Source organism: Rhinoraja longicauda, chromosome 9 (genome assembly GCF_053455715.1).
Source record: "Rhinoraja longicauda isolate Sanriku21f chromosome 9, sRhiLon1.1, whole genome shotgun sequence".
NCBI lineage: Eukaryota > Metazoa > Chordata > Chondrichthyes > Rajiformes > Arhynchobatidae > Rhinoraja > Rhinoraja longicauda.
In genome coordinates, this window is record NC_135961.1 from 54,314,916 (window position 1) to 54,441,275 (window position 126,360).

Consider the following 126,360-nt stretch of genomic DNA (forward strand, 5'->3'; position numbering starts at 1 on the left):
GCGCCGTATCTCTATACAAAACTAAATGAGACGATAAATTAAGATACAACCTTGATTAAGATGGGAAGGCTTTAGAATGTCGAAAGGCTGTGGGAGAGATGTACCAAGCGTTGCAGGGAGGATGGACTTTAGATGGACAGGCAGAGCTTAGTTTATTTTAGGGATACAGCATGGAAACAGGTCCTCCAGCCCACTGAGTCCGCGCCAACCAGCGATCCCCATGCACTAGCACTATCCTACGCTCAGGACCATTTGCAATCTTTACCTAAGCCAATTAACCTGCAAACCCGTACTTCTTTGGAGTGTGGGAGGAAACCGTGGTACCCGGAGAAAAACCCATGCAGTCACAAGGAAAACGTACAAATTCCATAGAGACAGCACCCGTAGTCAGGATTGAACCGGGTCTCTGGTGCTGTAAAGCAGTAACTCGACTGCTGCGCCGCCATGCCGCCACGCCCTGGAGCTGGAGCTGTTCTCCGTGATGTTGTGAAGAGGACCGATGGCGGTGTTTGTAATCAGCAAAGATGCAGCCATTAGTGAAAGAAACATTTCCCACTGGTGGAGTGCTCAAAATCAGTGGACTCTGAATGAAACTAAAGCAGCATCCAGGAAATGTTTTATAAGGGGGTGATTGGGGTCTGTAGTGCATTGAAAGGATGGTTAGTCATAGCATTATACAGCACAGAATAGGGTCTTTCAGCCCAACTTGTCCTTGCTGACTAAGATGTTCCATCGATATACTAAAACTCTCATCTGTTTGTTTGTTTGTTTGTTTGTTGCTGAAGTACAGCCAAAACGATGCATGATAGCGCAACAATTTTAGGCCCGCCTTACTCACCGTCGTCCCTTTGGTGCTAATGGAAGATGTTTCATTGAAATTGGTGTTATGTTTTTTAAGTTATTCACATTTTAAGGTTTAAATCTATCTCCAAGGGAGGGAGAGTGGAGGGAGGGAGGAAGGACGTGGAGGGAGGGGGGGGGAGGGAGGGAGGTGGGAGGGTAAGGGGGGTTGAGGGGAATGGAGTGGGGGGAAGGGAAGGGGGAGGGAGAGGGGAGGGGGACGAGGAAGGGGAGGGGGAGGGGGAGGGGGAGGGGAGGGGAGGAGGATGGGAGGGGGGAGGACGGGAGGGGGAAGGGGGATGAGAGGGGAGGGGGAGGGCGGAGTGGGGAGGAGAGTGTTCTGCACCAATGCAGGAGAGTTTTGGGCCCAACGGGTCCACTTGGTCTAGTCTACTCTAATCCCATTTGCATGTGTTTTGTGCGGTTAATTGGCTTTGGTAAATTTGTAAATTCCCTCTAGTGTGTAGGATAGTACTAGTGTGATTGGATTAATCGATGGTCAGCGCGGACTCGGTGGACTGAAGGGCCCGATTCCACGCTGTATCTCTAAGGTCTAAAGTAAAATCAGGGCTGAAAATCTCACTGCAGATTAAGTTTGGGGATCACTCTCCTGTTGAAATCACGGCGGGAAAGGCTTACACTGGAGGACGACCTGCTGAGGCAAAACAAAATCCCACCAGAAAGTTAAGTGTGGACTTTCCCCAATGCACGGTAAGCCTCAGGAATAAGGGCAAAGTTGCAAATGTCTGGATCGAAGAGACTTCCATGGAACTGCGCAGGATTTTTGGGAGCTCTGTGAATGAATTTCCAGGGCAATAAACGTGGGAGAGATGAAGAGAATCCAAGGGCCCAGAACTCTAGCCTCAGCATCACCGGAAACATTTGGGAGAACAAATCTCCGGGACCTCCAGGGGGGGAAACAGATGCACGCACAATTGAAGTGTGAGGGAACATCTTCGAACATTCACTGGAAATTTGGGAGAGGCTGAGATATTTGCAAACAAATGCCTGTGAACGAGGGAGTGGGAAATAGCAAAATGGGGAGAAAAAATATTGGAATCTGTCATTAAGGACATGGCACAGGGAACTTGGGAAATATTATTAGACTGAGTCACTGTGGAAGGGTGATAAGTCGCAGGGATTGTTCTGAGGATGCAACAAGCGGGCTAGATAGGGGGGAAGTACTGGTAACAGCTAGATCTTCGATAAAGAACTCACTTAAAATAAAAGCTTACAAGTTAGAGAGGCAACTATTAGCGCAGATGGTTGCTTGTTTAAGGACTGTAGGAATGAATGGGGCATTTCGGTAATTGTGTGCAGTTTTGGTCTAATTTGAGGAAGGACATTCTTGCTATTGAGGGAGTGCAGCATAGAATGTATGGACTAGGCTTATATGCACTGGAATTTAGAAGGATGAGAGGGGATTTTATAGAAACATATAAAATTCTGAAGGGATTGGACAGGCCAGATGCAGGAAAAATGTTCCCGATATTGGGGGAGTCCAGAACCAGGGATCACAATTTAAGAATAAGGGATAGGCCATTTAGGACTGAGATGAGGAAAAACTTTTTCACCCAGAGAGGTCTGGAGCGGTGGAATTCTCTGCCACAGAAGGCAGTGGAGGCCAATTCACTGCATGTTTTCAAGAGAGAGTTAGAGATTTAGGGCTAACGGAATCAACAGATATGGGGAGAAAGCAGGAATGGAGTACTGATTTTGGATGATCAGCCATGATTATATTGAATGGCGGTGCTGGCTTGATGGGCCGAATGGCCTACTCCTGCACCTATTTTCTATGTTTCTATGGCAGCTGCACTATAGGAGAGCCACAAGCCCTTAGCTGCTGTCAATACATATTTACATGCCTTTAGTGACATGTCGGGGTGTAACATCCGGAGCATTGCTGATGATACGGCCTCGGTGGGAGGAGGGATATTTGGTAACCGTCAAGTGGTTTAATGATGCTCCTACGGGAAAGGACAGCAATCATTGTTGCCCCATGTGTGACCCATGTAACCACCTTGATCCTCTTCACAACCTACTTTTCCAAGTTACAGAGCTCTGAGCTACTGAGGTATCGGGGTGCCACAGGGTCTCTTATCAGTCCACAATTGGCTAATTTAGTTTAGTTTAGTCTAGAGATACAACGCAGAAACAGGCCCTTCGCCAAACAAGTCCGCGCTGACCAGCAATCCCTGCACACTTACACTATCCTACACACTAGGGACAATTTACAATTATACCAAGCCAATTAACGTACACACCTTTATGTCTTTGGAGTGTGGGAGGAAATCGGAGACCCTGGAGAAAACTTACGCAGGTCTTGGGGAGAACGTACAAACTCCGTACAGACAAGCACCCGTGGTCAGGATTGAACCCTGGTCCCTGACGCTGTAAGGGAGCAACTCTACCGCTGTGCCACCATGCCACCCAGCTAGTGTGGAGGTACAGTAAATAATTAAGAATGTTAACAGAATATAGTTGTTTATCGTGAGGGGAGTTGAATTGTCCTTCAGACGTATACGACATTGGTGAGACCGCACCTGGAGCATCGTGAACAGTAGAGATCTCCTTATCGAAGGAAGGATGTTCCTGCATTGGAGGCAGTTCAAGAACATAGAGCAAGAACAGTAGCACCGAAACAGGCCTTTTGGCCCACAATGTCTGTGCCGAACATGTGCCCTTAGACTCATCTCCTCTGCCTGCTACTCTGCCGCATTCCTCTCTCTATTCCTTGCATACCCATGTGCTGATCTGATATCCTCTTAAATGCCACATTCACATCTGCCTCCACCTTTCCTGGTTGAGTGCATCAACCACTTTCATATCCACAGGAGGTTGGTTGAGTGAGCAGGAACTTGAGTCAAGAGTGTTTAATTGTTGTATGTTCCAAAAACAGAACAGTGAAATTCTTATGCGCAGAGGCATTACAGGTCTTTAACAATACTCATAGTTGATATAATAAACAATCAACAAAAATTAATACATTAAGAAAAATAATTTTAGTGCAAAACAAATGCCCAAAGTCCCTAGTGAAAACGTGACAGTTCCTAATCAATGTTTGTAGTGTTCAAGAGCAAGAAAGTGAAGCATATTCGATCGGTGGGGGGGGGTGGGGGGTGGTGTTTTGACAGGGTATGTGTAAGGAGGAAGTTAAAAATATTGAATCACCCGCTTAATAGACAATAGACAATAGGTGTAGGAGGAGGCCATTCGGCCCGTTGAGCCAGCACCGCCATTCAATGGCTGATCATTCTCAATCAGTACCCCATTCCTGCCTTCTCCCCATACCCCCTGACTCCGCTATCCTTAAGAGCTCTATATAGCTCTCTCTTGAATGCATTCAGAGAATTGGCCTCCACTGCCTTCTGAGGCGGAGAATTCCACAGATTCACAACTCTCTGACTGAAAAAGGTTTTCCTCATCTCAGTTCGAAATGGCCTACCCCTTTTTTCTTAAACTGTGGACCCTTGTTCTGGACTCCCCCAACATTGGGAACATGTTTCCTGTCTCTAACATGTCCAACCCCTTAATAATCTTATACGTTTCGATAAGATCCCCTCTCATCCTTCTAAATTCCAGTGTATACAAACCTAGTCGCTCCAGTCTTTCAACATATGACAGTCCCGCCATTCCGGGAATTAACCTAGTAAACCTACGCTGCACGCCCTCAATAGCAAGAATATGCTTCCTCAAATTTGGAGACCAAAACTGCACACAGTACTCCAGGTGCGGCCTCACTACGGCCCTGTACAACTGCAGAAGGACCACTATGCTCCGTTTCACTGGCCCAATTCTTGGAGAGGTTGGACCGTCTGATGAGGAAAGGCTGGACAGGCTGGGCTCATATCCACAGGAGGTTGGTTGAGTGAGCAGGAACTTGAGTCAAGAGTGTTTAATTGTTGTATGTTCCAAAAACAGAACAGTGAAATTCTTATGCGCAGAGGCATTACAGGTCTTTAACAATACTCATAGATGATATAATAAACAATCAACAAAAAATAATACATTAAGAAAAATAATGTTAGTGCAAAACAAATGCCCAAGGTCCAAGTGAAAACAGGACAATTCCTAATCAGTGTTTGTAGTGTTCAAGAGCAAGAAAGTGAGGCATATTAAATCGGGGGGTGGTGTTTTGACAGGGAAGGTGTAAGGAGGAAATTAAAAATAGCGAATCACCCGCTTAATAGACAATAGACAATAGACAATAGGTGCAGGAGGAGGCCATTCGGCCCGTCGAGCCAGCACCGCCATTCAATGAGATCATGGCTGATCATTCTCAATCAGTACCCCGTTCCTGCCTTCTCCCCATACCCCCTGACTCCGCTATCCTTAAGAGCTCTATCTAGCTCTCTCTTGATTGCATTCAGAGAATTGGCCTCCACTGCCTTCTGAGGCAGAGAATTCCACAGATTCACAACTCTCTGACTGAAAAAGGTTTTCCTCATCTCAGTTCGAAATGGCCTACCCCTTTTTCTTAAACGGTAGACCCTTGTTCTGGACTCCCCCAACATTGGGAACATGTTTCCTGCCTCTAACATGTCCAACCCCTTAATAATCTTATACAAAGACAAAGATGAGAAGCTTATTTTCTCTCAGAGGCTGATGATTGCCCAGCGTATGATTGAGTCCCCGGTGGCAAGGTGGTGCAGCAGTAGAGTTGCTGTCTTACAGCGCCAGAGACCCAGGTTCGTTCATGACCACGGGTGCTGTCTGTACAGAGTTTGTGTATGCTCCCCGTGACTGCGTGGATTATCCCCGGGTGCTCCGATTTCCACCCACACTCCAAAGAGGTACAGGTTTGTGGTTTAATTGGCTTTGTAGATTATCCTTAGTAGGATTGTAGGATAGTGCTAGTGTACGCAACTCACTGATCGGCGCGGACTTGGTGGGTCGATGGGCTGCATCTCTAAAGCAAATTAAACAGAGTGAATATTTCAAGGGCAGAGGTAGGTAGATTCTTGATGCGCATGGTGTGAAAGGTCACAGGGCTTCAGTGGAAATGTTGAGTTGCGGTTATAAGCAGTCAGCCATGATCTTATTGAATTGGAGGAGCAGAAGCAGGAGCAGGGGCCGGGTGGCCTTTTCCTGCTCTTCATTTTTATGTTTGTATGAAATCAACGTTCAGAAATCAGGTAGGAAAAAAATCTACAGATGCTGGTTTAAATCGAAGGTAGACACAAAATGCTGGAGTAACTCAGCGGGTCAGACAGCATCTCAGGAGAGAAGGAATGGGTGACGTTTCGGGTCGAGTCCCTTCTTCAGACTGAGGATTCGCTGGGAATATTGAGTGGGCCCCATACCACCACTGCTCAAGTAACCCCGTTTCTGAAAGACCTGGATGGGAATTTTGTTTGCTCCCTCTGTTGTTTGAAGATTTACCCGAGTCAGGTCCGTCCTAATAAACCGAGGTCAGAGATGAAAGTTTGCAGATAAGATAGTGGTGTTTAAGAGGCTTTTAGATAGGCATATGGCTATGCAAGGAAATGGAGGGCAATGGATCACATGCAGGTAGAATAATTGGCATCACGTTCGGCACAGACATTGTGGGCTGAAGGAACCCATCCCTGTGCTTCTATGTTCCAGTGTGTAGCGACCATAGAGAATGGTCCAGGTCGTCGAACCCTCGGATTGGCCAGCGAGGTCACGTGGGAACGCGACCATGGGGATTGGTCCAGGGAGCGACATCGCTGATTGGCCAGCGATGTCATGTGCGCGTTTGGCGCCCGATTTAGTTAGTTCGGCGAAGTCTTCAAGGAAGACAGTAAGTTTGTGATGGTTGTCCTTTACCTTGTTGTTTAACTCTGTATTCGAATATTGCGGCTGCAATAAACTTCTTCTACAACCAACAAGTTTCGGACTCGCCATATTGGTGACCCCGACGTGATCTGGACGATCACCGACTGAGCAGGAACCCGACGCCTCGTTGACGATGACCGAGCCGGGCACACCGGAGTCAAGCGCCGGAGGCGTTCATCTTCCGTTGTTTTGGACGCACGCACCGCAAGCTTGGTTTATCCACGCCGAGGCTCAATTTCATATAAAGAAGGTGTCGGACGAATCCACGATGTACTACTACCTCGTCAGCGCTCTATCGCCGGACACAACCAAGCGCGTGATGCGGTTCATCGTGAATCCACCTGCGGAAAACAAGTACGAGGCCATGAAGAAAGTATTACTGCGAACCTTCGGGTTTAATAAGCATGGTGGTGCGGCAAAACTTCTGCACCTACCAGATCTTGGAGACCAACTGCCTTCCGTCCTCATGGCCGAAATGATGATGCTAGCCGGTGAGCATACGGATTGCCCTATGTTCGAACAGGCATTCCGCGAGAAACTTCCCGAGGATGTCCGACTGCTGCTCACGGATTGTTCTTTTAAGGACCCCGAAGCATATGCAGCGAAAGCGGACGTGCTCATAGCGGCAAAAAACAAGGCAAGTGGTTCGATCAACAAAGTCTCGACATCAGTGACCACGCCACAGCGACGGCAAGATGGCGCCACGTCTCCCGCCAATTCTCCGAAAGCCCGCCAAAAAGATCTGCACAAGCGCGGCTGGTGCTATTATCACCTACGATGGGGTAACGAATCCCGCAACTGCCGTTTGCCTTGTACCTTCGCGGGAAATGCCTCGGCCGATCGTACATAGGGGCAGTTACGATTGGCCAGAACCGGCGCCTCTATGTCCATGATCGATTCACGGACACAGAATTTTAGGTAGACACGGGAGCCATCGTCAGCATAGTGCCGCCGACCGACCTCGAAACCAGATCGGGTAAGACAGGTCCCACCCTCATCGCGGTTAATGGCAGCCCAATTCGCACTTTCGGTACACGGAAGATGTCCCTTGTGTTAGGCCTCCGCACGTACGAATGGCCATTCATCATAGCCGACGTCAAACAAGCGATCCTGGGCGCAGAATTTCTCTGGGCTTTTTCACTGGTTCCTGATGTCCGCGGTAACGACCTCCGACCCTCCGCCGAAGATGAGCACGTCGCTCCGACAATCGCCTCCTCGCCCAGCCCTACTGTCCAGGCCGTCGTCGCGGCACCCGACTCGTATGCTGCGATTCTGGCAGAGTTTCCAGAGCTGCTCGTCCAACGTTTTGACACGCCTTCGGCTAAGCACGGTGTGGTCCATCACATCCGCACCGAAGGCCCTCCAGTTTTCGCTCGGGCCAGGAGACTACCGCCAGACAAACTGGTGGTGGCAAGGGCGGAGTTCAGGAAAATGGAGGAAATGGGAATTGTCCGTCAGTCTGACAGCCCGTGGGCCTCGCCGTTACACATGGTCTCCAAGGCATCTGGGGGGTGGAGACCATGTGGCGATTATCGGCGTCTCAATGCTGTCACCACGGCTGATCGCTACCCCATACCGCACCTACAGGATTTTTCGTCTGGGCTGGAAGGAGCGGTGGTGTTTTCCAAAATCGATTTGGTGCGAGGATACCATCAGATTCCGGTGCGACCGGAGGACATACAGAAAACTGCAACAATCACTCCGTTCGGGTTGTTTGAATGGTTGCGTATGCCTTTCGGTTTAAAGAACGCGGCACAAGCTTTCCAGCGATTGATGGACCGCGTGGGCCGGGGTTTACCATTTTTGTTTATTTCTTTAGACGACATCCTGGTCGCCAGCCCCTCCGTGCAGGAACACCAGGCCCATTTGCGGACCGTGTTCCAGCGGCTCCAAGACCACGGGCTCATTATCCAACCCTCCAAATGTCAATTCGGCCTTCCTGCTCTTGATTTTCTAGCGCACAGAATTACCCCTGCCGGCGCCTCCCCTTTGCCCGAGAAGGTGGAGGCTATCCGGGCATTCCCCAGGCCCACCACAGTAAAAGGGCTACAGGAGTTCGTAGGCATGGTTAATTTCTACCATAGGTTCGTTCCGGCAGCTGCGCGAGTCATGCGCCCACTCTTCCAATGCCTTGCAGGGAATCCGGTAGAGTTGTTGTGGTCCCCGACCGCTGAGTCGGCTTTTACAGCAGCTAAGGCAGCCTTGGCAGACGCCACCATGTTGGTCCATCCGAGCCCCTCCGCCCCCACGGCCCTGACGGTTGACGCCTCTGACGTGGCGGTGGGCGGGGTTCTGGAGCAGCAGGTCGGTGGCCGTTGGCAGCCTTTAGCGTTTTTCAGCCGGCAACTAAATTCGGCCGAGCTGAAGTATAGCGCATTTGACCGAGAGCTTCTGGCTCTCTATTTAGCTGTTCGTCATTTCAGGTACTTCCTCGAGGGCCGCCCATTTGTGGCATTTACGGACCACAAGCCATTAACATTTGCTTTTTTGAAATTGTCTGACCCATGGTCGGCCCGCCAGCAGCGGCACCTGACTGCTATCTCCGAATTTACCACTGATGTCCGTCATGTCGCGGGTAAGCTTAATGCCGTTGCTGACGCCCTGTCTAGACCTGCTTTTCCCCCTATTTCGGCGGTGGACTGCGAAGTGGATCCCCAGGAGCTTGCGGAGGCACAGCTCCTAGCGGATACCGTTTCGGCTTACCGGTCCACCACTTCGGGATTGAAGCTGGCCCAGGTAGCTTGTGGGTCGGAGGGCACGAAAGTCTGGTGCGATGTTTCTCTTCCCCGTCCCAGGCCGGTAGTACCGCCCTCCCTTCAGCGCCGGGTTTTCGATGGCATTCATGGGCTGGCGCACCCATCTATCCGCTCCACCTCTGTCTTGGTAGCAGCGAGGTTTGTCTGGCATGGCCTGCGGAAACAGGTAGCGGGGTGGGCACGTTCCTGCGTGCCCTGTCAGACCGCTAAAGTCCAGCGCCACGTCCAGCCCCCCGTACAGGATTTCGAGGTCCCGGCTGTTCGTTTTTTCCACATCCACTCGCCATAAGTGTGTGGTCCTGGCTGGGATATAGTTAAAGGACTTATGTCCTGACCCTGATAGTGGGCACTGGAGAAAGATAGACAGCAGCTTCACATCTGCATCGAACCACACAAGGGGTGTCGGGCGTTTCTGCTACAGAAACGTGGCCTGTGAAGTTCTGGGCAGTCACACAGAAACTGGCTTGAAAAATGTTTTTTTTTTAGTAGGTGGGCTTCTTTTCTGAACTTTAAGGTATGGCAGACTGAAGTATCAGGAAGTAGCTGGTGTTTCTCAAGGGGAGGGGCCATGTGCCATAGCCAATTTTCTTAATTCGCCTCAGAGTGCCTGAGTGAGGAAGGTCACCTGTAGCCTGGCATTAAGGGCCCACCTTGAAACTTGGTGAGTACTCTTCTGGGTCAGGGGTTATTGAGGGATGGTCTGACACTCCTGGGGCAGGGGTGTGGAGTACAGGAGCCAGGTAGGTGCCTTCTCTCTCTCTCTCTTTCTCTCTCTCTTTCTCTCTTTCTCTCTCTTTCTCTCTCTCTCACACCACTGAAGGCGTTGAATCAGGAAGTGGAGTTGTGTGGGGAACTGGCTTGGGCTGCCTCTGCCCTCAAGGGCTGAGCCCGCGGGTGCCAAGGGACTTCGAAAGCCTTGTCCGAGTACAGGGCAACGTAAGTGGAGGGAGGTGGTGGACACAATGTGCTGGAGCAACCCAGCGGGCCAGGCAGCACCTCCGGAGAAAAGGAATAGGTGACGTTTCGGGTCGAGACCCTTCACCAGACCTTCACGAGAGGTGGAGAAAGAGCCGTTATACAGCAGGGAGAGCAGTGTGGACGGACATAGGAGCTCAACTCAAAAGGCAGGGGTTGAGTGGACTGCCTTGCTTTGAGGGACTTAACGGCACTGGGGTGTTATGGTCATGAACTCCAGTGAGAAGTTGGGACTCTTTGGGATTAAGAATCTCAAAGCTATATTCATGGACGCAGCCTCAACAGATCTATGGGGTGAGGAACACCAGAGATTCCCAATCTTATCCACCTCAGTTTTAATTGGTGACCCCATAAGCAAAGGATTCATAGTGTGGTGTAGCACAGAAACAGGCCCTTCGGCCCAACATGTCCATGCTGATCTTTTTGGCCATCTACACTAATCCCAATCACCAACATTAGGATGTATCCTTCTGTTCCTGACCTATTTGAATGCCTGTCTAAATGCCTCTTGCCTGTATGAAATGTATCTGAATTCCATCACCACCTCTGACAGCACGTTCCAGACATCAAGCACCTTGAAACGTTCTCTGCTGCACCACATTATGAATTCAGGGTTTAAGGGGGCACTAATTAAAACTGAGGTGGATAAGACTTGTGAGTTTGTGAAAAAAAAAACTTCTTCTCCTATCCCCTTTCAAACTCCTTCCTCTCAGGTTAGACCTGTGTTCTCTTATTTAATTTATAAACTTCTACCTAGAGGAAAAGGTTTTGGCAATTTCCTCAAACTATGCACATGGTAATTTTCCACACCTTGGTTAGGTCCCATTCAGCCTCCACTGCTCCAGTAAAGACAAGTGCAGTCGATTCAATCTCTGCCCATAATCGCCCATCCATCAATCTGTCCAGCCATAACTCCACTATCCATGCAAAAGGCATATGGCCAACCTCATCATTCCTAAAAGGTGGCAAACAGAACCAAAAAAATGCTTCATGTGTGACCTGATCACTATTTTAAACTTGTGCAACGTAATGATCAAACTTTTATATTTTATGCCCTGAACTATGAAGACCAGCATGCCATATACCTTCTTCACCGCACTGTCGACCTGTGTCGCTACTTTCAGGGAGCAATGGACTTGAATGCCAAGGTCTCTCCCTTCACCAACATTTACTGCAAATTTAGTTTAGGACAATAACTGCAGATGCTGGTACAAATCGAAGGTATTTATTCACAAAATGCTGGAGTAACTCAGCAGGTCAGGCAGCATCTCAGGAGAGAAGGAATGGGTGACGTTTCGGGCTGAGACCCTTCTTCAGACTGATATCAGGGGGGCGGGACAAAGGAAGGATATAGGTGGAGACAGGAAGATAGAGGGAGAACTGGGAAGGGGGAGGGAAGAGGGACAGAGGAAATTTTTGTTTAGTTTAGTTTAGAGATACAGCGTGGAAACAGGCCCTTCGGCCCACCGAGTCCGCGCCGACCAGCGATTCCCTGTACATTAACACTATGCTACACACAACTGGGACAATTTACAATTATACCAAGCAATTCAGCCTACAAACCTGTTCGTCTTTGGAGTGTGGGAGGAAACCGGAGCACCGGGAGAAAACCCACGCAGGTCACGGGGAGAACGTACAAATTACGTACAGACAAGAACCATGGTCAGAATCGAACCCGGGTCTCTGGCACTGTAAGGCAGCAACTCTAATATTGTGTCACCTTGCCCGCCCCACTGTTTACCACAATGTTATGTGCTACTACTATTTGACTTCCTAAAATGCATCACCTCACACGTACCTCACACGTACTAGGGATAAATTCCATCTGCCAACACTCTACCCAACTTTCTAGCTGATCCACATCTTGCTATAGCCTTGGACGAGCTCCCTTACCACATCACCAACATCGGCAACATCCGCAGACTTACTAATCAAAACACCTGCACTCGCATCCAAGCTGTTGGTGTATATCATAGACACTCCGTGTCACAGCACTAATCCCTGTAATACACCACTGGTCACAGACTTGGGGCGGAGTTATGGATGGACGGCATGGTGGCGCAGCGGTAGAGTTGCTGCCTTACAGCCCTAGGGGCCCAGGTTCGTTCCTGACTACGGAGTTTGTATGTTCTCCCTGTGACCGTGTTGGTTTTCTCCAGGTGCACTGGTATTCTCCCACACTCCAAAGACATACAGGTTTGTAGGTTAATTGGCTTGGTATAATTGTAAATTGTCCCTAGTGTGTGTAGCATACTGTTGAGGTGCGGGGTCCGATGGTCAGCGCAAACTCGGTCGGCCGAAGGGCCTGTTTCAGCGCTGTGTCTCTAAAGTCTAAATGTCTAACGACTTCCAATCAGAACAACATATTTCTATCACCACCTTCTATCTCCAATTAGCCAGCTCACATTGAGTCCAATGTGTCTTCACCTTCTGGACCAGTAACCACATGGAACTATGTCAAATGCCTTACTGAAGTCCACGTAGACAACATTTATTGTCCAGCCTTCATCTATCTCTTTTGTTGCCTTCTCAGAAAATCAATACTAATTGGAAGCAGGATTTCCCCCTTCACAATGCCGTAATAACTATCCCTGATCAACCCTTGCCTTTCCAAATGTACAATAATGTTATCCCTTGGAATCCACTCCAGTAATTTCCCCTCTACTGATGTAGGGCTCACTGGCCTGGAGTTACCCGGATCATGTTTTCTTCGATGGGCTGTTTAACCATAATGAAGATCAATGATGCAATAAACGGTGGAATCATGTCCTGTACGTGAGGGAGCCCACAACTGGGATGCTGTGTGAGATGTAGGGAGGGATGTTGACTTAGACAATGGTGGAACCTTGTTCTCTGAGGATGCAGAGGGTTAATTGAAGATTCAGTAGCTGAGACTGATGTATTCCTTTGAGCTCATGTACAAAAAGGCGTGGATCAGAATGAGTGAGTACTACCGCAGATTCTAGTACAAGTTGTTGTCCGCACCTGGAGTACTGCGTGCTTTTCTGGTCACTATACTTTAGACTTTAGAGATACAGCGTGGAAACAGGCCCTTCGGCCCACCAAGTATGAGCCGACCTGCAATCACCCCGTACACTAGCAACATCCTACACACGAGGGACAATTTACAATTCACAGAAGCCGATTGACCTACAAACCTGTACATCTCTAGAGTGTGGGGGGAAACCGGTATATCTGGAGAAAACCCACGCGGTCACGGGGAGAATGTACAAACTCCGTACAGACAGCACCTGTAGTCAGGGTTGAACCCGGGTCTCTGGCGCAGTAAGACAACAACTCTACCGCTGTGCCACTACCCCACCCCCATACTATAGGAGGAATGTAATTAAGCTGGAAAAGGTGCAGAAGAGATTCACAAGGATGTTAGCTGGACTGGAGGGTTTGACATGAGAGACAGGATAGCCCATTCTCCTGCCCTCTCCCCATAACCTTGTAAAGGTCATCGGAGTGTTTGGAGCAGGGGGTAGGTGCAACTGGAGTGCATCTACTGCCCTGAAGATGGAGGTCATCACCACTGACCTCTGCCATGCAGGATATTGTCAAACTTTGCCAATACAGCAATGGTAGACTGGGCCCTAGCTACATGACCAGTGTCCCAGCACAAATCCCTCTCATACACCACTGGTAACAAACCTGGGGCGGATGGGTCGGGCAGCACAGTGGTGCAGCAATAGCGTTGCTGCCTCACAGCGCCAGAGACCCATGTTCGATTATGCTACGGGTGCTGTCTGTATGGAGTTTGTACATTCTCCTGTAACCTATGTAGGTTTTCTCCGGGAGCACCAGTTTCCTCCCACACTTTAAAGACGTGCAGCTTTGTCGGCTAATTGGCTTAGGTAAAATTGTATATTGTCCCTAGTGTGTGTAGGATAATGTTAGTGAATGTGGATCACTGGTTGGATCGGACTCGGTGGGCCGTAGGTCCTGTTCCTGCGCTGTATCTCTAAACTAAACCTCAATGGCACTGATGCATGTATCTCTAAAAGGATCCATGTAACATCAGGACATAAGCAAAAGGTCTAGAAGAATGGCCATTTTGGCCCTCTGTACCTGTTCTGCCTTTCAACAAGATCATCACTGTCTTTTATTCCATTGTCACCTTACTGCATTATATTCCATGATTCCCTTATCTTACCCACCATCTGGGTCATGCCTTCTTCTCACTGCCACCATTGGACAGGAGGTACAGAAGTTTGAAGTCCCACATCGTCAAGTTTTGGAACTGCTTTTGGGGCGGCGCGGTGGAGTTGCTGCCTTACAGCGCCAGAGATCCGGGTTCAATCCTCACTGCTGCTGCCTTACAGCGCCAGAGACCCGGGTTCAATCCTCACTACAGGCGCTGTCTGTATGGAGTTTGTAGGTTCTCCACGTGACCTATGTGGGTTTTCTCCTGTAGTTCCAGTTTCCTCCCACATTCCAAAGACGTACAGGTTTGTAGGCTAATTGACTTCAGTAAAATTGTAAATTTCCTAGTGTGCGTGGGATAGTGTTAGTGTACAGGTCAGCGCGGAATCGATGGGCCAAAAGGCCTGTTTCCACAATGTATCTCTAAACTAAACAGCTACCTCCCTATAACCATCACATTCCTGAACCGACCTACCCAACCCTAATCCTACATCAACTTCGGAACAATATGGACCACCTCTTGCACTACCATGAACTTGTTTTCCATTTCTTATTAACTTGTATGTTGCACAGTCTTTTTCTTCTTACTGAGTTTGTAAAATGTATGTGTAATATAAGTAGAATTTGTTCTTGTGTGTTATGTGAGTGTATGTGCTTGTGAAGCTGCTGCAAGTAAAATATTTCATTGTACCTGCACTTCACCATACTTGTGTATATAACGATAAACTTGACTCGACATGACTTGACTTGACTTGATATCCAAAAATCTGTAAATCTCTTTCTGTTGTATACTCATCCCAGCCGCGATGCCTTGTCAGTCATCTCAAGGAGAGAATTCACCATCCTCTGGGTGAAACAATTTCTTTTGACCACAATCCTGAGTACATGGCCCTGACTCCGAGACTGTAGCCAGGAGATCCAGACTTTAGCCAGGAGAAGATATCCTCTCTGACTCTACCCTGCCAAGCTGTGTAAGAGGTTTATATGTTTCAGTAGGATCACCTCTCACTCTTCAAAACTCAGATTGTCAGCCAAGCCTGTTTAATCTCTGAGTACTGGGCAGGATAGCAGGGGGAATTCTTTGTGGTCTGTGGGAACTTGTACTTCCACAGGGAGAAGGTGTGGCTTCACCTGGAAGATGGGACCAGATTTTTTGCTGTCCTCAGAGAGGTGTTCATTTCTCTCAGTCATGAGGTCTTCAGCTCTGGGACTGAAGTCGCCGACAACAACTTGCTACAAACCTTCCAACCGTCCTTAATGTGGGGTGTTGCATGTGCAGTATGCATGAAGCGTGGGTGTATGCGTGACCAGGCAAGTAGTGTGTTTGCAGTGTAGGAAGTATTTTTGGTGGGGGATGTGTATATGTGCGTAGTGTGGTGTGTGTGAACAGTCTGGGGCATGTGTGTACATTGTGAGGTGTGTGCACAGTGAATGGTGTGTGTGCACTATGTGTGTGCGCGCATGGGCTGTATGAGTTGTGTAGACTGGGAGGTGTGTGTACAGAGTGGGTTGTGTGTGTACAGTGTGAAATGTGTGTACCGTATGGAGTGTGAGTACATTGTGGAGTGTGTGTGGAGTGTGTGTACAGTGTGGGGTGTGTGTCCAGTGTGGGGTGTGTATACTGTGGGGTGTGTATACTGTGGGGTGTGTATACTGTGGGGTGTGTATACTGTGGGGTGTGTATACTGTGGGGTGTGTATACTGTGGGGTGTGTATACTGTGGGGTGTGTGTGTACAGTGTGGTGTGTGTGTACAGTGTGGTGTGTGTGTACAGTGTGATGTGTGTGTACAGTGTGTGTGGGGTACGTATGTACAGTGGGTGTGGTATCTGTGTACAGTATGGTATGTGTATACAGTGTATGTGGGGTGTGTACAGTGTGTGTGGGATATGTATGTACAGTGGGTGTGGTGTGTGTGTACAGTGTTTGTGGGGTACATATGTGCAGGGGTGTGGTGTGTGTGTGTACAGTGTCTGGGGTGTGAGGTGTAATAAGATGCGACAGGGTCTTATCATAGACGGCAGTATGGCTTTGTCCAGGCTGAAAGGAAACTGGTTGGGTCTCTGCCCAAGGAAGAAGTGGAGGGCTCTCAGACCATCATGGATTCGATAATGACACGGAGCGATTGTACGAAGATGAACTGGTCAGGACCATGGAACTGAAAACCGATGAAGTGGCAGAGGACATCTGAAGGGTTACCAGATGAAAGTGGGCTGGCTCTCGTTCAGGGAAAAGCAGTGCCATGGTTAGAAGAAAGAAGATAGGCACAAAAAGCTGGAGTAGCTCAGCGGGTCAGGCAGCATCTCCGGAGGAGAGGAATAGGTGACGTTTCGGGTTGAGACCCTTCTTCGGATGTTTGGTGGGGCAAGAGCAGGCTGAAGCAATGGGTCTGCCAGGGATGTGGGAAGGAGGTGGAAGAGAGCAATGCGGGGCTGGGGCACCCAAACATACTAGAGGAACAAGATGGACCACTATTGAAATCGCCTATAATGAAGTGTAGAACGCAAGGGAGCATAAGGACGCCATTTTAGTAGGCAAATCCTGTCGTTCGCTATGCCTCTCGCAGTGTAATCAGTGTTTTGGGGGAACAGTATGTGTGATGATACCATAAAAATGCAGAATATATCTCATCTATCAATTCACAGATTTTTGTTATTTTTCTTTTTAAATGTTTCTGCAAGTTTCTGCCAACTAGAATGGCGCCATGACATACTACGGTTTTTAGCGTCGAGCGGTGTATCTTGCTCCTCTAGTATTTTTGAGGGGCACCGTATGCTTGGTGTCTGGAGGGAATAGATCACCCAATGTCTGTGAATGTGTGCGAGACGGTATTCGGTAGAGGGGTTGTGGTCCGATGGGAGATGGGAGGAGGTGTCTGAGAGCTGATATCTGGCCTCAGCGAGATAGTTCAGACCACAGCAACACCGTCCTTGTCGGTAGGTTTGGGGATGATATCAGCGTTGGTTCCTAGTGAGCGCACTGCTGTATGTTCTACAGGTGACAGGTTAAAGTGAATGAGGAGTCCATGCCGTCCATGGAGGAGGGTCAGGATTCTGCGAACAGGAGAAGGATTCCACATGAAGAGTCCCGCGCACAAAAATGGGAGCGGAGAAGAGTTGAAAGTCTTCTGGATATCGGGATTCATTGAGATGGGACATAAGGGTGAATCTGAGGCCTCTGCTGAAGACTGATTGTTAGGGATCTAGGAAGTCAAAATCAGAAGGGGCGGTGATAACATGGCAGGGATTGGGACTGGGAAGGTGCCTGGGGAAACGCCGGGGGAGGAGGATCGGGAAGAGCAGCAGTATTCAAGATCTGCAGTTTGCAATCTTTTCCGCCTGATTGAACGGTGGAAAACGGAGTTTTGTCTCGCTGGAGAGAGACTGGGGAAGGCTGGAATGTGGAGGATCTCTGGGTTCTGGTGCATGAAACACAGAGGTTGGCATGTAGCTGCAGAAAGTACAGGTCCACCGCCGGTTTTCCGGCAACCGGTGGTCCAGCCCCTCCCCCTTTAAACCAGACAAAATCCCCCCCCTTCCCCGGTCCCTCCCGAAAATGTGGCATCTCGGCCGAGTGAGGCAGCCGATCTCGACCTCATCAGGACTTCCGTGCCGATTGCTGGGTCGAATTTGCCACCTGCGCTCTGCAACTCTGGCCCGGCGGGAGCCGGCAGATCCTTTCCCTTAGCCGACTTTGCGGGCTGGTATCTTACCCCCCCACCCCCCCCTCCAGGCCGTGACCTCTATTGGTGCGGCAAAACGGACAATCCAGAAAGGCTCTGGAACCAAATGGTGCCAGAAAAACGGTGGTGGATCTGTAGTTTGATGGAGTGTTGGCCTATATCGCAAGCAGCAAGGAGGGCAAAATTGAGGAAGCTTTGACCCAACTGGGAGTGCTTCATGCAGTCTTAACCTCCAGGGATGAGCCACTATTTGGAGGCAGAGCAGGGAAGGTTCGCTGAGATGATCCCTGATGAAGTAATTGATGCGCAAAGAGAGGTTGGAGAGATTAGAGGTGATCTTCTGGGACAGCATCAGATTCTGAAAGGGGTGGCAGTGAGTGTAGAGAGGACTTCCCCAGTGGGGATATCTGGAACCAGGGACAATGTTTTAGGATAAGTGCTTTGCTCATTCAAGATGGAGATGGGGAGGAACTTCTTCTCTGCAAGGCTGAAGAACCTATGGAATTCTCTCCTCCTGAGAGCCGTGGAACTGGCTGTTTCAGTCTGTTACTGTCTGTTTCAGCCTTGAACACATTTAGATTGTTGGCCTGTGGTGTTGCTGTGGGTGACAGAAAAACGGAGTTGAGGAAAAGACAGTTGACCCATGGTGAATACTGGAGCATACTCAGGGGACTGAATCACCTATTCCTGCATCTATTCAAGTCTCGGCAAGTCGATACGACGTTTAAGAAACAGTTAGACAGGTACATAGATAGGACAGGTTTTGGAAGGATATGGGCCAAATGTGGGCAGGTGGGACTATTGTAGCTGGGACATGTTGGCCAGCGTGGGCAAGTTGGGTCGAAGGGCCTGTTTCCATGCTGTATCACTCTATGACTCTATGACTAAGGAACTACAGCTGCTGGTTTACAAAAAAAGACAGAACTCAGCGGATCAGGCAGCATCTCTGGAAGATGTGGATAGGTGACATTTCAGGTCAGGACCCTTCTTCAGTTTGAATCGGAAGGGCCAGTAAGAACATGGCAGGGATTGTGACTGGGAAGGAGGAGTCCGAGGGGTGAGGATCTGGAAGAACAGCAGAATTGAGGAGCCATTGAAGTTCAGTTGAGTTTAGTTTATTGTCACAGTAAAAAGCTTGTTTGTTGCGTGCTAACCAGTCAGCAGAAAGACAATACATTGATTATAATCGATCCATTTACACTGTATAGATACATGATAAGGGAATTACATTTAGTGCAAGGTAAAGCCAACAAAGTCCAATCAAGGGTAGTCTGAAGGTCACCAAAGAGGTAGAGAGTAGTTCAGCACTGCTCTCTGGTTGTGGTAGGATGATTAATTTGCCTGATAATAGCTTGGAAGAAACTGTCCCCGAATTTGGTGGTGTGAGTTTTCACACTTCTATACTTTTTCCCTGATGGGAGAGGGGAGAAGAGGGAGTGGCCAAGGTGCGAATTCTCCTTGATTATGCTGCTGGCCTTGCCGAGACAGCGTGAGGTATCAATGGAGTCAATAGAAGGGATGTTGGTTTGTGTGATGGTGTGGGCTGCGTCCATAATTCGCTGCAATTTCTTGTGGTCTTGGATGGAGCTGTTCCCAAACCAAGCAGTGATGCATCCTGATAAAATGCATTCTATGGTGCATCTGGCATTCGTGTGCTTTCTTGGTTGTTGCTTCAAACTGGGTGGTCCAGGAGAAGTTGGTGATATTGGCTGCTAGGAATTCGAAGTTTTGTATCATCTCTACTTCGGTCCTGCCAATGCAAACTGATGTATATAGAAACATGGAAACATAGAAAATAGGTGCAGGAGGAGGCCATTCAGCCCTTTGAGATGGCACCGCCATTCATTGTGATCAAGTCAAGTCAAGTCAAGTCAAATTTATTTGTCACATACACATACTCGATGTGCAGTGAAATGAAAGTGGCAATGCCTGCGGATTATGCACAAAAAGAATTACAGTTACAGCATATAAATAAAGTTAATAAGTTACTAAACATAGCACAAAAAGTGTCGACAAAAATTTAGTCTCTGGGGTTATCAAAGTTGACAGTCCTGATGGCCTGTGGGAAGAAGCTCCGTCTCATTGTGAGGAAGATGCAATAAGGCTGCAGGGTGACTTGGACAGGTTGTGTGAGTGGGCGGATACATGGCAGATGCAGTTTAATGTAGATAAGTGTGAGGTTATTCACTTTGGAAGTAAGAATAGAAAGGCAGATTATTATCTGAATGGTGTCAAGTTAGGAGGAGGGGGAGTACAATGAGATCTGGGTGTCCTAGTGCATCAGTCAATGAAAGGAAGCATGCAGGTACAGCAGGCAGTGAAGAAAGCCAATGGAATGTTGGCCTTCGTAACAAGAGGAGTTGAGTATAGGAGCAAAGAGGTCCTTCTACAGTTGTACCGGGCCCTGGTGAGACCGCACCTGGAGTACTGTGTGCAGTTTTGGTCTCCAAATTTGAGGAAGGATATTCTTGCTATGGAGGGCGTGCAGCGTAGGTTCACTAGGTTAATTCCCGGAATGGCAGGACTGTCGTATGTTGAAAGGCTGGAGCGATTGGGCTTGTATACACTGGAATTTAGAAGGATGAGGGGGGATCTTATTGAAACATATAAGATAATTAGGGGATTGGACACATTAGAGGCAGATAACATGTTCCCAATGTTGGGGGAGTCCAGAACAAGGGGCCACAGTTTAAGAATAAGGGGTAGGTGATTTAGAACGGAGATGAGGAAGAACTTTTTCAGTCAGAGGGTGGTGAAGGTGTGGAATTCTCTGCCTCAGAAGGCAGTGGAGGCCAGTTCGTTGGATGCTTTCAAGAGAGAGCTGGATAGAGCTCTTAAGGATAGCGGAGTGAGGGGGTATGGGGAGAAGGCAGGAACGGGTTACTGATTGAGAGTGATCAGCCATGATCGCATTGAATGGCGGTGCTGGCTCGAAGGGCTGAATGGCCTACTCCTGCACCTATTGTCTATTGTCTATTGTCTATTGTCATCCTCTCCGTTTTCACAGCGTGACAGCGGAGGCGTTTGCCTGATCGTAGCATCTGGAACAGTCCGTTACTGGGGTGGCAGGGGTCCCTCATGATCTTGCTTGCTCTGGATCTGCACCTCCTGATGTATAGGTCCTGCAGGGGGACGAGTGTAGTTCCCATGGTGCGTTCTGCCGAACGCACTACTCTCTGCAGGGCCATCCTGTCCTGGGCAGAGCTGTTCCCAAACCAGACTGTAATGTTGCCGGACAGGATGCTCTCTACAGCCCCAGAGTAGAAGCAATGAAGGATCCTCAGCGACACTCTGAATTTCCTCAGTTGTCTAAGGTGGTAAAGGCGCTGCTTAGCCTTACCCACCAGTGCGGCAATGTGCGTTGCCCACGTCAGATCCTCTGCGATGCGGACTCCCAAGTATTTGAAACTGCTCACCCTATCCACAATAGACCCATTTATCTCCAGTGGCGTGTACGTCCTTGGATGTTTAGCCCTTCTGAAGTCCACAATCAGCTCCTTTGTTTTAGTGACATTCAAGAGGAGGCTATTGTCCTGACACCAGAGTGCCAGATCAGCCACCTCCTCCCGGTAGGCCTTCTCATCGTTGTTGGAGATCATGGCTGATCTTCCACAATCAGTAACCCGTGCCTGCCTTCTCCCCATATCCCTTGATTCCACTAGCCCCTAGAGCTCTATCTAACTCTTTCTTAAATCCATCCAGTGATTTGGCCTCCGCTGCCCTCTGTGGCAGAGAATTAAAAAAATTCACATCTCTCTGGGTGAAAAAGTTCCTTCTCAACTTAGTACCGCTTTGCATCCTGAAGTTGATCACTGTCTCCTTTGTCTTGCTGACATTGAGTGAATGGTTGACGTCTCATCATTATTTGATATCCGGCCCACAATGGTGGTGTCGTCTGCGAATTTGAAAATTGAATTAGCTTTGCACATGGCTGCTCAGGCTACAAATTTTGCAATGGGATTTATTGGTTAAGTTCTTCTACGTTGAACTTTCTACGATGACATGAAAATGTTCAACGTTTTCGTCTGGCACGGAGGCGCAGCGGGTAGAGTTGCTGCCTTGCAGTGCCAGAGAGGCGGGTTCGATCCTGACTATGGGTGCTGTCTGTATGGAATTTGCACATTCTTCCTGTGGCCGCGTGGGCTTTTCCGGGTGCTCTGATTTCCACCCACATTCCAAAGACTTGCAGGTTTGTTGGTTAATTGACTTCTGTAAATTGTCTCTAGTGTATAGGACAGAACTAGTGTATGGGGTGATTGTAGGTTGGCGCGGACTCGGTGGGCTGAAGGACCAGTTTCCACACCGCATCCCTAATCTAAACTAAACTGCAGGGATTCAATAAGGCCACTCACCACCGCCTTCTCAAGGTTAATTATGGTGGCTGCTAAATGCTGAGATTTGCAGTGACGCCCAGATTCCAAAATGATTAATAAATAATTGCTGGATAAATATCGCTGGCGGAAAACCGATTAACTTGAGTGGAGGGATAAATGTCCATTTGAGAGAACTGGCAAGTCCTTGGTTAGACATTTCTTCGGAGGGATGACATGGTTTGTGAAACTATTAGACTGGAATGCGGTGGTACGATACAGGTGCAGGATGTGGGCTTTGAGAGCATTACTCTGTTCTGTGGAGAAGGAAGGAAATCGAATGGTTCTCAACTTAACCGACCTCAACTGTTGCGAGAAACGAAACAATGTGAAACATGAGGAAGAGCTGACACCTACATCTCGATTAGCACATTGCAAAGTAAGACAGAGGTAAACCATAGTGCTGGGAGGGTGCTCCAGATATCCCGATTGTCCTCAGCAGACAATCAATTGTCAACACAAGCACCAAAAGTTCTCCAGATGATGGAAGTCTGAGGTAAAAAGAGAAAAATGTTGGAAAATCTCCAAGGGCGGTTCAGTGGCAGAGCTGGTAGAGCAGCTGCCCCACAGCGCCAGAGACCCCGGTCCAATCCTGATCTCGAGTGCTGTCTGTATGGAGTTTGCATCTTCTCCCTGTGACCATGTGGGTTTCCTCCAGGTGCTCCAGTTTCCTCCTACATCCCAATGACGTGTGGGTTTGTAGGTTAATTGGCCTCTGTATATTGCCCCTAGCGTGTAAGGAATGGATGAGAAAGCAAACTAAACTCAACAGCACCTGCAGCATCTGTGAAAAAAGTAAGTTAACCTTTCAGATCCAGGACCCTTCACCAATTAGGAAGTGATTGGCTTGATGGGGCAAGTGTAGGCCGAGGCAATGGATCTTCCAGGGCGGCCCTGTTGGTGGATCTTGGGCAGGATGTGAACTGGGCTGAGGGAAGATGTGGAGACATCATCCTGAGGTAGGGAGGTCCATAATATGGGGATAGTCTGCTGTCAGTGTTAAATTGTGAACGTGCGCGGTGGGATGACTCTTACTTCATTGTACAGGAGACTTTAGTTTAGTTTAGTTTAGAGATGCAGCATGGAAACAAGTCCTTCGGTCCCTGGAGTCCACGTTGGCCAGCACCTTGTATACTAGTTCTATTCTACACAGTATGGACAATTTAGAGAGGGCCAATTAACCTACTGTACAAACCTGCATGTCTTTGGAATGTCGAATAAAACCGGAGCATCCGGAGAAAATCCACGTGGTGACAGGGAGAACGCGCAAACACCGTACAGCAGCACCCGAGGTCAGGATCGAACCAGGGTTCTCTGTGCTGTAAGGCAACAACTATACCATTGCACCACTGTGCTGCACTGAGAGCTACTTGAAACTATTTGAGATTCTGAGTGAGCAGAGCAAAGCTTCACTGACTTGACAAAATATTGGGGGGCTTCTGATGAGATCAAAATTATCAGTGTGATCAGAGCAATGTCCTGTCCAGGGTTCGATCCTGACTACGGGTGCTGTCCGTATAGAGATTGTACGTTCTCCCTGTGACCGCGTGGGTTTTCTCTCGGTGCCCCAGTGTCTTCCCGCACTCCAAAGGCATACAGGTTAGTAGGTTAATTGGCTTCAGTAAAAATTGTAAATTGTCCCTAGTGTGTAGGATAGTGTTAGTGTGCGGGGTGACCGCTGGTCGGCACGGACTCGGTGGGCCGAATGGCATGTTTCCGTGCTGTTTCTTTAAAGTAAAGTAAAGAGGCATGAACTGATGTGTTACGGTGCAGATGATTCCTTGGAACTGAACTCTAACAGTCATGGAGATGTACCATAAGGAAATAGCCGTTCGGCCCAACTTGACCATGCTGGCCAAGATGGCATTTGGAGTTTGTCCCATTTGCCTCCATTTGCCCCTTAGCCCTCTGAACCCTTCTAATCCATATATCTGTCGAAATATCTTTTGAAAGTTGTAATTGTATCCGCTTCTGTAGCTTCCTCTGGCAGCTCATTCCAGACATGGACTACCCCCTGAGTGAAGAAGTTGCTCCTAAGGTCCCCGTTAAATCTCTCGCCTCTCTCTAAAGCCTTTTTCTCCAGTTTTAGAATCATCTAGCAGGCCAGAGCGCTTCACACCAACAGCGGAGGAAGCAACTGCAGTGCGAATGGGAACAGCCATGGTGATGAGGTTTGCCTGCTGTTAATAGAACAGTACAACAGAGGACAGGCTCTTTGACCCACAATGTCTATGTCGACCATGATGCTAAGTTAAACATCCTATCTGCCTGCACGTGGTCCATATCTCCCCCCCCATTAGCTGCATGTCCGTGGGTCCGCCTAAATGTCGCTTAAAAGTTGCTGTTGTATCTGTAAAAAAAAAAAATCGCCATGTAAATCTCCTTCGAACTTACCCCCTCTCACGTCCAAGCTGTCCTCTGTGAATTTGACATTTCCACCCAACGAAAAAGATTTTGATTGTCTATCCTCTCGTGGTTAGAAACACTTCTCTCATCTCCCCTCAGTTTCCGAGACTCAAGGGAAAACAGCCCAACTTCTTTCATCATATATTGTCTAGTCAACATCACCCCTTCCAAAACCTCAACATCCTTCATGTAATGGAGAAACAGGAAACGTCGTACTCCAAATGTGGCCTAATTAAAGTTTTATACAGTTGCAATGTGACTTAGACAATAGACAGTAGGTGCAGGAGTAGGCCATTCGGCCCTTCGAGCCAGCACCGCCATTCAATGTGATCATGGCTGATCATTCTCAATCAGTACCCCGTTCCTGCTTTCTCCCCATACCCCCTGACTCCGCTATCCTTAAGAGCTCTATCTAGCTCTCTCTTGAATGTATTCAGAGAATTGGCCTCCACTGCCCTGTGAGGCAGAGAATTCCACAGATTCACAACTCTCTGACTAAAAAAGTTTTTCCTCATCTCTGTTCTAAATGGCCTACCCCTTATTCTTAAACTGTGGCCCCTGGTTCTGGACTCCCCCAACATTGGGAACATGTTTCCTGCCTCTAACATGTCCAACCCCTTAATAATCTTATACGTTTCGATAAGATCCCCTCTCATCCTTCTAAATTCCAGTGTATACAAACCTAGTCGCTCCAGTCTTTCAACATATGACAGTCCCGCCATTCTGGGAATTAACCTAGTAAACCTACGCTGCACGCCCTCAATGGCAAGAATATCCTTCCTCAAATTTGGAGACCAAAACTGCACACAGTACTCCAGGTGCGGTCTCACTAGGGCCCTGTACAACTGCAGAACTTCTTGATGAAGGTAAATATGTCGTACTCTTCCTTATCACCCATCATCCTGTGCCCAACTCGTCCATGCCAACCAAGGTAGTGATCTGAGCTAATCCCATTTCACTGCACTTGACCCATATCCCTTTAAACTGTTCCTATCCATGTAGCTGTCTAAATGTTCCTTAAATATTGTAATTGTGAACTTCCTCTATACCCACCACCCTCTGTGTGGAAAATGTTGCCCCTCAGTTCCCTTTTAAATCTTTCCCCTCTCACCTTAAATCTATGTCATCTAATTTTAGACTCCATAACCCAGGGGGAAATGTCTTTGACCATCCCCCATGTCTACATGATTATAAAAAAGTCCCAGCCTGTCCAATCTCTCTTTATAACTCAAAATCTTCATTAAAAGTTATCCCTCTCTGAAGTATGTCCTTATCACAGGATTGGGCTTTTCTGTAACAAACTGTAAAGGCTGGTTATCTGAGATCATTGATTTCAGCACTGAATCCAGAGAGCTGTTACATCATTTGCCATAGGATGAACTGCTGGTTCATGAGCTGTTTTTGGGACAACACTGTGTCACAACAAGTAGAGAGGTGATCCGATTGAACTTTACAAAATCATGAGGGGCATAGATAAATTGAACGCTCACAATCTTTTGTTTCTGGAGTAGAGGATTCTAAAACTAGAAGGCATGGGCTTAAGGTGAGAGGCGAGAGATTTGAGGAGGTTTATGTTTATTTTTATTATTGTCACATGTGCCTGGCCTAATGACCTTATGACCTAATGTACAGCAAGTCAGAAGGTTGTACCTTAAAATGGCATTCCGTAGATCTGGAAGAGAAAAACTAATGCGATGGATATCTGTACACTGAGCAGGTCAGGCAGCATCTGCAGAGAGAGGGACAGAAGTAACGTCTCAAGTCAATGAACTTGCATATGAAGCGGTAGAGTGAAGCAGTAAACATGCTTTAAATAGAAGAGAGTGCTCATACTGCCTAGATTAGTGCAGTTTTAAAATAGAGTTGAGTCGATTCAAAAGGTCATAAGTGATAGGAGTAGAATTAGGCCATTCAGCTCATCAAGTCTACTCCGCCACTTTTATCATGGTTCTCGCTCCTAACCCCATTCTCCTGCCTTCTCCCTATAATCCTTGACACCTGTACTAATCAAGAACTGTATCTCTAAAGTCTAAAGTCCATGGTAGTGCAAGAGGTGTCCATGGTGTTTCATTCACAAGCTAGGAATAGCGTTCAGCTGGTCGATTCGAGAATCTGATGTTTATAAGAAAGTAACCGTTCCTGAATCTGGTGATGTTGGACTTCGGGCTTCTATATCTCCTGCCTGATGGTGGAGATACCTGATGAACCTGTCTGAAGAAGGGTCTCAACCCAAAACGTCACTCATCCCTTCTCTTCAGAGATGCTACTTGTCCCGCTAAGTTACTCCAGCTTTTTGTGTCTATCCTACCTGATGATAGCAGTGCGGTGGGCTTGGCCCAGATGGTGGGGATTCTTGTTGATAGATGCTGCCATCTTGAGGAAGCACCAGATGTGAATGCTTTAGATAGTAACGAGGACTGCGCCCTTGTAATGGACTTGGGTGGGTCCACCATACTCTGCAGCCTCTTGTGTGTTGCCTCCTGTGTGTTGCAATTGCCATACATGGTCATAGTGCTCTAGGGAGCAGAGAGGAACCATGTATGTGAACAAGTCCGACAGGTGCAGGAACACATCGAAAGAACACAGAAACAAGATAAAACTCAGAACATAGAGTCATAGAGTTTACAACACAGAAACGGGTCCTTCGGCCCACCATGTCAATGCTGGCCTGATCCCATTGCCTGCATTGTCTTATCCTTCCATACCGTACCTGTGTAAGTCTGAATGTCTCTTTGACAGTGATTGTACCTGCCCCTGATCATCTACAATCAGTAACATGTTCCTGCCTTCTCCCCATATCCCTTGATTCCACTAGCCCCGAGAGCTCTATCTTGCAGACTTCAGCGAGGTCACCCCTTACTCCTTCCCTCCAGGGAAAGAAAGTCCTGCTTATCCAATCTCTCTCCACAACTAAAGTCCACCAATCCATGTAACACCTTGGTGAATCTCCTCTGCATTCTCTCCAACTAAATTGCAGCCTTCCTACAGTGTGGTGACCAGAACTTCACACAATGCCAACTTGTGTTTTGCAATGTTGCAACATAATGTGCCAACACTTTAATTCTATGCATCTCCTAGAAAGAGAAGCATGCATTCACCTTGTGTAGGAAGGAACTACAGATGCTGGTTAACACTGAAGATAGACACACAATGTTGGAGTAACTCAGTGGGTCAGGCAGCATCTCTGGAGAGAAGGAATAGGTGACGTTTCGGGTCGAGACCCTTCTTTAGACTGAAAGTCGGGGAGAGGGAAACTAGAGGTATGAAAAGGTACAGAAGAAATCAGAGCCGGCACCGATGACTCAGGAAAGGTGGAGCCCACAATGGTTTATTGTTGTCTGTGGAAGAGGTGATAACGAAGGGGTACGAACAGTGAGACTGGCAAGATGACTAGGGTGGGGAGGGATGAAGAGAGAGGGAGTGCAAGAGTTACTTGAAATTGGAGAAATTAATATTAATCAATAAACTTGCTGTTCCACCAAGGCATACACCTTGTTCGCCATTCTCTCTGCCAGTATTGCCATTTTCAAGGAATTATAGTCTTGGACCTCCAGTTATCATAGTTTATCGCAGTTTACTTGACAGAGGAACGGGTTTGCAGTTTACAAGGCTTGCTGGAGGCATGGTCATAAGTGCACCCTACAATCTACTTCTGTAGCATCCACCCTATCCAAAGCTGAGCACGAAAACCCTTATTATTTCTTCAAAACCAAAAGCAAAATCTGAATAAATAAGGGGTGGGAGTCGTTGTGGATGTGTTGAAATTTTTTGGAAGACTTTAAAAAAGGACACACTTAGAAAGGTAGCCAAAGAGGTTGGAACACGGGCAACTGAACCATCCTCTCACCAACTAGAGAGCGGTCCTGACCTCCCATCTATCACATTGGAGGCCTTCAGAATATCTGTATAAGAAAATAACTGCAGATGCTGGAACAAATCGAAGGTATTTATTCACAAAATGCTGGAGTAACTCAGCAGGTCAGGCAGTATCTCGGGAGAGAAGGAATGGGCGACGTTTCGGGTCGAGACCCTTCTTCAGAATATCTGTAATTGGACTTTACTGGGCTATATCCTGTACTAAATGTTCTACCCTTTATTCCTGTATCTGTACGCTGTGGACGGCTTGATTGTAGTCTTTTCGCTAACTGGTTAGCACGCAACAAGGAGCTTTCCACTGTACCTCGGTACACGCGGCCATAATAAACTAAAATAAACTAAACTAAACTAAAACACAGGGAGTAAAACACAAAATGCTTGAGAACTCAGTTGATCAGGCAGAATCTCTATTTTGGAAGGTCAGAAGAAAGTTGGTGAAGCTTTGGAACCCTCTTCCTGCAAGGTCTGTGGAAGCTTCATCATCAGCTTCATATAAAACAGAGGCAGACAGATTTCTGGACATTGTGGGAATCGATGCTTGTGGAGATGGGGCAGAAGAATGACTCAAACCCCTCATTCTCTCTTCTCTCCTCTCCTGCGTGGCAGCAGATACAAAAGCTTGAAAGAACTCCACACCAGATTCAAACAGCTTCTTCCCCACTGTTATCAGACTCTTGAACGGACCTCTCATTTCCCAATCTCCCCATCTACCTTGTTGCAGTTCTTGTATGTTGTTATTATCTGCACCTTGTCTATAGCTGAATCATTGCATTCTGCACTCTGTTTAATGTCTCTTGTGTGCTACCTAGTGTACTAATGGATGGCATGATTTGCCTGGACAGCACAGAAAACAAAGTTCACTGTACTTCGACACACTTGACACTACTAAACCAATGGCCATTCCAATATTGGTGTTCAGAGAGACTTGTGTTTATTGGACAGAAATGGTTGAAAGCTAACATGCCATTGTAGCAAACAATTAGGAAGGCAAATGGTTTGCTGGCCTTTATCAACAGTTGATTTATGTAGAACAGCATAGATGTCTTGGAGACATAAGGTACTACGGATGCTGAAATCTTGAGCAAACCTGGAGTGCTTGAGGAACTCAGTGGGTCAGGCAGAATCTATGAAGTGATTAGACAGACGACCCAAAACGTCTTCTGCCCATTCCCTCCACAGATGCAGCCTGACCTGCTGAGTTCCTCCGATGCTTCATGTTCTGAATAGAGACGTCCTCCCTGAGTGCAACATCTCACACTTGCTTGGATTAAACCCCATCTTCCATTTATCTGCCCATTTCTGTAATTGGTCTAAATCCTGCTACATCCTTTGGTGGCCTTCCTTTTTTCCCCACAATTCCACCAATTTTTATATCATCTGCAAAATTACTAATCAACCCATCTACATTTACGACCAAGTCATTTATAGATATCACCAACAACAGAGGTCTTGGCACTGGTCCCTGTGGAACACCACTAGACACAGACCTCTGGCTAGAATAACCCCCTTGCACCACTAATCTTTGCCTTATTTGGGTAAGCCAGTTCCGAATCCAAACTATTAAGTCACCGTATATCCCACACGTCCCAATCTTAGCCTGCCATGTGGGACTTCATCAAATGTCTTATTAAAATCCATGTGGACGCAAGCTACTGCCCCAACCTCGTTTTTCATCTTGATCATATCCTCAAAGAAGCTAAATCAAGTGGACAAAGCCATGCTGATGTGGTGTATTTACCATTTGAGTTTTTGTGTTTTGGCAGCTGAGCCTTGCCGTAGTTCCGGGTATAAAGCATTGTGGGATACCTGTATTAGCTCTCTGGTGGTGTTGAAGTAAAGCGGCCATATGTTGTATGCTAACCCGTCTCACTCGTCGATTCTTATCATAATACACCACAGTTAAAGTTGGCGACGAGGATAAAACAAGCAGAAAATGCCTATCATAGGTTCCATAGGGGAGTTCGCCCCGAAGACGGGGTCTTGGTCGGCGTATGTGGAACGTTTAGAGCAGTTTTTTGAGGCTAACGACATTGCAGAGGAGAAGCAAGTGGCTACTCTGTTAAGTGTGATGGGAGCATCTACATATGGTCTGTTAAGGAACCTGGTGCAGCCGCTGAAGCCAAAAGATAAGTCCTACGGCGACATTGTGAACATTTTAAAGACTCATTTTGAACCCAAGCCGTTGCTTATTGCGGAGAGATTCCGCTTTAACCGATGCAACCAGCGGGCGGACGAGTCTGTGACCAGTTACGTTGCGGAGCTGAAACAGTGTGCAGTTAACTGTGAGTTTGGAGCGACGTTGAACGAGACGCTTCGTGACCGTTTTGTCAGTGGGATTTGTAACGAGGCAAGCCGGCGCCGGCTGTTGTCGGAGTCCAACCTGACTTTTGCACGGGCATTTGAAGTCGCCCCCATCATCATGGAGACTGCGGAGAGAGACACGCAGCAGCTGTGGGGACACGAGGCGCGTCCGAACCAAGTGCATAAAGTGGATGCGCACACGGCTAAGCAAACGGGGAGGAACTGCCACAGATGTAGCGGCAAAAATCACATCCCACAGGTGTGTCGCTTTAAAGACGCAAAGTGTTACAACTGTGGTAAAACCGGGCATATTAAAAGAGGATGCAGAGGAAAAGTGGCGGCGGCACCGACACAGAGCAGATATAAACGACAGACTGATAAAAACACAAAGTATGTGGAGGCAGAAGAAATAGTGTTGCCCATGTTTTCATTAGTAAATGGCAAAAACTGTAAACAAGCACACAGGGCATGTTTTGTGGTTAATGGCAAAGAAGTCAAACTAGAAATTGACACCGGAGCTGCCGTGAGCATCATCTCAGAGGAGCTGTTTCAGACCACCTTTTTAAAGCAACCACTTGGGCTTGCTGAAGTCACACTGAAGACATACACAGGAGAGGTTATTCCTGTGTTGGGACAGTTTGAAGCCACTGTCAGCTATGAGAGTCAGAGTGAGCAGCTACCAATGATTGTGGTAAAGGGAGCAGGACCAGCTTTGTGTGGAAGGAACTGGTTAAAAAAGCTCACCTTAAACTGGAAAGAAATTAAACATGCCAGTGACAAGTCTCATCAGGAAGACATAAAGCATATTAAGGAAATGCCTCACCTGACATCAATACAGGATGTACTGGAGTTACACTCTGAAGTGTTTAAAGATGAACTTGGCACTCTGCGTGATGTCAAAGCAACAATTCTGGTGGAACCAGGGGCCCGCCCAAAGTTTTGCAAAAGCCGCCCACTACCATTTGCCATGAAAGCACGGGTGGAGGCTGAATTGGACCGACTGGAAAAGGCCAACATAATTACTCCAGTCAAACATAGTGAATGGGCAGCACCCGTTGTTCCTGTTGAAAAAAAGGACCATACCATTCGTCTGTGTGGAGATTACAAACTCACTGTAAACCAAGCTGCCACCACAGAGACTTATCCCTTGTCACGGATAGAGGAGCTGATGGCAACCCTCAGTGGAGGAACAGTGTTTTCAAAGATCGACCTCGCCTCAGCGTACCAGCAGGTACTTCTGGAGGATGAATCAAAAAAACTGTTGACCATTAACACACACCGAGGCTTATTTGTCTATAACAGACTGGCTTTTGGTGTGAGCGCAGCACCCTCCATCTTCCAAAGAATCATGGAGAACCTCATGAAAGATCTGGATGTAGTGGTGTATCTGGATGATCTCCTCATCACAGGAAAAACTGAACAAGAGCATCTGCAAAATCTGCATAAAGTGCTACAGAGACTGCAGGAGAGCGGACTGGGAGTCAGGGAGTCAAAGTGTGAGTTTGGAAAGAAACAAATCGAATACTTGGGTCATGTGTTAAACAGCCAGGGCATCCAGCCGTCACCGGAGAAAGTCAGAGCAATAAAGGATGCACCAGCCCTCACCTGTGTGAAAGAGCTGAGAGCTTTCTTGGGACTAGTGAATTATTATGGACGGTTCATGCCCAACCAAAGCACCGTGTTTGCTTCCCTGTACAGGTTGCTGAAAGACCAGGTGTCGTGGGAGTGGAAAAGTCGAGAGCAGAAAGCTTTTGACAAGTGCAAATCGCTGCTCACAAGTGACAAGATCCTGGTGCACTATGACCAAAAGCTTCCTCTCACTCTGGCCTGTGACTCCTCAGCGTATGGCATTGGAGCTGTCATACAACACAAAATGCCTACAGGGGAGGAGCGCCTTCTCATCACGCACATTATCCCCTGCTGAGAAGAAATATTCTCAGATTGAGAAAGAGGGACTGGCGCTCATTTTTGGTGTAAAGAAGTTTCACCAGTACCTGTGGGGGAGGAAATTCAAACTTGTGACTGATCACAAACCCCTGCTAACACTGTTTGGAGAACACAAAAGCCTGCCCACCATGGCTGCAGCTCGAATCCAAAGATGGGCAATGATTCTCTCTGCCTATGATTATCACATTGAGTACTGTGCTTCAGAGAAACATGGTAATGCAGATGGCCTCTCAAGAGTTCCGCTACCTGACACAAACGACGCAGGGACCACGGCCGTCACTGACAGCGTATACACACTGTTAACTGAACATCTTGAGCAGGCTCCACTGAACGCAGACCAAGTGGCACGTACAACACGCACAGACAACGTGTTGTCAAAGGTGCTGAAATTTGTCATGGACGGCTGGCCTGCTGAAGTGGATGAGACTCTGAAAGCTTTCCACACGCGTAGATGTGAACTTTCAGTAGAGCGAGGATGTGTCCTGTGGGGCACCAGAGTGGTGATTCCTGAAAAATTGAGAAAAACTGTGTTAAAGGAGCTGCATTCTGGCCTTCCAGGAATTGTGAAAATGAAAGCACTAACACGCAAGTAAGTGTGGTGGTCTAAAGTTGATGCAGAGGTGGAGCAAGTTTGCAGAGCATGTGAGTCATGTCAATTGGAACAGAGGATGCCTCGTCAGGTGCCTTTGCATCCATGGGAATTTCCTGGCCAGAGCTGGAAAAGACTACACATAGACCTTGCTGGTCCATTTTTGGGACACACTTTCATGTTGGTGGTGGATGCTTACTCCAAGTGGTTGGAGGTGTTTAAAATGTCTAGCATCACATCACAAGCCACTATCACACAACTGAGAAGACTGTTCGCAGCTTATGGATTGCCGGAGCACATTGTCACGGATAATGGAACGCAGTTCACGTCAGAGGAGTTTAAAAACTTCATGCAGCAGAATGGAATCCTTCATTCTACAAGTGCTCCTGGTCACCCTGCCTCGAATGGCCTGGCAGAACGGTACGTTCAGTCATTCAAGGGTGGAATGAAAAAGCTGACACACACCGCAATGGATGTGGAGGACAGGGTCTCCCTCTTTTTGATGCAGTATCGCACCACACTAAACTGCACTACTGGTCAGTCACCCGCTGACCTGTTTCTGAACAGACACGTGCGCACCCGTCTGGATTTCATCCGTCCGGATACAGCAGCCGCTGTTCGTAAAAAAACAATACAAGCAGAAGTTTCACCATGACCTCCGTGCAGCAGACAGGTGTTTCTCAGTGGCTGACCCAGTGTATTTATACAATACGGCTGGGGGAGGACGCAAATGGATTCCTGGAGTCATAGTGGATCAAACAGGACCGGTGTCTTACAAAGTACAAGGAGGAGACACTGGCATCACCTACAGGAGACATGGAGATCAGCTGAGATTCAGAGTCATGGGAGATGGACTGGATCAGGGCACTGAAAACTCAACCACTGACACTTCTGCACCGAGCCAACCCGCACAGCCGGAGGACATGTCATCATGCAACGAGCCAGGGACTGTGGGCAGTACAGCTGCAGCTGCTGCGCCGCTGAGTCCACGCCGATCATCAAGGGTCAGGAAGCCTCCAGACCGCTATGTCCCTTAAGCTTCATTTAAAAAAAAGGAAATGTTCGGCATGAAGGACTGTTTAGCTGTTTAAGTTGTTTTCATTAATATGAACACACAGATGGACTGAGACTTGTTAAAACTACAAGAGGGTCTCTAGTGATAACAAGTAACTTTGCATAGTAGTAACGTTGAGAATGGTTATTGTCAGTAATAAGGCACTTGCTAATTTCAGTTATTTATGATTACCTTCATTTATAGAAGGGGGTAATGTGGTGTATTTACCATTTGAGTTTTCGTGTTTTGGCAGCTGAGCCTTGCCGTAGTTCCGGGTATAAAGCATTGTGGGATACCTGTATTAGCTCTCTGGTGGTGTTGAAGTAAAGCGGCCATATGTTGTATGCTAACCCGTCTCACTCGTCGATTCTTATCATAATACACCACAGTCTCCCATTAATTTCATTCTCTTTCAAATAAAAGTTTAATCATACCCAAAGAATCTGCTCCAATAGCTTGCCTACCATTAATGTGAGGCTCACTGGTCTATCATTTTTCCTGGGTTATTTTTACATCCCTTCTTAAACAAAGGACCAACATTAGCTAGTTCAGTATAAATCGCTATAGGATCTCACGTGTGGCAAGAGACGACACAAAAATCTTCATTAAAAGCCTTGCTACCTCCTCTCTTGCCTCTCTCAATAACCTGGATAGGTCCCATCAGGCCCTAGGGATTTGTCCACCTTAAAGCTTTACAAGAAGCCCAACATCTTGATCTCAAATTGCCCTAACATATTAGTATACCTCACACTGATCTCACTATCATCCATGTCCTTCTCCTTGGTGAATACAAATGCAAAGTAATCATTTTGTACCTCGCCTACATTCTCTGAGTCCAACCGTAAATTCCTTTGTTTATCCTTAAGCAGCCCCACCTTCTCCTTAGTTAAGGGAGTTCTTGGTTTTACATACACGTTTAAAAAGCCTTGGAGTTTCTTTAACCCGACTTGCCAATGACATTTCATAGCTTTATTTGGCCCTTCTAATTGCCTGCTGGAGTTCTTTCCTGCTTGCTTTATATTCCTCAAACCTGTCTGATTTCATGTACCACAACCTTAAATATGCTTCTTTTTTTCTTTTGACCAAATTTACAATAGACAATAGACAATAGGCAATAGGTGCAGGAGGAGGCCATTCGGCCCTTCGAGCCAGCACCGCCATTCAATGTGGTCATGGCTGATCATTTTCAATCAGTACCCCGTTCCTGCCTTCTTCCCATACCCCCCTGACTCCGCTATCCTTAAGAGCTCTATCTAGCTCTCTCTTGAATGCATTCAGAGAATTGGCCTCCACTGCCTTCTGAGGCAGAGAATTCCACAGATTCACTACTCTCTGACTGAAAAAGTTTTTCCTCATCTCAGTTCTAAATGGCCTACCCCTTATTCTTAAACTGTGGCCCCTTGTTCTGGACTCCCCCAACATTGGGAACATGTTTCCTGCCTCTAACGTGTCCAACCCCTTAATAATCTTATACTTTTTGATAAGATCTCCTCTCATCCTTCTAAATTCCAGTGTATACAAGCCCAGTCGCTCCAATCTTTCAACATATGATAGTCCCGCCATTCCGGGAATTAACCTAGTAAACCTACACCGCACGCCCTCAATAGCAAGAATATCCTTCCTCAAATTTGGAGACCAAAACTGCACACAGTACTCCAGGTGTGGTCTCACTAGGGCCCTGTACAACTGCAGAAGGACCTCTTTGCTCCTATACTCAACTCCTCTTGTTATGAAGGCCAACATTCCATTGGCTTTCTTCACTGCCTGCTGAACCTGCATGCTTCCTTTCAGTGACTGATGCACTAGGACACCCAGATCACGTTGTACGTCCCCTGTTCCTAACTTGACACCATTCAGATAATACTCTACCTTCCTATTCTTACAACCAAAGTGGATAACCTCACACTTATCCACATTAAACTGCATCTGCCATGCATCCGCCCTCTCACACAACCTGTCCAAGTCATCCTCACAGTTCACACTACCACCCAGCTTTGTATCATCTGCAAATTTGCTAATGGTCTCTCCGGTCTCTCCGGTCATTCTCTCCGGTCTATCTTCGGCGCTGAAGATAGAATCTCTCCGGTCATTCAAGGATTCCTCACCTTGACATCCGTGTCCCCCCTCCTTACTAGAACACATTAGTCTTGAACTCTGATCAGCTAGCCTTTAAACAGCTCCCACATGTCTGAAGGGGACTTGCCCAATGACAGCTGCTCTCAATTTTGTCTCACTAACTCCCGCCTAATAATGCTGTAATTACCTTACCCCACTTTGATACTTTCCCCCAAGGTCCAGACTTATTGGTACTCATAATTACCTTACAATTAATGGAGTCGGAGTCTGAGGAAGGGTCTCGACCAGAAACATCACCTATTCCTTCTCTCCGGAGATGCTGCCTGTCCTGCTGAGTTACTCCAGCACTTTGTGTCTACCTTACAATTAATGGAGTTGTGGCAACTGTTCCAAATGCTCTTCCACTGAAACACCAGTCACCTGGCCAGGTTCGTTTCCCAATATGAGGAAGATGATATTTTGGGTCAGGATGTTTCTTCACACTGAAGTGAAAGGGCCTGTTTCTGTGCTGAAGATAGACACAAAATGCTGGAGAAAGCTCAGCGGGTCAGGCAGCATCTCTGGAGAAAAGGAATAGGTGACGTTTCGGGTCAAGACCCTTCTTCAGACTGAGAGTCGGGGTAGAAAGAAACTAAATTGAATACGTCGAGAGGGATGGACCATTGGGGATAGGATGGAGTCGCAGAATGTGGAAATTATCTCGGGGGGCAGGAGCAAGCACGCAAAGGGTCTGCGTGGGCAGTTCTGTTTATGGATTTTGGGGAGAAGGTAAAACCGGGCCGTGTGGGGCTGGGGAACAATATCCTTGGAGGCTGTGGAGGGCAGAAGTGATAAAACCAGAGATGATCTGCATGATAATGACATGGTACTCATCGGAGGGGTAAATAGGAGGAGGTGTCCGAGAGTTGTCGCCTGGCCTCAGCCCTGTAGAGGTCAGTGCGCCAGACTACCACGGCACCCCCCTTGTCTGCGGGTTTGATGATAATGTCGGGGTTGCTGCAGAGTGAGTGGAGGGCTGTACGTTCAGAGGAGATGAGGTTAGAGTAGGTAAGGGGAGTGGGTAAATGTTGACGGTTGATGTCACAACAGCAATTAGAACTGAAAATGTCTAAAGAGGGTAGAAGGCTGTCCGGGGAATTCTGTCATGTATTGGTATTGGCTTATTATTGTCCCATGTCCCCAAATAAAGTGATAAACTTTGTTTGCATGCTATCCAGTTAAATCATACCATAATCAAGCCATACGCAAGTGGTGCAAAGAGAAGAATACCAGAGTGCAGAATATAGTGTTACTGCATTATGGTGTTACTGCCACAGTGAAAGTGCAGAAGAAAAAGTTCAAGGGCCACAGTGAGGTAGGTTGAGGGAATGTAGACACATGCACCATTAGCTTATGAGAGGACCATTCAGTAGCCTAATAATACCGGAGAGGAAGCTGTTCCTGAATCTTGTGGCATCTGCTTTCAAGCTTTTTTTAATCTTCTATCCAGTGGGAGAGGGGAGAAGAGCGAATGATCAGGGTGGCTGCTTTCCCGAGGCAGTGTGGTGTACATGAAACTAGGACATGGACTAGGCGATATCCACCACTCTCTGCAATTTCTTGTAGTCTTAGGGTGAGCTATTGCCAAATTAAATTAAGATGTATTAAAGTAAGTTGTGATGTATGCTTTCTACAATGCACTTGTCGAAGTTGGTAAGAGTCTTTCGAGACATATTGAACCCTATCTTCTGAAGAAGTAAAGGCGTTGGTGTGTTTTCTTGGTCATAGCTTCAGTATGGTTGAACCTGGACAAATTGGTGGGGAAATCTATGCTTAGGAACTTGAAGCCCTCAATCATCTCCAATTTAGCACTGACTGTGGCATGTACACGGTCTCATTTCTAGAAGTTAATGATTAGTTCCTTCATCTTACTGACATTGAGTGGGAGGTTATTGTCTTGTTACGATGCTCTCTATCTCTTTCCCGTACTCTGTCTCATCTTTGTTTCAGATCCTGCCCACGAGTGGTGTCACATGCAAACTTGTAAATGGAGTAGAGCAGAACTTGGCCCCACAGCCAGAAGTGTATCAGGAGTATAAAAAGTGGCATTCTTGCGGAACAACAGTGTCGAGAATTATCGTGGAGCATGTTTTGATGACTATCTTCACTGATTGTTGTCTATGGAAGTAGAGGATCCAGTGGCAGAGGGATAAACATAAACATGGAAACATAGAAAGTAGGTGCAGGAGTAGGCCATTCGGCCCTTCAATATGATCATGGCTGACCATCCAGAATCAGTATCCTGTTCCTGCTTTTTCCCCACATCCCTTGATTCCGTTAGCCCCAAGAGCTATAACTCTCTTTAGAGAGATGCTAACTCTTGGGTCTTGAAGTCTCATCTACCTCATGAGACCCTAATCTCATCAGGACATCATCTATAATTCAGCTGAGAAGAGTGGTGGTTCAGTCATAGTAAATTCAAGGCAGAGATGAACAGGAAATGGGGGGTATATGTGGGTGGTGTGGGAAAGTACAGCTGAGGTGGTAAATTAGCCCTGAACTTATAGAATGGTAGATGGTGTATGTGGGTGGTGCAGAAAAGTGGTGCTGAGGTAGTAAATTAGTCTCAACCTTATAGAATGGTAGGGTAAATACTAGGGCAAAATGGCCGACACCTAAAAGAATGGTAGGCAGTATACAGTATGAAGGAAAATGGAATTGTGGAAGTAAATTAGATCTGGCCTTATAGAATGGTAATGGTTATATACGAGTGGTGTGGGAAAATGGCGCTGTGGTAAATTAGCCCTGACCTTATAGAATGGTAGGGAGTATATGTGGGTGGTGCAGGAAAGTGTTGCTGAAGTAGTAAATTAGCCCCGATCTTATCGAATCGAAGGGGGTATATGAGGGTGGTGCAGGTAGTAAATTGACCCCGGCCTTATAGAATGGTAGGGAGTATATGTGGGTGGTGTGTAGGGTTGCCAACTGTCCCGTATTAGCCGGGACATCCCATATTTTGGGCTAAACTGTTTTGTCCCGTACGGGACCGCTCTTGCCCGGATTAGGCCCGGGGGTTGCTGTAGGCCCCAACACTCTAGGCCCCGATGTTGTAGGTCTCGACAGTTTTGGTCCCGACATTCTAGGTTTCCAACATTTTAGCTCCGGACAGTCTAGGTCTAGAGGTCTGGTCGGCTGCCATTGGTGGAGCGGGAGCATGTGGCTACTGGCTGGGTGAGGTCACGTGGGGCACGGGGCGATGACGTCACCTTGTCCCATATTTGGGAGTCAAGTCAAGTCAATTTTATTTGTATAGCACATTTAAAAACAACCCACGTTGACCAAAGTGCTGTACATCTGATTAGGTTCCAATGGAAAAAAAAAAGAAACATACAGTAGCACGCAAACAGTTCACAGCGCCTCCTCAATGAGCCTCAGACGCTAGGGAGTAGAAATAGGTTTTGAGCCTGGACTTAAAGGAGTCGATGGAGGGGGCAGTTCTGATGGGGAGAGGGATGCTGTTCCACAGTCTAGGAGCTGCAACCGCAAAAGCACGGTCACCCCTGAGCTTAAGCGTAGACCGCGGGATAGTGAGTAGCCCCAAGTCGGCCGACCTGAGGGACCTGGAGTTAGAGAGGGGGGTTAGAAGATTTTTGATGCAGGGGGGGGGAGTGTCCATTTAGGGCTTTATACGTGAATAGGAGGAGCTTGAAGTTGATTCTGTACCGTACAGGGAGCCAGTGGAGAGAGGCCAGAATCGGGATGATGTGGTCCCTTTTACGGGTACCCGTCAGGAGTCTCGCTGTGGCGTTTTGGACCAGTTGCAGGCGGGACAGGGAAGATTGGCTGATCCCAGTGTATAGGGAGTTGCAGTAGCCTAGGCGGGAGGAAATGAAAGCGTGAATTATTTTTTCTGTGTCGTCGAATTGGAGGAAAGGTTTGATTTTAGCTCTGGTTCGAAGTTGGAAGAAGCTGGCTTTTACCACAGCGTTGACTTGCTTATCAAATTTTAATGCAGAGTCAAATATCATGCCGAGGTTTTTGACATGCGGTTTGACTAGGCAGGATAGACTTCCAAGACTGCCTGTTATCAATTTGATGGAGTCGGGGGGGGCCGAATAGGATGACCTCAGACTTGCTCTCATTTAATTGGAGGAAGTTCTGTGCCATCCAACATTTTATGTCCTCAAGGCAGTGTAAGAGGCTGTTTAAATTTGACTGGTTGTTGGGTTTCAGGGGGAGGTAAAGCTGAGTGTCATCGGCATAGCAGTGGAAAGAAATGCCGTGCCTTTGAATGATTTGGCCAAGGGGGAGCATGTATAGAGAGAAGAGAATGGGGCCTAGGATGGAGCCTTGTGGAACTCCGCAGGAGAGGCTAGCTGGAGCAGAGGAATAACTGCCTATGTTGATGGCGAAACTCCTATCTTTGAGGTACGAAGCGAACCAGCTCAGGGCAGTGCCATCAATGCCAACCGCGTACCGGAGACGGTCAATAAGGATGGTATGGTCCACTGTATCGAACGCTGCGCTGAGGTCGAGAAGGAGCAGGATTGCACAGTCGCCGGTGTCGATGGCGAGAAGCAGGTCGTTGTGTACCTTCAACAAGGCAGACTCTGTGCTGTGGTGGGCTCTGAAACCTGACTGGAAACTTTCCAGGATGGTGTTTTGGTGCAGGTAGGGCACTAATTGGTTTAGAATTGCCTTTTCAAGGACTTTTGACAGGAATGGCAGTTTGGAAATGGGTCTGTAGTTGCTAGGCAAGGTGGGGTCTCGGTTAGGTTTTTTCAGTAGGGGCTGGACCACCGCGTGCTTGAAACTGGTTGGAACAGTGCCAGTGGCCAGAGAACTGTTGATAATAGAGAGGATGCTGGGACCGGCTATTGCAATGACATCCTTCAGAAGGGCAGTGGGGGCAGGATCAAGGGGGCAGGTTGCAGGTTTCATAGCGGAGACAAGCTTTGCAAGGGAGGATAGAGTGACGGGTTGGAAGCAGTCCAATTTAGATGAACAGACTAGTGAGACAGCTAGGTCACGGTTGGGAGGGGAAATGTTCATTCTAATGTTCTCAACTTTGTTGGTGAAAAATTTAGCGAATTCTTCACACTTAGCAGGGGACCCAACTAAGCTGGTACTGGGGGCGGGACATATGACAGAGGTAATTGTTCTAAATAGGACCTTGGAGTTATGAGAGTTTTTGGAAATAAGGTCGGAGAAGTATTGTGCTCTAGCAGACTTTACTGCTTCCTGGTATTTGAGAAGATTGTTTCTCAGAATTTCGAAGGAAATTTGAAGCTTGTCACATTTCCACCTCCTTTCTGATTTTCTGCACTCCCTTCTTAGGGCTTTGGTGGAGTCATTGAGCCACGGCCGACCTTTGGGCTTAGGCTTTTTCATTTTAAGGGGAGCGATAGAATCCAGGATGGAAGAGCAAGTGATATTAGTGAGATAGTTGGCACCCCTAGTGGGGTGGGAAAATGGTGCGAGTAGTAAATAAGCCCCGATCTTGTACAATGTGTGGGTAGTAAATTAGCCCCGATCTTATACAATGGTAGGGCAAACACCAAGGGGCAAATGGCCGTCGCCATCTGCTTCCTCTGCTCTCCTGGAGACTTCCCTCTCAGCAGTGAGCGGGGGAATCAAGAACCAGAGCACATAGGTTTAAGGTGAGGGGGAAATATTTAATTGGAACGCGGGAGGTACCTTTTTCACATAAAGGGTATTGGGTACATGGAACAAGCTGCCGGAGTTGAGTAGTTGAGGCACGGACTATCGCAACATTTAAGAAAGAATTCGATATGTACATGGATAGGACAGGTTTTGAGGGATATGGGCCAAACACAGGCACTAGTGTAGGTGGGACATGTTGATCTGTGTGGGCAAGTTGGGCCGAAGAGCCTGTTGCCATGCTGTATGACTCTATAACTATATGACTATTAAGGTGACTCACCATAAATCTAATTTAAGAGGCTTTTGGATGGGCACATGGATATGCAGGGAATGGAAGGATGTAGATAACGTGCAGGCAGATGAGATTAGTTTAACTTAGTATCATGTTCTGCACAGTGTGGGCTGAAGGGCCTGTTCCTGTGCTGTTCTATGTTCTGCCTGTTTCTCTTGCGGGGAGAGCAGGTGACGGTGGGTGGGGCTGGGGTGTGAGCTATACTAGGTGGGGTGAGAGGGGTAGGCGTGCAGCTGTGGGGCAAGAGGGGGTTGGCACAGCACTGCAGGGAGGCGATTTGTCCCACTGAGTGCCAGCGATCCGGCCAGTGTCCTTCTCCGGCACTTGCCCTGAGGATTTAACCCGTTCCCTTGGGAGAGCCAGGAGCGACCTTGTCCTTGCAGTGAGCACATTCCTGGCCGTTTCAGTGTTGTGTTTGTCTCTGTTATTCCCGCTGCTGTTGCCAAACACCTTTAATCACCTCTCACTATGTTTGCTATGTGCTCCGGCTTTGCAATGCTTGACTTGTTTTGGTTCAGCAGAAGCACTCTCTGGAGCTGTACCCTGCGGCTGTGGTGACTGGTTTAACTCTAGGTCGGCCGGCTGGGAGCACGGGGACTGGAAAGTCGAATGTGCACGTCTTCTCAGTCAGGTTCCCTTATCTCTAGTACGCCCAGGGCTTTATCAGCGGTGTCTCTGCAAGGAAGGCAGGGCCGGGCTCACAGCCTCTTCAGGAATGTGAGGCTGGGCTGCTTGCTTCCACGCAGGCTCCCATACATCCCCGTGCGCTGGAATGTGCAGCAGGCTTGGACACATCTCCCCATCTCCCTGCATGGAAACCAGGGTCACAGCGGTTCAGACCTGCCTGTGTTGGCCAACCCGTCCAGGCAGTGTGCTGATTGAGAGATGGCCTCCCTACACAAGACTCGAGTCAAGAATCAAGAATATGTGATTGCCATATGTCCCGAGAATAGATAGTCATGGAGTCATACAGTGTGGAAACAGGCCCTTCAGCCCAACTCGCCCACACTGAGCAACTTGGCCCATCTGCACTAGTCCCACCTGCCTGCATTTGGCCATATCCCTCCAAACCTGTCCTATCCATGTACCTGTCTAATTGATTCTTAAACATTGCAATATTCCCCGCCTCAACTATCTCCTCTGGCAGTTTGTTCCACACACCTACCACCCTTTGTGTGAAAAAGTTACCCCTCAGATTCCTATTATATCTTTCCCCCTTTACCTTAAACTTCTGTCCTCTGGTTTTTGGTTCCACTATTCTGGGCTAGAGGTTCTGTGCATCTCCCCGATCATAATCTCATAAGGTGATAAGGAATAGGAGTAGAATTAGGCTGTTTGGCTCATCGTCTACTCCACCATTCAATCATGGCAGATCTATCTCTCCCACCTAACCCCATTCTCCTGCCTTCTCCCCATAACCTCTGACACCTGTACTAATCTATTCCTTTCATGGTTATATGCACCTCTATAAGATCTCATGCTCCTGCGCTCCATGGAATAGAGTCCTCGTCAGCTCAATCTCCCCCTATAACTTAGACTATCGAGTCCCGTAAATTTTCTCTGTACCCTTTCTAGCCTGTCATCATTTCTCCTGTAGCATGGTGCCCAGAACTGAACACAATACTGGCCTCAGCAATGTCTTGTATAACTGCAACATGACCTCCCAACTTCGATGCTCATGAAACCATGATTGAATGGCAAACTAGACTTGTTGGGCCGGATGGCCGAATTCTGCTCCGATAACTTATGAACGGAAAAATTAGATTCTTACTCGGAAGCGCAACAGATATATAAACATAGTACTCAATTGACACCATTAGTAATGACACCATTAATAAACAACAAAAAGGAGTTCAATTTATAAAAACAACAAAACAATATTGCAAAGACAAAAACAAAGCCCCAAGACTTTAGTGCAATCAAGGGGTTTGTAGTTCAGAGTTTCGTTGGAAGATAGACACAGAGTCTATATTGGCTATGTTTAAGAGGGAGTTAGATGTGGCCCTTTTTGCTAAAGGGATCAGGGGGTATGGAGAGAAGGCAGGTACAGGCTACTGAGCTGGATGATCAGCCATGATCATATTGAATGGCGGTGCAGGCTCGAAGGGCCGAATGGCCTACTCCTGCACCTATTTTCTATGTTTCTATGTTTCTATGTCTGGCAGCATCTCTGGAGAAAGAGGAAGGATAATGTTTCGGGTCGGAACCCTTCTTCAGACTTCTTCAGTGAGTTTAATTGAAGTTCATAGTGGCCAATATCTTGACTGTGGAGTGACCGTATAGGGGTTTATGAAAACAGGGGGCACAGATCAGGGCGATGGTCATTTTCTTTTGTCCCAGGATAGGACAGTCTAAAGGTGGAGGGCGTAGGTTTAAGATGAGAACGAAAAGATTTAAAAGAAACCTCAGTGAAAACTGCAGGACGTAGATTAAAACTAAGGAGGGAACAATTTAATGGAGACCTGAGGAGCAGGTTTTTTCACACAGCGGGCGGTGGGTATACGGAATAAGCTGCCAGAGGAAGTGGCAGAGGCATTTAAAAGATATTTGGACAGGTACATGGATAGGAAAACTTGAGAGGGATATGGGGCGGCGCGGTGGCGCAGTGGTAGAGTTGCTGTCTTACCGTGCCAGAGACCCGTATTCTATCTTCGCTACGTCTGCTTGTCTAAGGAGTTTGTACGTTCTCCCCGTGACCTGCGTTCGGTTTCCTCCCACACTCCAAAGATGTACAGGTTTGTAGGCTAATTGGCTTGGTATAAATGTAAATTGTGCATAGTGTGTGTTGGATAGTGTTAATATGCGGGGATCGCTGGTCAGTGCGGACTCGGTGGGCTGAAAGGCCTTTTTCCTGATTTCTAAACTCTAAAGAAAAATCGAAACACAGGCAATGGGACTAGCTTGTTTATTAACCGTGGTCAACACGGATAGGTTGGGCTGAAGGGCCTTTTTCCGTGCTGCATAGCTCTATCACTATAAAAGGTGAGGAAAAGCCAGGTGTGTGAGGGACAGGAAGTCAGTGACAATTATACTCACAGTGACACACCTGGGAGCCCGTCCTTTACCTGTCTGTACCAGGTACAGGTGAAGGTCTCTGCACAAGACCTCACTGAGTGCGTGTGGGAAGTGAGTGCCTTTGTTTAATATATTTTGGAGATCTGGTATTGATATAGGTTTATTATTCACTTATGTATTGCGATACACTGAAAAACATTTTGCATGTTATCTGGACAGATCATAACAGACATCAGGTCGTGCAAAGGAGAAAATAAACAGACTGCAGAACATGGTGTTACAACTACAGAGAAAGTGGAAAGAAAAAATGTTCAAGGGCTGCAAAGATTGGGAGATCAGGAATACATCCTTAGCACACCTCAGGAATACATCCTTAGAGCATAGAACTCAGCAGTAAGGCTCTCCATCCACTGAGAAAGAGATGCCAATTGCACAAGGGGTGGTAGGTGTATAGAACAAGCTGCCAGTAGTGTTGAGGTAGGATTAGGTACGTTCAAGAACATGATAGTTGTGGGAAAATAACTGTCCCTGAGCCTGTTGGTGTACACCTTCAAACCCCCACCTCGTGCAGAAAAATCCAAACATCTACCCTCTCAAGGCCCTTTACAATCTTATATATTTGAATAAGGTCACCCTTCATTTTTTTTAACTCCAAGGGGCCATTGTATTATCTCTCTCACACCAGGGGTCAGCCTATGAATCACCTCTTGACTGCCTCCAATGTTACAGTAGCTTTTTTATTCATTTGGTATATACAGCATGGAAACAGGCCCTTCGGCCCACCGAGTCACTGGGTCTGTACTCGCTGGAGTTTAGGAGAATGAGGGGGGACCTCATTGAAACATGCAGAATAATGAAAGGCTTGGACAGAGTGGATGTGAAGACGATGCTTCCACTAGTGGGAGAGTCTAGGACTAGAGGACGTAGCCTTAGAATTAAAGGACGTTCTTTTGGGAAGGAGATGAGGAGAAATTTCTTTAGTCAGAGGGTGGTGAATCTGTGGAATTCTTTGCCACAGAAGGCTGTGGAGACCAAGTCAATGCATATTTTTAAGGCAGAGACAGATAGATTCTTGATTAAGTACAGGTGTCAGAGGTTATGGGGAGAAGGCAGGAGAATGCCGTTAGGAGGGAGAGATAAATCAGCCATGATTAATGGCGGAGTAGAGTTGATAGGCTGAATGGCCTAATTCTACTCCCATCACTTATGACCTTATGACCTATGATCTTATGAGTCCGTGCAGACCAGCGATCCCCGCATACTTACACTATCCTAAAGTCACTAGGGACAATTTACAATTATATCAAGCCAATTAACCTACAAACTTGTATGTCTTTGGAATGTGGGAGGAAACCGGCGTTCCCGGACAAAGCCCACTCAGGTCATGGGCAGAACGTACAAACTCTGTACAGCCAAGCACCTGTAGTCTGGATCGAACTCGGGTCTGTGGCATTGTAACGCAGCAACTCTACCGCTGCGCCAACGTGTTGTAAGGCAGCAACTCTACCGCTGCGCCAATGTACTGGGACCAAAATTGTGCTCAGTATTCCAGGTGTGGCCTCGCCAATACTCTGTACAATTGCAACAAACTTCCATACTTTTAAACTCCAATCTTTAATGCAATGAAGGTATTCATGCAATTTGTCTTCTTCACTACTTGTGAGATCTGCCAGTTAACTTTTAGTGATTCGTGCATTATAACACCGCCATCCCTCTCAACTTCATTCATTTGCAATTGCTCAACATTAAAATGCTCTTAAGGTGGCACTGGATTGTGGCGAGTCTTAAGGAACTACTAAACCTTAAGAACTGAATGTGTGCTGTCTGGTCTCCCCATTACAGGAAGGATGTGTATGTTTTGGAAAGGGTGCAGAAAAGGTTTACCAGCTACCATCTGGATTAGCAGGTATTAGCTGTAAGAAGAGGTTGGACTAACGTGGATTTCTTTCTCTGGAGATTCGGAAGTTGAGGGGAGAGCTGATAGAAGCACATCAAATTATGAGAGGCATTGATAGTCAAATAACCTATTTTCAAAGGTGGAAATGTCAAAGACGAGAGAACATAATGTGTCCAGTTCTGTTCTGTCCAGTTGTGTTCAGTTCTGGGCACCATGTTATAGGAAAGATGTTGTCAAGCTGGAAAGGGGACAGAGAAGATTTGCGAGCATGTTGCCAGGACTAGAGGGTCTGAGCTATAAGGAGAGGTTGAGAAGGCTGGAACTCTATTCCCTGGAGAGCAGGAGGATGAGGGGTGATCTTATAGAGGTATATAAAATCATGAGAGGAATATATCGGGTAGGTGCACAGAGTCTCTTGCCCAGAGAAGGTGAATCGAGGACCAGAGGACATAGGTTTAGGTGAAGGGGAAAAGATTTAATAGAAATCTGAGGGGCAACATTTTCATGCAAAGGATGGTGGGTGTAAGGAACAAGGTGCCAGAGGGGGGAGTTGAGGCTGGGACTATCCGAATGTTTAAGAAACAGTTGGACAGGTACATGGATAGGACAGGTTTGGAGGGATATTGACCAAACGCAGTCAGGTGGGACTAGTGTAGCTCAGACATGTTGGCTGGTGTGGGCAAGTTGGGCCGAAGGCCCTGTTTCCACACTGTATCACTCCATAGCTTTAAGATGAGATGGGTTATATTTAAAAGAGTTAGTGTGGCAAGTTTTTTTACCCAGAGACTGGTGGGTGCCTGGAACGGAGTGGATGTGAGAGCAGATATGATAGTGGCATTGAAATGGCTTTTAGACAGGAAATTGGATACGCAGAGAATGGAGGGATATGGATCACGTGCAGGTAGAGATGATTAGTTTAACATGACAGCATACTTGGCCAGGACATTGTGGACTGGAAGGTCTGTTCCTGTGCTGTATCTTTCTATGCTCTATGTAATAATTTACGTTTTAATACCATTTAGTAAAATATATTACCTTAAAAATGCCCACATGCAATTCCATTTGCTAGTCTTTTATCCATTCTCTTAATCTATATTTATCGCAATAGGTCTTTTCATCTAGTTTTGAATCATCGGCAAATTATAGAGTCATTGTGTCATACAGCGTAGAAACAAGCCCTTCTGCCCAACTTGCCCACACCGACCAACATGTCCTGTCTGCACTAGTCCCACTTCCCTGCGTTTGGCCTATTTCCCTCTAAATCTGTCGTATCCATGTATCTATCTAAATGTTTCTTGAACGTTGCGATTGTACCTGCTTCAACTACCTCCTCTGGCAGTTCGTTCCATACACCCACCACCCTTTGTGTCAAAAGGTTACTCCTCATGTTCCAATTAAATCTTTTCTGCCCTCTTCACCTTAAACCAATGTCCTCTGGTTCTCGATTCCCCTATAGTGACCGAGATTCTGTGCGTCTATCCGATCTAAGATACTTCACATAGTGTTCCTCCCCCCAGATCATTAATGTGAATTGTGAACAACTGTTGGCCAAGAACTGATCCCTGCAGTGCTCTTATTAGTTACCTCCAGCCAGTCTTGCAAGGATGCATTTTATTCCAATTCTCTTTTTTCTTTCTCACAGCTCGTTTAAAATCCATTCACACACATTTCCTCAGATGATAAGGTCATAAGGAATAGGAGTAGAATTAGGCCATCAAGTCTACTCCGTCGTTCAATCTGATCCATCTCTCCCTTCTAACCCCATTCTCCTGCCTTCTCCCCATAACCTCTGACAACCGTACTAATCCAGAATCTATCTATCTCAGCCTTAAAAATATCCACTCACTTGGCCTCCATAGCCTTCAGTGGCAAAGAATCCCGCAGATTCACCACCCCCTGACTAAAGAAATTTCTCCTCATCTCCTTCCTAAAAGAACATCCTTTAATTCTGAGTGCAATGGGTTATCATTTAATGCATCAGGCTCCTCTGTGGCACTGCCAAATGCCTTTTGAAACCCCGCACAGCTCTCAATATGCCCCACGTTGTACTCTCCTGCGAACCCATCAGTCCCGATAGGTTAGGTTTAGAAGGTTATATGGGCAAAGTGCAGGCAAAGTGCAGGCAGGTGGGACTAGTGTAGATGGGGTGCGTTGGTCGGCATGGAAGGTTGTGTTGAAGGGCCTGTTCCACAACGCATGACTCTATGACAAGTATGGTAAGTAAGTGATAGGAAGGAACTGCAGATGCTGGTTTATACCAAAGATAGGTGCAAAGTGTTGGAATAACTCAGTAGGTCAAGGCACCATCTCTGGAGCAAAAGAATGTGACGTTTTGAGTGTACCTGGAACACTCTGCCCGAGAGGGTAGTAGAAGCTTGTGGGGGAACACTGACAGCATTTACGGTGTCTGCACAAGTACTTGCATCACCTCGGCTTAGAAGAGTAGGAGCCAGGTGCTGGGAACTGGGATCAGTATGGATGGGTGCCCACTGCTCAGCATAGAATTGTGGGCCGAATGGTTTTCTGGCTCTACGACTGTGAAAAATAAATATATTTAAAATTGATTCTGGACCACAAGTAAGCAGAACTAACATGTCCCCTCCCCCACCCAACTCAAGTGCTAGCTTCAAAGTCATTTTGTTGAGTCTCATTGAAACTCATTTTCACCTAGCCCACAGCTAACAATGGCCTGTTTACTTTATCGTTGTTAATTTTTTGCATATCTTTCATTCATTTGTTCTAAATCTCTCTATATCACTGTCTATATCTCTTGTTTCCCTTTCCCCTTGACTCTCAATCCGAAGAAGGGTCTCGACCCAAAATGTCGCCTATTCATATTCTCCAGAGATGCTGTCTGACGTGCTGAGTTACTAATGCGTTTGGTGTCTATCTTCGGTTTACACCAGCATCTGCAATTCCTTCCTACACACTTGAGGTTAGATGGCTTTCAACACCCAGGCCAGTTTTTGAACTTGTCTATATTGTGTAGACCACAGTATCCTGGCCGATGTGCATTGCTGCTAGTTGGAAGACATCGAATGGTCCTTGTTGCTCTCCCTCTTCTCTGAATGTGAGTGGCCATGACTATTTTTGTGTTGAAGCGCAGAAGCTATTGTGGAGCGGTTGATCTCTGCGTAGAGGAGTGAAGCTGATGGCGTCCTGACAACGCCTCTGTGGGAATCTCCAGGGGCGGAGAAGCACGAGGGGTGGACTGAGAATAGAACCAATGCATGCTGGAAACGGGCAGTTGGTCGGGCAGCATCTGTGGAGGGAGAAACACAACTAATGTTTCAGGTTGAAGATTGAACAGGGAAAGTGAGAAAAACAAGCTGCAGAAAAAGGGGGAAGTGAAGAGGGAAGAGAGGGAGTGTCCGTGATTCATGAAGTCCCACAGACTCCGGGAGACACCATTGCTTTTGATACTAGAAACAAGGAACTGCAGATGCTGGTTAATATACAGAAGGACACAATAGGACACAAAATGCTGCAGTAACTCAGCATCGTCAGGCGGCATCTCTGAAGAACATGGATAATTGACGCATTGAGTCGAGTCCCTTCTTCAGACTGATTGTAGGAGGGAGGGGAGAAGAAAGCTGGAATTGGTGGGAGGTGATGCAATTTTGTGCATACTGTGAATCCTGTTTGAAAGAGGAGAAAGTTAGCATTAGTCTCAAAGTAAACATTCTCACAGCTATTTAGGAAGAGTCTAGATGGACACTTGGATCTGAAGGACAATCTCTTGGGAGAGGGGATTAGTATAGATAGGTATTTGATGGCCGCTGTGGACATGGTGGGCTCAAGGGCTTGTGCTGCGTGACTCTATAACTGTTGTTCTCGTCCTCAATGCACGCCTTTCACAGTTTAGCCCAGGAGGGCAGATTCAATGGTCTGAATGCCTTTAGAGAAATTTTACGGCTGGGTTGCTTTGCATCATAAAATGAACTTTAACTGGAAATCGTGCAAAGAAGATTGATGAGGATGTTGCCAGGCCTTGAGGGCCTGAGCTATAGGGAGAGGTTGAGCAGGCTCGGACTTTATTCCTTAGAACGCAGGTGGATAAGGGGTGATCTTATAGAGATGTGTAAGATCATGAGAAGAATAGATACGGAGTCTTTTAACCAGAACTTGGCGTTCTGTTGCCAAGGTGGGATTAACGTTGAGCAGGTCGGTTCAAGACCCTGATGGGTGAAGGAAAGTAGCTGATCCTGAACCCAGCTGTTTGCAACTTCAGGCTTATGTACCTCCTGCCCAACTGTAGCAGTGAGAGGAGGGAATGGCCCAGATAGTGGGATCCCTGATGATAGATTCCACCTTTATGAGGAGAGTCTCTTGAAGATGCTTTTGATGGTAGAGTAGGCTGTTCCCATGTTGGACTGGGCTGAGTCCATCTCTCTCTCTGCAGCCTCTTGTACCATGCCCTGATACAAACAATCAAGATTCTTCTTTCAGTGCAACTATAGAAGTTTGTTAGAGTATAAGGTGACTTGTTGAATCTCTTTAAATAGTAAGCAAGTGGAGGTGCTGGCATGTCTTCTTCATGATTACATTTGCTGGGATAACTGAGATGTTAACATTGTGGGATGGCATGGTGGCACAGCGAAAGAGTTGCTGCCTTATAGCACCAGAGACCTGGGTTTGATCCTGACTACAGGTGCAGAGTTTGTCCATTCTCCCCATGACCGCATAGGGTTTCTCCGGGTACTTGGGTTTCCTTCCACACTCCAAAGGCGTACATGTTTGTAGGTTAATTTGGCTTCGGTAAAAATTGCTATTTGTGCCCAGTGCGTAGGATAGTGCTAGTGTGTGGGGATCGCTGGACGGCCCGGACTTAGTGCGCCGAAGGGCCTGTTTCTGCGCTGTATCTCTAAACTAAACTAAACTAAACTAAGCTCAGGAATTTGAAGCTGCTAACTCACTCCACTGCCGACCCACCATTAAAAACTGGTGTGTGGGCTGACTTCCCCTTTCTGAAGTTCACAATTAATTCCTTGGTTTATGTTGATGCTGAGCAAGAGCTTATTGTTGTTGCATTGCCTAACCTGGTGTTTTATCTCAATCCGATATGCTGACTGACTATTACCCATGATTTGGCCAACCACAATGGTGTCATCGGCAAACTTGACAAACCGTTGATAGGCACAAAATGTTGGAGTAACTCAGCGGGTCAGGCAGCATCTCTGGAGAGAAGGAATAGGTGACGTTTCGGGTCGAGACCCTTCTTCAGACGAGTGGTTGGTCTGAAGATGTTCTGGGTGCGGAGGTCAAGGGCGGGCTTTGGTCCCTCGACCGTGGTCCCTTCTGTCTGTAGGCTGGGGGTGGGTCTGAAGTGAAGGGAATAGTGAGACTGTGCAGCCATGTACTGAACACCTCTCCTTCCGCAGGTGAGTGATGGTGCGTTCCCAGCTGTTAAAATGAGCGCCAACCCTAACCCCCTGGAGACGTGGGTGGACACGACCAGTCGTGCCCTGTACATTCACTCGGACAAGACGTTGGAAGGGACAGCGACGAAGATCCTCAAGGTCTGCTTCTGCAGCAACACCAGCAGCAACTTGGGCAAGAACTTCAAGCTGGTTAAGTGTGACCACACGACTGAAATCAGGGTAAGGTCGGCAGCGCGTCTCCCCAGACGCATTACAGGGGCTTACTGACCGAGAGGAGGCAACCCCAGGGGCAGAGTCCAGCCGGTGCAACTCTTCAGTGGGATGGGGAAGGATCACAGACAATCTTCCCCCATCACCGACCATCCCCACCGAAACATCCTTTCCACATCCTCTCTATGCCTTTCATTATTCTGTTAGTTTCAATGCGGTTCCCCCTCAACTTTCTAAACTCCAGTGAATAGACGCCCAGTGCTGTCAAACACACATCATATGCTGACCCACTCATTCCTAGAATAATTCTTGTAAACCTCTTCTGGACCCTCTCCAGAGCCAGCATATCCTTCCTCAGATATGGGGCCCAAATTTGCTCACAGAACTCCAAATGCGGCCTGACCAGCACCTTATAGAACTTCAGCATTTTGGTGTGAATAGGTATATGGAAGTAGCTTTCAGAGGAAGTGGGAGAGACAGCTACAATTGTGATGTTTAACAAGTCACTAGACGAAGTGGACCTGTTGGGCCCAAACCTCTCCTGCATTGGTGCAGCACCCTCTCCTCCCCCCTCCCCCTCCCCCTCCCCCTCCCCCTCCCCCTCCCCCTCCCCCTCCCCCTCCCCCTCCCCCTCCCCCTCCCCCCCCCAACTCCAAGTCCCCAATCCCAGCAACATCCTCATAACTCTTTTCTGAATCCATTTGATCAAGTACGTGGTTAGAAAAGGATTAGTGATACAAGGCCCAAATGCAGGGAAATGGGATTAGCTCAGCTAGGCACCTTGGTCAGAAAAAAGGATTAGTCTGAAGGATGACAAAATGCTGGTGTAACTCAGCGAGACAGGCAGCATCTCTGGACAGAAGGAATGGGTGACAATAGACAATAGACAATAGGTGCAGGAGTAGGCCATTCAGCCCTTCGAGCCAGCACCGCCATTCAATGCGATCATGGCTGATCACTCTCAATCAGTACCCCGTTCCTGCCTTCTCCCCATACCCCCTCACTCCGCTATCCTTAAGAGCTCTATCCAGCTCTCTCTTGAAAGCATCCAACGAACTGGCCTCCACTGCCTTCTGAGGCAGAGAATTCCACGTTTCGGGTCGAGACCCTTCTTCAGAATGGATCTGTATTCGTACTGTTTGAGTTTAGGTTTAGTTATTGTCACGTGTACCAAAGTACAGTGACAAGCTTTTGTTGCGTGCTAACCAGTCAGTGGAAAGACACTACATGATTACAGTCGAGCCATCCACAGTGCACAGATACATGATAAAGGGAATAATGTGAATAACATTTATTTAGTGCAAGATAAAGTCCAGTGACTCCATGACTATAAATTTTCCCTATTTGAGAATTTTTCTTTTGGTGGTAGGCCAAGTCTCTAAGTTGATATTTTTGCTCAGCGTTGAAGGGCCCAGTGCTACCCCATGCAACAGGGAGCTGAGCTCAGTTTAGATCAAATATTTCAGTTCTATGCTATTTCACTGAAGCACAGCGCTTCCTGTGGAATCTGTGGCTCCCCACTGCAGCTGACGGTACACGTTGCTGACAGTAAATTTCCTCTTGAGAAGGTGAATGAAGAAGTCAAGGCTATTTTCTGCTTTCTGAGGTTTTAGTAGCCCATGGCTGCTCAGAGCGTGTCAGGGATCTGTACAAACACCTGTGCAGTCAATGTAACATACTAGGACTCTACAGTAACACCGTTGCTCTGAAACGGGAACCATCAGTGTTGATTGAACAGTGCAGGAAAGAACTGCATATGCTGGTTTACACCAAAGATAGACACAAAATGCTGGAGTAACTCAGTGGGAGAGGCAGAATCTCTGGAGGGAAGAGATGGGTGACGTATCGGGTCGAGGCCCTTCTTCAGACTGAGAGTAGATTAAACGGTGGTGTGGAAGTTGTGACCCTGAACTTCCTGAACTTCCTGCTGTGGGAGTTAATTGTTAGCACATAACAATTAAATGACAGTGAGATGTGACTTGTATCTGCAGAACCAATCAGTTTTCTGGTGATCTAACCAAAGATCGTTGACAAAGAAGCAGCAGCAATCAGCAGTAGCAGCAGCAATCAGCAGTAGCAGTAGCAATCAGCAGTAGCAGCAGCAATCAGCAGTAGCAGCAGTAGCAGCAGCAATCAGCAGTAGCAGCAGCAATCAGCAGTAGCAGCAGCAATCAGCAGTAGCAGCAGCAATCAGCAGTAGCAGCAGCAATCAGCAGTAGCAGCAGCAATCAGCAGTAGCCAGCAGCAGCCAGTAGCAGCAGCAGCAGCAGCAAGCTGTGTTGCTTGGGAAGTAGTGTGTGGGGATTGTGTGGGGATTGTGTGGGGATAGTAAGGAGTAAGACCTGTGTGATCTCCCGGACTAGTTTCGATCGCCTAGCTTGGGGTCGGAGAAGAATTTCCGGGATTTTTTCCCAAATTGGCCTGGGTTTTTTATCCGGTTTTTCGCCTCTCCCAGGAGATCACTCAGTTCTTTTGGGTGGGCGGTTGGAGCGGTTGGAGTAGCGGCCGGGCGGTAGGTTTAGTAACCGAGCGCGGGGCTTTGTTTGGAGAGTATGACTGCCAGGGCAGTTTTTTGTTCTGGGTGTCAGATGTGGGGAATCTGGGAGTCTGATAGTCTTCCAGACATCCACATCTGCGCCAGGTGTGACGAGATGGGGCTCCTAAGGGACCGTATTAGGAACCTGGAGCGGCAGATTGATGACCTCCGTCTGATCAGGGAGAGTGAGGAGGTTATAGATAGGAGTTACAGGGAGGTGGTCACTCCTAGACCACGGGAGGTAGACAAGTGGGTCACTGTTAGGGGGGGCAAGGAACAGAGGCAGGGACTAGGGAGTACCCCGGTGGCTGTACCCCTTGGAAATAAGTACTCCTGTTTAAGTACTGTTGGGGGGGACAGCCTACCTGGGGGCAACGACGGTGCCCGGGCCTCTGGCAAGGAGTCCGGCCCTGTTGCTCAGAAGGGTAGGGAAAGGAAGAGGAGAGCAGTAGTAATAGGGGACTCTATAGTGAGGGGGTCAGATAGGCGTTTCTGTGGACGCAGTCGGGAGACCCGGATGGTGGTTTGCCTCCCTGGTGCCGGTGTCCGGGATGTGTCTGAGCGTGTCCAGGATATCCTGAAAGGGGAGGGAGAGGAGCCAGAGGTCGTGGTACATATAGGTACCAACAATATAGGTAGGATAAGGGAAGAGGTCCTGAAAGGAGAATTCAGGGGGCTAGGAAGAGAGTTAAAAAAAAGGACTTCCAAAGTAATAATCTCAGGCTTACTGCCTGTGCCACGCGATAGTGAGAATAGGAATGGAGTGAGGTGGAGGATAAATACGTGGCTGAGGAACTGGTGCAGGGAGCAGGGTTTCAAGTTTCTGGATCATTGGGACCTCTTCTGGGGGAAGTATGACCTGTACAAAAAGGACGGGTTGCATCTGAACCCGAGGGGAACCAATATCCTGGCGGGGAGATTTGCTAAAATAACTGCGGAGACTTTAAACTAGTACGGTTGGGGGGAGGGACTCAAACACAGATAGCTAATAGGCAGTGTGTGAGGCAGGAGGCAGAAAAGGGAAACACTCAGACCCAATATGTAGGAGAGAAAGAAGGGAAAAGAAATAAACTGAGAATAAGAAATGATGGGTCCCTTAAATGTGTATATTTTAATGCTAGGAGCATTGTAAGAAAGGTGGATGAGCTTAGAGCCTGGATTGACATCTGGAAGTATGATGTTGTGGCGATCAGTGAAACATGGTTGCAGGAGGGTTGCGATTGGCAATTAAATATTCCAGGATTTCATTGTTTCAGATGTGATAGAATCGGAGGGGCAAGAGGTGGGGGTGTTGCATTGCTTGTCAGGGAGGATATCACAGCAGTGCTTTGGCAGGACAGACTAGAAGGCTCGATTAAGGAGGCTGTTTGGGTGGAACTCAGAAATGAGAAAGGTTTAGCAACACTTATAGGGGTGTATTATAGACCGCCAAATAGGGAACGAGAATTGGAAGAGCAAATATGTAAGGAGATAGCAGATATTAGTAGTAAGCACAGAGTGGTGATTGTGGGTGATTTCAATTTTCCGTATATAGACTGGGAATCACATTCTGTTAAAGGGCTGGATGGTTTGGAGTTTGTAAAATGTGTGCAGGATAGTTTTTTGCAGCAATACGTAGAGGTGCCTACCAGAGAAGGGGCAGTGTTGGACCTCCTGTTAGGAAATGAGATGGGTCAGGTGACGGAGGTATGTGTTGAGGAGCACTTTGGGTCTAGTGATCATAATGCCATTAGTTTCAATATCATTATGGAGAAGGTCAAATCTGGACCAAGGGTTGAGATTTTGGATTGGAGAAAGGCTAATTTTGAGGAGATGAGAAAGGATTTAAAAGGAGTGAAATGGAAATTGTTGTTTTATGAAAAGGATATAATAGAGAAATGGAGGATATTTAAAGGTGAAATTTTGAGAGTACAGAGTCTTTATGTCCCTGTTCGGTGGAAAGGAAAGAATAATAATTTGAAAGAGCCGTGGTTTTCCAGGGAAATTGGACACTTGGTTCGGAAAAAGAGGGAGATATACAATAAATATAAGCGGCAGGGAGTAAATGAGGTTCTTGAGGAATATAAAGAATGTAAAAGGAATCTTAAAAAGGAAATTAGAAAAGCGAAAAAAAGATATGAGGCTGCTTTGGCAAGTAATGTAAAAGTAAACCCCAAGGGGTTCTACAGATATGTCAATAGCAAAAGGATAGTGAGGGATAAAATTGGTCCATTAGAGAGTCAGAGTGGACAGCTATGTGCTGAGCCGGAAGAAATGGGGGAGATATTAAACAATTTCTTTTCTTTGGTATTTACCGAGGAGAAGGATATTGAATTATGTGAGGTAAGCGAAACAAGTAGAGTAGTGATGGAAATTAGGAGGATTAAAGAAGAGGAGGTACGGACACTTTTGAAGAATATAAAAGTGGATAAGTCTCCAGGTCCTGATAGGATATTCCCTAGGACATTGAGGGAAGTTAGTGCAGAAATAGCAGGGGCTATGACGGAAATATTTCAAACGTCATTAGAAACAGGGATGGTGCCGGAAGATTGGCGAATTGCGCATGTTGTGCCTTTGTTTAAAAAAGGTTCTAAAAGTAAACCTAGCAATTATAGACCTATTAGTTTGACGTCTGTGGTGGGAAAATTAATGGAAAAGATACTTAGGGACAATATATATAATTATTTGGATAATCAAGGCCTGATTAGAAACAGTCAACATGGATTTGTGCCTGGAAGGTCATGTTTGACTAATCTTCTTGAATTTTTTGAAGAGGTTACCAGGGAAATTGATAAGGGCAAGGCTGTGGATGTTGTCTATATGGACTTCAGTAAGGCATTTGACAAGGTTCCACATGGAAGGTTGATTAAGAAGGTTAAATCGTTGGGTATTAATAGTGAGGTTGCAAGATGGATTCAACAATGGCTGAATGGGAGATACCAGAGGGTAACGGTTGACAATTGTATGTCAGGTTGGAGGCCAGTGTCTAGTGGAGTGCCCCAAGGATCTGTGTTGGGTCCACTGTTGTTTGTCATTTACATTAATGATCTGGATGATGGTGTGGCAAATTGGATTAGTAAATATGCAGATGATACTAAGATAGGTGGAGTAGTTGATAGTGAGGTAGATTTTCAAAGTCTACAGAGAGACTTGGGCCTTTTGGAAGGGTGGGCTGAAAGATGGCAGATGGAGTTTAATGCTGATAAGTGTAAGGTGCTGCATTTTGGTAGGACAAATCAAAATAGGACGTACAGGGTAAATGGTAGGGAATTGAGGAATGCAGTGGAACAGAGGGATCTGGGAATAACTGTGCATTGTTCCCTGAAGGTGGAATCTCATGTGGATAGGGTGGTGAAGAAGGCGTTTGGTATGCTTGCCTTTATAAATCAGAGCATCGAGTATAGAAGTTGGGATGTAATGTTGAAATTGTACAGGGCATTGGTGAGGCCGAATCTGGAGTATGGTGTGCAGTTCTGGTCGCCAAATTATAGGAAGGATGTCGACAAAATGGAGAGGGTACAGAGGAGATTTACTAGAATGTTGCCTGGGTTTCAGCACTTAGGCTACAGAGAGAGGTTGAACAGGTTGGGTCTTTATTCTTTGGAGCGTAGAAGGTTGAGGGGGGACTTGATAGAGGTTTTTAAAATTATGAGAGGGACGGACAGAGTTGACGTGGGTAGGCTTTTCCCTTTGAGAGTGGGGAAGATTCCAACAAGGGGACATAGCTTCAGAATTGAGGGACAAAGGTTTAGGGGTAACATGAGGGGGAACTTCTTTACTCAGAGGGTTGTGGCTGTATGGAATGGGCTTCCGGTGGAAGTGGTGGAGGCTGGCTCGATTTTATTATTTAAGAGTAAATTGGATAGGTATATGGATAGGAGGGGATTGGAGGGTTATGGTCTGAGTGCAGGTAGATGAGACTAGGTCAGGGAGAATGGTCGGCGTGGACTGGTAGGGCCGGACAGGCCTGTTTCCATGCTGTAGTTATATGTTATATGTTATATGTTATAATGCATCAATATAAAACTTGAAGAAGAGGCCCTTTGGCCCACAATGTCTGTGCTGAACAGGATGCCAAGTTAAACTAATCTCTTCTGCCTGCATGTGATCAATATCTCTCCGTTCCCTGTATATCCATTAGCCCATCTATAAGCCTATTAAATGCCACTGTAGAGTCATACAGCGTGGAAACAGGCCAATCTGCCTAACTTGCCCACACTGACTGACATGTTCCATTTGCACGAGTCCGACATGCCTGCATTTGGCCCATAATTCTCTAAAGCTGTCTACTTCATGTACCTGTCTAATTGTTTCTTAAACATTGCAATCATCCTTGCCTCAGCTACCTGCTCTGGCAGCTTGTTCTATACACCCACCACCCTTTGTGCGTATTCCTATTAAACAGATTCCTATTAAATCTTTCCCCCTTCACCTTAAACCCTTGTCATCTGGTTCTCAATTCCCCAACTCTGTGGGCAAGATTCTCTGTGCATCTACCTGATCTATTCCTCTCATGATTTTAAACACCTCTATAAAATCACCCCCCATCCTCCTGTGCTCCAAGGAATAGAATCCCAGCTTGCTCAACCTCTCCCTATATCTCAGACCCACGAGAACTGGCAAAATCAGCCCATTTCCTGAATAGATAGCAAATTAGCTCCATGGAAGGAAGCACAGGGTAATGGTGGAAGGTTACTTAGTGATGTGCCTCAGGATTCGGTGCTGGGCCCGTTACTGTTTGTCATCTACATCAATGATTTGGATGAGAACATACAGGGCAAGATTAGCAAGTTTGCTGATGATACAAAAGTTAGTATTGGGGGAGAACAGAACCAGGAGCCGCAGTTTTGAGAATAAGGGGTAGGCCATTTAGAACAGAGATGAGGAAAAACGTTTTCAGTCAGAGAGTTGCAAATCTGTAGAATTCTGCCTCAGAAGGCAGTGGAGGCCAATTCTCTGGATGATTTCACGAGAGAGCTAGATACTCTTAAAGATAGTGGAGTCAGGGGGTATGGGGAGAAGGCAAGAACGGAGTACTGATTGTGAATGATCAGCCATGATCACATTGAATGGCGGTGCTGGCTCGAAGGGCCGAATGGCCTACCTTTGACCCCCTAAGGATACAAGTTACACCATCTTAAACGGGGCCATTTCCCTGAAACTATGGCCTGCGGTTGTAGGTAGCCGCACTGGGGCAAACATCTTCTCAGCACACATATGCTTGGCATTGTGTTTTTGCCCATATCCCTCTAAACATTTCCTATCTATGGACCTGCCCAAATGTCTTTTAAACATCATGATGGTAGCCACGTCTCGAGCTTCCTCTGGCCAGCATGATGATATCACAACAGCTGGAAGACAGGAACCATTCGGTAAAGGGTAAGTGAGCCTTGCATGGAGTGGTAGATCTTTGTGGGCGGAATCTCCCGTGGGGTCATCCACAGTGAGCAGCGGTCGTTGATAAAGATTCTCTCTGTCCTCTTGCCCTGCAGGAGATTATCACCACAATATTGGACAGTGGGAGAGTGGGACCCAGCATCATCTTCAAGAGTTGTTATGGACTTAGATTGAAGCACTTGAAGTCTGAAGAGGTCTACTGGCTCCACCCTGACCTGACGATCGAGGAGGTTCAGACCAAGTATGAGAGTCTACATCATGAAGCTGAATGGAGGTACTGATCCCCACCTTTGACTATGACCCCCATATAACACTCCAATGTGAGATTGGCAACAGACTCCATTTAGCTTTGACCTCTTCTTATTGAGGGGTCTTCTGATTAGTTAATTGTCTAAGCTTTTGGTCTCCATTGCCTTGTTTGGCTGATGGATAAAAATGGGCGGCACGGTGGTGCAACGGTAGTTGCTGCCTTATAACGCCAGAGACCTGGGTTTGATGCTGACTACGGACGCTGTGTATTGTATTGTATTGTATTGTGTGTGCGGTGTTTGCATATTCTCCCCGTGACCTGCGTGGGTTTTCTCCGGGATCTCCAGTCTCCTCCCACACTCCAAAGATGTACAGGTTTGTTGGCTTGGTATAATTGTATATTGCCCCTCGTGTGTAGGATAGTGCTAGTATGCAGGGATCGCTCGTTGGCACGGACTCGGGGGGGGGGGGGGGGGGCGAGTTAAAAGGTTACGCAATCATCTGCATTCCACTGATTTACGAATCTCTTATAAACAAGATTTTTGCTCTTCAACTCATGAATCACCATGGCTACCCATCATTAAAATGTGAAGCTATAAAAAAACTCCAGCCCATCCCTCACTTCCCTTTTTAATTAATTAGTTAATAATCCTTTATTCATCCCACAACGGGGAAATTTGCAGGGTTACAGCAGCAAAGTGGATAGCAAAAATAAATAAGCATTCATTTAAAAAAAAAATAACGGTAATTATCTTTATTTACTGGTCTGCTGGGAGCAGTGCTGATTGTGCAGTCTGATGGCAGCAGGAAGGAAGGAAGGACCTTCGAAATCTCTCCTTCACACACTTGGGGTGAAGGAGTTTGTCACTGAAGGAGCTTTTCAGTGCAGTGACAGTGTCCTGCATGGGGTGGGAGGAGTCGTCCAGCAGTGATGATAGCTTTGCCATCATTCTCCTCTCTCCCACCGCCTGCACTGAGTCGAGGGGGCATCCCAGGACAGAGCTGGCCTTCTTGATCAGTTTATCAAGTCTCTTCCTGTCAGCAGTTGAGATGCTGCTGCTCCAGCAGACCACTCCAATGGCTGATGCCACCACAGTGTCGAAGAAGGTCCTCAGGAGTGCCCCCTGCACTCCAAAGGTCCCGAGTCTCCTCAGCAGGTACAGTCTGCTCTGGCCTTTCTTATACAGTGCATTGATATTATCAGTCCAGCCCAGTTTATTGCTGAGGTAAACACTCAGGTACTTATAAGAGTCCACTCTCTCAATGTCCATTCCCTGGATGTTCACCGGTGTCGAGGGGGCGTGGCTGTACCTGCGGAAGTCCACCACCATCCCCCTGGTTTTCCCCGGGCTGATCTGGAGGCGGTTCCGCTGGCACCAGTCCACAAAGTCCTGAGTCAATTCTCTGTACTCCCTGTCATCGTCATCTGTGATGAGGCCGACGATGGCAAAGTCGTCAGCGAAGTTTTGCAGATAACTGTTGGCTGAGCTGTGCATGAAGTCCGCAGTGTACAGGGTGAACAGGAAGAAGCCAAAACTGTTCCCTGAAGTGGGAGAAGTCAATGTTCAAACCGCTGGGGTGTAAACTGACCAAGCAAAATACCAGGTGCTGTTCCTCCAATTTGCGCTGGGCCTCACTCTCTGACAATGGAGGAGTCCCAGGACAGAAAAGTCAGGACAGTTTACACCCCAGCGGTTTGAACATTGACTTCTCCCACTTCAGGTAGTCCCTGCTTCCCCTCCTACTTCCCAGTTCTCCTACTAGTCTTCCTGTCTCCCCCTGCATTCTATCTTTGTCCCGCCCCCTCCCCTGACATCAGTCTGAAGAAGGGTCTCGACCCGAAATGTCACCCATTCCTTCTCTCCTGAGTTGCTGCCTGATCCGCTGAGTTACTCCAGCATTTAGTGTCATAGTGGACCTTGTGTTGGGAAATGAGCCTGGCCAGGTAATTGGTGTTCCGGTGGAAGAGCATTTGGGGGACAGTGATCACAACATCATAGTTTTAAATTGTTTTGAATGGAGAGAAGGCTGGACCTCGTGGGAAAGTAGTAAATTGAAATCAGGCAAATTACAACTTTGTTAGGCAAATCAGCAGGGTAGACGGGGTGCAATATTGGGTAAGTCAACATCTGACATTTGGGAGTTGTTTAAAGGCCAGGTGATTAAAGTTCAGAACTGCCATGTTCTGGTGAGGAGGAGGGATACGGATGGTAAAGTAAGGCAATGAGGTCCCCCCTTTACCTTCAAAACGGGATGACCAAAGGGGTTGTAAATTTAGTCAAAAAGTAAAAGGAAGTGCAGGCAAGGTTCAAATCCAGACAGGGCTTTTGAGGAATATAATGCAAGGAGGAAAGAACTCTGACGGACGATTAGAAGGACCAAAATGGCTTTGGTAAATCAGATTAAAGAAAATCTCAAGGCTTTTTATACCTGCATTAAAAGCAAATGGAGAACCAGTGAGAAAGTAGGACCTCTCAAGGATTAAGGCTGGAATATGTACTTGGAGTCAGGGGATGTAGGCGAGTTACTAAAGAAGTGCTTTGCATCTGTTTTCACCGAGGAAAGAGATGGAGGCCAGTGGGGCCAGTGTGGAGAATACAAATATGCAAGAGCAGTTTGAGATTAAGAGGGAGGAGGATGTTGGTGCTCTTGAAGGGCATTAAGGTGGATAGGTTCCTAGGACCTGATGAGATCTATCCCAGGTTATGGAGAGAGGCAAGAGAGGAGATAGCAGGAGCCTTGACAAAGATCTCTGCGTCTTGAGTCACAGGTGAGGAGCGGGAGGACTAGAGAGTAGCTAATGTTGATCCTTTGTTTAAGAAGGGAAGTAGAAAGAATCCAGGGAATTATAGGCCGGCAACCTCATGTCAGTGGTAGGGAAGCTATTGGAGAAGATTCTTCGGGATAGGATTTGCTCCCATTTGGAAAGGAATGGGTTAATTAGGGGTAGTCAGCATGGTTTTGTATGTGGCAGGTCCTGTCTTCAGAACTTGATCGAGTTTTTGAGGAGGTAACAAAGTTGATCGAAGGGCATTGGGTGGTGGATGTTATCTACATGCATTTTGGTAAGGCACTTGATAAAGTCCCCATGGTAGGCTGATCCCAGTTCAGTTTAGTTTATTGTCATGTGTACTGGGGTACAGTGAAAAGCTTTTGTAGCGTGCTAACCATTCAGCGCAAAGACAATGCATGATTACAATTGAACCATTTACAGAGTATAGGTACAGGATAAGGGAATGACGTTTAGTGCAAGGACAAGATCCAGAAGCACAGAAGCAAGATGCACGGGATTAACAGTGACTTGGTTGTATGGTTGTTCAGAACTGGCTTACTGATAGAAGACAAAGGGGTGTGGTGGAAGGACATTATTCAAGCTGGAGGTCTGAGCAGGAGAGGCAGGACAAAGCATGGCTGGAAATAGGTGAACACAGGATCAGGGTGTTATGGATAGGTAGATTGCTGGACAAAGACCAGAGATGAAAAAAACCTGCGAATTGTGAAGCTCGAGGATGGAAAAGCTGTGAACTGTGTAGCTGGAGGAAGGAATGTAGGTGGTGGGGGAGGAGGAGGGGAGAAACTGGTGCAGTATCAGCCAGGGTTCAGTGGAGGGGTGTGAGAGGGGTAAAGGAAAGGGGGTGGATGTCGGGTAAGAAAGAGGAGGAAGGGGGCATTTGTAGGTTACCTAAAATAAGCTTTCTCTTCTTTGCCCCTCAATCAGTCTGAAGAAGGGTCCCAAACAGAAACGTCACCCATCCATGTTCTCCAGAGACCTGGAGTCTTCAGAGTGCCTGACCCACTGAGTTACTCCAACACTTTGTGTTTTTCCCTTTCCTCCCATGCTGGACTTGAACCACTGATCCAACTCTGAACTACTTGATCAATTTGAATATGGCTCATGTGGTAACCCAGGGATAATCCCCTTTCCCTTTATGGTTTATTCTCCAAGCTAATCCCCCATAGCAGTATTTACATAATGGTTGGCTTTTGATTGTCTTGGGTACTGGCAAATAAGCTGCAACCCAATCTCTGAGAAATTGTGGTGCAGTCCTGGGTGTTGCTGAGTTACAGCGCCAGAGACCCGGGTTCAATCCTGACTACGGGTGCCGTCTGTACGGAGGTTGTACGTTCTCACTGTGCCCTTATAGGTTTTTTCTAAGGTGCTCCGGTTTCCTCCCACACTCCAAAGACGTACAGGTGTGTAGGTTAATTTGGTTTAGATAAAAATTGTAAATTGCCTCCAGTGCTAATGTAAGGGGTGATCGCTGGTCGGCGTGGGCCGAAGGGCCTGTTTCCGCACTGTATCTCTAAACTCTATAAACTTTCTACTTTATGAGATGAGTTCATAGTAAACTTGACTTTGAAATTTCTAACAGGTATGACCTGCGGATTCGATTCCTGCCCAAGGATTTCATGGAGAGTTTTCAACAAGACAGAACAACACTGTTGTGTTATTACCAACAGGTCAGTAGCTGCTCGATTTTATGCTTAGAGAAGGTGGATGCTCACAGTCTTTTTTCCCTGGGTATAGGGGTCTAAAATAAAAAGACATAGGTTTAAGATGAGAGGGGAGAGATTTAAAAATGGCCCGAGGGCCATGTCATTCACACTGAGCATGGAGACAAGCCTCTAGAGGTGTAGGAAGGAACTGCATTTGTTGGGTTATACTGAAGATAGATGTAAAATGCTAGAGTAACACAGGGGGTCAGGCAGCATCTCTGGAGAAAAAGAATGGGTTACTTTTCGGGTCAGAACCCTTCTTCATCCCTTCTCTAGAATCTGAAGAAGGGTTCCGACCCAAAACATCAGGTATTTTCTCCAGAGGTGCTGCTCGACCCGCTGAGTTACTCCAGCATTTTGTGTCAAGCTTCTGGAGTTGATGGTTGAGGAGAGGGGAGGGGGGGGAAAGAACCATATCAACATTTCAAAGCCATTTGGACATGAACATGGATAGGAAAGTTTTAGAGGTTGTGGGCCAAGTACAATCAAACGGGACGAGCTCAGAAAGGCACGTTGGTCAGCATGGACAAGTCGGGAAGAAGGGCATGTTTCTATGCTGTATAACTGAGTCCATCCTTCTAATTTCCTGATGCAGCTTTCTATTGGAGTTTAGACTACATGACTGGAAATCAAGAGAAAGGCAATGGGTTTTAAAAAAATTATCAGGAAATACTTTATTCGAGAAATAAATATATGCAAAACATGCTCGTTCCAAAACTCCATCCGGCATTCTCGGAGGCTATACATACATTCAATACAAATATTCGATACACCAATTACACAAAATTACCTCCCACCCTTGCCACTCATGTGGCCCACTGGCGTGGAATCCCTTCCCTTATTTTGGGGGGCGTCTCCACCACATCAATTTTGTGTAATTGGTGTATCGAATATTTGTACATCGTTGTAGGTGTGGGAGGAAACCGGAGCTCCCGGAGAAAACCCACGCAGGTCATGGGGAGAACGTATAAACTTTGTACAGACTGTACGCACAGTCGGATCTCTGGCGCTGTAAAGCAGCAACTCAATCGCTGTGCCACCGTGCCGCCTGGGATCCCTCTTGAGTCCCTGGGACTGGGTATGGGATCTGCACGAGCCCCTGGGAGTGGGCATAGTAGGCCTGGATCTGGACTTAGGTCTGGGTCCTCTGGTTAGATCCCTGGGTTGGATCGCAAGACATGGGTCTCTGGGCAAGGCTCTTGGAGTGTGAGTTCCTGAACTCCAGTCTGCACGTGTTCATACTGCCACAGAGGACAGGTGCGTTGGTAAAGTTTACTCTGGGAGCCGGGCATAATCTGGGCTGTTTGAGGAACAGGAGTAAGTGAGCCATTTTTCAGATTGCCAGCATGGGCTGCCCCAGGGATCTGGACTGGGCCCTGAGTAACAGCTGAGATGAAAAGACCCACATTGTTACGGATGCTGTGCTGTGAAATGTGGGGAGGATGGAGAGAGGGAATGGGCTGGAGGGAGTGAAGGGCCTGGGGGAGGATAATGTGAGGCTGGCGAGGTTACCATCTTGTGGGTACGCAGATATAAACAGACACGGCCTGAAGAAGGGTCTCGACCCGAAATCTCACCTATTCCTTTTCTCCAGATATCCTGTCTGACCCGCTGAGCCACTCCAGTTTTTGTGTCTATCTTCGGTTTAAACCAGCATCTGCAGTTCCTTCCTACACACATTGTAGACTGTGCGGTTCTTGGAGAGAGTAACCTGTCGACACTTTCCCCCAGGTACGCAGTGACTACATGCAGGACACCGCAAACCAGGTGGACCAGGACATGTCATTGAAGCTCGGATGCCTGGAGATAAGGTAAACGTGCCAGCACCTGCCGCGGAAATTCATCAGTGGGTACAAGTACAGTTTCACGTTTATGGCCATGGGCACAAGTACGGTGAGGTACAGGTACAAAGAAAATCTTGCTTGCAGCAGCATCAAGGAACATAGACGCAGACAACATGCAAAACACAAATTAGACACGCATTTATATACTAAAACTCTCGTTTGTTTGTTTGTTCCTGAACTACAGCCAAAACGGTACACGATAGCGCAACAATTTTAGGCCCACCTTACTCACCGTCGTCCCTTTGGTGCTAATGGAAGACGTTCCTTTGAAATCGGTGTTATATTTTTAAAGTTATTCACCTTTTAAAGTTTAAATCTATCTCCTAGGAGGGAGGGAGTGGGGTGGAGGAAGGGGGAGGAGGGAGGATAGGGGGGGTTGAGGGGGATGGAGTGGGGGGAAGAGGGATGAAGGGGAAGGGCGGAGGGGGAGAGGTGGGGGAGAGAGGGGAGGGGGGTAGAGGGGAGGGGGGAAGAGGGGAGGGGGAAGAGGGGGAGGGGAAGGGAGGGGAGGGGAAGGGGAGGGGAAGGGGGTGAGGGGGTGGGGGGGAGGGGGAAGGAGGGGGGTGGGAGGGGATGGGAGGAGGAGGGGGGTGGGGGTAGGAGGGGGGTAGGAGGGGGGTGGGGGGAGGGGAAGGGGGGGGGAAGAGGGGAGGAGGGGAGGAGAGGGTGCTGCGCCAATGCAGGAGAGGTTTGGGCCCAACGGGTTCACTTGGTCTCGTTACAAATAAAATTCTAAAAGAAAGATGTGTGCAAAATAATAATACTTCAAAAGACATCATTATAAAAATATAAGTCCATAGTAGTGCAAGAGGTTCTGTTGTCAAGGTGGGATTAGGGTTGTGTAACACGGATTAAGAACCTGATGGTTGTAGGAAAGTAACTGTCCCTGAACCCGGTGGTGTAGGACCTCAGACTTCTGTACCTCGTGCCCGATGATAGCAGTGAGACGTGGGCATGGCATGGAATATGGGGTTTTTGAGGTGGCACCTCATGTAGATGCTTACGATGGTGGGAGGTGCAGTGCCCACGATGGACTGCCCTTCAGTGCCCACTTTCCCCTCTGCACCCTGTGCCACGAATGATTATCCAGCTCCCTCACACTCTTCCCCCAGTAACACCTCTCTCACCTCTCGTCTTACTGATTGTATCTCCACTGACATTAATCCAGCTCCCTCACACTGTGTGGAAACGGAGAACTGAAGATGCTGGTTTATACCAAAAAATAGACACAACGTGCTGGAATAACTCAGCGGATTACTTCTGAAGAAAGGGATCCGACTCTAAACGTCACCCATCGTTTTACTTCAAAGATGCTGCTTGGCCCTCTGATGTACTCCAATACTTTGTGTCTATCTCTCGTACTGATCCTCAGTAACCTCTCTTCCCTCCTGCACCCCGTCACTGACTGTATCTCTATTGACGATGACCCAGCTCCCTCACACTGTCTCTCAATAACCCGTCTATCCCTCTGCACCCTGTATGACTGACGGTATCGCCACTGATGTTTATCCAGCTCCCTCACATCCCTCACAGTGGGAGAGTCCAGAACGAGAGATCGTAGCCTCAGAATTAAAGGACGTTCTTTTCGGAAGGAGATGGGCAGAAATTCCTTTAGCCGAAGAGTGATGAATCTGTGGAATTCTTTCAGAAGGCTGTGGAGGGCCAAATCAGTGGATATTTTTAAGTCAAGTCATGTCAAGTGAAGTCAATTTTATTTGTATAGCACATTTAAAAACAGCCTACGTTGACCAAAGTGCTGTACATCAGTTCAGGTACTAAGGACGAACATACAATGGCACACAAACATAACAGCACATACATAAACAGTTCACAGTGCCCCCTCAGAGGGCCTCAAACGCTAGGGAGTAGAAATAGGTTTTGAGCCAGGACTTAAAGGAGTCGATGGAGGGGGCAGTTCTGATGGGGAGAGGGATGCTGTTCCACAGTCTAACCACAAAAGTACGGTCACCCCTGAGCTTAAGTCTAGACCGCGGGATAGTGAGTAGCCCCAAGTCGGCCGACCTGAGGGACCTGAAGATAGAGTGGTGGGTTAGAAGATATTTGATATGGGGGGGGGGGGGGGGCAAGCACGTTTAGGGTTTTGCATGTCAATAGGAGGAGCTTGAAGTTGATTCTGTACCATACTGGGAGACAGTGGAGAGGGGCCAGAGATAGATAGAGAAGGCAGAGATAGATAGATTCTTGATTAGTACAGGTGTCAGAGGTTATGGGGGGGAAAGCAGGAGAATGGGGTTAGGAGAGAGAGATAGATCAGCCATGATTAAACGGCAGAGTAGACCCTGTGTCACTGACTGTATTCGCCACTAATGTTCATCAAGCTCCCTCTTATTGCATGAGTAACATTTCCAAGTCAGTAACCACTATTGGTCAAATAATATTTAAGTACAATTATAGGTTTTGTAAAATAAATGACTGAAATGAAACTTTTGTGATACGTTTTGGAATGAGTTGATTGACTGCCTCACATTTTCTTCTTTCCCTTTTAGGCGGTTTTATAAAGACCTGCCCCCAAAGGCCCTGGAGAAAAAATCTAACTTTGAGCTGCTGGAGTGAGTTATCTCAGTTTGCTATTCCTCTGGGAATGTCTTTGGAGTACATTGTGTACCTTGTAATGTTTATGATACTGAAGGAACATTCTGGAAAGTCCCTCCCTGTGCCCATCACATCTGAAGTGCTGAATTCAGGAAACGCCCTGTGCAGGGTGCCCAGGAGATGCCAAGTTTAAGATGAAAGACTTTAAACTTTAGAGATACAGCACGGAAACATGCCCTTTATTCCACCGAGTCCGCTCCGACCAGCGATCACCCTGTACATTAACACTATCTTACAAAGTAGGGACAATGCACAATTTTAACAAAGCCAATTAACCTACAATCCTGTAGATCTTTGCAGTGTGGGAGGAAACCGGATCACCCGGAGAAAACCATGTGGTCACGGGGAGAACATACAAACGTCAGACTTGAGCCTGAAGAAGGGTTCTGAACATAAATGTCTGTCTGAAGAAGGGTCCCGATCCTGAACGTCACCTATCCATGTTCCCCTGACCCGCTGAGTTACTCCAGCAGTTGGTCTTTTTTTTGTAAACCAGCTTCTGCAGTTCCTTATTTCCACTTACTTGAGGTGTGAATGGTGCCACCTTCAGGCGAGTTAGATAGTTCATTGTATCCCCAGAAGGAAATAAAGAGTGTCGGCTGTGGATGGGTCAAACTGACAAGGCTCCAACAATGCAAAATGCTGGTGAAACTGAAGCACTCCACAAAATCTCAAAAGGTGATCCTTTTTACAGCTGAGAGATGATGCGCATTGGTCTTTAGACTTTAGAGATGCAGCGCGGAAGCAGGCCCTTCAACCCACCGAGTGTGGTGACCAGTGATCAGCCCGTACACTAGCACTATCCCACACACTCGGGACAAATTACAATTTTACTGAAACCAATTAACCTACAAACCTGTACGTCTTTGGAGTGTTGGAGGAAACCAGAGCACCCAGAGAAAACCCACGTGGTCACAAGGGGAACGTGTAAACTCCTTAAAGACAGCACCCGTAGTCAGGATCAAACCCGGGCGTCCGGCACTGTAAGGCAGCAACTCTACCGCTGTGCCACCCTAAACTCTCCACTAATGTGCCACAGTAGGCCTGTTATTATGCGACAGTCCCAACCCACCAACCCTGTTCAGTCATCCGCACACTTGGATGTGCCCTGTGACTCTTGCAATGGCCGAACTGGGTCCCTAGGGGATATAAGAAAATAACTGCAGATGCTGGTACAAATCGAAGGTATTTATTCCCAAAATGCTGGAGTAACTCAGCAGGTCAGGCAGCATCTCGGGAGAGAAGTAATGTAGAAGGGTCTTGACCCGAAACGTCACCAATTCCTTCTCTCCCGAGATGCTGCCTGACCTATTTATTCACAAAATGCTGGAGTAACTCAGCAGGTCAGGCAGCATCTCGGGAGAGAAGGAATGGGTGACGTTTCGGGTCGAGACCCTGCAGTTATTTTCTTATACTACATGCTGCCTGACCTGCTGAGTTACTCCAGCATTTTGGGAATAAATACCTTCGATGGGTCCCTAGGGGACATCACTGAAGTGTGTAGGAAGGAACTGCAGATGCTAGTCTACACTGAAATGCTGGAGTAACTCAGCGGGCCAGGCAGCATCTCTGGAGATGGTGACGCTTTGGGTCAAGACCTGTCTTTGGACTGAGAGACAGGGGAGAAGGAAACTGGCGATGTGAAGGTATACAAAGAGAATGTAGGGTGTGAAAACAACACTGAACACTCTAGTGTGTGTTTGTGTATGTGTCCCACATATTTACTGCATCAATACCACGAGAGACTTACCGGTAAATGTTTCCTGCTATCACTGCTTGCGGGGGAGAGGTGCTGGTCAATTCACCAACATTCGCATGGGTTCAGTGCCTGAACTATTGACCTCTTGCTCATCATGAGTTTGATCTCGGGCACTTGCCTGAGCCAACAATTATTTAATGAGCTCAATCAAACACCACGCCTCTCTGACATCCCTCTGCCATCTGTTTTTACAGGAAGGATGTCGGTCTCGATTTGTTCTTCCCTAAGCAGTTGCAAGATAGTATGAAGGTAAGGGCTCACCTTGTGATCAAAACCACAACGTTTGCTCATTTCAGCATGACTTTTCGTTAATGTGTGGGGAAGAATCGCAGACGCTGGTTTAGACTGAAGATAGCTGGACAAAATGCTGAAATAACTCAGTGGGTCCGGCAGCATCTTGGAGAAAAGGAATAGGTGATGTTTCGGGTCTGGACCCTTCTTCAGATTGAGAGTCAGGGGAGAGGGAAATGAGGGATATGAAAAGGCACATAGTAAAAATGAATGAAAGGTCTGTAAAAGGAGAAATCAAGGATAGGTGGAGCACACAATGGTCCATTGTTGGCACTGTCGTCCTGCCTTCCCTTCCCCCACTTCACCCCTAAAGATCAACCCCTCTGACCTGTTCCACACTTTTCTCACCTGGTGAGTCTGTCAGTGTTAGGGTGTGTTAATACTGATAGCTCACCGCCTGTGGGGAGTCCTGCCATGCATTCCCGTGTCGTGGCACTGAGGGGAGCTTTGCGGGGGAGCTGGGGTTTAGAGAACTGTGATGACCCCGTAAATTAATTAGCGGTACAGTGCGGCACAATGGCACAGCGGTAGAGCTGCTGCCCTACAGCGCCAGAGACCCGGGTACGATCCTGACCACGGGTGCTGTTCGTACGGAGTTTGTGCGTTCTCCCAGTGACCATGTGGGCTTTCCCCCGGTGCACCGGTTTCCTCCCACACTCCAAAGACATGCAGGTTTGTAGGTAAATTGGCTTTGGTAAGTTGTAAAATTGTCCCTAGTGTGTGTAGGACAGGGCTAGTGTACGGGGTGATCGCTAGTCGGCGTGGGCCGAAAGCCTGTTTCTACACTGCATCTAAAGTCGAAAATCTAAAGTAAATTGTTTGTCACTGTGGACTCAGCAGCCTACTCTCCTCTCTCCTCTCCCAGATGAAACACCTCCGTAAACTCATCCAGCAGACCTTTCAGCAGTTTGCCCATTTCAAGGAGGATGAATGTATCAGCCAGTTCTTCCAGATTCTCAGCAGTGTCACTGACTTTGAACAGGAACATTACAAATGTGAACTTGGAGTAAGTGCATTTCCACTTAATTTTAACTGCTAAACTGCTAACCATGTTCTTCCAATCCTCCTACTCCACGACACTCTAGCATCAGCAGCTGCAGCAGCTCTGTAGAGTAATGCAAACATTAACTGTTCAAAGCCTGAACTAACCAGCTCACAATTATCTACATAACCTCTAACCTGTTCTCTGCTCTTGGCAGTGACTCCAATGCCTGTTGTACCTCAGGTGAGGGAAACACTCAGTACAGATCCAGGACATCCCAGGTTGGACCAATCTTGTCTATTTGCTCGTTAGACTTGAGGGATCACCAGTGACAAGTTATAGTTACAGAGTGATACAGCATGGACTCAGGCCCTTTGTCCATTAAATCCAGAGCCATTTACTGCCATTTGGCCCATATTCCTCCAAACCTTTGATAACCATGTACCTATCCCAATGTCTTTTAAATGTTGTTATTCTACCTGCTTCAACTAACCTCGACTACTTCTTCTAGCAGCATATTCCATATACCCAGCGCTGTCTGGATGAAAACGTTGCTCCTCAGGTTCTGATTAAACCTTTCCTTTCCCATCTTAAACCTACGCCTTCTAGTTCTTGATTCCCGAATCCTGGGAACAAGACTCTGTGCATTCATCCTATTTAAGCCTCTCGTGATTTTATACACCTCTGTATGATCACCCTTCATCCTCCTGCACTCCAAAGAATAAAGTCCTAGTCTGCCCACCCTCTCCCAGTAGCTCTGCCGTCAAGTACTGACAACATCCTTACTGATAGGATAGATGGTCAGAATCATTTTGCCAGGGTGCTTTAACAACAGTGAGGGAAAGTTTAAAAGAGCTATGCAGGGCAGGCATATCTACACAGAAAGTCAGGTACCTGGAACACAATGCTTGGGGTAATAATGAAAGCAGAAAGTACTGATGGTTAAGAGGCGTTTAGATAGGCTCAAATGTGCAAGAAGTGATTTGGATCACATGCAGGCAGAGGAGATTAGTTTAACTTGGCATCATGTTTGGTGCAGACGTAGTTTGCTGGAGGGTACATGCTGGATGTACCGCTCTCCATGTACTGCATTCTGTGTACCACGCTGCGTGTACCGCACTGTGTGTACCGTGCTACGTGTTCCACATTCCGTGGTCCGCACAATAGACAATAGGTGCAGGAGGAGACCATTCGGCTCTTCGAGCCAGCACCGCCATTCAATGTGATCATGGCTGATCATTCTCAATCAGTACCTCGTTCCTACCTTCCCCCCCATACCCCCTGACTCCGCTATCCTTAAGAGCTCTATCTAGCTCTCTCTTGAATGCTTTCAGAGAATTGGCCTCCACTGCCTTCTGAGGAAGAGAATTCCACATATTCACAACTCTCTGACTGAATTTTTTTTTCCTCATCTCCGTTCTAAATGGCCTACCCCTTATTCTTAAACTGTTCTGGACTCCCCCAACATTGGGAACATGTTTCCTGCCTCTAACGTGTCCAACACCTTAATAATCTTATACGTTTCGATAAGATCCCCTCTCATCCGTCTAAATTCCAGTGCACTGTGTGTTCTGGGCTCCATGTACCGCGCTGCATTTGCCGCATTGCATGTACCGCGACCCGTGTAATGCGCAGCGTGTTCTCTGGGTTACAAGATGGTGACTGCGTGCTCTGTCTTGCAGCAAGGCTGGACGGTGGCAGTGGACCTGGTGATTGGACGGCAGGGCATCGGCCAGGTGATCAGCTCGACCGAGGTGAGGACAGGAGGCTCTACGCTGGCGGCTGGGATGGGGGACTGGGGCCAGGGGAGGGGGCCAGGATGGGAGGATCTGTGGCAGGAGAGGTGGCCAGTGGCAGCAGCTGTGGGCAGAAGCGAGGGTCAGAAGTAAAAGTGGAGACCTGAAGGTTCAATGCCGGTGCAGGGGTGGATATCACAGGTGAGTGACAGATGTGGTCGAGGGTCTCAGAGGGTGGGGCGGGTGACAGAGACGGGAATGGGACATCAGATTCAGAATTGGATAACAGAGGCAGGGGGAGGGTGACAGAGGCAGGGGTGGATGATAGTGGGGATGGTCGGATGTCAGAGATAGGGATGGATATCCGAGGCTGAGAGGTGACAGGCAGGGGGAGGGTGACAGAGGCAGGGAGGGTGATGGGGGAACAGCCGATGACAGGGGCTGGGCCAGGTGACGGAAGCTGGAGCAGGAGACAGAGGGACGCATGGGGGCCAGGAATGGGCCCAGGGGTGGGATCCACACAGGGCAAGGGCGGGTGAGTAGCAGAGGGGTCAATGTCGGTGGCAGAGGTGGGGGCAGGGGCTACAGCCAGGCAGGGGTTCAGTGCTGCCAGGGCTCACAGGAGCGCCGCTCCGGCACCTCTGTAAAAAAAAATAAAAAAATACACAGCGAGGAATTTAACAGCGGTCACTCCGGCACCAGCTCCGGCACCTAAACAATTAGCACTGCAACACTGCTGCCAGGGTCATGGGCTGGGGGCAAGGACAGGGGTAAGGACAGGATTGGGGAGCACAGGCCTGGACAGGGCTACATACTGAGATACGGATGAGGAATAGGGGTGGACTGGACAGGTGCCTGGCAGGCTAAAGATGCAAACACCCTGAGATCGACAGTGTGGGAGTGAGAAAGGAAGAGAGGGAGTGAGTGATGGAGGGAGAACAGTCAGGGAGGGAGAGGGAATGAGTCCGAGAGGGAGAGGGAGTGACTCATGGAGCGAGAGGTAGTGGAGTGGTGGAGGTAGAGGGAGTGAGTCAAGGAGGGAGTGAGTCAGGTAGGGAGAGGTAGTGATGGAGCAAGAGGGATTGAGTCCAGGAGGGAGACGAAGTGAGTGATGGAGGGGGAGGGAGTGAGTGATGGTGGGAGAGGGAGGAAGTGAGGGAGAGAGGGTGAGTCAGGGAGAGAGATTGAGTGTCGGGGAGGGAGAGGAAGTGAGTGATGGAGGGAGAGAGAGTGAGGGAGAGGGAGTGTGATGGAGGGAGAGTGATGGAGGGAGAGGGAGCGATGGAGGGAGAGGTAGTGATAGACAATAGACAAGAGGTGCAGGAGTAGGCCATTCGGCCCTTCGAGCCAGCACCGCCATTCAATGTGATCATGGCTGATCATTCTCAATCAGTACCCCAGTCAGGGAGGGAGAGGGAGTGATGGACGGAGAGAGAGTGAGGGAAAGGGAGTGAGTCGTAGGGAGAGGGAGCGCAAGAGACTGAGAGGTGATCCTAAAGTGTATAAAATCATTGGAGGGGGTGCATCAATTGGATGAACACACATAAATCTTTTTCTAAAGATAGGAAAATCAAGAACCAGAGGGCAAAGGTTTACGTGGCAAGGGGAAAAATTCAATGGGTACCTGAGGGGCAACTATTTCACACAGAAGGTGGTGTGTACATGGAACAAAGTGCCAGGGGAAGTAGTTAGGACAGGTTTTATAACAACATTCAAAAGACATTTAGATAGGTACATGGATTGAAACGGAGGGATGGAGGACAAATGGGACTAGCTTAGATGGGGCATCTTGGTTGGTATGGACGAGCTGGGAAGAGAGGCTGCTCGATGCAGTAGGACTCCACGTTTCTCATCGCCATTCCTAAACCTCGCATCATGTGCAACGCAGTTTTCTGTGAGTTGTTTGCAAGGTTGGTAGGTTGCACACAAAAGCTCCAGCTATTGGTAACATTGAATGTCACATGTGCTGACTGACTTGTGACATTGATGGGTGCATGATTAGTGCCAGGAAAATGTCAGTCACGCCATGGTTTATCCCACATTGCTATGTCCCAGCCAATTTTTCCATGGATTTCAACTGGGAGTGATCCTAGTGCAAATTGCCCAGGTAGATCATGGTGGGCTGAAGCTTCTTTATGTTAGACTTTACTTTAGACCAGAGATACAGCGTGGAAACAGGCCCTTTGGCCCGCCGAGTCCGTGCTGACCAGTGGTAATCCCGCACACAACCACAATCCTACACACGAGGGACAATTGTAGGTTAATTTATAGTAGCCAATTAACCTACAAACCTGCACATCTTTGGAGTGTGGGAGGAAAGCAGAGCACTGGGAGAAAGAGAGAACGTACAAACTCCGTACAGACAACACCCGTAGTCGCGATCAAACCCGTGTCTCTGGCACTGTAAGGCAGCAACTCTACTACTGCACCCCTGCAGTAAGACTCCATTTATGCAAAATAAAAAATAAAATGAACATGCAAATGGATTTAATTTGTTGGCAAAAATTTGGTAAATAACGACATTCTATGTTTGAAGTTTTAAATATACTACTGGTCCAAGAAGTGAATTAAATATTGTTTTGTTTTTCATTCTGAACAGCCCATCAGCTTGGCAGAGTTCAAGCAAATTAAATCCATCAAATCCATTCATTCAGAGGGCAAAACGAAAGCTCTGCTTCAACTGGAAATCAGTGGGGCTTTCCAGGTAAGAGCGATTGCAATTACTCCAGGGCAGCTCTGCAGCAAAACAAATGCGATCCTTGCACATCTGCAATGAAAACAGAACATCTTTGCATCCGTGCAGTCACAACCCACACACAATTGCAATTATTGCACATCTCTGTCATGGCGAAGCTCTCGCATAAACGCATTTATTATGGAGCATCTCTGGAACAAATACGATAGTGACGTTTAAGAGGCTTTTAGATAGGCATATGAATATGCAGGGAATGGAGTGATATGGAGTACAGGCGAGCAGAAGAGATTAATTTAACATGATGTTCAGCATGGACAACTTGGGCCGAAGGGCCTGTTCCTGTGCTGTACTGCTCTGTGTTATATTTCAGATTACTATCAACTGCAGTATTTTGCTGCAGATTTCCCCCCAGAAGGGGATTTATAGAAAGAAGTTCAGGCCTTTGGAGTTGGGTTTAACAAATGTGAAAGGTTTGGTTAAAAAACTGCAGATGTTCGAAATCTGAAAATCAAGGTGGAAATTCCATCAGCGGAGAGAGAAATGTAATTCCCGGTTTGGGCCAGAGACCCTTCATTAGAAACTGGGAAAAGTTACAATTCAAACTTTTAAGTTGCAAGTTCTCAACTGATGTCACCACAAGGTACAACTCCTTTCCTGTCTGTCATAGGGTAGACTGACACCCGCCCCCCCGTCCCCCCCCCCCCCTCCCCCTGTCCCCGTCCCCAATCTTTGCACATCCCCAATATTTTCCACTCGTCACTTTAATTTCACGTTTCAGGTAACACATGAAATGTAAATTGTGTTTTATGACTGTTGGCAGATAAATTTCCCACCTGCGATTTTAAAAAAGTTCTATCGTGTTGTATCGTAGGAGATGATTCCAGCATTTCCTATTTAGTGAGTGGGAATGTGGAGGAGTTGGTCTGAATGGACAGTTTGGTGAGTGGGAATGTAGAGGGGTTGGTCTTTTGGGACAGGGTTTAGTGAGTGGGAATGTGGAGGGGTTGGTCTGAGTGGACAGGGTTTAGTGGGCGGGAACATGAAGGGGTTGTTCTGTTGGGATTGGATTTAGTGAGTGGGAATGTGAAGGGGGTTGTTCTCTTGGGGCAGTGCTTAGTGAGCGCGAATGTGCAGGAGTTTGATCCGTTGATATTCTACATTAGGAATCCTGGCTTTCTCCTGAAGGAATCGTTTCTCTGTCAGACCGGGCTCCTTCGGATCTTCCCTTGTCACGCGCTGTCCTATTGATCACCGTTCATAGTTACCTCACGCCGCCTTCTTTACTCTGCAGCCACTGACAATAACAGCCTCGTCCCTGGCGATGGCGGAGAACATGGCCAATCTCATCGATGGCTACTGCCAACTGGAACGAGGCACTACAGTCTCCCTCATCGCGAGTCCCAGGAGAGGTCAGTAAGAATAAAGAGGAGGCCATTTAAAACTGAGCTGAGAAGAAACTTTTTCACCCAGAGAGTTGTGAATTTGTGGAATTCTCTGCCACAGAGGGCAGTGGAGGCAAATTCACTGGATGAATTTAAAAGAGAGTTAGATAGAGCTCTTGGGAATCAAGGGATATGGGGAGAAGGCAAGCACAGGTTACTGATTGTAGATGATCAGCCATGATCACAATGAATGGCGGTGCTGGCTCGAAGGGCCAAATGGCCTCCTCCTGCAACTATTTTCTATGTTTCTATGAACTGTCCAGAGTCACACACTTGGGGAAGGGTGACCAAACACGTGCTCTTCCCACAACGGCTTTCTGTATGTGCGCAGATGGCAGTTTGACCACGGAACAGAAATAAAGACTCTTTATCATCGTGTAACATGCAAATCCCTGATGAGATTCTCCCCCACCCAATGAGAGGTGATGCGTGTTTCCTTCTTGCCGTCAAAGACTCTGATCCCGAAAGGGCTTGTCCCACTTAGGCGACTGCCGGCGACTAGGCTGTCGCCGACAGTTCGCCGGGGTGTCGCGGGCATGATCGTGAGGAGTCTTCAAAGAATCGTAGTGGATCTCGGCGCGTCGCTGAGAAATTTTCCAAATAGAAATTTCTCGGCGACTGCTGGCTTGTCGCCAGGTATCGTAGCTTATTGTGGGCGCTGTCGCATGCTGTCCCCAGGTTTGCTAGGTTGTCGCAGATGCATTTAGAAGCACATAATATTAAATCAAGTAAAGTCATTTGAAGATACCATAAAATACTTGTGTTTAACCAATTTATTTACCATCAGGACCTTTGACAGGTAGATTGGAGGCGACAGTTTGACGGTCAGGTTAGTGTGAGAATTTTGCGATGTTTATGGCCATCAGCGATTACTTTTAAAGTAGGCTCCAAACCCAAATATGCAACCCAGAAACCAGATATGCATCTCCCGTACATTTTCAAAGAATGCCCACACTCCGCACAAAATTCCATTTAACCACGTTTAAAATTAAATGTCTTTTTGCTGCTATTAGTAAACTGGAAGTCAATCCAGTTTATGCCTTGTTACTGTGAAGCTTGGTTTTCAAGTAACCCGGGCAAGATGTTATATTTAAAAACTCTCAAGTAATTACAGACTTGTCAGTGATTTCAGCGAAAATCAGGACGCCGGAGAAGCATTGATAAGCGTGGGAATTTTGCGATGTTTCCGAAGACGGTGTAATCTCTTAGCCAGAGGCATTGTCGTGGTCATTGTCGTAGGGTAAAAGAAAATTTTGGCGAACTGCTACGACTTTGACAGTCACTGGCAGTCGCGTAGAAAATCGCCTAAGTGGGACAGGTCCTTAACCGGGCTGGCTGGTGTGGTGGGAAACCTCTTGACTTAACCCAGCCGGGGAGCCTTGAATCAGCATCCAATAACCATGAGTTATTTTGTTTATTAACCCTGTTGTGATTCTTCTGTTCCCACAGATCAAGAATCAAAAGACAAGCTCCCTGACCTTCCTCCCCGGTATGTTGGTCTTGGTTTATTGTTGTCATGAGATCCAAGATGCAGTGAAATACTTTGTTCGTGTGCTATCCAGTCAAATCATACTATGCATGAGTACAATCAAGCCATACACAAGAAGAACAGGTAGTGAAAAATGAAAATGACCAGCGTGCGGAAAATACAGCATTTATAGCTTTACAGCTGCAGAGAAACAAAAATAAAGTACAAGGTCCAAATAAGGTAGGTTGGAAGATCGGGTGGACCAATCGGGTTGTCTGATAATAGTGAGGAAGAAGCTATTGCTGAATCTAGTGGTACATGCTTTCAAGCTTTTGTACCTTTGGCCCAACAAAAGATGGGAGAAGAGGAAATGACCAGGGTTACAACTGTCCTTGATTCTGTTGGATTCTTTGCTAAGGCAGCTTGGTATGTAGATGGTGCCAATGATGGAGAGGTTGGTCTGTCTAAGGGACTGGGCTACATGCACAACTCTGCAATTTCTTGTGCTCGTGGCAGAACTGTTGCCAGACCAAGCTGTGATGCATCCTGATAGGATGCTTTATTGGTAAGGCACAGTGTCGTGGCTGTGGAGCTGCTGCCTCACAGCATCAGAGACCCGGTGTCGATCCTAAGTACAGGTGCTGTCTGTGCGGAATTTGTCCCTGTTTGTCCCATTCTCCCTGTGACTGTGTGGGTTTTCTCCGGGTGCTCCAGTTTCCTCCCACATTCCAAGTTTGTAGGTTTGTAGATTAATTGGCTTCTGTATTGGCCCATAGCATGCAGGATGTGAAAAGGGTCCAACATAGATTTAGTGTACCTGTGATCGATGGTCAGTATGAACTTGATGGGCCAAAGGGCCTGGTTGCATGCTGTGTATCTAAACAAAACTAAACTAAACTAGGAAGGAACTGCAGATGTGGTTTATACATATATGCTGGAGTAACTCAGCGGGTTCAGTCTAAAGAAGGGTTTCGACCCAAAATGTCACCTGTTCCTTTTCTCTAGAGATACTGCCTGACCTGTTGAGTTGTTCCAGCACTTTGTGTCTATAAACTAAACATTACTTCGTAGAAGTTGATTAACTTCATTGGAGACATGCTGAACTAATGAGAGAAAAGTGCTGTTAGTGTGCTTTTTAGCCAGCTTCAATGTGGTTAGTCCAGGACAAATTGCAGATGGTACTTACATGATGTAAGACCTGCTGAGTTACTCCAGCATATTGTGTCTATCTTCAAAATAAATCAGCATCTACAGTGGCTTCCTACACCTGTGTTATACAAGCGTGGTTGTGGGATTATGCAGCTCTGTGTTCGTTCAGTTTAGTTTATTTACTGTCACGTGTATCGAGGTGCAGTGAAAAGCTTTTGTTGCATGCTAACCAGTCAGCGGAAAGGCAATACACGATTAAAATCGAGCCATTTACAGTATATAGATACATGATAAAGGAATAACATGCATAAAGTTTAGTGCAAGATAAAGCCAGTAAAGTCTGATCAAAGATAGTCTGAGGGTCTCCAATGAGGTTTATAGTAGTTCAGGACAGCTCTCTAGTTGTGGTCGGATGGTTCAGTTGCCTGATAACAGCTGTGTTATACAGGCTTTGTGGGATTACACAGCCCAGTGTTATACAAGCCCTGTTGTAGAATTACACAGTCCTGTGTTATACAGACTCCGCTGTAGAATTACACTGCCCTGTGTTATACAGGCCCTGTTGTAGAATTACACTGCCCTCTGTTAAACAGACCCCGTTGTAGAATTACACTGCCCTGTGTTATACAGGCCCTGTTGTAGAATTACACTGCCCTGTGTTATACAGGCCCTGTTGTAGAATTACACTGCCCTGTGTTATACAGGCCCTGTTGTAGAATTACACTGCCCTGTGTTATACAGGCCCTGTTGTAGAATTACACTGCCCTGTGTTATACAGACCCCGCTGTAGAATTACACTGTCCTGTGTTATACAGACCCCGCTGTAGAATTACACTGTCCTGTGTTATGCAGGCCCTGGGTGATATTACACTGCCCTGTGTTATACAGACCCCGCTGTAGAATTACACTGCCCTGTGTTATACAGACCCCGCTGTAGAATTACACTGTCCTGTGTTATGCAGGCCCTGGGTGATATTACACTGCCCTGTGTTATACAGATCCCGCTGTAGAATTATACTGCCTGTGTTATGCAGGCCCTGGGTGATATTACACTGCCCTGTGTTATACAGGCCCTGTGTAATATTACACAGCCCTGTGTTTTTATTAATAAAAAAAAAATCAATTATTTAAAAATAATATTTACAAACAAAACAGAACCCACCACCAGAATACAATAGAAACAAATATACCAAATGAAACTATTATACAACTATATTACAATCCCTACCAGGATGTATCTAATCCCCCGCGGTGCATAACGATCCTGGAAGTGCCCCAGGGTACCAGTGGACAGCGCATTGTCCCTCTCCAACACCACCCGGGCACGGACGTAATCCCGGAAAAGGGTCAGGCAGCAGGCTCGGGCAGAGCCCTCTTCCGCCTGGCGCCGCGACTTGCGGATGCCCGGCTTGGCCAGGCCCAGGAGCAACCCAACCAGGACATCTTCGGCCCGACCCTCTCCCCTACGCACAGGGTGTCAGCCCTGAGTTATACAGGCTCTGTTGTGAGATTACACTGCCCTGTGTTATACAGGCCCTGCTGTAGAATTACACTGCCCTGTGTTATACAGGCCCTGCTGTAGAATTACACTGTCCTGTGTTATACAGGCCCTGTTGTGAGATTACACAGCCCGGTGCTATACAGACCCTGCTGATTAAAGGTGGTTGTGCTGACTCCCTTCTGCTTTTATTTTAGGCCAAGACCGGAAGTGAAGATAACCGATGAGCCAAGATCCGTGTTGTCACGGAGAAGCATGGGTGAGTCACGGAGAGTGGACTCTGCGGAGTGAGGGGACGGACTGGCTTTGGGAGCTGGGGTCAGGGCTCTGGAGGGAGTGGTACAGAAGGGGGACCCAAGGAAATGTGAGCTTGGAAGAGTCCTGTAGGACATACGTGGAATGGAAGCACTTGGTAGTCCACTTGCTCCAAAATTCCTGCACAAGGCTCGTTTGCTGGAGGGTTTTGGGAAGAGGTGGGATGTGGAACTGAGTACGTGGAACTGCAGAATTCATTGCCACAGACGGTTGTGGAGGCCAAGTCAATGGATATTTTTAAGGCAGAGATTGACAGATTCTTGAATAGTACGGGTGTCAGGGATTATGGGGGCAAGGCAGGAGAATGGTGTTGAGAGGGAAAGACAAATCGGCCATGACTGTACGACAGAGTAGATTTGATGGGCCGAATGGCCTAATTCTGCTCCTAGAACTTATGAACATGAACTGAGTCTCACACTCTGCACCTCCCAGCTGCAAAATAACTCTGTGAGCCCTACCCTCTCTCTATGAGGACCCTGCCCCACCCTACCTGAGGGGTATCCACCTGGTGATTGAACCGCGTGAAGGGGACCATCACACATTACCCCAAGCGTTTTCTGCCCAGTGGCCTCTCTGTGTGGACCCCACTCAGTACTGTTAGCAGTGAATCTACTCACTGTCCCGCTCGACATTGGGGACATCATTGACGATCAGTCCAATTTCAGATCTAGGTACTTTTAAGGATGGAACAAGCCCATTTGGTTCATCGGGACGATGCTGGCTGCCAGGGGAGCAAACTCCCATTAGTTTGGGCGGTATGGTTGAGCAGTGGTAGAGTTACCGCCTTACAGCGCCAGAGACCCGGGTTCAATCCGGACTATGGGTGCTGTCTGTACGGAGTTTGTACGTTCTCCCCATGACCGCGTGGGTTTTCTCTGGATGTTCCGGTTTCCTCCAACATTCCAAAGACGTACAGATTTGTAGGTTAATTGGCTTTGGTAAAAATCGTAAATTGTCCCTAGTGTGCAGGATAATGCTATTGTACTGGGATCACTGGTCGGGGTGGACTTGGTGGGCCGGAGGGCTGGGTTCGGCATTGTATCTCTAAACTAAACTAAACTAAACTAAGTCCCATTCACCCTCTCCTTGTTGCCCTGGTTTTCTTGAGGTCCCCATTTCTCTAAGATCATCAGGGGAGCTTCCTGATCCAGAAAGCTCCTGGCAATACCAAGCCTCACGGTTCCTGTGTGAACGTGAAGCTGGAAGAGTCAGGAATCCTATGGAGCCACAAACCCACTACACCTGCCCCACCCCTCCCCTCCCCCCCCCCCCCCTCCCCCCCCCTCTGCCCCCCCCTCTGCCCCTCCGGCCCTCCCTTCCACTGGCCTGTACCAAGGACATGTGCTAGTTCAGTAGAATGATCAATTACAGTGCTCCCAGTACATCTCTTGTCTTGGGCTCATTCTGTGCTTCTATCTGGTGCTTAAGAGCCAGCCTACGCTAATTATTTGCAGAGTCTTTTCCTCTGAGCCACCTCCAAACCCGGAGCAGTCCTGCAAACCTGGAACACCTACTCTCAGTACGCCAAGGACTAAGTGATCACCCAGTTGCCAAACATTTCTACTCCCCTTCACATTCCCATATTGACTGTTCTGTCCTGGGACTCCTCCACTGCCAGAGTGGTGCCACACGCAAATTGGAGGAACAGCACCTCATATTTTGCTTGGGCAGCTTCCAACCCAGCGGTATGAAATTTGATTCCTATAATTTCAAGTAATCCTTGCATTCCCGCTCTCTCCTTCCCTCCCCCACCTTAGTCATCTTGCTAGTTTCACTGTTTGTATCTCTTCATTATCACCTCTTCCACAGCCAACAATGGATCATTGTGGACTCCACCTTCTGTGGGCCATCGGTGCATGCTGTGATTTGTTCTGTACGTTTCTCATACCACTAGTTTCGCCCTCCCCTGACTCTCAGTCTAAAGAATGGTCTCGACCCAAAACGTCACCTATTCCTTTTCGCCAGGGATGCTGCCTGTCCCGCTGAGTTACTCTGGCATTTTTTGTCCTGGAGCAGCTCAGTACTGTGGGGGATCTACCTTGGGAGTCGGGCCGATCATTTCTCCATGATAACCAGGAGACCTCTCTGTCCAGTGGATTGCAGGCCCCACGCCCCTTCTCTGTGTATCCCTGCACCCCAGGCTCCACTCTCCCTTCTGTTCTCCTCCTGGCTGACCCACTTTGCTCTGGACATTTTGCAGATTCCGACATCTACGCCGAAATCCCGGACACGCCGAGATCTGCAGGTGAGTGTTAGCCAAGACTGACAGAGAGAGAGAGAGAGAGAAAGAGAAAAAGAGTGAGAGAGAGAGAGAGAGAGAGAGAGACACTCGCGGCAAATCACACCATCCCCGAGTCCGCCCCAGCCGAGGCCTGTGGCCACTGTTTCAACAGAGGAAGCTGCAGCCGGTATCGGCAGACAGTATGTGTAGGAAGGTACTGCTGATGGTGGTTTAAACCGAAGATAGACACAAAAAGCTGGCGTAACTCAGGAATGGTGAAGGAATGGTGACGTTTCAGGTTGAGACTGAAAGATTTAAAGACCGCATGGATGAACTCCAAAAATTGTTCATTCCTGTCTGACGAAAAAATAAAACGGGGAAGGCCACTCAACTGTGGCTAACGAGGGAAATCAAGGATAGTATTTTAATTCATGGAAAAGGCATATAAATTGGCCAGTGGAAGCTACAAACCGGAGGAGTGGGAGAAATTTAGAACTCAACCGAGGAAGACAAAGGGGTTAATTAAGAGGGGGGAAAAAAGCATGAAAGAAAGCTTGCGGGGAATATAAAAACTGACTCTAAAAGCTTCTTTAGATATGTAAAAAGGAAAAGATTAGTGAAGACAAATATGGGTCCCTTACAATCAGAGACCAGGTGAATTTATAATGGGAAACAAAGAAATGGCAGAACAGTTAAACAAATACTTTGGTTCTGTCTTCACTAAGGAAGACACAAACAATCTACCAGAAATACTAGGGGACCAAGGATCTAGTGGGAGGGAGGAACTGAAGGGAATCCTCATAAGTCAGGAAATGGTGTTAGGTAAACTGTTGGGACTGAAGGCAGATAAATCCCCAGGGCCTGATGGTCTGCATCCCAGAGTACTCAAGGAAGTGGCCCTAGAATTGTGGCTGCATTGGTGATCATTTTCCAATGTTATCTCGACTCTGGATCAGTTCCTGTGGACTGGAGCATAGCCAATGTAACCCCACATTTTAAGAAAGGAGGGAGAGAGAAAACGGAAAATTATGGACCAGTTAGCCTTACCTCGGTAGTGGGAAAGATGTTTGAGTCGATTATTAAAGATGTTTGAGTCGATTATTAAAGATGTTTATAGCAGTGCATTTGGAAAGCAGTGACAGGATCCATCAAAATCAGCATGGATTTATGAAGTGGAAATCGTGTTTGACTAATCTTCTGGAATTTTTGAGGATGTAACAAGTAGAATGGATAAGGGAGAGCCAGTGGATGTGGTGGAACTGGACTTTCAACAGCCTTTGGCAAGGTCTCACTCAAGAGATTAGTGTGCAAAATTAGAGCACATGGTATTAGGGGTAGGGTATTGACATGGATAGAGAACTGGTTGGCAGACAGGAAGCAAAGAGTAGGAATTAACGGGTCCTTTTCAGAATGGCAGGCAGTGACTATTGGGGTGCCGCAAGGCTCGGTTCTGGGACCCCAGTTATTTACAATATATATTAACGATTCAGACGAGGGAATTAAATGTGACATCTCCAAGTTTGCGGATGACACAAAGCTGGGTGGCAGTGTGAGGAGGATGCTGAGGATGCAGGATGACTTGGATAAGTTGGGTGAGTGGGCAGATGCATGGCAGATGCAGTTTCATGTAGATAATTGTGAGAATATCCACTTTGGAGGCAAGAACAGGAAGGCAGATTATTATCTGAATGGTGTCAGATTAGGAAAAGGGGGGGGGTGCAACGAGACCCTGGGTGTCCTTGTACATCAGTCATTGAAAGTTATATAGTTACAGCATATAGTTACAGCAGGCAGTGAAGAAAGCTAATAGCATGTTGGCCTTCATTGCGAGAGGATTTGAGTTTAGGAGCACGGAGGTGTTACTGCAGTTGCACAGGGCCCTGGTGAGACCGCACCTGGAGGATTGTGTGCAATTTTGGTCTAATTTGAAGAAGCACCTTATTGCTATTGAAGGGGTGCAGCTTAGATTCACCGGGTTAATTCCCGGAATGGAGGGACTGATATATGATGAAAGAATGGGTCGACTGGGCTTGTGTTCACTGGAATTAGAAGGATGAGAGGGGATCTTATAGAAACATATAAAATTCTTAAAGGATTGGATAGGCTAGATGCAGGAAAAATGTTCCTGATGTTGGGGGAGTCCAGAACCAGGGGTCACAGTTTAAGAATAAGGGGTAGGCCATTTAGGACTGAGATGGGGAAAAACTACTTCACCCAGAGAGTTGTGAATCTGTGGAATTCTCTGACGCAGAAGGCATTGGAGGCCAATTCACTGGATGTTTTCAAGAGGGAGCTAGATTTAGCTCTTGGGGCTAAAGGAATCAAGGGATATGGGGAAAAAACAGGAATGGGGTACTGATTTTAGATGATCAGCCATGATCATATTGAATGGCGGTGCTGGCTCGAATGGCCGAATGACCTACTCCTACACCTATTTTTCTATGTTTCTAGGAGACCCTTCTTCAGACTGGTTAACGATAAGGAAAACGAGAGATATAGGCGATGATGTATCAATAGACAATAGACAATAGACAATAGGTGCAGGAGTAGGCCATTCAGCCCTTCGAGCCAGCACCGCCATTCAATGCGATCATGGCTGATCACTATCAATCAGTACCCCGTTCCTGCCTTCTCCCCATACCCCCTCACTCCGCTATCCTTAAGAGCTCTATCCAGCTCTCTCTTGAAAGCATCCAACGAACTGGCCTCGAGATAAAGAACAATGTTACTTTTTTGCAAATCTTTCACTCATTGTTCTTTATCTCTCTACATCATCGCCGATATCTCTCGTTTCCCCTTTATCCCTAACCAGACTGATGAAGGGTCTCGACCCGAAATGTCACCCATTCCTTCTTTCCAAAGATGCTGCCTGCCCCGCTGAGTTACACCAGCTGTTTGTGTCTATCTGCGGTCAATATCCAGTCTCCTGAAACTGCACAGGGACTCGTGACCACGATCCAACAGATTGCTCTCCGGTATTTCTGCCGGCTTTCTCAATTCTCATGATTCTTCTTGCAGTTTCTCACAATAATATCTCTCGAGACTCTGTGGTTCTGGGCCGGATTCTGGGAGAAGGATTTTTCGGTCAGGTTTATGAAGGACTTTACAAAACAAATGTGAGTTTCCTTTCTTCAAATCATATTTTGAAATGTTGTTTTAATGTCAAGGGGTGACGTTCCCAACTGAAATATTGTGCGTTTACTGATCACCGAACTGGAGATTTTCTTGTCCCTTAGACCCTGGGCCCTGGTGATTCGTGTCTGGGATATCATGTGATGGATTCATAGTGCGATACAGCACAGAAAAAACCCTTTGGCCCACATCCCAGACAACATTTTTGTCCATCAACACTGCTCCTACTTTCCTGCATTAGCACCGTATCCGTCTATGCGGATCCGTCTGAAGAAGGGTCTCGACCCGAAACGTCACCCATTCCTTCTCTCCCGAGATGCTGCCTGACCTGCTGAGTTACTCCAGCATTTTGTGAATAAATTACCTAAATAACTGCCTGTCTATATGCCTCAAATATAACAACTGTATCTGATTTCATCACCTCTTCTGGCATCACATTCCAGATATCAGCCACTCTCTGGGTAAAATAAAACCTACCCCTCAGATCCCTATTAAAACTTCTTCCTCTCAGCTTAAACGTAAGCCTGCATTTTGATACCTTGGGAAATGATTCTGACTATCTAGCTTCTTATATTCTTATATCCCTCCATCAGGGCACCTCAGTCTCCTTCACTCCAGGGAAAACAAGTCCAGCCTGTCCAATCTCTCCCCATAACTAACGTCCTCTGATCCATCCTGGTGAATCTTCTCTGCACTCTCTCCAGTGCAGTCACATATTTCCTGTAGTGTGGCGGCCAGAACTGCAAACAATATTCCATGTGCAGTGTAACTAATGTTTTATGAAGTTGCAACATAACGTCCCAGCTATTTCCCTGTGTTGTCACTTTCAGGGAGCTTGAACTCCAAGATCCCTCTGTACATCATAATTCTTTACGAAATGCCCATTGTGTAAAGGATCTCTTGTGGGAAAGGATGGGTGACGTTTCCGGTTGGGACCCCACTTCAGCCTATAGCACCATCTACAGAATCCACTGTGGTTACCCACCCAGGCCACTTCAACCACACCTTCCAAACCCATCCCCTCGACCATCTGCAGATGCAGGGGATCACCTCCTCCTGCAGCTTCCCCTCCAAGTCACACGCCATCCCGAGTTGGAAATACGTCATTGATCTTTCATCACCGGGTTTAAATCCTGGAACTCCCTCCCCGACAGCACTGTGGGAGTGCCTTCGCCAGAGAGACAATGGTTCAAGAATGCAGTTCATCCGCACTTCCTCTAGGACAGTTATTGTGGATAACAACTGCTGGAGTGAAGAAATATCCTGGTCCTGGTTTTCACTTACCACTACATTTTGCTGTCTCATAAAATAAACACTTGCCCGCGTTCTCGGCTTCTTGTGAGTTTCTATTTAAAATACAACCGAGGCCCCTGCCTAAGATGGTGCTGAAACCAGGTGACTCTCTAGTCCCAGAAGTGAATCTGCAATTATTTATTACAATCACTCCACTCATTTCAACCTCTACTCCAACAGATTGCCTTTAACCTGTATCTGTACACTGTGGACTGTTTGATTGTAATTATATGTTGTAATCAGGTTGAGCAGGCTAGGACTCTATTCCTTGGAACGCAGGAGGGTGAGGGTGATCTTATAGAGGTGTACAAAATCATGAGAGGAATAGGTAAGGCAGACGTACAGTCTCTTACCCAGAGTAGGGGAATCGAGAACCAGAGGACATGGGTTTAAGGTAAGGAGGGAAAGACTTAATAGGAACCTGAGGTGCAACCTTTTTCACGCAAACGTTGGTGGGTGTATGGAACGAGCTTCCAGAGGAGGTGGTTGAAGCAGGTACTATCGCAATGTTTAAGAAACAGTTAGACAGGTACATGGATCGGATAGGTTTAGAGGAATATAGGTCAAATGCAGGCTGATGGGACAAGTGTAGATGGGACATGTTGGCCGGTGTGTACAAGTTGGGCCTGTTTCTACACTGTAAGACTCTATGACTCTATGTGTAGTCTTTCTCTTGACTTTTTAGTATGCAACAACAACAAAACAAAGCTTTTCACTGTGCCTCGGTACACGAGACAATAAACAAAACTAAACTGCTGAGTTGTAATGGGAAACATTACACATGAATCCAACAGAGTCAGTGAGAACCGGGGGTAGGGAGTGTGATAACAAATGCTTTCGGGAGTAAAATGTGCTCTTGACAAATGTAATATCCCTCAAATCTTCCTCCACCTTTGGTGTTTTTCGAGTGATCTTTGTGCCTCTCTGTCCACAGAATGGAGAGCAGCTGGCTGTGGCAGTGAAGACCTGCAAAGGTGAATGCACGTTTGACATCAAGGAGAAGTTCCTCCTGGAAGGCAGTAAGGAATTACTCACTCTCAACACAGACTTTCCGAAACAACTGCTGAATGCTGGAAAAACTCAGCGGGTCGGGCAGCAGCCATGTCGAGAGAAACAGGGGTTAAAGTTTTTCATTCGGATGATCTTTCACCGACTTCTCTCTCCACTCAAGCTGTCTGACTGCTGAGTAGCTCCATCATTCTCGGGTTTTATCGTGAATTTTCAGCATTTATGGTTTCTTGATTTTAGAATAGCGTCGTAGATTGGTATACACAGAAACACGCCTTTCAGCCCAACACATCCGTACTCACGATTGTAGTGTCCTAGACTCATACAGCACTGAAACAGGCCCTTTGGTCCAACTCGTACATGCTGACCAAGATGTCCCATCTAAGCTCGTCCTACTAACACTTTTTACACTACCTATCTAATCAGATTTGCCCACATTAGTTCCACATCCTTCTATGCCTTGCTTCAGGAAGTACTTGGGAAGGAGATGAGGAGGAATTTCTTTAGTCAGAGGGTGGTGAATCTGTGGAATTCTTTTCCATAGAAGGCTGTGGAGGCTGTTAGTGGATTTATTTAAGGCAGAGATCAATCGATTCTTGATTAGTACAGCTGTCAGAGGTTATGGGGAGAAATGGGTTAGGAGGGAGAGATAGATCAGCCATGATTGAATGGCGGAGTAGATCACTTATGATCTACTTGTTTGGATGCCTCTTCAGCGTGGTATTCTGAAGTTCTTCCATGTGACCTCTGATGCTCAGTTTTATGTTAGTTTGCCTCTCGAGTTGTGTGTCTGCAGTCTGAGCAGCTGCACACTGTGGTTCTCCCAGCATGTTAGCGAGACCGCACTTGGAGTGTTGTCTGCAGTCGTAGTCGACCACCTCTGCCACTTCAGCCTGAAAAAGGGTTCCGATCCGAGACGCCACCTATTCCTCTTCTCCAGAGATCCGTCTATCTTTAGTAGAAACCAGCATCTACACAATTATTTAACCACTGGGCTCCCTCATCTGGAGATTGAAGAGAGCCATCCAACAATCCCCCAAACCCAGGACTTCACTGCACAGTGTATGGGCCCAACAGATGGAGCTCTCGTATCAGTCTTATCATTGCCAACATTGTAAAGATTCGTCGAAATCATCAAATAATCATCACATTGTCTCAATGTCTCTTTTATATCTTTCTCTTTTCCCTCTGCCTTGATTCGCTCTCTGTCCACTCTCTGTTTTACTCCCTCTAAAAAAAGGCACAAAGTGCTGGAGTAACTGTGCGGGTCAAACAGAATCTCTGCAGAGCATGGATAGGTGATGTGTTGAGTCGGGAAAGGTCCCCCTATTCATGTTCTCCAGAGATGCTGCACTCCAGCACCTTGTGTCTTTTTTTGTAAACCAGCATCTGCAATTCCTTGAGTGGACACAAAAAGCTGGAGTAGCTTAGCGGGACTGGCAGCATCTCGAGAGAGAGAGAGAGAAGGAATGAGTGACGTTTCGGGTCGAGACCCTTTCTCAGACCCGAAACGTCACCCATTCCTTCTCTGCAGAGATGCCGCCTGTCCCGCTGAGTTACTCCGGCTTTTTGTGTCTATCTTCGGTTTAAACCAGCATCTTCCAGTTCCTTCCTACACATCTGTAATTCCTTGTTTCCACACTCACGGTCTTTTTCTCTCCACATTACCCCCTCTCTTGTTGTCACTTTCTTTCTCTTTCTCTTGGAAATTCTCCCTCTGTCACTATTTCCCTTCCTCCCTCCCTCTTTCTCTCAACGCTTCACCTGGCAGTAATCTTCATGAGATCACTTTCTGCAATTTCCAGCATATGCTGTTTAGATTTGAGTTGGTTGGATGCTGCATTGTTTAAATTCCCACCTTCAGTGACCTGCCCTTCACTTTCCCCAGCAATCATGGAGCCCCTCGACCATCCACATCTCGTCAGGCTGATCGGGATGATCGAAGAGGATCCGGCCTGGCTAATCATGGAATTGTATCCTTATGGAGAGGTGAGTGGGGAAGCCAGCTACCGGAGGAAGATGCAGGAGGACAGAACAGGAGCTTAAAGTGTCACGTCCCATCTCTGAGACGGTGGGAGGGGAGGCCCTGAGGGAGCACCGTACTGTGGGAGGGGCAGTACTGAGGGAATGCCGCACTGTGGGAGGGGCAATACTGAGGGAGCACCGCACTGTGGGAGGGGCAGTACTGAGGGAATGCCGCACTATGGGAGGGGCAGTACTGAAGGAGTATGCCACTGTGGGAGGGGCAGTACTGAGGGAGTACTGCACTGTGGGAAGGGCAGTACTGTGGGAATGCCACACTGTGGGAGGGGCAGTACTGAGGGAATGCCGCACTGTGGAAGAGGTAGTACTGAGGGAATGCCGCACTGTGGGAGGGGCAGTACTGAAGGAGTACGCCACTGTGGGAGGGGCAGTACTGAGGGATTGCCACACTGTGGGAGGGGCAGTACTGAGGGAATGGCGCACTGTGGGAGGGGCAGTACTGAGAGAGTACTGCACTGTGGGAGGGGCAGTACTGAGGGATTGCCACACTGTGGGAGGGGCAGTACTGAGGGATTGCCACACTGTGGGAGGGGCAGTACTGAGGGATTGCCGCACTGTGGGAGGGGCAGTACTGAGAGAGTACTGCACTGTGGGAGGGGCAGTACTGAGGAAGTACTACACTGGGAGGGGCAGTACTGAGGGAGTACTACACAGTGTGCTATTCCCTCAGTACTGCCCCTCCCATAGTGTAGTACTCCCTCGGTGGTCCCTCCACGCTGCGTCCCTGTTGCCCTTACCCCTCCCTCATGGTGGTCCCTCCACGCTGGGTCCCTGTTGCTCTTACCTCTCTCTCACGGTGGTCCCTCCACGCTGGGTCCCTGGTGCTCTTACCCCTCCCTCGCGGTGGTCCCTCCACACCTGGTCCTCCTTTGTCCCCTCCCTTTGCGCGGCTGGTCTGGTTGTGCTTCCACCCTCTCACGGTGCCGGCACCGACAGACCCTTGACATCTCTGTCTGAGAGGGAGGTGCCCAACCCACTGGTCTGCTCCTGTCTCCCTGGGGAGATGGTGGAACCTTCTGCCCCGATCCCCCCTGTGCGAGATATGGCTCGAGACCACAGCAATGGGGTGTCTATTAACTGCCCTCTGAAGTGCCCCCAATTCAGTGTAAGAAAATAACTGCAGATGCTGGTACAAATCAAAGGTATTTATTTCACAAAATGCTGGAGTAACTCAGCAGGTCAGGCAGCATCTCAGGAGAGAAGGAATGGGTGACGTTTCGGGTCGAGACCCTTCTTCAGACTGATGTCAGGGGGGCGGGACAAAGGACAAAGCCCCCAACTCGGGGTCAATTAGGGATGTTCAGCAAAGGTTGGCCTTCCCATCAACCTCAACATGCAGTGAATAAATAAATGAGACCATCCCTGCTGGTCTCCTGATGGTCCCCGAGGGCAGGTGGTTGGGGTGTTGAAACAAAGAACTGCAGATTCTGGTTTATACCAAAGATAGACACAAAATGCTGGAATAACTCAATGGGTCAGACAGCATATCTGGAGAAAAGGCATGGGCGAAGTTTCGGCTCTGGACCCTTCTTCCAACCAACCGACCGATTGGGGTGTGATGGGGTGATCCAACCAAACAGTCGGGGAACACTTGGCCTCAGAGTGCGTTAGAATTGGATGGGTCTTTGTAGGGTTGTTGGCTTCTGTAAATTGTCCCAAGTGTGCAGGATAGAACTAGTGGCTGATGGCATGGACATGGTGGGCCAAAGGGCCTGTTTCCACGCTGTATCTCTAAACTACACTACCCTAAACTTTGGAAGACAACCTCTGTCTGGGCACTGTGAAGTGGGCACAGGGAGAAGGAATGGTTGATTCCTGGACCCCAGTGGTGTCAAGAATTCCCAGCGCCCTGCGGTATCCAGAACAGGGATCGGCAAGAGGCCTGGCTCCCTGCGGTGCCTGGAATCCCCGGGTCGGACAGGGACCGATCCTTTATATGCCCTCCCAACGACGGTGTGGGTGTCAACTACAGCGGTGAAAGCCAGGGGCAGGGAAGGCCATGAGGAGCCAGGGCCTCGGTGGCTGTGGTCAGGCCCCAGGAACCCTCTCCCTAGATAGGGGCGAAGCTTCCTCTCCCAACACTGTGCATTCCTCTTTGGTGATCATCCTACCTGTACTCTGTTTCACCCCCAGCTGGAGAGTTACCTGGTCACCAACAAAGCCACCCTGGAAGTGGTGACGCTGGTGGATTATTCCTGGCAGATATCCAAGGCCCTCGCCTACCTGGAGGGAGTGAAGGTCGTGCACCGGTAAGCCCATCGATCACCTAGCAATGGCAAGGCACGTGATCAGTGCGGGCAGTGAATTGTGCAGCGAAGACTGCGGCAAAGTGCGGGCGGCGCAGCGGTAGAGTTGCGGCCTTACACCGCTTAAGACCCGAGTTCCATCCTGACTACGGGTGCTGTCTGTACGGAGTTTGTACGTTCTCCCCGTGACCACTTGGGTTTTCTCCAAGATGCTCCGGTTTCCTCCCACATTCCAAAGACGTACAGCTTTGTAGGTAAAGTGGCCACGGTAAAATTGTAAAATTATCGTAAATGTGTAGGATAGTGCTAATGTATGGAGGTCGCTGGTCAGCGTGGACTCAGTGGGCTGAAGGGCCTGTTTCTGCACTGTATCTCTAAACTAAACTAAACAGAGTGATTACTGCTTAAATATTTAAAACATTTCAGTGGCCTGTGGAAGTCGATGGAAATGGCCCATGTCTCTAGTTGACTTCACGGGCTAATGATTACCCTGCAGAGGCTGGTCTTTGCTTTGCTGTATTTTCGATCATGCATGGGGGGGCATCTCAGGAATATCCTTGGAAAAGAAAACCAAACCATTCCAGGCGGAACCAAGGAGGGTGAGGAATGTCTGGAATTCTCTTTCCCCCAGAGTCAGTGAGGCAGTTATTGGATATGTCCGAGGCCAGGATCGTCAGATGTATGTACAGGAAGGAACTGCAGATGCTAGTTTATACCAAAGATGGTCACAATACGCTGGAGTAACTCAGCGGGCCAGGCAGCATCTCTGGAGAGAAGGAATGGGTGACGTTTCAGGTCAAGACCCATCTTCAGCTTCAGTTCTGACCCAAAACGCCACCTATTCCTATGCTGCCGAATCTGTTTCCATGCTGTACAGACCCATGACTGCTGTCCCCTGCTTTCTCTTCCCATTGTGTTTTCCCTCTTCCTTGTTTCCCAATTCAAGACATTAATTCTCCTCCTTTCTCCCGCAGGGACATAGCTGTGCGGAATGTTCTAGTGGCTTCCCCGAATTGTGTGAAGCTGGGCGATTTTGGACTCTCTCGTTACATTGAAGAGGACAATTACTACAAAGGTAGTGTTCAGCCCTTGGCAAGGTTGCAGCAGTACCCGCTTCCTGCCCTCGCACAAATGCCAATCGGTGTCAAATGTATCTGCTTGCGATGTCGCTCACCTTTGGCGCTCGGTGCCAGCTCTCTACCCCCTTCCCCATGTCACTGACAATCATGTCCTCATCCCTTCTCAGTGTCTGCCCCCTTTAAAACAAATATAAAATACTTTTATTCAGAACAAAACAAAAATACAAAAAAGTAACACCATCAAAAACTGCCAATATTGGCAGTTTACAAACAAAACAGTTTTCAACTTAAAATAACGTCAACATTATCAAGTAGTATAAGAAAATAACTGCAGATGCTGGTACAAATGGAAGATATTTATTCATGATATTAAGATGGCCATTCACGGGTCCAGGCAGCGGGCGGTCGATGGTCACACCGGAGTCGGCTGCCTGCCTCTTTTCCGGGCCTACGTCCGTGCCCGCGTGTCCCTGGAGAGGGAACACGCGATGTCCACAGGGACTCTGGAGGCCTTCCGTGAACACTGGTCGCCGCGGGAGGTCGAGTGTTATAATGATAATGTTGACAAAATGTTGGAGTAACTCAGCAGGTCAGGCAGCATCTCAGGAGAGAAGGAATGGGCGACGTTTCGGGTCGAGACTCTTCTTCAGTCTGAAGAAGGGTCTCGACCCGAAACGTCGCCCATTCCTTCTCTCCTGAGATGCTGCCTGACCAGCTGAGTTACTCCAACATTTTGTCAACATTATCATTATAACACTCGACCTCCCGCGGCGACCAGTGTTCACGGAAGGCCTCCAGAGTCCCTGTGGACATCGCGTGTTCCCTCTCCAGGGACACGCGGGCACGGACGTAGGCCCGGAAAAGAGGCAGGCAGCCGACTCCGGTGTGACCATCGACCGCCCGCTGCCTGGACCCGTGAATGGCCATCTTGGCCAGGCCCAGGAGCAAACCGACAGGGAGACCCCACCCCTCCCTCCCTCCCTCCCTCCCTCCTGACCCTCCCACATCTGTACCGGGTGACCAAATATCAGGAGCAGGGGGGCTAAAATGTAACCAAAACCTGAGGAGCAGCCCCTTCAGATAGTCAAAGAGGGGCTGCAACCTCTCACACTTCATGTGCATATGGAACACGGTCGCTTCCTCGCCGCAGATGTCTGTGCCTCACTGGGAATGTGTGATGGGACAGTGTAGAGGGTGAGTCTAACCCTGGAAATGTGTGATGGGACAGTGTAGAGGGTGCTGCACTTTGGATCTACCTGTGCTGTCCCTGCCCTGATGTGGGGAGTGCAGAGCAGGCAACGAGGTGCACTCAAGTAACCACCAACGATGCAAGCTTGAAGAAGGCAGGACCTCAGCACGGTTTGGATGCTCTTCCAGGGCAGCCAATCAGTTGCTGCTAATTAACTCTGAACATTTATCCCGCAGCATCTGTAACGCGAATGCCGATTAAATGGATGGCAACGGAATCCATCAACTTCAGGCGTTTCACATCTGCCAGTGATGTCTGGATGTTTGGTGAGTGTGAGCACCGAGATCAAACCCCCCCCCTCCTCTCTCCCCAGCCAGACACCCTCTCCCCCAGCCACTAACCCTCTCCCCAGCCTGTCCCTCTCTCTCTATCCACTAACCCCCTCCCCAGCCATTAATCATTCTAGCCATTAACCCTCTCCCCAGCCACAAAACCACTCACCAGGCTGTCACCATCTCCCACATACATCTCAGCCATAGAGCAGTACAGCACAGAAACAGACCCTCTCATCTGCCGACCTTTATGCCCATCTCCCATTTGCTCACACGACTCCCATTTGCTCACATTAGATCCATGTCCTTCTGTGCCTGTTCCAGTTAAATGTTTGCCCAAAGGCCTCTTAAAGATAGTGAACAAATCTGTTCCACCAACTCCTCTGGCAATGTTGTAGATAATGACCAATCGTTCTGTAAAAACCTTATCCCTCAGACGTCCTGGAGGAGTGGTGTTCCCATGAACCAATTTCCCTGGTCCGTGCTGGTAGAGGCAGTGGGTTTAGTATGGAGGGTTTAGAATGGCAGCACGGTGGCGCGGAGGTAGAGCTACTAACTTACAGTGCTAGATCCTGACTACGAGTGCTTATCTGTACGGAGTTTGTACGTTCTCCCCGTGACCTGCGTGGGTTTTCTCCGAGATCTTCGGTTTCCTCCCACACTTCAAAGGCAGACACATTTGGAGCTTAATTGGCTTGGTATAAATGTAAAATTGTCCCTGGTGTGTGTAATGTAGTGCGGAGATCGCTGCTCAGCGTGGACTCGGTGGGCCGTAGGGCCTGTTTCTGCACTGTATCTTTAAACTGAACTAAGAAACTAAACAAAGGGATGGGGAATCTGGTGACGTCTCTGCCAGCCAGCCTGGATTTTCCATTGACATCCTCAAGGGACCACATTCTGTGGCTACGACCGACCCCTTGGTGCATCCCGGGCTGATGGTAGCACCCCACCACTCTGTGACCTCTCTGTTGACCCTTCATCTCTGTCCCTCAGGGGTGTGCATGTGGGAGATCCTCAGCTTTGGGAAGCAGCCCTTCTTCTGGCTGGAAAACCGGGATGTGATCGGCGTTTTGGAAAGAGGTGACAGGCTTCCGAAGCCAGGGGTTTGCCCCCCAACCCTCTACACCCTGATGACACGCTGTTGGACCTACGAACCTCGGGAAAGGCCGAAGTTCACGGAAATCGTCTGCTCGCTGAGGTAGGCATAGGGTCAGCACTGGGCAGCTGGTGACGGGCCCGAGGGAGGGTGGAGAGCGATGCCCAGGAGACTCTGGGGCAGGGAAATCAATCTACTTGGGATTGTTCCCAGCAGGAATCACCAGAGAACCAGCCAGGAATTAGGCCATTCCCACCTCAATGTTTCATTTGGAAAGCAGTGACAGGATCAATCAAAGTCAGCATGGATTTGTGAAGGGGAAATCATGCTTGACTAATCTGGAATTTTTTGAGGATAGAACAATGAGAATGGATAAGGGAGACCCAGTGGACGTGTGTATCTGGACTTTCAAAAAGTCTTTGATAAGGTCCCACACAAGAGATTAGCCTGCAAAATCAGAGCACATGGTATTGGGGGTAGGGCATTGACATGGACAGAGAACTGGTTGGCAGACAGGAAGCAAAGAGTAGGAATTAATAGGTCCGTTTCAAAATGGCAGGCAGTGACTAGTGGGTGCCTCAAGGCTCTGTGCTGGGACCCCAGTTATTTACAGTATATATTAATGATTTAGACGAGGGAATTAAATGTGACACAAAGCCTGGTGGCAGTGTGAGCTGCGAGGTGGATAGGTTGTGTGAGTGGGCACATGCATGGCAAATGCAGTATAATGTGGATATATGTGAGGTTATCCACTTTGGTGGCAAGAACAGGAAGGCGGAATATTATCTGAATGGTAGAGGACACTTTAATTCTCTTTCCCCCATTCCTTCTCTCCAGCGATGCTGCCTGTCCCGCTGAGTTACTCTAGCTTTTTGTGTCTATCTTAAGTTTAAACCAGCATCTGCAGTTCCTTTACTTGCATATTATCTGAATGGTGTCAGATTAGGAAATGGGGAAGTGAAAACCACGACCTCAGTGTGCTTGTACATCAGTCACTGAAAGTAAGCATACAGGTACAGCAGGCAGTGAAGAAAGCGAAGGCATGTTGGCCTTCATTGCGAGAGGATTTGAGTTTAGGTGACAGGAGGTCCCACAGCATTTGTACAGGGCCCTGGTGAGACCACAACTGGAGTATTGTGTGCAATTTTGGTCTCCTAATTTGAGAAAGCACATTATTGCTCTTGAGGGAGTGCAGCGTAGGTTCACCAGGTTAATTCCCGGGATGGCGGGACTGACATATGATGAAAGAATGTGTCGACTGGGCTTGTATTCACTGGAATTTAGAAGGATGAGAGGGGATCTTATAGAAGCCTATAAAATTCTTAAAGGATTGGACAGGCTAGATGCAGGAAAAATGTTCCCGATGTTGTGGGAGCCCAGAACCAGGGGTCACATTAAGAATAAGAGGCAGGCCATTTGGGACTGAGATGAGGAAAAACTTGGGCACTGTGGGCACTTGGTAGAGGCTAGAAGGTGATACCTGTGTGGGCCATGGACACTGCTCAGGTGTCATGGGCAGTGGTCAGTCCCTGTGTGGTGCGGGTGGTAGTTAATGATCAGATGGGGTAGGAAAAAAAATGCAGATGCTGGTTTAAATCGAAGGTAGACACAAAATGCTGGAGTATTTCAGTGGGTCAGGCAGCATCTCGGGAGCGAAGGAATGGGTGACGTTTCGGGTCTGAAGAAAGGTCTCGACCTGAAACATCATCCATTCCTTCTCTCCCGAGATGCTGCGTTGCCCAGATGGTGTGGTCAGTACCCAGGTGATGTTGTAAGGAGCCAGTGTAGCTGCCACATGGTGTGGGTGCCATTCGGTGCCCGTGCAGAGATTGGCCGTGCCGAGATTCCACTTATCACCTTCCTCACTTGTCAGATTCCAGCATCTCCACTTAACACCTTCTAGCCTCCATCTCCACCCTTCCACCCCTCACCTGTCCCCATCTGCCCACATTGCCCCCTCACCTGGTTCCATTTATCACTCACCAGCTTCTGCCTCATCCCTCCCTCTCACCTCTCGATCTTGGCCATGTCCCCTCCACACTCTCACTCCTGATGCAAGGTCTCAACCCAAAACATTAATCATACCTCCTCCTCCACTGAGTTCCTCAAAAGGACAACCTTCATCAGAGTAGCAGTCTGAATTGTGCTGGGTTGTGCTGTACTGAATTCATAAGTTCATCAGTTCTAGGAGCAGAATTAGGCCATTTGGCCCATCATCTGCTCTGCCATTCCATTTATCTTTCCCTCTCAACCCCATTTTCAGCCCAATCATCCCCAGGATCATTCTCAGAAGCCTCTGGATCCTCTCCAAAGCCAGCACATCCCTCCTCAGATATGGGGCCCAAAACTGCTCACAATACTCCAAATGTGATCTTGGCCAGTGCCTCATGAAGCCTCAGCATTACATCCCTGTTTTTTATATTCGAGTCCTCTCGAAATAAATGCTAGCAATGCATTTGCCTTACTTACTACCGATTCGACTTGCAAACTAACCTTTTGGGAGTCCTGCACGAGCCCCTTTGCACCTGATCTGAGTGGTGCTGTGGTTTGCAGTGTATTGAGCTGGTCTGTGTGACGCTGGGTTTGTGTTTGGTGTGGTATCTCCCCATCTCTGTCCTCTCCTTTAGTGACATTCACCAGATTGAGGTGGAGCAGCGGGAGGAGCGTAAGTACTGGACCGAGCGCAGACTGACCACGAGGAACCCTGAGATCACGCTGGCCATCAATGAACCCCCACCCAAGGTAGAGTAATTGGGCACAGAAGCAGGCCCCTCGCCCCATTCCCTTACAGAAGTCCATGTTAACTGTGCTATTCTGTTGATATTTCCGAACCTCCTTTATTATCCTTTATTATAGACTCCAGTATCTTTCCTAAGATAGACAGAAAATGCTGGAGTAACTCAGCAGATCAGGCAGCAGCACTGGAGATAGGAATAGGTGACACTTCGAGTGGGAACTCTTCAACAGACGGAACAATCTTCTGTCTGGTATCTTCAATTAGTATCTTTCCTACTTGTGGTGTAGATTTAGATTTAGAGATACAGCACGGAAACAGGCCCTTCGGCCCACCGAGTCCGTGCCGCCCAGCGATCCCCGTACATTAACACTATCCTACACACACCAGGGACAATTTTTACATTTACCCAGCCAATTAACCTACATACCTGTACGTCTTTGGAGTGTGGGAGGAAACCGAAGATCTCGGAGAAAACCCACGCAGGTCACGGGGAGAACGTACAAACTCCATACAGACGGCGCCCGTAGTCAGGATCGAACATGAGTCTCCGGCGCTGCATTCGCTGTAAGGCAGCAACTCTACCGCTGCACCACCATGCCACCCCTAATCACCCTGTTTTCCCTCCAAAAAGGGCTAATCACCCTGTTTTCCCTCCAAAAAGCAAAATTCTATAAAACTAAAGACTGTTAGAAGATGATACTACTATATCTAGAACATATAACATGGAACAGTACAGCACAGGAACAGGCCCATGGGCCCACAATGTCTGTGCTGAATATGAAGCCAAGATTATTTCCTATCTGTTTACACATAATCCATATGCCTCCACGTCCTGTATTTTCATGTGCCCATCTAAAAGTCTCTTACATACCACTATCATATCTGCCTTCTCCATCACCCCGGCAGCATGATCCAGGCACTCACCACCCTCCGTTGAAAAAAACATTGCCCGGTACAACTCCTTTAAACTTTGTCCTTCTCACCTTCAAGCTATGTCTTCTAGTCTTTGACATTTCCACCCTGAGAAAAAAGGTTCTGACTTTCTACCCTATCTCTGCCACTCATAATTTTATATACTTCTATCTGGTACCTCAATCTCGGGTGTTCCAGAGAAAACAATCGAAGTCTGTCCAACCTCTCCATGTTGCTAATACCCCCTAATCCAGACATCACCCTTTTTCAAAGTCTCCACATCCTTCCTGCATTGAGGCAACCAGAGCTGCACACAATGTTCCAAATGCAGACTAACCAAAGTCCTATAAAGCTGCTTCATGGCTTCCTAACTTGTATACTTAATTCCCCGACCAAATTAAGCCAAACATACCATATACCTTCTGTATCACTCTTCTATTCCAACTTATCAGGGAGTTATGAATTTGGTCCCCAAGATCCCTCTGTACACAAATGCTGATAAGAGTCCTGCGACTAATTGCATATTTTCCCCTTGCATTCGACCTCCCAAAGTGCAACACCTCACACTCACTCAATTAAACTCCATCTGCCATTTGCCCACCCATTTCTGCAGCTGATCCATATCCTGCGGTGTATTTTGACAACCTTCTCTAACGTCTGTGACCCCAGCAATCTTGGTGTCATCTGCAAACTTACGAACCTACCCATCTCTATCCCAAGTCATTTATATATATCGCAAACAACAGAGGGCCCAACTGTGAGGGGACGTGCTAACAACACAGAGTGGTGAATTTTGTCCCGCAGAGGCCAGGTTCAGTGGGGGATTGAGTGCGATTGGGATCTGGCACAGAAGGGGAGTTGAGGCCTGGGATAAATCAACCATAGGGATAGTAAATGGTGGGGCAGGTTTGAGGGCCAGAGTGGCCTACTTCGTCTTCTGCTTGTGAATGGAATGAAATTGGTTTTGCATTTGGTTTCTGTTCCAGCCATCAAGAACGAGAGGACTTTCAACAATACCACGTGGAATGCATTTCTTGAATCCAGGACTTCAGTTCCAAGTAGGTGACAGCCCGTGGAAGCGTGTATCCACTGGTTAAACTGGCCAATGCAAGAGGAAAACCCAGCTCCTGAAGGGCTTGTGGTCAGCCAAACATCTGTATGAATGCGTTTCCCTCCTTCACCGGAAACAGCGGCAACGTGCCAGGGATTATGGGGAGAAGGCAGGAGAATGGGGTTGATAGGGAGAGATAGATCAGCCATGATAGAATGGTGGAGTGGACTTGATGGGCCGAATGGCCTAATTCTGCTCCTAGAACTTATGAACGTCCTTTCAATTATTTTTTTGCATGCAGCGAAAATAACGTCAAGCTCGGTCCCACATTATCTCAGCTCCAGCTGATGTTAATGGGGATTGACTTCCAGGTGTGGTGTTGACCTATTTCAGGAGGACTATACAGGAGAAAGCAAGCTCCACCAGAGATCCGGAGATAGAATAACAGATTCTGGGAATGCCACACCATTAGTCCACAAGAAACTGTCCAGAAGGTGGAGAAAATAAGCTTTATATGTGTGCAGGGACAACCTGTCAGGGATTTATGATTCATCGATCATTTCACAATGTTTTCTTGGACCTCAGCTGAGGAAGGCAATTGTCACATTAATTCTGAGGGGCCATGTTGAATTAAGGAAACATTCGAGAACATCAATAAAAAATGACACAATTAGAAAATAGGTCTATGTTAGCTCAAGAGGTGGTCCATAGTGTTCCATTGCTGAGGTAGGATAGGGGTGGTGCAGGCTGGTTCAAGACATGACTTGGTGAAGTGGATAAGGGGATGAGTAAGTGTTGGATCTCCCACAGGTGAGCCGGCACCATACCCTATTGCAGCAATGCTACATGAGATGACACCAGTCTGTTGCATCGTCAGTGTGCGCTTGTCCAGTCTTCGCTTCCAGACGTCTACGCTCGATGACTGTCCCAGCTAGCTGGACTTCAAGAAAGCACAGAGAGAGGGGTAGACAACTCTATGGCCCACTGCGGCCGAACCAGCAGTGTGTTGGCTCTCCGTGTCCCGTGCGCTTTATCTGTGTGCCATGTCGCTGATTGCTTTGTTCTGTGTGCTGTCTGCCCTTGCTTAGGTTCCGGAGTCCCTCTGTGCCAGCTCACCGCACATACTTTGCTCACCCATTAGTGAGGCACCGGGTGACTCCACAGAGACTCAACACCCGAAACCATTTAGAAGACTCAGTATGCAGGTAAGAGCCGCCTGCTTGCATTTTGACTTGTGCTATGGTGATGTGTGTGTGTGTGTGCGCGCGCGCGCGCTCGCACATGCATGCATGTGTGTGTGTGTTGTCAGGGTTAAACGTCAGACCCATTCAGAGAACCAGCCTCCTAGTAAAAGAAGAGTATGCTACCCCGTGCAACCTAGAGGCTTGATAGTTTCCAACCACAGTCACCAGTCAAGTATTCCTGAACTGGAGGCGATGTGTACTTGGAACGATCCCAGCACAACCAGACGGTCTGATGAGCAGTAAAAATATGACCTGGGGCAGGGGTGACTTCCTGGTGTCTTTCATAGAGAAGTGCTACGGGATATTTTCTATTCCCTGCATCCTCTGACAAAATAAACTAAACTAAACAAAAAAAATTCTTCCCCCAAGTGTGCCCTCTGTTTTAGACCTGCCATGAGGAAAAGATTCCTAGTGTCTACTGCATCTCCCTCCCCCTCATAATATTGTCCACCTGAAGGAGAATAGTGCAGCTGGTGGACCAGCTGCCTCATGACGTCACAGACCCGGATTCGATCCTGACCTTGGGTGCTATATGTGTGGAGTTCACATTCTCAATTTGACCGCCTGGGTTTCATTTGGGTGCTCTGGTTTCCTCCCACGTCCTAAAGATGCAAGTTTGTAGTAAAATTGGCCCTAATGGGTTGGGAGTGAATAAACAAATGTGATAAGATGGAACAGGTTGTTGTGGACTTGGTGGTCTAAATGGCCTGAGGGCGTGCAGCGTAGGTTCACTAGGTTAATTCCCGGAATGGCGGGACTGTCGTATGTTGAAAGGCTGGAGCAATTAGGCTTGTATCCACTGGAATTTAGAAGGATGAGGGGGGATCTTATTGAAACATATAAGATAATTAGGGGATTGGACACATTAGAGGCAGGAAACATGTTCCCAATGTTGGGGGAGTCCAGAACAAGGGGCCACAGTTTAAGAATAAGGGGTAGGCCATTTAGAACGGAGATGAGGAAGAACTTTTTCAGTCAGAGAGTGGTGAAGGTGTGGAATTCTCTGCCTCAGAAGGCAGTGGAGGCCAGTTCGTTGGATGCTTTCAAGAGAGAGCTGGATAGAGCTCTTAAGGATAGCGGAGTGAGGGGGTATGGGGAGAAGGCAGGAACGGGGTACTGATTGAGAGTGATCAGCCATGATCGCATTGAATGGCGGTGCTGGCTCGAAGGGCTGAATGGCCTGCTCCTGCACCTATTGTCTATTGTCTATTGTCTATTTCCATGTCATATCTCTAAGCTAAACCGAACCTCCCTTGGCCTCCTCTACTCCAGGATAAACAGGTTTTTTAGTTTTGTTTAGAGTACAGTGCAGAGACAGGTACTTCAGCCCACTGAGTCTGTGCTGTCCAGCGATCCCCCCACACTTACACTATCCAACACACTAGGGACAATTTACAATTATATCAAGCTAATTAACCCTCAAATCTGAATGTGTTTGTTGTGTGGGAGGAAACCGGAAATGCCAGAGAAAACCCATGCAGGTCGCGGGGAGAACGTACAAACTTCGTACAGACAAGCACCCGTAGTCAGGATTGAACCCGGGACTCTGGAGCGGTAAGGCAGCAACTCTACTGCCGCCCTCTAACTAGTGAATGGGTGATCAATGGTTGGTATGGTCTTGGTGGGATGAAGGCCCTGTTTCCATGCTGTCTCTCTAAACAAAACTAAACCTCTGTCATGTTCTCACTTGATCGCCTTTGCTCCAAGATCGCAAACTCAGCAACATTTTCTCTCACATTTGTGGGAAAGTCTGACCATCTTCCTGTGCCCGCAGGAAACGGACCTCATTGGAGAGATTAACAGCAAAGAAGATGCCCAGAAGCTCTGGGAGATGGAACAAGCCAAGCTCCAGGAGAGGATCAAGCAGCAACAACGGGAAATGGCTGAGGATAAGAAGTGGCTGGAGAAGGAAGAGAAGCTGCTGGTAAGGATCACACCATAAGTCCATAAGTTGTAGGAGCAAAATTAGGTTATTTGACCCATCAAAGCTACTCCGCCATTCAATCGTGGCTGATCTATCTTTCCCTCTCAACCTGCTTTCTCCCCTTAATCCTTGACACCCTTACTAATCAAGAACCGATCAATCTCCACCTTAAAAATATCCATTGACTTGGCCTCCACAGCCTTCTGTGGCACTTTGACATTACTTTATTACTTGCACTGCGTGACTGCACCACCTTGCGAGTTTTTACTCAGGATGGTGACAGTCCATGGAATAATTCTGCTGAATGTTGATGGGTAATATAGCATTCAGAAGGTAAACCATTGACAGGAATCAAGGACCAGAGAACATATTCTTAAGGAATCAAGAACCATAGAACAAGGGTTCAGGGAATCAAGAACCAGAGGACTTTTTAACTGTTCTCTGCAATGCCGAGGTGTGGGACTGTGAATATATATCACATAATGGGTGTTAATCTGTAAAGAGCCAACCGACCCCTCCAACGTCTTGTCGCACAGCACCGACCAGATATGTTCACTGTTAAGGCAAGGGGGAAAAGATTTAATAGGAACCTGAGGGGAAACATTTTTACACAAGGGGTGTTAGGTATATGGAACGATCTGCCGGAGGAGGTAGTTAAGGCAGATAACATCACCACGTTTAAAAAGACGTCTGAAGAATGGTTCCGACCCGAGACATCATCTCATTAGTTCATAAGTTATAGGAGCAGAACTAGGCCATTCAACCCATCAAGTCTACTCTGCCATTCAATCATGGCTGATCTATCTTTCCCTCTCAACCCCATTCTCCCGCCTTCTCCCCATAATCCCTGACACCCTTACTAAACGCCTACTCTTTTTCTCCAGAGATGCTGCCTGACACGCTAAGTTGCCCCAGCATTTTGGGTCTATCCAGGGATATTCTTGATTGTTTTGTTCAACCGAATTGTGAGAATTCACTTTTGCTCTTCTCTCTCCCTTAGGCTCCAAATGAAAACCAGTCCCAAAACGTAAGACTTCTTTCTTCAATTTGATTTACTTTCAAAGTCGAGTGTGTCAATGATGTGCAAATGATGGCAGGTGTCAGTCTGCAGAGACTGCCATGGTTGTTCTTGCAGTAGTTAAACTTTTTAACTGTTCTCTGCAATGCCGAGGTGTGGGACTGTGAATATAGATCACATAATGGGTGTTAATCTGTAAAAAGCCAACCGACCCCTCCAACGTCTTGTCGCACAGCACCGACCAGATAAGTTCACTGTTAATTCAGCCTTTGTCGAAAAGTAAGTCCCAGTATTAGACAAAGAACATTAGAGACGCATCTGGACGGATGCCGATACCCACGTTCAGCTTCAGGTGGTGAATCTGTAGAATTCTTTGCCACAGAAGGCTGTGGAGGTCGTCATCAGTGGATATATTTAAGGCAGAGTTAGATAGGTTCTTGATTAATACGGGTGTCAGAGGTTATGGGGGGAAGGCAGGACAATGGGGTTAGGAAGGAGAGATAGATCAGTCATGATTGAATGGCGGAGTAGACACGATGGCCTAATTCTGCTCCTATCAAGTGATCTTATGATCTTTCCCCACTGCCTCCTCTGAGACCATGCATTGACCCCCAGTACTGCTGGTGTAATGGGATATGTTTTAAACCTGCATACCCTCTGCATCCGTAACTGGCCCATGGTCAATCCCATGCCATGAATCTAATGGTGCTTGGGGGTACACTGGGCCATGAGGCGACTGATTGTGGGGTGAACATTTTCTTTGCTTCTAATGGTCCACTGAGAGACCCAGTTCTGAACTGCCAGATCAGTTTCCTATTTGATTTTAGGGATTTTAGGAGTTAAATAAGGCAATAATTGCTGAGATAACCCGACTCTACTTTTCTTTTCAGGATAGTGACCAGGAGTCATGCTACAGTAAGTACCAGTTCATGGGAATGATTTGAGATGTTTTAGTCCCGTGGAACAGTCTGCAGAGCGGTTGTGTGGAAAAAGGGTAGTCAGTGCCTTTAAAACTATGTGGGACCTTACAAGCCTGTTCCCTGTCTACTCCCAGCCACCACAATATCCTAATCCCATTCCCAGACTTATTTCCTGTTCCCATTCCCTTACCCCTTTCGTAATCCCATTTTCATACTGCTTTCTGTTCCCAATCCCATTGTCATATCCCTGTTCCCATTCTCATATCCCCTTCCTGTTCCCAATCCTCCTCTCATTCCCCTTTCCTGTTCCCCTTTCCCATTCCCATACCCCTTTCCAGATCCCAATCCCATACCACCTTCCTGTTCCCATATCTATTCATAAACTATTTCCTATCCATATCTTATTTCCAAATCTCTCTTTCCATCCCATTCCACACACCAATCCTATTCCTAAACCCTTCCCTGTTCCCAATCAATCCCATTCCCAAATGCAACCACCAGTCCATTTGGCAATTGCAATGACAATATATTTTAAACTGCAGCAAGTTTGGAGCAGTGTTTAGGATCTCCAGTGTCTGAATGCCAGGGCTCAGACCTTCTCTATGATCTCAGACTAAAGGGCCTGTCCCACTTAGGCGATTTTAAGGCGACTGCTGGCGACTGGGCTGTCGGGGTGTCGCGTGCATGATCATGAGGAGTCTTCAATGAATCGTAGCGGATCTCGGCGTGTCGCGGAAAAAAATTCCAGATAGAAATTTCTCGCCGACAGCTGGCTTGTCGCCAGGTATCGTAGCTTATTGCGGGCGCTGTCGCATGCTGTCCCCAGGTTTGCTAGGTGGTCGCAGATGCATTTAGAAGCACTTAAAATTAAATTAAGAAAAGGCATTTGAAGATACCAGAAGATAGTTTTGTTTAACCAATTTATTTACCGTCAGGACATTTGACAGGTAGATTGGGTAGGCTTTTCCCTTTGAGAGTGGGGAAGATTCCAACAAGGGGACATAGCTTCAGAATTGAGGGACAAAGGTTTAGGGGTAACATGAGGGGGAACTTCTTTACTCAGAGGGTTGTGGCTGTATGGAATGGGCTTCCGGTGGAAGTGGTGGAGGCTGGCTCGATTTTATTATTTAAGAGTAAATTGGATAGGTATATGGATAGGAGGGGATTGGAGGGTTATGGTCTGAGTGCAGGTAGATGAGACTAGGTCAGGGAGAATGGTCAGCGTGGACTGGTAGGGCCGGACAGGCCTGTTTCCATGCTGTAGTTGTTATATGTTATAAGTTGTTATATGGAGGCGACAGTTTGATGGTCAGGTAAGCGTGGGAATTTCGCGATGTTTCCGAAGACGGTGTAATCTCTTAGCCAGGTGCTAGTTTCACAAAAAAAGTTACTTGTATCGACCTGACTCGGCATTGTCGTAGTCATTGTCGTAGGGCAAAATAAAATTTTGGCGATCTGCTACGACTTTAACAGTCGCCGGCAGTCGCCTTAAAAATCGCGTAGCTGGGACAGGCCCTTAAGTACGGGGGGGGGGTGGGGGGAGGGGGCTGAAGGCAGTGTTGTGTGTCTAGGAGTTGTGGGCAGATTCTGGACCCCAATCTTTGAGTTTGTTTCAGGTGTGTGCGTGCGTGAGTGCGTGCGTGAGTGCGTGAGTGCGTGCGTGAGTGCGTGCGTGAGTGCGTGCGTGAGTGCGTGCGTGCGTGCGTGCGTGCGTTTCCCCCCCCCCCCCCCACATCCCAAAGACGTGCAGGCTTTTAGGTAAATTTACTTTGGTAAAATCGTCAATTGTCCCCAGTGTGTAGGTTAGTGTACGGGGTGATCGCTGGTCATTGTGGTTTGGCGGCTGAAGTGCCCGTTTCCACGCTGTATCTCTAAAAGTCTAGAAATGTGTGTGCCCTCTTGGCATAGACTAATGTCAATTATTTTTCTTTGGAGCTGAGTTCACGGTGGCGCCAGAGAAACCTCCGAGGAAGAATCCGCCGGTGAGTGTTCGGAACAAAGTGAGCCGGGTCTGTAGCAATACGTCCACCTGTGACCTGAAACTGTCTGTCCGCCTGTTATCTGAGGCACAGATTGTCCACCTGTGGTCTGAGACACAGTCTGTCTGCCTGTGGTCTGAGACGCAGTCTGTCTTCCTGTGGTCCAAAACAGTCTGTCCCACACTGTCTGGTCTGACACACAGTCTGTCCCACATTGTCTGTGGTCTGAGACACAGTCTGTCCACACTGTGTGTGTGGTCTGACACCGTCTGTCCTACACTGTCTCTGGTCTGAAACGCAGTGTGTCCCGCACGGCCTGTACTCTGGGACAGTCTGTCCCACACTGTGGACTGAGACAGCTATTGATGATCTCCCAGTATCTGCCCTGCTTTACACAATACCTCCTGACCCTGCCATGTTAGGACGGTGCCTACAAGGTGTGACAGTGCCACTGGCGTTTGTTCGCCGGTGCTCTGCTTGTTGGAGACCAACCCGTCAGAGGGTGCCAGCTGGCCTGGATCTCCAAGACCACCGTGTGGTAAACTGCTCATCACCCCGCACGCTGGGACTCGCACAGAGTGTGGGAGTAGCGATTGGACGGGTCCCTCCAGCACCACACTGTCTGCAGCTGCATGTGTGCTTTCAACACTCTGACATGGATCTGGTCAAAAGACTTTGCTTTGTCCTGTTAACCTCAGTGAGGGTCTCACAGCTCAGTCACCATGTCCACTTATCTCCCTTTCAATGAGGGTCTCAGATCTCAGTGACCATGTCCACTAAATCCTACCTCAGTGAGGCCAATGACCGTATCTACTGATGCCCCCCTTCAGGGAGGGTGTCAAAGCCCAATGACCAGGTCCACTGATATCCCCAATCATTGAGGGTCTCACAGCTCAGTCATCGTGTCCATGGATGTCCCCCTCAGTGAGGGTCTCACAGCTCAGTCACCATGTCCACTGATGTCCTACTCCTGCAGTGAGGGTCTTATTGCTCCGCGGCCATGTCCACTGATGTCCTACTTCCTTAGTGAGGGTCTTACTGCCCAATGTCCACTGATGTCCTCCCCCCTCTTAGTGTGAGTCTCGCATCCCAGTTCATGTCCACTCATGTCCACTCATGCCCCCCCCCCAGTGAGAGTCTTACAGCCCAGTGTCCGTGTCCACTCATTTCCCCTTTCCTTGAGGGTCTCACAGCCCAGTATCCGTGTCCACTGAGGTCCTCAGTGAAGCACCTCCAGCCCAGTCTCTGTCCGCTGATGTCCTCTCCCCTCAGTGAGAGTGCAAAGCCTGTGTCCACTGGCGTGAGGGACAACAACTTGACTTGCGCTTACTCCCATCCCTTCCCTGCTTTGCTTGCTCAGCCGATTCAGGCAGCTCCCACAGCCAACCTGGACCGCACGGACGACAAGGTGTACCCCCTGGTCATGGAGCTGGTCAAGGCCGTGCTGCATCTGAAGAACCAGGTGTACCAGCTGCCGACGGAGGAGTACATCCACCTGGTGAAGGTGAGGGGGTCGGTGCGGGAGGGGTGGTGTAGCTCCCCCACATCCCCCACAATCGTACTGCCAAAACTGTGGCGGCTGCGCATATGTGGGTTGTGCGAAAGAATTTCACCGTGCTGTGCATACGTGACAATAAAGAACCATTGAACCATTGGGAGCTCCTCACGGCTGAGAGGGAACACATTGGTGGGGCCCTACTACTACTACTACTACAGGGTGAATGCCTAGACTATCTGGGGCTTATGGTGGAATGGTTTGAAGGTGGAATTCAGCCAGGACATTGAGAACCTAGCCTCCTCTTGAGCTGGTGTTCGGGAATCATTTATCAGGGTACCAGGACCTGGTCTGACATCTCATACAGTGCTTGTATCCAGGAACAGAGGCTAAGCACTCAGCCATGTTGTAGTCAGTTGAATGAAGAGCTTCCGGAGACTTTGCATTGATGTCTCAGCCAACATTCTGCTTCTTCAAGGTGTTGAAGCGGACAACGAGAGTAAAATCAAGGCCGGGGTTTAGCTGTAAGAAAGGAGGCCATTCAGCCATTGAACCTGGCCTAGCTGTGGTGGTGATAGTGGGTCCATGTAAACGTTACTTTGTAAATGGACATGCGGAAAATAAATGTCTTGGATTTAAACAGTGTAGGAACCTCCCCACAGTAATCAGGCACCATTGTCTCTTAAGAACACAGTCTGTCAGTTTCACCATGGGTGGCCATTCAAATTGACAAGCAATCACTCCTGGTGCCACTTGTGCAAGGATACACTAATGAACATGCAGCCTTTTATAATTTTTAGTTTGTAGTAATAAAAATTGCTATTGCTATAGAAAAATAACTTTGTTATTGCGAGTCTGAACGTCTCTGGCACCTAAACGCTTTTCCTCCATGGATACAATCTATCTAGAAATAACTAAAACTCTCATCTTGTATGTATGTTCCCGAAATACAGCCAAAATGGTACATGATAGCACAACAATTTTAGGGGCACCTTAGTCACCATTCGCTTGTGGTGTGCAGTATCAAGTTTCATTATGTTTTAAAAGTAATTCACTTTATAAACTATAATAAGCTTTATACTGTGAATGGGCCCGGTAGCCGCGCCTACGCAGTTGGGGGAGGGTTGCAGGGCCCGGCGGTGGCGTGCCTACGCTACAGCACCGGGAGGACTGGTGCCCGTCCCGCCGTGCCCCATGCCTGACCTTCCTCCCGTGGTGCAATGCGGCGGCAGGGAGAAGGTCAAAGAAGATGGTCGCCGGCAGGACGAGCATGGGGCAGCGCCTTGGGGCAGCGCCTTGCGGCCGCTGTCCTGCTACTGACCGCCACGATGGCCGCCTGGGGCCGGGGTGAGTGGCTCCCTCTCCCCTTTCTTCTCTCCCCTCGCCCATCCCCGGCCCAGGGGCCATCACAATGGGAACCCAACGGGTCCACGGGTCGTGTTTCGTTCAAATTGTTGCGCTATCGTGTACCGTTTTGGCTGCTTTCTGCCCAACCAATTGTTCAAGCCCTTTTGATTGCAACATGCACCTTAATTAAGTTCAACAAAGAAACTGACAAGTTACAAAAGAACCTTTAGTAACAACGGGAACCCAACAGGCCCACGGGTCGTCTAGTAGTCTTTAAAACACAAATTTGTACTTTGTGAGGTTTCTTCGGAGCGTAACTATCACATAATAGCAAAACCGCCTGTAAAGAAGCAAATATGAACGATCTTTGCTGCCGTGGCTTTTCCAATTAATCCTTCTGTTTTCGTGACATCTTCCTTCCTGCTCCCAGACCGTGGGTATGAATCTTCGCCGTCTGACCAGCAGTGTGGATGAGCTCTTGCCGAACCTGCCTGCCTCATCACGGACAGAGGTGAGTCTCGCCGATGGCAGTCCCAGCATTGTGGTCTGTCTCTCTGAGGTGGGCCTCCATGACAGGTGCGTTCGTTATCCCCACTGAATGAACTCGGTGTGCTTTCATCTCCCGACGGCCCAATCCCTTTTCCAGCTTGCTCAGTCTGAAGAAGGGTCCTGACCCACAACATTAGTTGTCCACTTCCCACCACGGATGCTGCCTGACCTGTGAGTTCCTCCAGCACTCCGTTTTTTGGCCCAATCTCAGACCTAGCGTGACCCCGTTCCAACTGTGCACTGAAACTACACCCATCAATCAATCAAGCCACCCTCACCTGTATCCACCCATCACTCGCCAGTCTTTGTCCTGCCCTCACCTCTCTTTCCTCCAGCTTTCTCCAACTGCAATCAGTCTGAAGAAGTGTCCTGACCTGAAACGTTGACTGTTCATTCCCGCTAGATGCTGCCTGACCCGCTGAGTTCCTCCAGCACTTTGTGTTGAGCTCTGCAGGAGGACAGATGGAGCGGAGTAGGAAGGAACTGCAGATGTTGGGATATACCGAAAGACATAAAATGCAGGAGTAATTCAGCCGGCCAGGCAGCATGTGTGGACACAATGGACAGGTGATGTTTCAGGTCAGACCCTGTTCTGAAGAAGGGTTACAACCCAAAACAGAGAAGGTTCACCAGATTGATTCCTGGGATGGCAGGACTTTCATATGAAGAAAGACTGGATAGACTCGGCTTGTACTAGCTGGTATTTAGAAGATTGAGGGGAGATCTTATAGAAACTTACAAAATTCTTAAGGGGTTGGACAGGCTAGATGCAGGATGATTGTTCCCTATGTTGGGGAAGTCCAGAACAAGGGGTCACAGTTTAAGGATAAGGGGGAAGTCTTTTAGGACCGAGATGAGAAAGTTTTCTTTTCACACAGAGAGTGGTGAATCTGTGGAATTCTCTGCCACAGAAGGTAGTTGAGGCCAGTTCATTGGCTATATTTAAGAGGGAGTTAGATGTGGCCCTTGTGGCTAAAGGGATCAGGGGGTATGGAGAGAAGGCAGGTACAGGATACCGAGTTGGATGATCAGCCATGATCATACTCGAAGGGCCGAATGGCCTACTCCTGCACCTATTTTCTATGTTTTCTATGTCTATGTAAAACGTCATCTATTCCTTTTCTCCAGAGAATCTGCCTGACCTGAGTTGCTCCAGCATTTTGTGGATATCAGGCGGAAAGGAGAAGTGGCAGAGTTGATGGCACAGAAGGCCTTTCAGCCTATTCTGCTCATGCTGACCAAAATGGACTGGTTTGATCCATGCCTCCTCCCAGCTTTGTGACTGTTTGCTTGGGGATGCTCACAAGCCCATCCAGGAGCTCCTTAAATGTTTCCGAGGGTCCTAGTCTCCACTGTTGCCTACTCCGTCCCTCTCCCACAGTGGTGTGACTCACCTCTATCTGTGATAGCCTGTGTAAACACTGGCCTCGATTCTCCTTTAAATCTTTTACAAATAGAACAAAAATTCCTCGTTACTGTTCTCTCTGTGAAGGTCAATGGGTTATTTCTGTTCCCCTTAACTGAGCCTCTCATTATTTTGTACATGTCAATTAAATCTCCCCAAACCCCAGTCCGGTCAGACACTGTCCTGACTATAACTCAGCCCAGGTCACATCCTCTCTGCGGCCTCCCAATACCTGTGCACAGTGCCCTCAGTGTGACCTGTTTAGTGTAAAATCCCTGCTCTTGTACCCTCTGTCACCTCCATGTCCACCTATCCTCCCGCCTCCATAGAAACATAGAAAATAGGTGCAGGAGTAGCCCATTCGGTCCTTCGAGCCAGCACCGTCATTCAATATGATCGTGGCGGATCATCCAAAATCAGTACCTCGTTTCGGCTTTTTCCCCATTTCCCTTGATACCCTTAACCCTAAATCTAACTCTCTCTTGAAAACATCCAGAATTGGCCTCCACTGCCTTATGTGTCAGAGAATTCCACAGATTCACAACTCTCTGGCTGAAAAAGTTTGACTTCATCTCAGTCCTAAATGGCCTACCCCTCATTCTTAAACTGTGACCCCTGGTTCTGGACTCTCCCAACAACGGGAACATTTTTCCTGCATCTAGCCTGTTCAATTCCTTAAGAATTTTATATGTTTCTATAGGTCGCTGAGTGTGCTCTCCAAGGTCCTATCCCTTTCCTTGTTTATCCTCCCCAAATCCATCACCTCATACTTCTCAGAACTGGGTCCTCTTTGGCTTCCGTGGTCAGTGTATTTCATTGAAAGACGCAGCATGGAAACAGGCCCTTTGTCCCGCCGAGTCCACACTGGCCATTGACCACACATTCACATTAGTTCTATGTTTTTCCCACTTTCGCATCCATCCTGCAAAACACTTGGGTCGATGTACAGAAGCCAATTAGCCTACCAACCCGCATGTCTTTGGGTTGTGGGAGGAAACCAGAGCACCTGGACGAAACCCTCGCGGTGACAGGGAGAACGTGAAAACTCCACACAGGCAGCACCTGAGGTCAGGATCGTCTCCGGGGCTGTGAGGCAGCAGCTCAACCAGCTGCTTCGTGGTGCAGATTTGATGGATTGATCGATATCGGGCGTTGAGAATGATAAATGGACAGAACTGGGTGACACAAACTGTTCAAAGTTTCAGACACATCTCCGGAGACTTTCACTACCCCCTCAGGCAGTCCCTGGGGTGGAGGATAGAACCTCTATTCACAACCTTAACATCTGCCGCAGAGATTGGACATCCCATCTGGGCTATGCAAGTGGCGCAGTGGTAGAGTTGCTGCCTTGCAGCGCCAGAGACCCGGGTTCAATCCTGACTATATAACAGGTATAACAGGTATAACAGAGCTTTATTTGTCGTTCGGTACCGAAGTACCGAACGAAACTACATAGCAGTCATAGAAAAAAAAAAGAACACAAGACACATAACCCCAACACAAACGTCCATCACAGTGACTCCAAACACCCCCTCGCTATGTGGTGCTGTCTGGGCGGAGTTTGTACGTTCTCTCTGTGACAGCGTGGGTTTTCTCCGGGTGCTCCGGTTTCCTTCCACACTCCACAGAGACGTGCAGATTTGTAGGTTAATTGGCTTCAATTAAAAAAATTGTAAATTGTCCCGAGTGTGTAGGATAGTGCTAGTGATTGCTGGTCGGCGCGGACTCGGCGGGCCAAAGGGCCTGTTTCTGCGCTGTATCTCTAAAACTAAATCAAATGTTACCACGGGAGTCGACCCCGGGGGACTTTCATGCCCGGCATTTGCCAATGGTGTGACTGAAGGTGAAATCTTCCCATCTCTTCCAGATTGAGGGGACGCAGAAGCTCCTAAACAAGGACCTGGCTGAGCTGATAAGCAAGATGAAGTTGGCCCAGCAGAATTCGGTGACCTCGCTGAGTGAAGAGTGCAAGAAGCAGATGTTGACAGCCGCGCACACACTGGCGGTGGACACAAAGAACCTGCTGGATGCTGTGGACCAGGCCCGCGTGCGGTCAGGAGAGGCCAAACCCGTGCCCGACTGACTGCAGCCCTCCCGCTCACTGCCTGCAGCCCTGGAGAGAGGGGACCTGACCACAACCCAAGCTGCATGGGATTAGTCCCAGAGCATGGTGCGAGGGGCGCTCCCCAGGGGGAGGGGAACACTGGCATTGTCTTAACACAAAACCTGGCCGCTTGTGTTTGGAGGGTGGAGGGTTCTTCTAAATCTAACTCAACCCGTTTGGCAGTTAGCTCTCTGTGATACCGTACACTGTGATTCTGCGCTTTGTCAGATGTTTCCCGACGTGTTGTCATTTTGAATCTCGAGGCACCTAAAAATATTTAATCGTCAAGTGCCAGACTGCAGACACCAGGCATTGTCTGGCGAGGCCAGCGTGTATGTTTCTGAGCGCTTTCACCCAACATCATGGTTGCATTTGTAAATACCACAGCAGGTGAAGCACCAGCGGTATCTCGCTCAAATGTGAAACGCCTTGCCCATTTATTCCTCACCTCTCAACACAAAAAGATTTGGGAGGGAAAAAAAAAACTCGGCTCTTGGTGAGTTCTTGGACATTTCCTTTATTCTCCGATAAAGATAGAAGTACGAAAGACAAGCACGGACATGATGACAGCGGGAGGCCTGAGACTCTCGCTGGCTGCAAGGTACCTCATCTTGCAGAAGAGCAACCATCAATTATTTTAACGGTAAAGTCTCAGAAATGTAATCACTCCAGGGCTGCTGGGATAGTGAGTAAATCAGGAGTTTTCGAACACACATCTGAGGAGGGATGTGCTGGCATGGAGAGGGTCTAGAGGAGGTTTATGAGAATAATCCCAGAGATGATTGGGTCAACATATAATGAGCGTTTCATAGCTCTGGGCCTGTACTCGTTGGGAGATTAAACGGATGAGGAGGGAGAGGGGAAACCACATTGAAACTTACCGAATAACAAAAGGCCTGGATGTAGAGAGGATGTTTCCACTAGTGGGAGAGTCTAGGTTCAGAGGGTGGAGCCTCAGAATAAAAGGATGTATCTTTTGAAAGGAGATGAGGAGGAAAATCTGTGGAATTCATTGCACCACAGGACTGTCTCCATGGTTTTATTTTGGTGGTTCGGCATCTGCAGGATTTGATTTTTGTGACATCAAGAGCTGGAAGTGGCTGCAGATTTCTGGTTTTAGAGGCTGCCGGAATGATCAGGTAAATGTCGGAGAATCCAGTGCCATTTTCGGCTGTTGCTTGTTACACAGAAGTAAAAACAGGATGTGGCGCTGTACAACTGGGCTAGTCTCAATCTATTTCTTGTACCCGACCCTGTGCTGTATTTGTATTGATTTCAGATGTGAAGTGTTTCAAAGCATATAAAAGTTTTGAAGACTAATGTTACTCACCTGCAAACTTTCAGTAACAGCTGATCACCTTGGTCCCCCCTTCTGAAATCTCAGATCTAATTCAAACTTGGGTCTGCACACCTGGGTTTCCTCTGACCCGACAAATTTCCATCTCGTGCATCCTTCCCTGTATCTGGAGAACTATGGAAAAGTAAAACCCATGCACCAACTATCTCAGCAACCATTTCTTTCAGACCCCAGAAGGAAGTCTTTTTGGGGCCTGATATTTGTTCGCCTGCAGTCCCAACAACCCTCTCAATCCTGGCGATCCGAACATTCCTGAGTTCTTCCCTCTTTTCCAATTCCCAATTTACAGCAGTAGCTGGAAAGCTACAAATTTCCTCCCCTACAGAGAAGAACTTGCCACATGTCCTTGCCAAATTGTCTGGGTTTCCTTTCAGCCAAATACAAAATACCTGCTGACTTAACCTGCCACTCCCTTGTTTTCCATCATTAATTCCTCAGGGTCACTTTCTGTTTTCTTTATTAAGTATCTGGAGAAATTCTAACATTTTACATTTCTGCCCACGTTAGTCTTGTACTATAACTTTTCATTTATTGATCTTTGTTGACATTCTTTGTGATGAAAATAAATACGAGATATCTTTGAACTTGCCACCTGTCCTTGCTGAATTGTATTGGATTTCTTTCAGTATTTTACTAAATTTTAATTTCATTTAAGCACAGAAGGTGGGATGTACCCGTGGCAATTTTCTTTCTCATTGGAGTGTGTGTGAGCGTGTGCGTGTGCATACACATGCACATGGACACAGTTTGTATGGAACTGTGACCTATATACAATATATTAGTGTCTACCCTGTATGTATGTACACTTGGGCATTGCACTGGTATTTTATGCAGCACACATGTATAAAGGCTTTTTTTGTGTGTACAGTGCAACTATATATGTAGATCATATGTACACAGTATGCAGATGTGCAGTGTATCAGTCAATGTCATAGTGTGTACAGTACAGAAACGGGCCCTTCGGCCCATCGCATACATGCCCAACTGCACTAATAACATTTGCCTGTATTAAGCCCGTATCCATCTTTGTTATGCTTGTGCAATTGCTTGTCTAAATGCCTACTAAACGTAATGATTGTATCTGACTCCACCCTCTGGCAGTGAGTTCCGGGTTATCAACCATTCTCTGAGTAAAACAAAATACTCCTCCTTCCTCTTGCTTTAAGCCTATGGCTTCTTGTTTTTAATACTTCAAGCATGCGAGTAGTAGTGTGTGACCTCAGTCTTTTGTACCCTCTTCCTGTCGGTGGCAGTGGGAAGAGGGAATGGCCAGGATTGTGGTCTTCCTTTTTCGTGTCCATCATTAAAATGTTACATCACTAACATCGTCCGTCCTGAAAAGGGCGCAAGCTTCCGGCGACAATCAGTGGAAGCCATTACTTGTACAGTAGACAATGGTTGTAGCAGAATTAGCTCAGGACACTTCCAGTTTCCAGCCTCGTGACGTGGCCAGGATTGTGGTGATCCTTAATGATAGATACCATCTTCTGAGACAGTGCCTCATGTTTCCAGTGGAGAAGAAGCATTCTGGATGGGGTTGAGAACCTCTGGTCCATGATTCAGGAGCTCACAGTTTTACCACGTAAATGGTGGAAGGAGAACACCACCTCAAAAACCACCCAGCCACTCAGCCCATTAGCAATGTCCTGGCCCATCTGTGGATGGGTATGTGGCTCTTCATCAGTTGGCATGCAGCTGGAATGGAACAAGTCATCCTGGATGTTGAGGGACTGCCTGAGGAGTGGAAGACTGGCCCAATCTTCACTCCGACCATGATACCCCATCTAAGCTCGTCCCAATTGTTTGCATTTGGCCCATATCCCTCAAAAGATTTGTTATCCATGTACCTGCCCAAATGTCTTTTAAATGTTGTCATTGTATCTGCCTCAATTGCTCCCTCTGGCAGCTCATTCCATGTACTCACCACCTCTGTGTGAAAAAGTTGCCACCGTTAAATTCTTTCCCTCTCACCTTAAACCTATGCTCTCTAGTTCTTGATTCCCCTATCCTGCACAAAATACATTGCATTCACCCTATCTATTCTTTATAGAACTCTATAAGATTACCTCTCAACCTCAACCTCCTGCACTCCAAGAAATATAGTTCTAGTCTACCTCTCCTGTCATAGAGCTCTTCGAACTTGTAGCTCTGTTCTGGTGATTTTAAAGCATTAACATATGACTCAATAGCCTCACCCGCCGCCTGATTCTGGGTGTGGAATTTGTGTCGCTCCAAAGTGAGATAGGGCTGCATAACTCACAAAATTTCCTCTTGAGGCACTGAGGATCCACTTTCGATTCAGCAGGGGTAACAACCTCTCCTCCGCCACCTCCTGGTGTCTCACCTCCTCCGCATACACAGACGACCGCGCGCTCAACGGCCTCCTGTCCCGCCAGGTTGAGAAGAATATAAGCTTGAGTGCGCTGTACCTTTTCGGAGTCCGCGACTTCAATGAAAATGTCATACGCTTCCTTGAAAATGCCGTCGAAGACAAGTGGGCCCGGCGTCCGAAATGCATCAGCCATGATTGTTAGGCAAACAAACTTTCGATCTCTCTCGCAGAGAAGAAGAGAGTGAAAAACTCATGAATCTGAAGCCGATGAAGTTCCAGATCAATATTTCTGACACCATGTATGAAGTTATGTGAATAACGACAAGTAGTTAAACTTCATTCTGTGCTTTATTGACCACGAGGCTGTAGAACAAAGAGCCAGCTTGTGCATTCCATTCGATCACTCCCTGAAGACTGTACTAGCTTCGTCAGTACGCATGCACCAGATAAGGCATACCAGGAAAGTCAAAGGGAAAACCCAACCTGGATCAGGAATATCGTGACTGATCTACAGGAACTATGAACTTTTACTCATCGATCCCTCTGCTCTACAACACTTACCAGAGCCCCACCATTTACCATCAAGGTCGTGGCCTGGTTTGACTTCCCAAAATGCAACTCCTCACAGTTTTCTGAATTAAACTCCCATTTGCCATTCCTCGGCCCACTTGCCCAGTTGATCACTATCAATTATACCACCTATTTTAGTGTCATCTGAAAACATACTAATCATACTTTGTGCATCCTCATCCACATCATTGTCACAAATGACAACAGCAATGGGTCCAGCACCACTTCCTGAGGCACATCTCCAGTCCCAAACCTCCAGTCCAGAAAATGCCATTCCACCAACACCTACTATGAAGCCAATTTAGTATTTAGCTAGCTAGTTCTTCCTCGATCCTGTCTCGTAATAGTATCCACTCAATAGCTTCCTCTGACAGCTCATTCCAGATACTGACCATCTGAGTGAAAAAGTTGGCCCTGAGGTCCCTCTTAAATCTCTCTCCTCTCACCTTAAGCCTATGCCCTCTAGTTTTAGAACTCTCTACCTCGGAGAACAACTCCGACGGTTAAAGTTTCAGGTCAACTACCTGGATTTCAGTAGAAGATATGAAGCTGTGGAATACTCTGCCTCAGAAGGCAGTGGAGGCCAATTCTCTGGATGCCTTCAAGAGGGAGTTAGATAGAGCTCTTAATGATAGCGGACTCAGGGAATATGAGAAGAAGGCAGGAACGGGGTACTAATTGGGCATGATCAGCCATGGGCATTGGGCATGATCAGCCATGATCACGGTGAATGGCGGTGCTGATGCAAAGGGACGAATAGCCTACTCCTGCACCTATTGTCTATTGTCTATAAGATCAAACTTGCCATGATATCATAGAATGGTAGTTCAGGCACAATGGGCTGAATGGCCTCCTGCTCTTTCTGTCCTGTTCCTTGGCAGATGACGGAGCTGCTGGTACTCAACCTGTCAGGCAGAACGACCCACCTTTGCCGTTTCCATTTCCAGCAATCTTTCAGATTTCCAGCAGCTGCAGGATTTTGTTTTCAGAAACCCCCTTTGTGGATATTGTATGTTATAGAAACAAGGAACTGAAAGAAGCCTTTCCGCTCCTTGAGCTTAATCTACAATTCACTAACAATGTTTAAGAGTCATCTGGACAGTATTTGAAAGAGCAGGCCATTGAAGGATATGGAATTACTCCAGGCAAGTGGGATTAGTATAGATGGGCATTGTGGTTACCAGTAGCCACATGGGCCAAAAGGCCTGTTTCTATGCTGTCCAAATCCCTGACCAGTGAGTAAGGTCATGGCTGGTCTGATCTTAGCCTCACCCCCTCTCCTGCTTGTACATTTGGAAAGGCAAAATCTCCCCTAAAGACCAGCAGTCTGTCAATCTCCACCTTCAATAAGTAGAAACAAGGAACTGCAGATGCTAGTTTACAAAAAAGGACAGGAAGTACTGGAGTAACTCAGCGGGGTCAGGCAGCATCTCAGGAGAACATGGATAGATGACAATTTGGGTTCTCCAGAGATGCTGCCTGACCTGTTGAGTTATTCCAGTAATCTGTATCCATCTTGAATATATTCTCTAACTCTGCCACCCCACCCCTCTGGGAGTTGAGCATTCCTGAGTTTTCTGATCCTCTTGGGCGAAGAAATTCCTCACTTGCATGTGAATTGGGGGCACCATGACTCAGAAACTGAGACTAGTTTGGGTCTCCTCGTCCCTCGCCCAGCCATCCCTCACCTCTTTGAACAAGATCCCTGAAGTCCCTAAGAACTGCTTGGATGGAGAGCACAATCAAAGGATTCTCTAGTGGGGTTCAATGCAACATTATCTGTAGGTGGAACAGAGTTTCTCAGCCACAGTTGCTGCCAGAGATCATGTTTGATCCTGACCAGAAGTGTTGTCTGTATGGGGTTTCTACGTTCTCCCTATGACCACGTGGGATTCCACCCGATGCTCCAAGTTCCTCCCACATTCCAAAGACGTGCAGATTTGTAGATTAATTGGCTTCTGTAAAAATGATCCCTGGTGTGTAGGATAGTACTAGTGTACGGGTGATCGCTGGTTGGCATGGACACAGTGGGCCGAAGGGACCTTTTCCACACAAGATCTCTAAACTAAATTAAACTAAACTTGTTTTCCAAAGAAGGACACGAAAAGATAGACTAACTCAACAGGTCAGACAGCATCTATGGAGAAAAGGAATCGGTGACGTTTTGGGGTCGAGACCCTTCTTCAAAGAGAGTCGGGGAAAGGGAAACGAGATATAGACGGTGATAAAGAGAGACATAGAACAAATAAATGAAAGATATGCAAAAAAGTAATAATGATACAGGCCATTGTTAACTGTGTGCGAGGTGAAAATGAGTACAAACAATGAGACTCAACAACACGACTTTGAAGGTGCTACGACTTGGGTGGGGGAGGGATGGAGATAGAGGGGATGCAAGGGTTATTTGAAGGTAGAAAAATCACTATTCATACCACTGGGTTGCAAGCAAAATATGAGATGCTGTTCCTCAAAGTTTTCTAAAGTCAGGATGCAGTTGAGAAATTTGATATCAATCTATGTTTAATGATTTTTAAAACATAAGTAAATATGAGACTTTCCTATTTTGGCTTCTGAGATCCCCACCATCGCATAAACCAGCCTTCAGAAAGTCCTATTAACACCACAAGGCAATAGCAATCAGCTGAGAGCACTCGATAAAGCAAAAGGATATGGGGCTTGACGACACCCCAGCTGTAGAGCTAAAGACCTGCTCTCCCAGAACCAGCTGTGTCTGGTCCAGTCCTGACACAACACTGACATCTACCTGTCAATGAAGATAACTGTGTAGGAAGGAACTGCAGATGCTGGTTTAAACTGAAGATGGACACAAAATGCTGGAGTAACTCAGCGGGACAGGCAGCATCTCTGGAGAGAAGGAATGGGTGACATTCAGGATCGAGACCTTTCTTCTGACTAATGTGATGTTTCGGGTTGAGACCCTTCTTCAGACTGTTGTGGTCTTCACATCAGTCTGAAGAAGGGTCTCGACCCAAAATATCACCCATTCCTTCCCATAGATGCTGCCTGTCCCGCTGAGTTACTCCAGCATTTTGTGTCTAATGAGGGTACATGCCTGGGTACGTTATAGAACATAGAGCACAAGACTAATATGGGTGTCAGGTGTTATGGGGAGAAGGCAGAGAATGCAGTTAGGAGGGAGAGGTAGATTAGCCATGATTGAATGGCAGAGTAGACACGATGGGCTGAATGGCCTAATTCTGCTCCTATCACGTGTGACAATTTATGACAAGAGCAGGTGGGCCCTTTTGGCCCACTATGTCGACACCGAACATGACGTCAAGTTAAAATAATCTCCTCTGCCTACACATGATCCATATTCCTCCATTCTTGGCATATCCATATACTACATCCTGTTCACAAACAGCGGTACAGACCTGGTCCAGTTAATCACCACCTCGTCAAACTAATTTCAATTATTATGGAAGTTCCAGAGATCTGTTATCTACATTGTTATCATGGCTCTTGGTCATCATTGGGTCCAACTCCAGAAGGTCCTTCCCCAACAGCTCTGGACTGTTAGGGAGCACCAATACCGAACGGGACAATGGTTCAAGATGGCAGGTCACCCTCAACTCAAGGACAGTGCGGGGCAGGCAATGAACAGGGACCCGAGCATCCCTGAAATTAGTAAAACATTGGGATGACGTTGAGATGGGGAGGCCGATGTGATTGCACAATAACAATTAAAACACAAACTACTTAGAAACATAGAAACAGAAAATAGATGCAGGAGTAGGCCGTTCGGCCCTTCGAGCCAGCATCGCCATTCAATATGATCATGGCTGATCATCCAAAATCAGTGCCCCATTCCTGCTTTATCCCCATATCCCTTGATTCCCTTAGCCCTTAGAACTATATCTAACTCTCCCTTGAAAACGTCCAATTAATTGACCTCCACTGCTTTCTGTGGCAGAGAATTCCACAAATTCACATTTCTCTGGGTGAGAAGGTTTTCCCTCATCTCAGTCCTAAATGGCCTACCCCTTATTCTTAAACAGTGACCCCTGGTTCTGGACTCCCTCAACATTGGGAAGATTTTTCCTGTATCTAGC

General features: G+C 47.6%; 1 protein-coding gene across 1 annotated transcript; it reads left to right on the forward strand.

The window, feature by feature from the left end:
- The first annotated feature begins 9,997 nt into the window (after positions 1–9,997).
- Positions 9,998–119,952, forward strand: LOC144596760 (protein-tyrosine kinase 2-beta-like). The gene is made up of 31 exons (XM_078405521.1): positions 9,998–10,056; positions 53,045–53,263; positions 61,262–61,440; positions 65,789–65,876; positions 67,644–67,723; positions 70,264–70,326; positions 72,323–72,377; positions 73,285–73,425; positions 75,084–75,155; positions 77,737–77,841; positions 79,124–79,241; positions 80,724–80,763; positions 83,587–83,648; positions 85,905–85,949; positions 88,944–89,041; positions 91,285–91,369; positions 93,247–93,347; positions 95,535–95,650; positions 96,622–96,722; positions 98,152–98,241; positions 99,241–99,445; positions 101,971–102,085; positions 103,979–104,050; positions 105,132–105,248; positions 107,062–107,211; positions 108,212–108,238; positions 109,120–109,144; positions 111,085–111,131; positions 112,489–112,632; positions 114,401–114,481; positions 117,792–119,952. Exons 2-31 carry the CDS (start codon positions 53,075–53,077, stop codon positions 118,005–118,007), a joined length of 3,027 nt encoding a protein of 1,008 aa, XP_078261647.1. The 5' UTR covers positions 9,998–10,056; positions 53,045–53,074; the 3' UTR covers positions 118,008–119,952.
- Positions 119,953–126,360: the final 6,408 nt, after the last annotated feature.

Excerpts from the sequence above, each read along its gene's own strand:
- LOC144596760 (XM_078405521.1), top strand. The coding sequence starts at position 53,075 with ATGAGCGCCAACCCTAACCCCCTGGAGACGTGGGTGGACACGACCAGT. Across the intron at positions 72,378-73,284 it reads AGTTGCAAGATAGTATGAAG|ATGAAACACCTCCGTAAACT; the intron begins GTAAGGGCTCAC and ends CTCCTCTCCCAG. Across the intron at positions 96,723-98,151 it reads AGAGGACAATTACTACAAAG|CATCTGTAACGCGAATGCCG; the intron begins GTAGTGTTCAGC and ends TTTATCCCGCAG.